We start from the raw sequence: 103,779 nt of genomic DNA, 5'->3' as shown, positions 1-103,779 counted from the left end.
CACAGAGAAGGGAGAGAGACACACAGGGAGACACACATAGGAAGGTGAGACACATGCAAGAAGGGGAGAGAGGCACACACAGGGAGGGTGAAATAGAGAGGGAGATATACACAGAAGGCAAGGCACATGCAGAGACAGACATGTGCACATAGAGATGTGGGGACATACAGGGGGAGAGGTACACACAGACACGATGCACACACATGGGGGAGTGATGCACGCACCCCTCCACGCAGTTATACACAAAGATGCACACACACAGACACATAGACACACAGTGATGCACACACACACACAGGGAGACAGAGGTGCACAAGCATGGAGAGGGACACACACAGAAGGGTGCACCAAGGTTGAGACCCACTCACATGTACATAGCTTGAGACTCACCCCCCAACACACACAGGTTGAGATACACACAGAGTGAGACACATGCACATATTGAGACACACACAGAGGGCCAGACCCCACCCACCCACACACAGGGTGAGACCCAACCCCCCACACAGAGGTAGGGAGAGGGGGACACACAGAGGGAGACAGAGACACAGAGGGAGAGACAGAGTGGTGCACACACAGAAAAGAGAGGGACACACCCACAGAGGGTGAGAGAGACAGTTTTTTTCACAGATGGGCGCACATACACACACACACACACACACAGGGAGAGAGGCATACAGTGGGATACATAGAGGGAGAAAGATATGTGGAGTGGAAGAGGGACACAATTACACACAGACACCCAGAGACAGAGACACCCCCCACAAACAGGAGACACATACAGAGACTGAGATGTGCACACACAGACACACAGAGATGTACACACACAGACTCACGGGGAGGGATGCATACACACAAAGGTGTGCATACAGAGAATGATACACACAGAATAGGAGACAGACACATGCACGCACACAGATGCACACAAAGATGAACACACAGACTGATGTACACTCAGATGCACACATAGGGAGAGATGCACACATAGGGAGAGATGCACACAAACCGAGGGAGACACAGATGCACACATATAAAGGGAGATACACAGAGATGCATACACATGGAGGAAGAGACAGTGACACACAGGGTGAGGCAGGGACACACACAGGGTGAGAGGGACACACAGGGAGAGAAAGACCCACACACCCAAAGAGAAGGACACACACTAAGTGGAAAACACAGGACACATGGGGAGAGAGGGACACACACAAGGGGAGAGATGTATGCACACACAAAGACACACACTGAGAGACTTCCACACACTCAGATACACAGTAGGGGAGATGCACATACAGATACAGACCCAAACACACAGTCAGGCACACATTGAGAGGGATGTATGCACATAGAGAGATGCACTCATACACACATACACACACAGGGGTCATCACACATAGGGGGAATACAGTGATTCACACAGACACAGAGAAACACAAACATGGAGGGGAGTTAGAGGGACACACACAGAGATGCACTCACAGAGATGCACACTGAGACATGCACACACGAGACATGTACATTGATGTATATGTACAGGGAAACACACACGGAGACACAGAGATGCACACACATAGAAACTAGGAGAGAGAAAGGCATATACACAGAGGGTGAGACACACAGGGCAAGACACACATACATACACAGAGGGTGAGACACCACACACACACACACACACACACAGGAACAGAACCACCTACACACACAGGACGAGCCCCACCCTCTACACACAGAGGAAAACACACGCACACACACACACAAACAGGGCAAGACCACCCCCACAGAGAGGGAGGGAGGGAGGGAGGAGACACACACACAAAGGGCAGAGAGGGACACACACAAGGAGTCAGACAGAGAGGGGGAGAAAGGGAGAAACACACAGGATGAGAAGGAGACACACACCAAGAGAAGGAGAGGGACACACATATGGGGAAATACACAGAGGAGGGCAAGACACACATACAGAGGTGGGGAGAGGCACACAGGGTGGGGATAATTCCCCTCGCACAAAGGCACACACACAGAGGGAGAGAGGCACACAGTGGGAGACACACACAGGGAGAAAGGGGGACACACACAGACACCCAGAGAGACACATATCCCCCTCCCCACACACAGGGAGGGCAAGACACACAGAAAAGGAGACATATACACAGAGGGTGAGATACACATGGTTATGCACAGAGACAGACACGCACACAGATGTAGGGAAACAGACATGGACACACATATATAAACACACAGACATGCACACAGCAATGCACACATGGAGGAGAGATGCACACAGAGGCATGTGCATAGACAGATATAGATGCACACACATGCAGAGATGCACATACAGAGAGACAGTGATGCATGCATAGTAGGAGACACCCACCACACACACCATACCTCACACACAGGTGTATACATACAGTGACATGCACATAGGGCGACACACAAACATGGAAAGGGGAGAGAGGAACACACACACAGCAAGACATGCACAGAGGACCAGGCCTCCCACAAACACAAAGGGTGAGACCAGACCCCCATACACAGAGAGGGAGACACACACAGACTGAGGAGATACACGCAGGAGGTGGGAGACACACAGAGGGAGAGACACACACAGAGGGGGAGAGAGGGATACACACATTGAGAGAAGGAGAAAGACACACAGAGATGGACACACACAGAGAAGGGGACAGAGAGACACATGGAGGAAACAGAGGAGGATGAGACACACAGGGGAGCTACATGGGGAGAGACAGTTTCTCACAAAGGCACACACAGAGAAGGAAAAAGAGGCACACAGACACCCAGGGGGAGACACCCTCCCGTACACAGGGACACCTAGAGAGAGACTGCAACACACACAGGGAGAATGATGAGACACACAGACACACATACACAGGGACTCAGGGATGCAACAGTGAAAGAGGCACACACACAAGGGAGATACACAGAGATTGATGCACACAGAGATGCACAGAGAGATTGCACACACACAGGGCGAGATGCACACACACACAGGGTGAGACACATAGGGCGAGATGCACACACAGAAGGCGAGAGGCACACATTTGCATAGGGGGGAGAGAGGAGGAGAGACACAGAAGGAGAGAGAGGGACATACAGAGACAGAGCTGTGCACACAGGAACAGAGATGCACATACAGAGATTCACACAAATGTACACTGAGAGAGACACACACTCAGGTGAGAGACACAACACACACATTCAGGGGGAGATATAGGCACACATTCAAGGGGAGAGATGCATACACATATAAGGGGGAGATGCACATACCCAGAGGGGGAGACACCCACCTCTGCACATACAGGGGGAGACACATACACAGATGTACACAGAGATGCACACCCTTATCAAGAGAAAGACACATGGGGGAAGCAGACACAGGAGGGAGAAGGGGAAAGACATGCGCATACACCAAGAGACACACACTCATTGACAGAGTTCACAGACCTAGGAATAGGGAGATGCATGCTGAGACATACATGCCAAGAGAGAAACTGACACACACTCATGCATACCCCCAGAGAGACACAAGCAGACAGACACATGCAGACATAGACATACATGCATGGACAGATGCAAACATGCAATGAGAGACACATGCACACAAGGAGACATACATAGGTGCTAAGAAAGAGATACACATGCATGTACCAAGAGAGACACATAGACATGGGGAGGCAGACAAACATGCACACAGGGAGAGGTAGACATACACACACCAAGGGAGAGACACATGAACGCACTGAGACACAAAGAGACAGACATACCCACACACCAAGGAGGAGAAAGGTACACACACACATCAAGAGACAGGCATGCAGCACATAGACACACATACAACCTTAGAGACATGCACACACACACACAGACTCATTGAGAGACAGATGCACACACAGGGAGAAAGAGACACTCACACACACATGCACCATAGGGGGAAGAGAGACACATTCCCACACACCAAAAGAGACATGTTCACAATCCCAAAGACACATGCACAACACCTAGAGATGTGCAGACCCCCAGAGAGACACACACACACCAAGAGACTCACATACATCCCTAGAGAGATAGATGCACACAGCAAGAGACATGCACACACACATGTTGAGAGACACATACCAGGAGAGAAACACACACATGTACACAGGGAGAGACACTCTCATAAGGAGATGCAGACATGCACATACCAAGAGACATGCACACAACCCAATAGACATACACACCCCATAGAGGGACCTGCATGTGCACACACACACACACATAGCAAGACAGAAGGACATGCACACATTTTCATCAAAAGATATAGACAGAGGCTGAGAAACGCACCAAAAGAGCAGGTGAGATGCACATATGGGAAGGACAAGCACGCAGCAAGGAAGAGACATATGCAACGAGAGACATGCACACACCGAGGCACATGCATACAGTGCCAGAGATGCACCTATCCAAAGAGACATACACACTGAGAAAAACAGAGTGCACATACAAACATACCCTGAGACAGACACACACACACCAGAGAAAGGGAGACACACACTGAAAAAGAGAATTGCTTTCAGGGAGAGGATGCACACATGCATCAAGAGAAACAAACATGCGCACACATATTGGGAGAAACCTATCGAGAGGCACACAGACATCAACAGACATGAAGAGAACCTGAGAGGCACACACTAGGACAGACAGGTACATACCAGGGGAGAGGTACAGGCACACACAGGAGTTGGGAGAGAGGCACAGGGGGAGGTCAGAGAGAAGGGCAGAGTGGGAGAGGGAAAGGGAGAGAGAGACACCGGGTGATAGTGGAGAGAGGGAGAATGAGAGACAGGCACATATGGAGGGGAGCACACACTGGGGGGGGGGGGAGAGACACACACAAAGGCACATACCAAGTTGGGTGGGGGGAGAGAGGCAGGCAGGCAGGCACACACCAGAGGAAGGAGAAAGAGATGAACACATCAAGGGACAGAGAGGGAAACAGGCACACACCAAAGAAGGGGGTGGGCGAGACAGACAGGCACACATCAGGAAAGAGCTGCATGCACTGAAAGACATGCGCACACACACGCACACAGAAGCATGCACATAAGGCACAAGAGGCAAGCATGCCCGCACTAAAGGGGAGAACAAGAAGCTTGTGCGTGCTCCAAGAGACGCACACATTGAGACAGAAGCATGCAGACACATACATCAAGAGACATGTATACAACTGTAGAGAGATGTACCCCAACAGACATGCACACCTCCAGACAGGCACACATATATGAAGACTGAGAGGGACATGCATGAGCACACACCTAGAATGGGGGACACACACACATGCCTGAGAGGAAGACACACTCACACCAAAAGAATGACACACAGGAAGGAAAGAGACGTGCACAAAGGGATATAGAGGGACACACATGCAAACAGGGAGAAAGACCTACATATACATAAGGACACACATGGAGAGAGACATGGGAAAGATACATCCACATAGGGAGAGAAACATGCATGCAAAGACAGGGACACATGCACACAGGGAAAGAGACATGCATGCATATATCAAGAGACACTTGCACCAAGAGATACACACCCTACTCAAGAGAGACATGCACACCTGAGAGAGAGACACACACACACATTGAGACAGAGGGACATGCACACACACATCCCTATAGTAGGAGACACATATGCACAGACCCGGAGAGAGGGAGATGCACACATATAGGGAAAGAAGGACAGACACAGAAGGAGAGAAAGAGATATAGGGAGACAGTGACACACAAGAGAAGGACACTATGGGAGAGAAGGAGATTCACACAGACAGAAGACACACAAGGGGAGAGATGTATGCATACAGTGAGGGAAATGGACATACATACTGAGAGGCATGCACATGCTGTGAGAGAAACACACATCACAAGAAAGACCAAGAGACATAAATATATCCTGAGAGCATACACAAGGGAGACAAAAAGATGTAAACAAGGAGAGGGAGATGCTCACTGAGAGACACACCGAGAGGCATGCACACTCTGACATGCACAGATACAGCAAGAGACAATACACTGAGTGACACATTGAGAGACACCAAGAGGCAGGGCACACTCACCAAGAGACACACACTGACACATTCATACACTGAGATATGTACATGGGGGGAGAGACATTCACAGAGGGAGATGCACACAGGAAGAGAGACACAGACAAGAAAGACATGCACAAGAAGAGAAATACACAAGGAGAGAAATACAAGGATAAAGATATGCACACAGAGGGACACAGGCACACACACATTGAGAAAGGGATGTGCACACACTGTGAGATAGGCTCACAACCTGAGAGATGCTCATAAACACACACTCCAAGAGAGAAACATGTACATACCCACAGAGAAGACACACATCAGTGAGACAGAGGGACATCATGCACAAATACCAAGAGGTGGAGTAACACATAGGGAGACAGAAATGCACAGGAAGACGGACACAAACCAAGACAGACACAAACACCAATCAGGAGGGAGAGAGACACACACACACAAAAATGGGAGAGAGTCATATGGAGATGGAGAGATACACAGGGGAACACACACACACACAAACACTGGGAAAGGAAGAGAGAAGCACATAATACTGAGAAAGAGGGAGACACACACACACATGTCTTAAGAGAAAAACAAGGAGAAAGACACGTGCATGCAGGGAGACAGACGCATACACCAAGATACATGCACACTCTCCAAGAGATGTGTGCACACCCCTAGATATGATACACACAAGAGACAGAGGGACATGCACACATACCCACCAATAGGAGTCACATACCTAGGGAGAGACACACAGATATGCATACCAAGGGAGAGAAAGACACAAATGCACACCAAGAGGCACACCCACAGAGGTACATATGCACGAAGAGAGAGCAGTGAACAGAGATAATGCACACATCTAGAGATGCATGCACACACCAGTAGATGCACACAGAGGTTCATGTATGCACACACATGAGATGCACACATGCAGACACTTGCACAGAGAAACACATACACACCTGAGAAAGAGACGTGAGTAAACACTGAGACGTGTGCATGTCCCAAGACAGATGCACACACACTTTGAGACACACGTACAACAATAGACATACATTGAGACAGATGCACATACTTGAAACACACCAACACACACCAAAAACATCTACATGACCTGAGACAGACACATGCACACATACACCAAGAGACAGGCACACACCCCAAGTGAAACTAAATCATACATGCACACACTGCTATAGAGACAGGCAGATACATACACATAGAGCAAGACAGAGGAACATACACACACACACCTAGAGCAGGAGACATGCCCCATGAGAGAAAAGGAGATACTTAACATGCTGAGAGAGGGAGAGACGTGCATATACACAGAGATGCACACACACCATGAGAGAGGCAGAGACGGGGGGAAGGCACAGGGAGGGGAGAGAGATGCACACACACACACATGCATCCAAGACAGACACATGAATACACGAAGGGATAGAGAGATGCACATACCCTGTGATAGAAATATGCATACTCGGAGGCATATGCACACATCCTGAGAGAGACATACATGCACATATCCTCAGGGGGAAGGAAGACACACACACACCCACACACACACACACACACACACATACACCGAGACACATGCATGCACTATGAGAAAGACATGCATGCACTGAGAAGCACATGCACAAACTCCAAGAGATATTCACACTATACCACACACATGCACATCAAGAGACAAACATGCACATATTGGGAAAAAGATATGTACACTGAGAGAGGTACACACACAGACACACACATGCACAAACATGCACATGCCCCCAAGAAAGACATGTGCACATGTGTGTGCACAAATACACACATTTAATGAGACAGATACATACTCGGGCATGTAACACTGCCCAAGAGAAACACAGGGAGAGACGCACACATACAGAGACACTTAGTGTATACCAACACTGAAACAAATGCACACCCACAGAGACATGCATATACACACTGAAGGACAGAGAGAAACACATGCATACACATGGAGAGACATACACCCATTGACAGTGACAGGGATATACATTCTGAGAGATACAAACATATCAAAAGGCAGATGCACACACAAGATGCTACACATATACACTGAGACAAACACATGCACACACTGAGATACACAAAGGGAGATGGACACACACGCACAGACAGATGCATATGCACCTAGATGGAGACATACATGAATGTACCAAGAGATCCCTCCCCCACACACATCCTAAGAGACAAGATACACATACTGGGATAGAGACTGAGATAAGCACGCTGAGAGACACACGCACATACCTTGGGATAGATGTGCACATGCCAAGAGCGACCCATGCACTGGGACACACAGACACATACACTGAGAGAGACAGATACATACACTGAGAAAGAGACGCAGGCAAACACATCCAATAAAACAGACACATGCACTGAGACACACAAATGCATTGGGATGTGCACACACCCTGAGAGACACTCGCACCTCAAGAGAGACATGCATAAGCACATGCTGAAAGTGAGAGGGAGAGAGACGTGTATGCCCATGCCAAGAGAAACAGGCACATACCCAAGAGACACCTGCATGTGCCAAGACATACACACATGACACACTCAGATACTTGCACATCCTTATGGACACACACATGTTGACACACATGCAGACATACACATGGAGAGATGCACACTCCAAGATACACACATACATGTGGAGAGACATGCATACACACACTGAGATGGGAACATGACGAGAGAGACAGGCATGCACACACTGATACAATCGTGTGTGTATACACTGAGAGACACAGGAACACACATGTTGAAAAAGACAGGGAGATGCACACACCCCGAGAAAGATACAGCAAAGGAGATACACATGTTCCCAGAGAAACAGTGGGAAACATGCACACACACGTACATGCATACAAACCCTGAGACACACACACACCAAGAGGGGCACACACTGTCATGCACGCATACATGCACCAAGACACCACACACCAAGTGACCCATTGACATACATGCTCACCAAGAAAACTGCATGCCCCAAAATGGATGCACAAACACCTTGAGACACATGTACATTAAGAGAGATAGGCACAAACGCATTGAGACAGATGCACACACTCAAAACACATGACACACACACATATCAGACACAGACACATTTTCCAAGTGACATGCACATGACCTGAGACAAACACATGTACACATACACCAAGAGACAGGCACACACCTGCCGGAGTCCAGCTCCAGCCAGTCCAGGGGTCCCAAGGTGTGAGAGGTGTCAGCACACGAAGAAATAAGACACACTCACAGCAAGGCTGATGGCATGGCTCCGGTTCTTGAGCACCAGACTCTTTTTCATACCATAAGTCAAATAATGATACTTTTTTCTCACAATAACAAGTCTGTTGTCCATTTTCTTAGAACCATTGACCTTGTATTTTATGTTGCCTTTAGATTCTATGTCTATATGTAGTTACAATTTCTTTGATTTTCAAGGGCATATTCAGAGCATGGGTTACAACCACAGGTGCAAGATAATAGGCTGCCCACACAAGCCAAGGCCTGGAGTGCTGTGGAGCTATGCAGAGATTGGCTACACAAGCTAGAATGTTACCTTCCTAATCTAATCTTTACTAGAAGCCCCAGTGTTCAAAGCAGGCCCTTTTTAATGTATCCCCTCTCTTGCAGTTCTTGCTGTAACTCTTTAATTTCTTTATTGTACTTATATTAACGGTTCACTTAGATCTATTCTGGTTTTGACATCCTAACTGTTGTTGTATTTGTAGCACATTGAACTAAAGCTTTAATAACATTTACCTTTGTTTTAGTGGGAAGCATATACCAAGGAGCCTTTTGCCTTTTAATTCTTATCCACAGATAACTCAACCTGCGTAAAGCATCAACCCTTTCTCCTGCACTAACATCTTGCCTGATTAAAATTCTACAAAGCAATGGACGTTTTGGAGATTATAAGACTAAGCGTTCTTACCTAAAATTAGAAATACAACAATCATTAGCGGGACCACCAGGAAGTTCCAGCTTTCTTATGCAGAGTGTAATTCCCAACATACCTAAAACCATCAAGAGAACAGCAGCTGTCATTCTCACACCTTGCTGAGCCAGACCTTCTGCTGTGACTATGTCAGACAATCGAAGTTGCCTTGGCCTCATCACACACCTCAAGTGAAACTAAATCAGACATGCACACAACAGCATAGAAACATGCAGACACACGTTGAGCAAGACAGAGGGACACACAGAAGACAGTGCACACATACAGACATACATGCACACATGGAGACATAGCAGGGGATGGACACACATGCACATCTTGAGAGATGCACACACACCCAGAGGGAGACAAGCATGACTGCACCAAAAGGGACACCCCCCCACACACACACACGTGTGCACCCTGAGAGACAATATGTAAGGCCACCACAAAACACACCAAACACTGGAGTAAGGGAAAGAGTTTATTGGGAAACCCAACAGACTAGAGGGAAGGGGCGAAGAAGGAAGATGGAGAAGGAGAGTGTGAAAGAGAGGTCAGGAGATGGGGGGGGGGGAGAGAGACACAGACAAGTGTTCAGGACCAGGTCTCTTTAAAAACTGCCAGGGGGTGGGCAGGGAAGTAGGAGCAGCGAATCCCATTTGGATGGGGGTGGGGCTGACACTGGTTGTTGGGCCATGTGGCCGCCTGGCTTCCAGCAATGGCAGTGGGGGCTAGAGCCTAGGATGGTGTCAGGGTGTAGATAGTGCCAGAGATAAGACTGCACCATTTTACTAATACAATATACACACACTGATAAAGTGACATGTACACACAGACACATACCAACACATTAAGGGATATATGTGCATACCCTGGGATAGACATGCACATGCTAAGAGACAAGCATATGCCAAGAGAGGGAGAAGACACATGCTCTGGGACACACAGACACATACACTGAGAGAGACAGATACCTACCAAGAGAACCACACAGACACATGCACTGAGACATGCACACATACAATGAGACACACAAACACTGAAACTTGCACACACCCCAAGAGACTCACATGCCAAGAGAGGCATGCATATGCACATGCTGAAAGTGAGAGGGAGTTATGTGTGCGCACACCAAGAGATAGGCACATACCTGAGAGATACCTGCATGTGCTAAGACATACATACGTGTACACACACATACATGCACACCCTCAGACACACACAATGAGATAAACATGCAGACATACACATGGACAGAGATGCACTTACCCTGAGACACATGCATGTAGAGAGATGTGTACATATGCACACACCGAGACATGAGCATGTTGAGACAGACATGAACACATTAATACAATCGTATACACTCGTGGAGAGAAAAACAGAAATGCACATGCCAAGAGACACAGGGAGATACGCACACACACAAGAGATATACCAAAGGACACATAGATACATGCTTCCAGAGAAACACAGAGGGGAGTCACACACACAAACTCACATGTATGTGCATAAACCCCTCCCCCCACACATGAGACACACATACATCCACCAAGAGGTACACACTGACATGCACACATGCACATGCCAAGAGACAATACACCAAGCGACACATTGAGAGACACATGCTCACTAAGTGACAGGGCACACTCGCACCAAGACAGACATATGCACACACACTGAGAGACAGATAAATGTAAATGAAGACATTCACACAGGGAGATGCACACAAAAAGAGAGAAAGACAAACAAGGAGAGAAGAGGAATATGCAGGGAGAGAGAAATATGCACAAAGAAGAGATGCACACTCAAGGAGACAGACATGTACACAGTGGGACAGAGGCACACAGGCACATATACATATAAAGAAATGGGCATTCACACACCAAGAGACATGCACACAATCCGAGAGAGAGATGCTTATATACACATACCCCAAGAGAGATGTGCACACCCCCAGAGAAGAAGGACACACATCAACAGAGGGATATCATACACACATACCAAGAGATAGAGACAAAGACAGACATACACACTAATCAAGAAGGGGAGAGATATTAACACATGGAGAGAGTCACATGGAGACAGGGAGAGACACACACACACACATTGGGAGGGGAAGAGATGCACACACATACCAGCAGAGAGGGAGACACACACATACACAAAGCCAGAGACATGCACACATTCCAAGAGAGATGCACACACAGAAAAATACACAAGGAGAAAGACACATGCATACAGGGAGACAAACATACACATACTGAGAGACAAGCAAACACACCAAGAGACATGCACACTCTCCAAGAGATGTGTGCACACCCCTAGATAGATGCTCACATCCATACACCTAGAGGAGTCTCACAGGGAGAGTAGCACAGAAATTCACACACATGGAGAGAGAGATACAAGCATACACCAAGAGTCACACACAGGTACACATGCACTGAATACACAGGAAAAGAGACACATGCACACATATAGAGATGCATGCACACACCGAGAAGCACACACAAAAAGAGATGAACATGCACACACATAGACTTGCACAAATGAGAGAGATAAGCAAACGAGATGCACGCACACAGAGACATACACATACCTAAGAGAGGTGTGCACACCCAATAGAGAGGAGCACATATTGGAGAGGTGCACACACTGAGAGATGTGTGTGAGCATAGGAGACATGTGTACATGCCCCAAGACAGAGATGCACACACACTTCAAGACACATACGTCCATCTAGAAAAATGAACAAACACATTGAAACAAACAAAGCACACACATGCCAACACACAAATATCAGACCCCCCCACACACACAAGAGGCATGCACTCAACCTGAGACACACACATTACACACATAGCAAGAGACAGGCACAACCTCAAGCAAAACTAAATCAGACATGTACCTACCACCACTAGAGACAGGCAGACACATACACATTGAGCAAGACAGAAGGACACACACACAACCCTACCCCTAGAGCAGGAGACCCATAAACCCTGAGATAAACAGATATTCACCAAGAAAGGGAGAGACTCAGAGAAATGTACAATGAGAAAGAGGGAGAGAGATGCACACACTCACAGATGCACACACACTAAGAGGCGGAGATGAGCGAAAAAAACACAGGGCAGGAGAGATGCACACATATACCCAGAGATACCCACATGCATGCACACACCAAGAGACGCATGCACCAAGAGATATATACTTGCACACACCCTGAGACAGAAATATGCACACACACATCCTGAGAACATGCACACATACTGAGAGAGACATACATGCATGTATCCTGGGGAGGAGGGAGAGACACACACATACACACACCGGGACACATGCGTGCACTATGAGAGAGAAAGATATGCATGCACGGAGAGGTACATGCACATACCATTCACATACATACCACACACATGCACATCAAGAGACAAACATGTACATATCGGGAAAGAGATACATACAGTGAGAGACACACACATACCCTGAGGGACAGAGGGGCACATGCAGAGATGCACACATGCACAAACAAGTACATGCCTCCAAGGACATGTGTATGTGCACTTGTGCTCATACACATTGGATGAGACAGATGCACACATAGGCATGCAACATCACTCAAGAGAGACACACACAGGTGGGGCTGGCTCTGAGGCATAGCTGAGCCTGATCTGGCTCTCCTCTATGGGCTGGGAGAGCAGTAGAGGATGGCCCAAGTCCTTGGGTGCAGCTTTGGACCCCTACACCCATGTGGAAGACCCAGAAGAAGTTCCTGATTATGGATCCTTGCAGCTCCAGTCGTTGTGACCATTTTTGGGGCAGGGAGTGAACCAGCGGTTGGAAGACTGACTCTCTCTCTCCCCTTCTCTTCTCTCTCTCCTCTGTGTAACTCAAGTAAATAAACCTTTTAAAAAAAGACACAGGGAAAGACACATGCACACACTGAGACACTTGGTGCCTACCAAGACAGACACACATGCACACCCCAAGACATGCATATACACACTGAGGGACACACAGAAACACATGCACACATCAAGAGACATACACTCATTGATGGGACAGATACACATACTGAGTCACACACAAACATATACAATGACAGGCACACACAAAGACCGTGTACACATATCCTGAGACAGACACATACATGTACACACTGAGAGAGGCACATGTACCCAGAGGGAGACAAACACTAATGGGCCAGAAAAGACCCTCCACACACAAACACAAGCCCTGAGAGACAATACACCCATGCACTGAGATAGACAGGTACACTGAGATGGAGGCACATGTGCAGAGAGACACAGCAACACATCAAGAGAAACATGCACTCACCATGAAATGCATGTGCTGAGAGACATGCACATGCCAAGAGTGGGAGAGACCCATGCACTGAGACACAAACACACACACTGAAAGAGACACACACGCTGAGAGAGACATGTACACACCCTGAGAGACACTCACTCCAAGAGACATGCACATGCTGAAAGTAAGAGGGAGAGAGGAACGTATGCACACACTGAGACAGGCAAATACCCAAGAGACACCTGCATGTGCCAAGACACACACACTCACATGCACACCCTCACACTCACATGCACACCCTCAAAGAGACAATTGCACACAGATATGTGGGCATACACATGGACAGAGATGCACACACCCAGAGACATGCATGTGGAGAGATGCATACATGCACGCAGAGACATGAGCATGTTGAGACATGCATGCAGTGATACAATTGTGCACACATATGTTCAGAAAGACACAGAAACACACATGCTGGGAGGGAGATGCACACACACCAAGAGACAAACCAAGGGAGACACAGACACATGCTTCTGGAAAACCACGAAGAGGGAGAGTCTGAGTCTCTCTCTCTCTCTCTCACACACACACACACGAGAGATACACAGAAATGGACACAGACATACATGGAGTTGGAGGCACAATGCGATATGCATCTTCCTTCCACTGGTTCATTTCAGAAATGACAACAGACAGGGATTCGTCAGTCTGAACCCAGGAGCCAGCACTCCATCCAGGTTACCTGCATGGGTGTCGGGGCATAAAGACATGAGCCATCACCTGCTGCCTCTCAGGATGGTCCTTAGCAGGAAGCTCAATTAGAAGCAGAGATCAACCTCAGCCCAGTCATTTCTTTATGGAATGTGGATGTCCCAAGCCACAGCTTAATTGCTGTACCACAATACCTGCCCCTAAAAATTTTTATTTACATATCCAAAGTCCATTTCATCACATAAGGAAACACATCGTCTGAGAATTAGCATGTGGAGACCTTTGGGGGCCATTGTTCAGCCTATGACAGTATACATGTATTGATTTACTCAACACATTTATTAAATACCTACTTTGTACCATATGCTAGAGCTATAAAGATGCATGGAGCCAGAGTCTATTTGTCAGGAAGGGAGAGAGGAAAATCAGCATTGCCCTAAAATATTTAAAATGCTATGGTCAGGGCCAGCATTACAGTGCAGTTAGTTAAGCTGCTGCTTGAAAGGCCAGCATCTCAATTGGAGTGCCTGTTTGAGTCCCAGCTTGTCTTCTTTTGATCTAACTTGGTGCTAATGTGTCTGGGAAGGCAGCTTGGGCTCCTGCCACCCACATAGGAGACCCAGCTATGGCTCATAGCTCCTGGCTTCAGCCTTTGCCAAACCACACCCTTTCTCTATTTGTCTCCCCCACCCTTCCCTCACCCCGATGCTATTTCAAATCATGCTTTTTTAAAAAATACAATGACTGGTACCATAATAGAAATATGTGCTCTGATTCTTGGAGGCCTGGAGGCCTTGTAGAGTGGACAACTGTGTTTGTCTTAGAAGTTAGGTAGGAAGCACCAGGGAGGTAAGCGAGGAAAAAAACCTTCCTGGAAAGAAGACTAAATTTCAGAGGAACTAAGATTGGCGACAGGAGGATGATACTTCGAGAAAAGCAAGCTGGAGTTGGGTGAGGCCCTTTCTATGGCTTGGCTATTAACTGGAGTATTATTCAAAGCACATGTATTAGAGATTTGGTCTCCCAACTTTTATGCTGGCAGTTAAAGATATGATCCGTCTGTGGCATTTAGGCGGTAGGCCTAGTGGGAGGTCCTTAGGTCACTGAGGGATGTGCCCTCAGTAGCAGTTCTTGTGAAAGAGCTGACTAAATAAGGCTGACTTGGGACCAGTCACTCCCTTTACTGTCTCATCATGTGCTTCCATCACTGTTACCCCACAGCCTCACCAGTTGACCAAACCAATGGAGTCCACCTGATCTTAGACCCTAAAGTTTCAAAACCATAAGCCAAAATCCTCTTCCTTCCTAAGCAGCTTGTTTTGGGTACTTTGGTAATGATAACAGCTGATTAATACAGCTATCTCCTACGGAGTGGCAGGAGACTGACGGGCCTTGTTAAGAGATGAAGGAGCCTGCTGGTCGTGGGAGAGCTAGGGAAGCTGAACAGAGCAGCAGCCTGACCCGGTCATGTTCTCTAAAGCCCAGTCTTGTGACGGGGGAGACGGGATGAGGGGAGCTGAAGGGCAGATGAAATTGCCTAGTAGTGGGTGTGGTAAATCCCATTCATGTTTCTTCTGTTTTAATTTATATTACTAATAAGGAAATAAGTCATATGACTTTAAAGTCCCTTTCCTGATCTAAAAGTATCTGATTTTATAATTTCTATTCAATTTGTTCCTCCAATGGGATTGGTGACTATAATACTTTATCTTCTAGGGCCTAGAGTAAGAACATATGTGTATATATATAAGAATTATATTAAATATATTACTACATATAAATATATATAAACATTATATATAATATTACCATATATATTTTTCTTACTCTAGGCCCAAGAAGCTAAAGTATTATAATACTTTATATATAAATATATATATATTTACTCACAGGAAAATGACTTCAAATTTTTGGTAAAGAGTGTCTAAAAATTTTTTATAAAATAATTCACTTCCACCAGTGTATCTTAATATACCTTTTAATAATTATTTCCTTACAAAAGTAAACCATAAAATAATACCAGATTCTTTTTTTTCCAATGAAACCTTTTATTTAAGGAATACAAACTTCATGCATTTCATAAGCATAACTTTAGAAATATAGAGATTGATCCTACCTTGCCTGCCCTCCCACCCACACTTCCGCCTCTTCTTCCTCCTTCTTATTCCCAGTCCTATTTTTTACTAAGATCTATTTTCAATTAACTTTATACACAGAAGATTATACTAAGAGTTCAACAATTTACATGAAAAAAAAAAGTTCCCCGATAGTTAAAACAAGGACTGTTCAAAGTCATTGCATCTCAAAGTTAATTTCACTCCTTTTTTTAATTAACGTTGAGGCACCCAAGAATGATACATCTTTTGCGAGCACTTAGACATAACTATAATTTATGAGACATAAGAATATCCTTCACTTAATACATTAAAAGAAGTCTTTGAGAACAAGATTTATCAATTAAAGCACATGAGAAAATAAGCAATAGAATTGGACACTTCGGCATAAATGAAACTTATGAGACATAAGAATATCCTCCACATAATACGCTAAAACAAATAAATCTTGGAGAACAAGTTTTACTGTTAACTCTTAGAATACAACTCTTTGAGGACAGAGGTCCTGCATGGGAAGTTTAGTGCACAGTGACTCTTGTTGTTAATTTAACAATTAAAACTCTATGTACTGGGGCCAGTGCCGGTGATTCTTCCCAATGTACCCACTCTCCCACCTAAACTCCCACCCCTATTTCTTCCTCCTCCTTATTTCCACTCTTTTTTTTAATTATTTTTATTTGAGAATTAGAGTTACAGTTAAGAGTTCAACAAATTGTATGAAAACAAAAACCTGTTCAACAGTCAAGACAGGGGCTATTCAAAGTCATTGCTTCTCAAAGTGTCAATTTCACTTTTACAGATTGCTTTTTAGGTGCTCTATTAGTTATCATAGGTTAGGGAGAATATATGGTATTTGTCCCTTTGGGACTGACTTATTTTACTAGTATGATGTTTTCCAGTTTCATCCATTTTTTTTTTTTGCAAATGACCAGATTTTTTTTTTAACACTATGTAGTATTCCATGGTGTACATATCTCATAATTTCTTTATTTTTTTTTTGAAAGGCGGAGTTAGAGACAGAGAGAAAGGTCTTCCTTTCCATTGGTTCACCCCACAAATGGCTGCTACAGCCGGTGCACTGCTTCGATCTGAAACCAGGAGCCAGGCACTTCCTCCTGGTCTCCCAGGTAGGTGCAGGGCCCAAGTACTTGGGCCATCCTCCACTGCCTCTTTTGACATGTATTTGGGTTGATTTCATGTCTTAGCTTTTGTGAATTGAACAACAATAAACATGGAGGTACAGAAAACTCTTTTATATGCTGATTTCATTTCCCTTGGGTAAATTCCCAGGAGTGGGATGGCTTGGTCATATGGTTGATCTATATTCAGAATTCTGAGGTATCTCCATACTGTCTTCCATAGTGGCTTTACCAGTTTACAGTCCCACCAACAGTGGATTAGGGTACTTTTCCCCCCACATCCTTGCCAGCATTTGTTGTTTGATTTCTGTATGAAAGCCATGCTAACTGGGGTGAGATGAAACCTCATTGTGGTTTTGATTTGCATTTCCCTGATGGCTAGTGATCCTGAGCATTTTTTCATCTGTTTTTGGCCATTTGGATTGTCTCTTTTGAAAGATGTCTAAGTCCTTTGCCCATTTCTTAACTGGATTGTTTTGTTATTGTGGAGTTTCTTGATCTCTTTATATATTCTGGTTATTAATCCTTTATCAGTTGTATAGTTTGCAAATAATTTCTCCCATTCTGTTGGTTGTCTCTTCACTTTGCTATTTCTTTTGCAATACAGAAGCTTCTCAGCTTGATGTAATTCTATTGTCAAATTTGGCTTTGATCACCTGTGCCTCTAGGGTGTTTTCCAAGAACGCTTTGCCTGTGCCAATGTCTTGCAGGGTTTCCTCATACTCTAATAATTTGATGGTATCAGATCATAGATTTAGGTCTTTTATCCATTTTGAATGGATTTTTATAAGGTGTAAAATAGGGGCCCTGCTTCATCCTTATGCATGTGGAAATCCAGTTTTCTCAGGACCATTTGTTGAAGAGACTTCCTTGCTCCAGGGATTGGTTTTAGGTCCTTAGTCAAATAAAAGTTGATTGTAGATGCTTGGATTGATTTCTGGTGTTTCTATTCTGTTCCATTGGTCTACCCATCTGTTTTTTACCAGTACCAGGCTATTTTGATTATAACTTCCTTGTATGTCTTGAAATCTACTATTTAGCTATATGGAGTCTCCTATGTTTCCATATGAATTTCAGATTTTTTTATATATTAGAGAGAAATGCTCATGGTATTTTGATTGGTATCACATTCAATCTGTGAATTGCTTTTGATAGTATGGATATTTTGATTATATTGAGTCATACAATCCATGAACATGGGAGATGTTTCAATTTTTTGTATCTTATATTAATGTTTTGTAATTGTCATCATAGAGATCTTTGACATCCTTTGTTAAATTTATTCCAAGGTATTTGATTTTTTTTTTTTTTGGTCGCTATTGTGAATGGGATTGATCTTAGAAGTTCTCTCTCAGCCATGGCATTGTCTGTGTATACAGAGATTTAATTTTTGTGTGTTGATTTTTATATCCTGCTACTTTACCAAACTCTTCTATGAGTTCCAATAACCTCTTGGTGGATTCTTCTCAGTCCCCTATATATAAAATCATGTCACCTGCAAATAAAGTTAATTTGACTTCCTCCTCCTCAATTTGTATCTGTTTGATTTCTTTTTCTTGCCTAATGGCTTTGGCTAAAACTTCCAGGACTATATTGAATAGCAATGGTGAGACTGGGCATTCTTGTCTGGTACTGAATCTAGTGAGAATGCTTCCAGATTTTCTCCATTCAGTAGGATGCTGGCCATGGGTTTATCAAAAATTGCCTTGATTGTGTCAAGGAATGTTCCTTTTATACCCAATTTGTTTAGAGTTTTCATCATGAAAGGGTATTTTATCAAATGCTTTCTCTGTATCTATTGAGATAATTATATGGTTTTTATTCAGTTTATTAATGTGATGTATCAGATTGATTTGCAAATGTTGAACTATCCCTGCATAGCATGGATAAATCCTACTTGGTCCTGGTAAATCTTTCTGATGTATTGTTGGATTTGATTGGCTAGAATTTTGTTGAGGATATTTACGTCTATGTTCATCAGGGAAATGGTCTGTAATTCTCTTTTCCTGTTGTATCTTTTTCAGATTTAGGAATTAACGTGATGCTGGCTTCATAGAAAGAATTTGGGAAGATTCCCTTCCTTTCAATTGTTTTGAATAGCTTGAAAAGAATTGGAGTTCTTCTTTAAATGTCTGGTAGAATTCAGCAGTGAAGCCATTTAGTCCTGGGCTTTTCTTTGTTGGGAGGGTCTTTATTATTCAATTTCTGTCAAGGTTATAGGTCTGTTTAGGTTTTCTATGTCTTCATGGCTCAATTTAGGTACGTTTTTGTTTCCAGGAATCTTTACCTTTCTTCTAAGGTTTCCTGGTTTGTTGGCATGCAGCTCTTTGCAGTAATTTCCGATGATTCTTTTTATTTCTGTTGTGTCTGTTACATTTCCTTCTCATCTATAATTTTATTGCTTTGGGTCTTTTCCTTTTGTTAGTTGCACCAATGTTATATCCAACCAGATTTTTATTTCACTGATATTTTTGTATTTTTTCTTTCAATTTTTTTATTCTCTAATTTTATTTCTTCATACTAGTTTTGGGTTTGGTTTGTTGAGGATATTCTGAGTCCTTGAGATGGACTGATAGCTCATTTGTTTGGTACCTTTCCAGTTTCTTCCTTTAGGTACTGATTGCTATGAACTTCCCTTTTAACAGAGCTTTTGCTGTATCCCATAGGTTTTGATACAATGCATTGTCATCTTCATTTGTTTCCAGAAACTTTTTTATTTCTTTGATTTCTTCTATGGGTCATTAGCAGCATGTTGTTCAATCTCCATGTGTTTACATATGTTCTAGAGATTTTCGAGTTTGATTTCTAGTTTCATTCCATTGCAGTCCAAGAAGATACATGGAATGATTTTGATTTTTTTTTTTAATTTGCTAGGTTGCTTTGTGGCCTTGCCTATAGTCTATTCTAGAGAAAGTTCCATGCACTGATGAGAAGAATGTGTATTCTGCCACTGTGGGGTAAAAGGTTCTATAGATATCCGTTAGGTCCATTTGGTGTCAATTAAGTCTGTTGTTTCCTTGTTGATTTTCTGTCTGGTTGATCTGTCCATTGCTGAAAGTGGAGTATTGAAGCCCCCTGTTACTATTGAATTGGAGTCTATTTCCCTTTAGGTCTGTTAGCATTTTTTAAGTAGCCAGGTGCTCTGTAATTGGGTGCATATACATTTATTATAGTCACATCATCTTGTTGGATTGATCCCTTAGTCATTACATAGTGCCCTTCCTCATTTCTTTTAACATTTGTTATGTTAAAGTCTATTTTGTCTAATGTTAAGATGGCTACACCAGCTCTTTATGGCTTCTGTTAGCATGGACTATCTTTTTCCATCCTTTCACTTTCAATCTGCATGCATCTTTGTTGGTGAGATGTGTTTCTTGTAAGCAGCAAATAGATGGGTCTTGTTTTTCAACCCATTCAGTCAGTCTGTATCTTTTAACTGGAGAATTGAGGCCATTTTCATTCACAGTGACTATTGATAAGTAATGACTTGGCCTGGCCATTTTCCCATAAATATTCCTATTGTTTGCTTTCGATTGCTTTTGTATTTATACTAATGGTTTTTCTGCCTTCTCATTCTTTCATAATGATGGCTATCTTTCTGTGTTTCTCTGTGTAGCACATCCTTAAGCATCTTCTGTAAGGCTGGATGAGTCTTGACAAATTCTTTCAATTTCTATTTGTTATGGAAGGTATTTATTGCATTCATAAATGAAAGCTTTGCAGGGTACAGTATTCAGGTTGACAGTTTTTTCTTTCAAGACTTGGACTATATCTTATCATTCCCTTCTGGCCTTTAGTGTTTCTAATGAGAATTCAGCTGTGAGTCTAATTGGCAATCCTCTGAAAGTAATCTGGCATTTCTCTCCCACCCATTTTAGAATCCGTTCTTTGTTTTACTGTGGAAAGTGACTACAGTGTATCATGGTAAGAGTCTTTTCTGGTCATGTCTGTTAGGAGTTCTGTAGGCTTCCTCTACTTGAACATCTCTTTCTCCAAGTTGGGTAAGTTTTCTGTAATTATTTCACTAAATAGATTTTCTATCCCCTTCCCTCTTTCTACTCCCTCAGCAACTCTTAAGACCCATATGTTGGGTCATTTAATAGGATCCCATAGATCTCCATCACTGTTTTTAAATTTTCTACTTTGTTTTGTTTTGTCTGACTGTAAGATTTCCAAAGATTTGTCTTCTAGTTCAGATATTATTTCTTCTGCCTCATCAAGTCTGCTGTATAGAACTTCCACTTCATTTTTTATTTGATCCATTGAATTCTTCATTTCTAAAATTCCATTTCTATTTCTCTTTATATTCTCAATTTCCTGGGAAAAATTTTCAAGCATGTTATGCATGATTTTCTTTAGTTCATGGATTTGCTTCTGATTTTTTTGAGTAATCCTACAGTTAATTTTCTAAATTCCATTTCTGGCACTTCCTTAGTCTCTTCATCTTCACATTCTAATACTGAAATATTTTGTGTTCGGGGTGGGGGGTGGCGGTCATGGTGCCTTCCTTATTTTTGTTTCTTGAATTTTGACTCTTATTTTTCTGCATTTGTGGAATCGATTTTAATTTTTTTTCTTTGGATTGGGTTTTATCTTCAGGGTTATGCTTCTGTGGCTTCGTGGAATGTCTGCCCTTTGAGTTAGTACCAGGAAGTGTGTGGTGGATGTGGCCTGGGGGCCCTGGTCAAGGCTCTAGGGTGGGGCCGGTTTCCAGGGTAACACCGAGTTGGGCATGGTAGAGCTCCAAAGCTAGCTATGCCCTACACCTTTTCATGTAGCAACAGAGGCCTCAAAGTCTTAGCACTTAGGGCTCCCACAGATGCTGAGACTGAAGGGTACCATTGGCACCGGCACCCCTCTGTCTCTTGTAGCTGTCCAGCCACCTTCCTGTGGAGCTCTGAGGCAGTAGGGACTGAAGACCATTCCCTCCTCTGGTAGCTCTGGATCCCATGCGCACACTAGAGTCCCTGGTCTAATGGTTGTCTGCCACCGCTGCCAGCACTGCATTCAGGTGTCCCATCTCAGTGAGCTCTAATGTGCACACCTGCAGGCTTCTGACTTGTAGTATTGATTTAAAATGGCAGCCACCCCATCTCGGCGGGGTTGAGGGTTCTGTTTTGTAGAGATTGATTGGAATCACCCCACTAGCTCTGGTCAGCCACTCAAATGGCCCACTGCCTGTGTGCGGTCATGCCATTCCTGATAACCATTATTCCTCATTCCTACCCCTATCTGAGCAAGCAATCCTGTGGTCTCTCGATTTGAGCACTGGTTAGTCAATGACGGGTAAGATCCCCTGGGGGACAATCTAAGACAGGCACAGCTACGTACGGAGACCACATGGAAACAGGGTCAACAATGGTATGGCCAAGAATCGTGCCTCCCATTGCTCAAAAATAAATGAAAAGGGGGAAATGTGGTGGAATGAGAAGGCCATGCCAAGGAGGCCACTGGCAAGCGAGTGTCAGTTACTCAGGAATGGCTTTGAAACCTACCTGGCAACAGAGCCTGCCTGGCAACAGGCTATGATTGGATGGCTTTGGAAACTGCCTGGCAACAGGCTGTGATTGGTTGGGGCATAGACTGCCCCTTGACCAGATTGGCTGGTCTTGGCTATATAAGATGTTGTACCAACTGAAATAAACGAGTCTGCGGGCTGCTTGCCTCAAGCCCGCTTTCACCCGACTCCCGGGGTCTGTGTGGTGACTCGGGCACCTCTTGGCCCACCACGCTCCTCCTCTCAGAAACGAATCCACTGCAACATTGTTGAGAAATCAACTGCAACATCCCCCCCCACACACTTCCACTAGGACCACAGGCGACTGCCAGCTCCCTGGGCTCCAGTCCAGACCCACACCAGGCTTTCTCTTGCTCTATCCCCACGGATTGGTGCAGATCGACCTCCCCCACTGTCTCAGAAATGCTCAGGCTCTCCAGGACTGTAGTTCTTTGGGTGCGTGTTAGCACTCACCACGCAGGTTCAAGCCATTTCCCTCCTCCTGTGGGCCTTCCCAGGGGGTTTTCTCTCCTCTTCTCTGCCGAGCATGCACCTCCTACCCTATTCTCTGCACTGTTTGTTCCTAGCCTTTTCTCCACTAGATTCTTTTTACTTTGAAGCAACAAAACCCTTCAGACTGTAGGCTTGGAACAGAGAACACGTGTTTACTGCTGTAATAAATAGCTAGATTTCTTTGGGATTCAAGTCTAGAGTTGGGGTTTGGTTTCTATAAAGGTGATCAGGTGGCTGTAGATGTCTAGAATGTATAAATTTTATCTACTCTTCCTATTACACTTCAGTAGAGCCTCAAATTCCCCTTAACCACTTCCACATCCTGAGTAACGTAGAATGGGCAGGAATGCCTTGCAGTTGCTCTTCTACTTCTGCCATAAAACCTCTCCTCAGTAGTTTTTGGACTGATCCTCACTCTGAGTAGCTGTCAAGATCAAATGAAGGACTACAGGGAAAGAGTTTAGAACATGCCTGGCTCACTGCAGGCCTGTGATATGTGATATACTGTCATTTGTGAGATATGTAATATGTGCTATATTATCTATGTGAAACATCTTAAAAATATTACCCTATAAAATATTCAAAATAGTTAATTCTTCAAGAAATAGTCTTAGAAATAGTCTACCATAGGTCTCCAGCACCTTTTCCTATGAAACAATAACTGATGTAGCTTTTGAATGGGGGGGGGTGGTGGTGGATTCACATGGTCCCAGGCACCCTAACAGATTCCATCTGAGCCTGGTTCTTAAGATTTATTTTATGTGTTTGAAAGGCTGAGTTAGAGAGCAAGAGAGACTGAGATCTTCTGTCCACTGGTTCACTCCCCAAATGGCCACAATGGTTAGAGCTGGGGCATGCTGAAGCAAGGAGCCTGGAACTCCATCCTGGTTCACTTGTAGATGGCAGGTGACCAGATACATGACTCATCTTCTGCTTTCCCGGGCACATTAGCAGGGAGCTGGATTGAAAGTGGAGCAGCCAGGGGCCGGTGCTGTGGCATAGCAGGTAAAGCCACTGCCTGTGGTGCCAGCATACCATATGGGTACTGGTTTGAGTCCTGGCTGCTCCATTTTCAATCCAGCTCCCTGCTAATGTGCCTGGGAAAGAAGTGGAAGATGGTCCAAGTGCTTGGGCTCCAGCACCCACATGCAAGAGCTGGAAGAAGCTCCTGGCTTCAGATTAGTTCAGCTCTAGCCATTGCAGCCATTTGGGGAGTGAACCACCGGATGGAAGACCGACGGACCTCTCCCTCTCCTCCCCCTCCCCCTCCCCGCCTCTGCCTCTCTGTAATTCTTCCTTTCAAATAAATCTTAAAAAAAAAAAAAAAAAGGTGGAGCAGCCAGACTTAAATTGGTGCTCATATGAGATGACAGCTTTGCAGGCACTGGCTTAACCTTCTGGCCACAGTGCAGCCTGCTTTTTAAATTTATTTTCATTTATTTGCAAGGAGAGGCAGATTTTTCATCTGCTGGTTTATTCCCCAAACGCCTACAACAGCCAGGGCTGAGCTAACACAAAGCCAGGATCCTAGCACTCAATCCAGGTCTGCCACATGGGTGGCAGGGACCCAAGCACTTGAGCCCTGAGGGTATGTACTAGCAGGAAGCTTGAGTGGAAGCAGAATAACACTTCAAGCAGGCACTCCAACATGGGATACAGGAGTCCCACATGGTGACTTACCCACTGTATCGGATGCCAGCACAGTGTGTGCCTATTTTAGCCTTATGTTGTGGTTGTCAAACTTTACTCACCAGAACCCCCAGAAGGTATGCATAACTACACTTTGCTTGGCTACACCTGGAGTGTCCAATTCCACTGGCCTAGCTACAGATTCCCTGGAGATACTGCTTCTACTCACCCAAGAACCACACTTTGAGAACCTGGATCAAGGTCTAAATATTTGAAAATCCTCATGAGTGTCTGCTAGCTGCAAGCCTACATTCATATGTAGTCAACCTTGGCTGCATTTTAGAGCCACTTAGGAATATTTTGAAGACTACCCGAGACAGACCAATGAAGTCAACTCTCTGGAGGGTGCTATCCAATGTAGCTATGGTTTAGGAACTTTGCACAAGTGATTCTGACTTCAACTAGCATGAAGACCCACTGACCTGAGCAGCACCCAGTGAACAGTTCTCAAAGGCTAAGTATCTCCTAAGTCACTGGACAGAGAATGACGCAGGTGATTTCCAGGACGTTGTTCCAGACAGTTCACAGTTCCTCCAATCCTGAAGCTGTACCCTCTGAGAGTCTATATTTTGTTGCCTTAGAGAAAAGTAATTTTGAAAAACTGAATCCATACTCTACAGGAAATCCATACTGCTGGAGGAAAAAAAAATTTCATTTAACCAAGGTTTACTGAACTCTTTGGAGAGCCAAGGAAAGATGAAATATTTTTCATCTTTCATTTTTTTCATCATCACTTATTAGTGGTTCTTGTCCTTAGACATTTCACTCCAGTAGGGCTATAGGCTTTTTTTTTTTTTTTTTAAAAAAATTATTTGAAAGAGTGACAGAAACATAGAATGGAGGGAGGGATCTTCAATGGCTGGTTTACTCCCCAAATGGCTGCAATGACCTGCGTTAGGCCCAGCCAGAGCAGGAGAGGCAGCTGTTTCCCACGTTTGGCAGGGTCCCTGAGCACTCAGGCCGTCATCCTCTCCTTTCCCAGGCACGTTAGCAGAGAGCTGGATGTGAAGGAGGGGCAGCCGCTACTCAAACCTGTTACCCATGTGGGATGCTGGCACCGCAAGTGGTGACTTTTTTTTAATTAAGAATTCTTTTTTAAAATATTTATTTGAAAGGCAGAGTTAGAGACAGAGGCAAACGAGGGAGAGAGAAGTCTGTCTTCCATCTGCTGGTTTACAACCCAATGGCCACAATGGCCGAAACTGGGCCAATCTGAAACCAGGAGCTTCTTCTGGGTCTCCCACGTGGGTGCAAGGGCCCAAGCACTGGGGCCATCCTTTACTGCTTTGCCAGGCCACAGCAGAGAGCTGGATCAAAGTGGAGCAGCCGGGACTCCAACCGGTGCCCCATATGGAAGGCTAGCATTGCAGCTTTACCCACTATGTCACAGCCCCAGCCCCAGCCCCAGCCCCAAGCAGTGGCTTAACTAGCTTGCACTGTAACACCAGCTCCAGAGCTGTTTTTTTGTTTAAAGTGTGAATACACTTATCAATAGCACATCATTTTGATCAAGCTAGTCAAAACTAATTTTAATGAGACCAAAAGCTTTTCTAAAGGAGAACAGAGTGTGCCTACTAGCAATCATTTAAGAAACACCATCTGCGGGGTGTGGCACAGTGGGTAAAGCCTCCTGCAGTTGCCGGCATCCCATATGGATGCATTTGAGTCCCAGCTGCTCTACTGCCAATCCAGCTCCCTACTAAAGCACCTAGGAAAGCAATGGAGGAAGACCCGAGTGCTTGGGCCCCTGCACCCACATGGGAGACCCTGATGAAATGCCTGGCTTCAACCTGGTTCGGCCCTGGTCTATGGCAGCCATCTAGAGTGACGCAATGGATGGAAGATCTCCTCCACTCTATATATAATAACTCTTTAAAATAAATCTTAAAAACAGACACCATCTGCATCAAGTAGAATAAGGGATTAGAATAAGGGATCATCTTTATGGATGACCCTTTACAAGACTTTTGCTCATTTTTCTATCACATTTCCAAGTCGGTGCTAAGATATTCAGAGGACAAAAGGGGTCGGTCCCCTTTAGAAACCTTTACCAAGCCTCGGCAGGGGCAGGCACAGCCTGGTACAAGTAAAGCAGGAATACTTGGCTGGCCTTATCCCCAGACAACGGGGGAGCCACTGAAAGGTTTTAAGCAATATTTCAAAAGATAAAATTTCTTGGCCACTGTGGAGGGATTCAAAGGTGTAACCTTGCAGTAAGAAAACAGGAGAGGGGGCAGAGTTGTGGTACCGAGGGTTAAGCCGCCAATTGTAATCCCAGCATCCCATGCTGAAGCACCTGCCAGCCTCTGTTTTAGCTTGGCCCAACCCCCAGCCATTGTTGCCATTTGGAGAGTGAACCAGCAGATCTGTCTCCTTCCCTGTCACTGCCTTTGAAATAAATCTTAAAGGGGGGAGGGGTGGTCCATGTAGTTGTGGGAATGAAAGACCAGAGGGACTAGAGGATGAATGAGAACTAAGGAGTTTTAGACTATGCAGAGAAGAGGGGGAATGATGCAGATTTATACTTTGAGTCACAAAGTGGTTGGGGAAAGGATGATGACTAGGTTTTGATGGGGAATATGATAAATTTGGCTAAGATGATGGCTTTAAGTTCCTGTAAAACAGAGGGGCAGGGTGATCAATAAATGGTTAATACAGATGAAGAACTAAGAATAATCCTGAGTTAGAGATGGGGGTTTGGGAGTCCCCTATGTATACCTAAGGGGTTCATGTGGCTAAAACTTTGTAAGTATGAGATCACCTGCTGCATCTGGCTACTTAAATAGAACTTAGTTAATAAAATTGTTTCTTACTCGTGCTAGTCACAGTTCAAGGGCTTGAGGGCCAGTGACAAATCGCTAGGGACTTCTATACTGGGCGAGCAGATTTCAAACATTCTCATCACTGCAGAACATTTTATCAGACTGTTGCACAGCGGCTATAGAAAGTCCTGATCAAAAAAGGCCAGAAGGCAGAGGCAAGACCCCCGGAGGATACTGAGGACGGGTGAGGCGGCCAACCCAAAAGCCAAGGGAGATGGAGGAGGCAGGGACTCGGGCACTGGGACATGTAAGTTGTCCACCTGTGATTGAGAGGTTACTGGATATGTCCCAAGAGGTCACACTGTTCATAAAAACTAGTAATATTTGAGAATTCATTACACAAACTAGTCAATAAAAGTTATGGTCTCACAATAGGCTCTGGATTTTTTTGAGATTTCATTGTTTGCCTTAAAGATCTTCAATACTACTTGATGCCTGAAAACACGAAATGAGCTGACCATAACACTACAGCTGAGTCTGGGGGTTGTGCAGTGAGAACAAAACTTGTACCTAAATGAACTCGGAGAGAATGTGAAATACTCATCATGGGAGAACAAGTTGTAACGATGCAAAATCTCTCCGCAAAAGGCATGTGGTGATCTCTCAATGTGTCCCCTTATGCTTATGTGGCAACCCTAGTGTCACTCAAAATGAGGGTACTTCAAAAAATTTGTGGAAAGTTTCATACAAAAATTTCTGAAATCCACATGTTTTCCTTATACATATTTTCCATAACTTTGTGATGATCCCTGTATTCACGAACAGTTCACTTTAAGAAACAACAAAAACTCAGGTAACTGAAAGTTCCTGAGAGAAAATAATTACATCTTCACACAAAGTCTTTACAACATTATATTTCATAAAAGACAATGATAAAAAAGTACAAACATCTCCATGAGAAGCAAAACAAAAAAATGAGAGTACAAGAAATTACTAGCATTTATTTCAGTGCATTTATGTAGAAGCCTCTCATTTAATAAATAAAATCTTAAGTACACTTCTTTCTGAAACGCTATGACCACTGTCGTTATCTCAATTGGCATATTTGCAAATCCAAGGCAATAAATCTAGAGTACTACTTATTGGAAAAGTACACAAAGAAACTGACAGACAAGCAAAGGTCAAATAAAGTGACACAAATCCGCTTTCACTTGTAGGAAGCCTCCAAAAGGAGACACTGTATTGGATATTTTCCCATTTTGTACTAAAATGAGTATCTTGACTGGGAAAGATGGTTTTAATACAGTTTTGTGTTTATATAATAAGGTGAATATTTCTTACTAACCACCTCTTTATAAAATGCAAACTTAGTTATCATTAAGTTCTAGAATTAAATCCAAAGTCCCAAATGACTACCACCACTGTGAACTAGATACACCTTACAGCTGATGTGTGCACTTCTCCCCTTTTTTCTAACAGACCCACCAATCATCATTTCACTAGCTGAAAGGCACTAAATAATCTTGTTCCTAATACCACAGGGACCTAATAGCTCCAAGTCAACAAATAATGGTTTCTTGACTTTGACACGGAGAAATTTATCAAGTTATCAGAGGATGTCTTCATAATTGCAGAAGGGCTTTACTTGCTTGACTTTGAGAAATGAAGTTATATTTTCCAATAGTCATACCTAGCACTGTACCTGACAGAGGAGATGATCAATACATCATCATAAATAAACCCAGCAAGCGTACCATAATGATGGTTTGCACTTATAATGCAAATGCATTTGTTAATCTTTATGGGATAGATTTATTGTCATACAATGAAGATAACTGGGTAAAGCTCTGTCACTCTTATGGAAACACATAAAGGTCACTGTTCAGGCCGGCGCCGTGGCTCAATAGGCTAATCCTCCACCTTGCGGCGCCGGCACACCGGGTTCTAGTCCCGGTCAGGGCGCCGGATTCTGTCCCGGTTGCCCCTCTTCCAGGCCAGCTCTCTGCTATGGCCAGGGAGTGCAGTGGAGGATGGCCCAGGTGCTTGGGCCCTGCACCCCATGGGAGACCAGGAAAAGCACCTGGCTCCTGGCTCCTGCCATCGGATCAGCGCGGTGCGCCGGCTGCAGCGGCGGCCATTGGAGGGTGAACCAACGGCAAAGGAAGACCTTTCTCTCTGTCTCTCTCTCTCACTGTCCACTCTGCCTGTCAAAAATAAAAAAAAAAAAAAATAAAAAAAAAATAAAGGTCACTGTTCATAAGCAAAAATTTCAAGTTTGCACTTAAAAAGCAAAAATAAAAACCACACTGGCGAGGTGGTTTTCACAGGATGATACTCTATTTGAAACTGAGAAAAGAAACAATATTGATGTCCCGTTCTTAAAAATTAGTCAGATTTTCCCCCCAACAAGTAGATACTCCTAGTGCTGAGTTCTCCTAAAACTGTAAAATGTATATTAAAATGAAAACAATACCATAAGTGGACAGCTCCATATGAAATGAGAGAACTTACTCCCTAACACAATTCAGAAAGAATCCTGATTTCCCCACCATTGAAATCTTAAGTTTTATTGGGCTAATGATGCTCCACTCTCCCTACTCTGTTGTTAGTGGCCCACAAATGTTAACATTCCTGATTTTTTCCATCCAATTAAAGAACTACATTGGTGATGAGACAGAAAATGAACAAATTAAATGCAAATAACTTCATTTTCAAAAAGTTTGATTTTTTTCATTACTTCAACTTTGAAAATTTTTGAAGTATTTCTAATAAGTATGGAAAAATTCTGTTTGGTACATTAACAGAGAAGCTATCGGTTTTCTCAAAGTATAGGAATTTCAATTATTTTATTTGGTTTGTGGTCGTTTTTATTAACAGAATTACCATAGAAAATAAATTAAGCCTAGAACATGAGATAAATAACCATATTTCTGTGAAATGTCCATGAGGCAAATGTTATCCAAACATCTTAGATTTCTATGATTCATTATTGCTGAAGAGTCACCTCAGACAAATTTTAATTGTGTGACATCTTAATACTTCTGATAACTATACTTGATATCAAGTAGTAAGACTTGTTTTCAGATGTGTTATATTAATGTGTTTAACTAATGTATTTAAAAGTGAAAAAATATATAATTTGAATGAAACTGACTGTGAAAGGGTCCCTTCCAAAAGTGAAATTCTGTAAATCGATAAACTTAAAATGTTTTATTACTAGGCATTTGTCATAAAAATATAACATTTAATTTCTTATCTAATAGAATATTTGTATATTATACGTACTATTGGGTTTTCCCTAGCTTATTCTTTTGAAAGAAAAATATTTTGGCTCTCCTGAACTGAAAATCATGAAAATGTTGTTCACTATGAATTGTTAAAAAAAAAAAAGTATATAAACATATGACCTTGGGGACATTTGAGGCACAAAATCCCTGACATGACAGCAGAGGTACATGAGACACTTAACACACACAGGTCCTTTCTTCATGTCACATGACAACTTGTAAGATTTTCTTGGTAATACTCATGCAATATGCATAAATGATATGGTTGTGATTCAGCAAAATCTGATGAGATTGCAAGCAAGGAAAAAATTAGGTAATCCTGGTAGGAAGGAAAGCTTCAAGTCCTTTCCTTCTTCCCCTTGAAAGCCCTAAGAAAGCGTGCCTTCTTCCACATGAGGCAGAAGGGCTAAAGCTCAAAACTAGGATAACAGTTGACATATTAATTGGCCATCAATTCCTGACAGCTCCTTCATTTCACACAAGGGTTAACCTTTGTTTAGTGACATAAATTTCATGTGTTTTCATGCAATTAAAAAACATCTATAAAAGTCCAATAAAGGCATAACCAATTACATGCAAACTGCGACACATCTTATTTTCAACAATTTGAACACGTTAATTTATATCACATATGTACAAAATGTTTAAACGGAAATAAAAGCATTCTCTTAAATTATAGATTTTAGTATAAAAATTTTCTTGTAGGGAGCGCTCAACTTCCAATCTCAAGCAAAGGCTTCTGGTTTTTGCAGTGCTCGCCGTGGGGGGTGCACCCCTAGGAGGGAGGGGAGGGAGAAGGTGACCACAGCAGGTCCAGGCTGTAAACACTGAGGACTGGGCTCTTTCCGGAGAACAGGGCACCGCCACATCCAGCCGCCAGCCTCCATCCTCCATTCAGAGTCCACTGCAGGTTTACAGTCAGCATTGTAGTCTGTCTGGCCCTGGGGGCTACTTTTAATAGTCTTCTATTGGAGCTAACTCTGGCATGAGGTTTACAGATATATTCGTATACAATCTATCAACCAGAATTTTTGGTGAATATATTAAATTGTTCAGCCCATCGATGTACTGACGCTCTTTAGAATACCTTAGTAATTTATACCTATAGTGTTAGAGGAAAGAAAGAATAAAACATGTTCAAACAGAATATTGATGAGGAATACATTCCATGTCAACTTAAAATGTAATCATTTAAAACTCTTACCATTTTTGGTTTTTGTTCATAATTAAAAATCTCTAAACCATGATTCCAAATTATCATTTTTACTAGTCAAAATATACCACATGAAGAAAAGTCACTTTGCATTCTTAGACCTCCCTAAGAAACTAAATGTGTTGTTTATATGAGGAAAACACTTTCGGGGCCGGCAACTGTGGCATAGCAAATAAAGTCACTATCTGTGATGCCAGCAACCCTTATGGGCATGGGTTCCAGTCCCAGCTGCTCCACTTCCAATCTAGCTCCCTGCTAATCACCTGGGAAAAGCAGTGGAAGATGGCCCCAAGTGCTTGGGCCCCTACACCCAACTGAGAGACTGGGATGAAGGATGAAGCTCCTGGCTTCAGTCTGGCCCAGCAGGCAAATGACTGTGCTCTGACTTAAAGAATCTTTAACAACATTTTTTCAAATAATTTACTGAATTCTTTGCAATGTGGATGTATATGGGTATCTCTTCAGAATGAGGACAAAAGTGCTTTCCTTCCATAAAAAAGTTCCCTTCAAATTTTATGGTGCAGTTTTTTACTTTGCACATATTAAATATCATTGAAACCTTGGAATCTAAACTTACCGTCCTAAAAATTGGACTTCCCCTCGATGGTGATGAGGAATAGACTTGTACTTTCCCAAGTCTCCCTCTGGTCGGGTTACATTATATCCAGCATAGTGAACTCTACAATATAATATATGGAAATGAAAATACAAAGAAATAAAATCTCACCAAAAATGGATGTTGAGTTAAATTTTAAAATGTAAAAGAATGCCCAAATATGTATGCTGTCAATTTCAGAAGCCACTCAATGGACAAAACAGGATTTAGAAACGTCAAATTTTCCATGCTTTCATGGAATACACAAGAATGATTTACCTACCAGAATGAAACTTACAGAAATTCTATTAAGCAGTTTATACCCTAACATACCTGTTCCAAAGATCGTCATCTTCTCCTCCCCATCCCCAGAAGGCATTAGGGAAACCATTGATCTTTCTAAACTGTTCCACTGTCAGTCCACTTACACCACCAAAAAACTCTTTGTATGGAAGACTGAAAGAAAGCAGACACATCAAGCTAAACACGAAACCAGGCACTGCCTTAATGCAACCAAGTTTTCAATCTTTCATGTACTTTACAAGTCTACCTCCCTGTTTTCTGTATAAACACATTATGTAGTATTTTGTAAAATGTAAACTATACCAAGAAACAATATCTTTATATTCCAAAGAAACAAAGCAAAACATTTGTAGTAGAAATTTATTTAAGGGATAACTTGTCTGACTTGACTGTCAAGGAACAGTTTTGTTTTTTTTTTAACCATGTTGAGTAAAGAGTTTGACAAATAGTATAATCATGCATATAAATTCAACCAAAGATGGATCTCAAAAAAATAGTGGGAATAAGGGAGGAGAAAGATTGTACCTGTAAAGCTGTATACATGCCTACAGACTCCTGTCTAAGGATACAGTTTAAAAATTTGCCATGGGACTCCAAATTGCATTAAGCTGGGTGGTAAAAATGCCATTTTGTGTTACAGTAAACATATAGATAGGATTAAGTGTTAAAGTGATATCAATAGGATCAAGTGTCTGGTAATAATAAAGATAGGATTAAAAAGGGAGAATGTTCCAACATGGGAAGCAGTCCACACAGCAGACTCAGAATGACAATAGCTTTAAGTAGCACTCTAACCTCAGAATCAGCCCTTAAGGTATTCTGGTCTGGTCTGGCTGAAAAGCCCACGAGAGCATTTCAGGCACGGAAAGTCAACATGCTGTGGCAAAAAATGTTCTACATGAAGGATCTCTGTGAGTGAGACACCAGTGGAAACATGGGGCCATCAAAGAAGGATGTATCTTCCTCTAAAGGGAGGGAAAGAACTTTCACTTCACTTATGGCCTTATCTAAATACTAATGGAGATTGTGGATTCAAAAGACTTCCATAGCTCATGTCAAGAGCCTCAGGTGTTCACTGACCTTATGAGTGTTAATTGTTAAATTAACAACAGGAGTCACTGTGCACTAATTTCCCATTCAGGACCTCTGCCCTTAATGAGTTGTATTAATAGAGTTAACTGTAAAATTTGTTCTCGGTTTGTGTATATGTGCACATGTTGTTGAAATCTTTAGTTAGTATAGAGTTGGTCTTCTGTGTACAAAGTTAATTGAAAATGAATCTTAATGGAGAATGAGACTGGGAAGGCAAGAGGGAGGTGGAGGGGTGAGTATGGGTAAGAGGGTGGGTATGATGGGAAAAATAACTATGTTCCTGAAGTTGTACTTATGAAATCTGTATTCATTCAACAAAAGGTTTCTTTGGGGAAAAAAAAATTCAGTGCTTTAAAAGACTGAAATTACACAGTATTTTCACAACTGTAAGTGAACTTGATTAAATACAGCATTAACTGTCAATGCAATGTTAACTGTTGCTAAAATTTTACTATATAAAAGCAAATCTAGCATTTAATTTTGAAATAACTAGCTGCTTATTCATATATTCAGAAGATACTTAATATTTAAAAATACCTTCAGTGCAGTAATGTTTAGAAAAATAATTTAACTTCGAAATAACTTCTTAAATTTGAATTTTGTTTCTTATTCTTCCCTAAATTCATACTCCAAGGAATTTGCCAAACCATGCAATGTTTTTAAACTACATTTTTAATCCTACAGATTGGTTTCCTGACATAAAGGCAGCATCCCCTGACCTGCATTCCTGAAGAAATTACTGCGGCCTAGAAGGTGCTGCTAGGGAGTGGCGTGCCACAGCCACTGTAGGGGTGAAGCCAATGTGCAGCACCAGCATCCAAAGTGTTGCACGTTAAGGAGGGGCACACGCCTCACATTGTCAAGGGGGGAAGAAATGCTGTCTGCCCACCAGAACTTGAGTTGGCTGAGGAACCAGATGGAGTTGGGGTTGTAGGAGAAAGCCTGGGCTGGGACCAAGAGTGCTAACAGTGCCCCAGGACAGTAACAGCAACCTGGAGCCTAAAGGCTGCATCCTCTCCAGGGTGTCGACATCCTGAGGCTCCTGTCTGGGAGCTTAGTGTTCTTCTAACACAACACGGGACCTGCAGTGTTCTGGACAGGGTTCTTTGCCACACCAGGTGGATTATTCTTGCTCAGGCCAGCAAGTCATCACCCAAGAATGAATAAATGAGTGTATGTGACATATGTAAGTCAGCAAGCATATCCATTCCACTTGCTGTTCTGCTTAAGTTTGCACAATATACAGAATGGCAAACGCTGAGATAAAATGAACGCACAATGAACTAAAGAATGGAAAAGGGAACTCAAGCTCAAATTGTCACATTGTCCAAAATGGGACACTAAATCCGGCAGCAGTGTAAACTTTACACTGCAGAGCAGAGGGCTTCCCAGCTCCAAGCTATTGCCAGGGGGAGGGAGGGCAGAGGAGCCCACCTGAGTTAAGCACTCTGAAGTCACCTTCAGAGACAAATACAACTAACCAAGTGCTATACCTCTAAGTGTGGGAACCTCTACGTAAGGAACCACCCAGATAGATGACAAAGCCTGCTCTCTACGTCCTGGCTCCCTAGCAGGATGGGTTGTAGTCAAGATACTGTTTAGGCTCTGGAGTTTAGGTTTGGTACCTAATGCTGCTACCAATTCAGTTCTACTCATAGGGCTTTGTAAGAATACTGTACCACATCAAGAACAGGCTGCACTACTCACATGTACATGTATTTATCCAGCTTTGCAGCAAAATGACGGGGCATTTCTCCACAGCCGTAATAGTTGCGATCATTTTCTGGTAGATGATCCACATCGTGGAAGATGACACAGTCCCAGCCATTGTCTTTCATGGCCTCTTTGAAGCCCACATTGAAGAGCATCGCACGGTTAAAAGGCTGTGTGCCAGTCTACACAGGGCAAACCAAGTGGAGAAACAAATGCCATGTCATCTTATTTTCTATGTGTGTTTAACTTGCTGAATCATAGTAGGATAATAATTACACCCAAATAATATAAGTAATAAACATACTATCCAAGTTTACAATAACGTGGTAAATTGTGTATTTCAAAATCAAAGTAATTTTTTTCTTTTATTCAATCTATTAGAACAATCATTTATATAATTTATATTCTCTACTTCAAATACATAGATAATTTATGATCAGAAAGAAATTAGATCATCAAAATACAACCTAGGTTTTGTTTGGTGGCTTTCTGTATGCCATAAAGACTAAACAAAGAAGGAAGTTAAGAGGGACTCGGTGACCTTCTATGTAACAAAGCAGGGAGACCTAACTTTGTGCTGCTAATGCTTGTAATGCCAACATTTTAGAGGAAAATAATTCCTTACACAAAATCTGCTTCCTTTATTACTGAGCACTTTAAGGGCCAAGAAAATAGGAGTATATGACACAGAACCCAGCCACCTACGTTGCAACCACTTTCCTTCATTTACTACTGAAAATATATTAAGGTATCCTGGCAATAAGTTTCATTCTGTATCTAAAGAGAATTAGCACTTACTGATATCTTAATATTTCTCAATCATTTCTGAAATATACAGAAAGATTATGACACCAGTGAATGAGATACAAGGTAGCCATCATGGGAGTTCTGCCTCAAGAGTGAAAAAATCTGTTACCTCAAATTAGTGCAAGACCCAGGACTAAATTTTTTGCAAGTGAAATGGAGACAAAAAGGAAGTTAAATAACATTATTTTACATCAACATAAGCTTTAACAAACTAAGGTTTTAAAAACTGTTCTTTAACACTGTGGCACAGCGGGTTAAAGCCCTGGCCTGAAGCACCAGCATCCCATATGGGTGCCAGTTCTAGTCCTGGCTGCTCCTCTTCTGATCCATCTCTCTGCTATGGCCTGGGAAAGCAGAAGATGGCCCAAGTCCTTGGGTCCCTGTACCCACGTGGGAGACCCAGAAGAAGCTCCTGGTTTGATTGGCACAGCTCTGGCTGTTGTGGCCATCTGAGGAGTGAACCAGTGGATGGAAGACCTCTGTCTCTACCTCTAACTTTCAAATAAATAAAATCTTCAAAAATTTTTTAAATGTGGACATGATACTTAAAGTTTGTAAGTTCCAGCATAATCCATCTCCATCCCCCAAGAGCAATGCATTCCAACTCTTCAAGCTGTTTAAAATATGAAGGTAAATACCAGAATAGTCATAAAAGTTCTAGTATTTCTCACCTCCTTAACTTTAGCCGTGGTGTTGACTTATGATAATGGAAGGGTTGAGCCACCACACAGACTCCCTCCATTCTCCTAATACACAATCATTTCAGACTTCTTGGTGAAGCCATTTACCTTGTTAGAATTTACTGTAACCATTTCTTTGGGACTCAGTAAACTTTTTTCTTAAACTAGGATGAAGTGTGGTTTTCCACGTAGCTCTTATTCCTACAACAGGCCCAATTCCCACTACCCTCCAGCTCCAGTCTGAATCAGTTGTTCTCTGGACATCCATGACTGTCCTCCAGGCCTTCCTCACCCTAGACCATCCATGTCTTCTACTTGTCTAGTGTACTGTTGTACGCCTCAGTCGCTTTCTAATAAGAGCACATGGAAACCACTGTGTGTGTGTGTGCATGCACACATGCATGTATGCACTCAGTGACAACCCACTCGGGAATTTTATACCCAAATTACTTTAACCTAGGGGCAGACATTTGGCCTAGTGGTTAAGCCACCAGCTGGGACATCTGTATCCTGTAACATCTGCATGCCCCATCAGGGCTTGTGGGTTCAAGTCCCAGCTCCACTCCCAATTAGCAAGAAGCTTCAATTGGGAGTGGAGCTGGGACTTGAATAATGTGTACCCTGAGAGACCACAGGGGATGGCTCAGGTAGTTAGGTCCTTGTTACCACGTGGGAGTACTGGATTGAGTTTCTAGCTCCCAAATTCACCGGCTTTCACAGCAACTGGAGGTGTTCTCTGTGTTGTTCCTCCTCTCTATTTCAGTGAGAGAAAGGTCTTCCTTTTCCATTGGTTCACGCCTCGAATGGCCACTGTGGCTGGTGCACCACACTGATCTGAAGCCAGGAGCCAGGTGCTTCTCCTGGTCTCCCATGCGGGTGCAGGGCCCAAGGACCTGGGCCCTCCTCCACTGCACTTCTGGGCCACAGCAGAGAGCTGGCCTGGAAGAGGGGCAACCGAGACAGAATCAGGCACCCCGACCGGGACTAGAACCCTGTGTGCTGGTGCCACAGGTGGAGGATTAGCCTATTGAGCTGCGGCACCAGCCCCCTCCTCTCAATTTTTAAAATTACTTTTCCCTAGAATTTTAAAGACATGATTTCAGAATCTTCCAGCTGTTAAGTATTACTAGAAACATTCATACTTTTGATTCATAATCATTTTTCATTTTCCCTAGTATAACCATTTAATATCTTGTATTCTAAAACTTCAAAATATACTTCTATAGTGCATCTACATTTATTTTTTAAGATTTATTTATTTGAAAGGCAGAGTTAGGCAGAGGCAGGGAGGAGAGAAATCGAGAGGAGGCTTGCGACGCCGGCGCCCCAGGTTCTAGTCCCTGTTGGGGCGCCGGATTCTGTCCCAGTTGCCTCTCTTCCAGTCCAGCTCTCTGCTATGGCCTGGGAGTGCAGTGGAGGATGGCCCAGGTCTTTGGGCCCTGCACCCTCATGGGAAACCAGGAGGTAACACCTGGCTCCTGGCTTCAGATCGGCGAGCGCGCCGGCCGCAACACACTGGCCATAGCAGCCACTTGGAGGGTGAACCAACGGAAAAGGAAGACCTTTCTCTCTGTCTCTCTCACTGCTCTGCCTGTCAGAAAAGGAGAGAGATCGATCTTCTGCTTTCCCAGTCCATAGCAGAGAGCTGGATTGGAAGTGGAGCAGCCAGATCTCGAACGAGCAGCCAGATCTCGAACCAGCACCCATCTGGGATGCTGGCACTGCAGGCAGTGGCTTTTACGTGCTACATCGCAGCACCAGCCCCAAGAACTTTCTTATTCTCTGTTCTTTGTTAACTCATAGTCCAGATCCACTGAGAGTATTTTTTTGTTTTTGTTTAAAAGATTTCCTTTGTTCCCTCTGTCTCTTTTCTATACTCTCCCTGCCCCCTTTGTCATCTCTTGTGGAGCCTTCCTTCAAAACCTGGGGATCCGTGGGGCTGGCGCTATGGCACAGTGGGTTAAGCTGTCACCTACGTTCCGGGTCATGTCCAGGCTGTTCCACTTCTGATCCAACTCCCTGCTAATATGCCTGGAAAAGCAGAAGAGGGCCCAAGTGTTTGGGCCCCTGCCACCCACGTGGGAGACCTGGATAAAGCTCCTGGCTTCGGTCTGGCTGATGCAGCCACCCGGGGAGTTAACCAGCAGATCTGTGTCTCCCTCTCTGTAACTTGAGTTTCAAAATAAGTCAGTCTTAAAAGTCATTTTAAAAAAAAAAAAATTGGAGATCCCTGACTACATATTCACGTGTGAGAAGACACTAAAAAGCTGAGGGACTCTCCCGATAAGTAAACAGGGGGCGTGTCAAACCACTCTTGACTCGAACACAGATAATCAAAACAGATTAGACAAAAGGTACATACCTCACCCAGTGTCCAAAAGTGCGCAGCTCTCACAAGGGCAGTGCCCTTCCTGTTCCAGACCAAAATGTGGCAACAATCCTTGACCTCCGTTACTCATGTCTCCTATCCAACTCACCAGCAAATCACACCACATTTAAACCTACCTCCTCCACTGGGACAGCAGCCTGCCAGTATCAGCATCTCCTACCTGGACAGCTGCACGCTTGGATCATGCCCTGTCCCACTGCTGCCAGACTATCATTCCTCCAGTGAAAACCCTCCAGTGGGCCCCGTCCTTTAGTACTTGCTCCTCGCCCCATTTCTCCAGTTTCCTCCCCAGCGGCCGCCTCCACCTGCTGTTCTGGCGACACTCAGTCCTCTGCCCGCCTGGAGCACACTCCCTCCACACCAGCATGACTTGCTCCTCGGCATCATTCAAGGCTGTTCGGCTCTGATCTCGCCCCAGAGAGGCCTTGACCGTGTCTCTGCCCTGGTCCTGAGCGCTACCTGACATACTGTGCAATTATTTACCATCTGTTCCCTCCCCAAACTGGAGGAGGCCTCATCAGGTTTGTTCACTGCATGAACCCCTTTGTGCATGAAGGAAAGCGGGCTGCAGAGGGGTGTGGTAAGTGAGGAATGGGCCTCTTCCTCTGGAGACCTCCAAATACTAGATCTGGATCTCCTCCCTGAGGCTAATCTGTTTCTCTAAGGAAGATCTCACTCACGTTCTGCCACCTTTAGGGGGTTGAGGGGTTCACACCGGACTGCTGGCTTCAAAAAGCCAGACAGGGAAAAGGCCCGAGAGTCCCCTGGGTCAGACACCAGGATAATTTAATCCCCTGGTCCTCAAACCCCACAGCACAGCTGTGTGACCAGAGTCAGAAGCTGCTCTGGCAAACTGTCTTCACAGGATAAATTTTCCCTTTTCTACAACAGAGTGACTGCCTGGTAATACACGCAAAGACAAGGACCTGAGGATTTGGCTGTTAAAAAGCTAGATTATAAAACACTCTCTCTGGTTTTGTCCAGCGTTTCAGCCTGTTTCCTAGGCCAGCTTTCAAGTGCTGAGATTCTCGGGGGTTGTCCAGCAAACGGACCCCATCCTTCACCATCGGGTCTGAACATCCCCTGCCCTGCTCGGGCTGCCACGCCCCCTCTGCTTCGGCACTGCCAGCAGGTGAACTCTCCTGCTGTCCTTGTCGATTAATAAGATATTTTCTCATTTTAGGACTTTGGAAAGAAGAGGTAAACCCACATGTAATCCTCCATATTGAACCAGGATTTCTGAGTTGCTCTTCAACTGCTTAGCACTTCTCTGGGCATTCATCCAACAGAAAAATTACTCTCCTATTTCATACTGATCAATGCTGAGACCCAGTCTTAAGAGGTTTGAACATAAAAATATGGGTCCTAGTCACACTGTTAAGACTTCTTCATTACATTCACAAAATCAATCGGTGCTGCTGACCTCTCAGGAGAATATGCCTTTAAAACTGGGTAATTTGTCTCCCAACACATTTCAAAAATGGCAAACTAGCAATTGATAAAAGTGACCTAGAAAGCTATAAGACAGTAGATAAAAATTTTTGTTATCAGATTTTTTTTTTTTGACAGAGTGGACAGTGAGAGAGACAAAAAGGTCTTCCTTTGCCGTTGGTTCACCCTCCAAATGGCCGCCACGGCCGGCGCACTGCGCTGATCCGAAGGCAGGAGCCAGGTGCTTCTCCTGGTCTCCCATGGGGTGCAGGGCCCAAGCACTTGGGCCATCCTCCACTGCACTCCCGGGCCACAGCAGAGAGCTGGCCTGGAAGAGGGGCAACCGGGACAGAATCCGGCGCCCCGACCAGGACTAGAACCCGGTGTGCCGGCGCCACAAGGTGGAGGATTAGCCTAGTGAGCCGCAGCGCCGGCCTGTTATCAGATTTTAAAAGGTCAATTTTTCAAGAACTAATTCAATTCTTGTCAAGCTATTCAAGATAACTGAAAGGGAAGAAATCCTCCCAAACTCCTTTTATGAGGCCAGCATCACCTGAATTCCAAAACCAGAAAAAAAATACAACAAAAACTACAAACCAATATCACTGATGAGCATAGGTGCAAAAATACTAGCTAATTGAATCCACCAAGACAACAGAAACATCCTTCACCCGGACCAAGTGGGATTCATCCCTGGTATATAGGGATGGTTCAACATTCGCAAATCAATGTGATACACCACATTAACAAACTGCAGAAAAAAAATTGATTATTTCAATAGATGCAGAGAAAGCATTTGATAAAATACAATACTCTTTTATGATGAAAACCATTAGAAAAGTGGGTATGGAAAGAACATTCCTCAGTACAACCAAGGCAATTTATGACCAACCCACAGCCAGCATCTTACAGAATGGGAAAAGTTGGAAGCATATCTACTAAAATCCAGAACCGGACCAGGATGCCCACACTGACTACTGCTATTCAGTATAGTACTGGAAGTTTTATCCAGAGCCATTAGGCAAGAAAAATAAAGGGATATTAATTGGAAAGAAGGAAGTCAAATAATCTGTTTCCAGATGAGTAACTATATATAGAAGGGAACCAAAAGACTCCACTAAGAGACTCCTGGAACTTAGAGAGTTTGGTAAAGTTGCAGGATATAAAATCAACAACCTTGGTGTATATAGACAATGCCATGGCTGAGAAAGAACTTGTAAGATCAGTCCTATTCAAAATAGCTACAAAAAATGTAAACACCTTGGAATGAGTATAACCAAGAAGTTGAAAGACCTCTACAATGAAAATTACAAAACATTAAAAAGAAACACATAAATAGAAAAATCTTCCATTCACATGGACTGGAAAAATTATCAATGTCCATACAACTGAAAGCAATTTATAAATTCAATGCAATCCCAATACCAATGAAATTCTCAGATCTAGGAAAAAATGATGCCAAAATTCATATGGAAATACAGAGACCCCCAAATAGTTAAATCAATCTTAAATAACAAAAAGCCAGAAGCATTACAATACCACATTTCAAGACATATTATAGGGCAGTTATTATCAAAACAGCCTGGTACCAGCACAAAAACAATAAACCAATGGAACAGAACTGAAACCCCAGAAATCAATCCACATATCTACAACCATCTAATCTTTGACAAAGGAGCCAAAATCTAATCCCTGGAGAGCAGTCTCTTCAACAAATGCTGCTGGGAAAACTGGATCTCTGTGTGCAAACTCCAAACTCACACCTTATACAAAAATCAACTCAAAATAGATCAAGGACCTAAATCTATGACCTGATAACACCAAACTACTAAAGGCCAATAATGAGGAAAACTCTGCAAGACATTGGCATAGGCAAAGACTTCTCAGAAAAGACCACAGAGGCACAGGCAATCAAAGCAAAAATAGACAAATGTGATTACATCAAGCTCAGAAGCTTCTGCAGTGCAAAGAAAATACTCAGCAAAGTGAAGAGGTAACTGACAGAATGGGTGAAAATATCTGCAAACTATGCAACTGTTAAAGGATTAATATCCAGAATCTATAAATAGCTAATGAAACTCAACAACAAACAATCCAGTTAAGAAATGGGCAAAGGACTTGAACAGGCATTTTTCAAAAGAGGAAATTCAAATGGCAAGCAGAGACATGAAAACACCCTCAGGATCACTAACCATCAGGGTAATGCAAATCAAAATCACAATGAGTTTTCACATCACCCCAGTCAGAATAGCTCTGATACAGAAATTTAACAAATGCTGACAAAGATGTCAAGAAAAAGGTGCCCTAATCCACTGCTGGTGGGAATGTAGTACAGCCATTGTGGAAAACAGTGTGGCGATTCCTCAGAAATCTGAAAATAGATCTATGTAAAACCAGCCATCCTCCTCCTGGGAATTTACCCAAATGAAATCAGCATATGAAAGTTATCTGTACCCTATGTTTATTTTATTGCAGCTTAATTCACAGTAGCCAAGATATGGGATCAACCCAGAGGTCCATCAACCAATGCCTCAATAAAGAAATGTGAGACTAGCATCCCATATGGTCACCAGTTCGAGGCCTGGCTGCTCCACTTCCCATCGAGCTCCCTGCTAGTGCATCTGGGAAAGTAGCAGAAGAGGGCAAGTGTTTGAGGCCCTGTACCCACAAGGGAGACCAGAAAGAAGCCTCTGGCTCCTGACAGCCTGGCCCCACCCTCGCTGTTGCAGCATGTTGAGAGTGAATCAGCACATGAAAGGTCTCTATCTCTCCCTCTCTAACTCTACCTTTAAAGAAATAAAATCTTAAAGTCAAGAGATGACTTTGAAAACAAAAATTTTGAAAAGTATGTTCACACTAGTATACAACTCCTAGTTTTTTTTTCCAGCACTACCACCAGGGTCTCATTCAGATATCTCTGATTGCCTAATGAGGTTGATCCAATATTAATTTTCAAAGCTAGCCAGCAATTACCCTTAGTACAAGGAGCTTTTCAATCAAGAATTACATATGGACACAGGCATTTGGCCTAGAGAATAAGATGCCAGACTAAGACACCTGTTTCCCACATCAGTGTACCTGGGTTCATTTCCAGCTCTGCTTCCTAGTTCCAGCTTCCTGCCAATGCAGGTATTGGAAGAAGCAGTGATTTAGTCCCTGCCACCTAAGGAGACCTGGATTATGCTCCTGGATCTAGCCCTGGCTGTTGCAGGCTTCTGAAGGCTGAACCTGCATATGGGAGATACCTCTCTCTCTTGCAAACAAAAATGTATTATTTATATTCAATTGTATATTTTTTTAAAAAGCCCTTCATTTTCTGCAGTTAACCGTGGATCATAACCTGCACCACCCTTTCAAAAGTAAACACTGGAATGTAACTCAGGGGATTTTACATGCTTCCATATAACTGAGAGTAGGACTTTGAGTTGCACTCCAAAGCACACCAGTTGTAAGGATGGGGTATTGAGTCTCAATGCTCCCATATAGTCTAGATTGAAAAATAAGCTGTTCTTCAATTAAATGAAACTATAAGAAGTTTTCAGGAATAAAGCAAGCCTAATGAAAATATACAAACACACACTCCTAAAGCCACAGGAATATTTAATCCTGTAAGGTAAATACCAGCTGTACACTTATTTTAAAAATTATAGTGCGACAATTTAATGTTTAGTGTGTCATTAAGATGTACCAAGGGCTATCATACTAATGGCAAACATAACAGCTGATCAACTCACTTAACTACTATCAGAAAATTATTACCAGAAAAAAAAGACTCAATACAAAATATAAATTTACCCAACTATGAAACCAAGCATCAGAGTTTCCTAATTAGTCTTAAGCTAATTGTTTTAGTCAAACTAAGAGCTTAAGTTCTAGGGAGGGTGGTTAAGGCACTGCTTAAGATGCCTGTGTCCCACACTAGAGTGCGTGGATTCAACACCCTGCTCTGGCTTCTGACTTCAGCTTCCTGCTAGAACCGACCCTGGGAGGCCACAGTGATGGCTCAAATCATTAGGTCCCTGCCACCGTGTAGGAGACCTAGACAGCAATCCCATCCCAGCCGCAGAAGCTGCTGTGAGCATTAAGGGCAGGAAGTATCAGATCTATCTCCTCTTTTGTCTCAATGCTTCCCCAATAAGTTTGTTTTCTTATTTTCTTTATAGTGGACTTGGTGATCATTTTGAAAAATATTCTCACCTGTTCAATGACATAAAAGGCAAATTCCAGGCGCTGTTTCTGGAGCATGGGAATCAGGTGCAAGAAAAAAATTGGAAGATGTTCATGGCGATTACGAAAAGGAATGAGAACTGCCACCTTTAAAACAAAAAAGCCACATGTAAGTCAACACAGAAACAAATCCTGCACGCAAAGGTAAAAACTGTTGCTTGAGAACTCCTGATGGTCTTAATGTCAAACCCTTTTGAATATTCTCACCAGAGATGTACTGCGTTGGCCTTGGGATGTGGGGAGGTATAAATGGGCCCTGAAGGTTGTTCTGAGGATTGTGGCCTTTATCCTGTGAACATCATGCATGGGAAACTACTGAAATATTTTTAAAGAGAAATCAGATTTGGTGATTACAAAGATTTCTGCAGGGGTAATATGGAGAGTAGACTAGAATAGACCAAAATGGATTTAGGGAAGAGCTGGTTGGGAAATGCAAGCAAGAGGCAATGGGAGCTTAAACTAAAGTGAGGTGGAAAAGAAGAGAAGCATATGGATTTTTTAAGACATTTAAGAGGTAAAGTGATCTGGTTACAGATTACATATGAAGAGCAAGGAACAGGATTGTCAAGAGTGATTTCCAGGTTTTAAATAGATCACAAACAACTTTCGGGATTTTAAATTGAATTTAGAAGAGGTTTCCTTGAGTATTTACCATCCTACACAGAGTCTGATTTGCAGATATTTTGAGAAACATAGCAAAAACCAAAATCTTCATACACAGGGTTCCAGCAAGAACCTACTAAAGGAACTCAGTCATATGAAAGAGTATCATGGAATATACATGAAATCTGATAATATTACAGTGTTCATCAGTATACACAAGTTCTTGATGTACTTTATAAATTTATTTCAGGGGTAGGATAATGTTCAGTTTAAAATGAAACTGATAATGAAGTTGTGGAAGACTTATAATAAGAAGGATCATCAAGTAAGCTGTGCAGACAAATTTTTGTTCTCATCCAAGAAGTAAAACTAAAACCTATTTATGGAAATGAAATTATTTCTCAGTACAAAGTTTTTTATATGATGAAACAACCACTTATTGGAACTCTCAAACTGAAGACTAAAATATACTATCTATAAAAAAAGTGATGAGAATAATTATCAATCATCACTTACTCAAATCCTCTATTTCCTGGACCCAAACTTTGTCATACAAGTTCTTCTTACAATTCAGGGTTTACCCTTGAAAAAGCTAAAGTGATTTTTAAATTAATTTTCTTGACAATTTCTGAGCTAATCTGACCTTATCATAATTGTGAATTTTGTCAGAAATTAAATCTGTTTTCTACAGATCATAAATTCCAAAATCACTGAATTTTCAAAGAATATAACAGTAAAACTATATCTAAAATACTTCTGTCTCTATAATAAGGATTTTTAAATACAAAGCAAACTGATTATAAAATTATGTAAGAACATCAAGATTTATTAAAATTTACACTAAATAAACTTTATTAATGAATGTATAAATACAAAGAATTGAGAATACTTCAGTTTTCGACCAAATATTTTTAAAACCAAGATATGACAACAGATATTATCAACAGCAAATAATACTTACCTGTGAATTGCACATTACCACGAGAGAAGTGTGCTAATTATTAAATGCTTTATTTAAAAACAGAACAGGGATGGGCATTTAGCCTAGATGTAACACACTTGCACCACATATTGGAATGCCCAGGGTTCAAGTCCCTTCTCTGTTCCTGATTACAGTTTACTGCTAATGTATACTCTGTGATACCTCAAGTCCCTGGGTTCCTGCCAGTCATGTGGGGGACCTGGACTGAGTTCTTGGCTTCTAGTTTTAGCCCTGGCAAGCATTTGGGGAGTGAACCAGTGAATAGGAGGACTCTTTCAGTTTTTTCAAAATAAGAAACAAATGTCTGCTCTGACGCTAACTTTTTTTCATATTCATAATAGTTATTTCATATTTGGTGAATTGTGGGAACTAAGCCTCTGCCATTGCTACTACTTCAGACCTATTTAATTTGCCCGCAAAGTATCACTTGGTTCACATGTCTGAGGACCATGAGGCCTCCACAGCAACACAGTCTCAACATCCAGGACTTCCCCTCAACCTGCAACACAGTGACCACTACCACTACCGCAGGACATCCCTACTGATTGGGGACTTATTGATGGGCTTCACTATCAACCGTTATCGCATTCAAGGAATTTCCAAATCAATATAGCTGCCAAACCAGTTCAGAAAATCCTAGGCTTACTCAATATAGGAGAATGATGAAAGGTGAGAGGACAGAGAGGAGCTGGGTGGCAAGTGCACACCCTACCATCCCCGTGTCCTGCAGTGTATCAGTGCGACAACTTCTAGCAAAGTAAGGGTTCAGTTTCCCTTCCTGGTTTTGCATCTGACCACAAGTTGGCAGCCTATGACATAAAGCAAATGGGCTATAATAGCAGTTAAGCCAAATTATAGATATCTAAAGCTATTAAATTGCTGCAGCATCCATATTAAAGACAGTCTGTATTAATTAAGTACAATTAGGCTGAATGATGCATTGACCATATAAGGATAAACCAAGGCAAAATCATAGACCCTAATACAATACTTTCTTCAATGAAGCATTTAAAATGTCAAGAATATTTTTTCACTTGAATAAGGAAACTGAGAATGTTGCAAGAGAAAAATAACTGCCAGTGTCTTGGAAAATTCAAACAAGATGAAATCACATTGTAACAGCAAATGTCTAAATTTTATTGAGATGTTATCAAAGATTATGAGTGATATGTCTAAAGCACAATTTTTATTAGAATAAAGCTAAATAGTATCTTAAAAATTCACTGTGCATGGTACTATGACTACAGAATGACATTCTTAATAGTTTAAAAGTTTATTGCCTAGGAAAAGACAAGTTCAATGTTCTGTAATCATTTATTTTGAGGTTTAATAGTCTTCATTTTAGGACATTCTTGTACATGCCCTAATTTGCTATCTGAGCCACTCCCTTGTTAATATATCTCTAGTGGAGTTAGAACATCTGGTCATTATCCTCTGAAAAATCAACACTCCATCTTCCTGAATCTCTCCTCACACAAAATCACCCTCTTCAAAATCTGAATTTATGCACCAATTCTTTCATTGCTTATTTTCTCCTACACATACCATGAGGAGACAATCAAGAAAAATGCTTACCACTTCAATTGCCTACCTACATTTCTGTCTCACTTTCGAACTCAAAGCACCCCATCAGCTACAGTGTCCCTAAGTGACACAGCTTTGGATATGGCTACTTTCACAGTAGCATCTAGCTATCTGTCACTGACTCCAACCGAAGGAAGCAGTTTCTATCATGCCCTCATTCTCCTACAGGGCTTGAAGTTCCATCTTTCTCTCCCTCTTTCCTCCCCTTACCTACAGGAACAATTCTCAGAGTAGAGACACTTGATAAAAAACATGGGTTCCTGTTCTTTCCCATCGACAGAATCAGAACACCTGAGGACTAAGTCCAACAATCTCAGGCAGTTCTGGAACAAGTGGCTAGGACACTTCACTGAGGAACCTAGGACTGGAAACGTAACTGAAGGCTGGAGTAGTAACAGCATCAAGCAGCTGCCTGATTGGATGAGCCTGTATGCTTTAGTAAGGCTAGTGGTTCAAACCCTACACCTGAACCTGGATGGAGATGTGGTGTCACCAGTAATGACCTGCAAAGCATTACCTTACCTTACCTTACCTTACCCCCTCCCAACCTCCCTTTTAAAAATAAGCTCATTTATTATGGTGTCCAACCTGTGCTGAAATCTTCTATTCAAACCTAAAAAATTCAGGAAAAGATCTCAGGTTCTAATTAGCTGGTCATCAATTAACTTGGTATTTTTTTAAATAAAAAAAAGCCTTGAATATTAATCAAGTTATTGGCAGATATTTAACATAAATCTACTTATTTCTTTTTTCTTTGTCAACTGTGTTCAAACTGTGTTAATAAAAATACTAAAGGGGCCAGCACTGTGACACAGATGTTAAAGCTGCTACCTGCAATGCCAGCATCCCATATGGGCGCCAGTTCGAGTCCTGGCTGCTTCACTTCCGATCCAGATCTCTGCTACAGCCTGGAAAATCAGTGCAAGATGGCCCCTGCACCCATGTGGGAGACCCGGAGGAAGCTCCTGGTTCCTGCCTTGGGATCAGCACAGCTCCAGCTGTTGCAGCCATCTGGGGAGTGAACCAGCAGATGGAAGACCTTTCTCTCTGTCTCTGCCTCTCTGTAACTCTTTCAAATAAATAAATAAATCTTAAAGAAAAAATACTAAAATGACACATAATTAGACTGTAAACACAAAGAGCGGGGCATGGGGGTAAATTATCTAATTAAATACAGCAAGTGCAGCTCACTTCTGAAGGCTCTCCAAAATTTCCCTCATACTGTTAGTTCCATAGCTCAGAACTAAAGACTCAGGGCTGGTGCTGTGGTGCAGCAGGTTAACACCCTGGCCCGAAGTGCCAGCATCCATATGGGCACTGGTTCAAGACCCAGCTGCTCCACTTCCAATCCAGCTCTCTGCTATGGCCTAGGAAAGCAGGAGGAGATGGCCCAAGTCCTCGGTCCCCTGCACCCACGTGGGAGACCCGGAGGAAGCTCCTGGCTCCTGGTTGGGATCGGTGCAGCTCTAGCCGTTGTGGCCAATTGGGGAGTGAACCATCGGATGGAAGATCTCTCTTCTTCTCTTTCCGCCTCTCCTTCTCTCTGTGTAACTCTGACTTTCAAGTAAATAAATAAATCTTTAAAAAAAAATTAAAGACTCTGAGAAGGTTTGCTAAAAGCTGAAGTAAGAGCGGTTTCATACAGTTCTTACATAAAACAAGCCAATGTAAAAATCCCTGAATTAGTTTTCTCCTGGGAACTCCTTGCAATACTATAACCTACTGTTTCACAAGAAGTTTATACTCTACAAATACTTCTAAGTAGGAGCTACTCGTGTGCTATATACTATCTCCCAGAAAATAAGGAGGAAACAAATTATACAATTTTAAGGCTGTCTGATATAAACTGTTAAAAAAGGGTAAGAATACAAAGTTTTCAAAAACCAAATTATTCTACTAGTATGCTACTGTGTATCCACCTGAGGGGTATGTTCTACATGCAACTGTACTTCAAAAAGCTCATGGAAAAATGGAATTAAAAGATGTTTAATTTAGCCAGCGCCACGGCTCACTAGGCTAATCCTCCGCTTGCGGCGCCGGCACACCAGGTTCTAGTCTCAGTTGGGGCACCGGATTCTGTCCCGGTTGCCCCTCTTCCAGGCCAGCTCTCTGCTGTGGCCAGGGAGTGCAGTGGAGGATGGCCCAAGTCCTTGGGCCCTGCACCCCATGGGAGACCAGGAGAAGTACCTGGCTCCTGCCATCAGATCAGCACGGTGCGCTGGCCACAGTGCGCCAGCCGTGGCGGCCATTGGAGGGTGAACCAATGGCAAAAGGAAGACCTTTCTGTCTCTCTCTCTCTTACTGTCCACTCTGCCTGTCAAAAAAAAAAAAAAGTTTAATTTAGTGTGAAAATATTTTGAAATCAAAGTATATGAGGTCTTCAAAAGTTTAAAAAAAAAGTACATTATGAAAAAAATACTTTTCAAAAATATTTTGCACCAAAATACCTCTTCACTTTTCCTTGAGCTTTCTGAAGTCCCCTCAAAATGTATACAAGTATATGAGTAACAACCTCCACACACCCCACAGCCTTTATGACTATTTTTCTTCCTTTAGCATTCAACATACCACCCACATAATAAAGATTTTTAAAAAACTGAAATTATGTAAATTGAGCCCTATTTTATACAGATGCAAACGTGAGGAAGATCCGTCTAGAACTATGAGAAGATTCATTTATTGAATGTACTCTGGGAAACAGCATAAGGCAATTATGAAATGGGAAGTTTGCTAAAATTTGTACTGAAAGCCATTTATGCAGCTTCACAGCTTGTCTGAAGCAATGAGAAAGCTGAACATCTATTTATCATTTGCAACAAGGCCAAAAGTCATTTATTTGTCTCATAAAGTCAACTCAACAAAATTATGTGAGGTGCTTACCGTGTACAAGACAATGCGCTCTGCACTGGGGATAAGTTATACGCAGCCTCAGACACACAGAGTTCAAGATCAATGATTTCAGAGGCTCTTTTCCATTAGTTTTATAGCAAATAATGGTCCTTTTTATCAGTAATGGTTTTGTTGGCACTAACATACTAATATGTTAGAATACCAGTATTTTAAAAGAGAAACTGAAAACTGCTTTCAGATTAGGTTACAACACAATCCTTAGGATATAGCATTTGATATAATCATTTGTGGTTTCCATTAGAATTAAGTAAATGCCATTTTCACTCAAACATTACGTGAATATGCACCTACCCAATTTCACAGTAGTGACAGTAACTCTGATTTAAATTACATTTTCCTTTTTTTTTTTTTTTTAAGCAGCAGAGGCAGACCCACCCACTTAGTTTTCCAAACTATACACTGAATAGAACTGACACATCAAAAACATCAAAGGCTTGTGCTCCACCTTCTGAAACAGCGGGCCTGCCGTGACCTCCAAGCAGCCACTTCAGAATTACTGGACTCAGAAACAGAGCTTGAAAATGCCAATGCCAACCCCAACTAAAAATCAAGATAATAATATACTCTAATGAGTTCTCATGGTTCCAGAAATTGGTGGGGCTCTGCATGGGGTATCAATATTCATCAGGGACACACACAGGAAACAAAAGAATCATAGCCTCTCTTACTACAGAATAAAAAAATCTGTTTCCCAAACCAAATTCAAGGTGCATATTTTTTAACCAGGAACTCCAGGAGACTGGATGCGTGAGCATATAGTTTGTAGACGCATGAGAAAGTACTTACAGTCTTCACAAGTGCACCATGAATCTCATTCAGCCTGTAAATACGTATGCATTAGATTATACACATTTTCATCCTTAAATTCAACAAGATTCAAAGGTATTTCACTCTACATCTTGAGTCAAGCATTTTTTCCTCAAAGGCATAGTAAGAACTCACTTATGAAAAAATGTGCCTCACCTTCCATCTGGGTTTACAATCTTTAGGCCTCCAGTGACCTCCTGGCTCAATATCTAAATCCTTGGAGAAGAGTTGATGAATTTCATCAAAACTGACTTCACTTACATTGACATTGAGAAATCCCCCTATAAGTCAAAAATGTGAATAACTGTGTTAATATTTTTTGTGTGAAAAATGCATGTAAGACAAACAACAATCAGCAGGGTGATAGCATAACTTAGTTGTCAGGACAGTGCAGTTTACTGCTGTTGTCACCACCCAATTATTAATAGCACACCCATTTCCTTTTTAGTTTACATAATTTATATGCTCGCCTTACTCCATTTGGTAAATCAGGTAAAGAAAATAAAATTCTTTAATAACCATTTTACTTTGGGGTAATATAACTGAATATTTTAATATCCTTCAGAAAATAGCACATACATTGTAACTTAGCATATTATTGCAATTAATTATTCAAATATTTTTAAACTATTTTTAATTTCAGCATTTTCAACAAATGGAATACGATGGCACAACTTCAGACTGACTGGAAGCTGAACCCTAGCTTCCACTCGGGAAATTATTTAACCTCGCTGTGACTCAGCATCCTCCTGTGTAAAAAAGAACAGCAATGCCAACCTCTAAAGACGGCTGCAACCATTAGATAAAGTACAGCCAGCCCCTGTATATACATGTTCTGCAACTTCAGATGTCTGGAGAAAAAAAAGTTGCATCCGTACTAAACATATACAAGCTTTTTTCCCTCGGCATTATTTCCTGAACTACATAGTATAGCAACTATTTACATAACCTTTATACTGTATTAGGTATTATAAGTAATCTAAAGTTTACAAGAAGATGTGACATGTTATATTCAAATATTGTACCTTTTTATGCAAAGCCCCTGATCACTCTCAGATTGGAGGTGGGGGGCAAGGTTTGCAATCAATTACCTGTAGATACCAGGGACAACTGTAGTCTGTGTGAAGGATCCAGTACTAGTTACTAGGATCCAGGCACTAGGTACACTCAAATATTAGCTACTATCACTGTTATCCACTGACATTTCTTTTGGAGAGGGAATTTGCAAATGTAATTCAACATTTATTTTGAGCACCTATGATATTACAGGTCCCTTGGTATGTAACACTGGAAAGCCACTGTCTTCTAACATGTTCCTAGTCTAACACTCACTCTCCAAATTAACAAATATATGACCTTACTGGATAGGTTTTTACTAATAGCTTTTCTAACATACACCACCGAAATACCAATCACTCAGTTGGAAAACCACTTCCATTAACCCAGTCAAAAACAGAACTGAGAAATCAGGAAGTCTCTGTATCTTCACTTGAGAATTGTAGCAGCTGCATGATCACTAAGGTCCCCCCAAAGCAATGCTGCCCTCAATGCTTTCACTGAGATCAGTCTAGGAAATACTAGAATAAAACTACAGATCACCTTTTAGCAGGTAACTGTCACATAGGTACAAAGTGCTCCAGAAAGCCTCTGGCCTAATTCTTCCCTCTCACCTCCTCATCTCACAAAACACAAAGCAGAAAATGTTGAAGCTTCCATTTCAAGTCTTTGGAGCCTTTCATGGATACAATTTTACATATGGAACACTGAGCTTCTCTTTAGACAGCCCCTTTCCTCTGCTATCATATGTTCTATATGGTTTTCACAGTGTTCTGGCTTCTCATCCACACTTCATCCTAACCAGCAGGACTGTAGGCCTGCACTCAACACAGGCGTGCTAGAGAACAGTATTTTCAAATGCAAATATTTGTTTCCCAGTGGAAGCTAAGGAAAAAATTAGCTATCTGCTAGTAAAACTCCTGTTCCATTATAATCAAATACCCACGGCTTTGTGTGACAAGATAGGCAAAGTAGCTACTCTTAGGTCAACTTTACCTAAAGCAAGGAGAAACCTATGCACTTGCAAAGAAATTGTAAGCCAAAGGTAAGGCCGATAGTCAGTCATCCCTAAGTAGAGATTATCATGACTCAGCTGACAAAAACAGACTCTAGAACTGTAATCAGATAAAAGCCACACAAATGGATCTGATGCATTTAATAGTACACATGATTGCTGAAATGATAGTAATTCAGCTGAATAATAAGCAGTTCACGTAAGTAACTGAAGTTGGTACTGTATGCACTGTTAGGCCAAAGTTTTTGTCTCTTTTCTAGCTTTATTGCTTCAACAGCTGCAGTCTTCATTATTGTCAGCAGTTGCCTTCGGCAGCATCTGCAGTTTAATTTCCTTCTCCAATGCACAGGCACGGGCAAAGTAAGGCAGGCCTGTCTGCCTCCTCAACGAAGGAGCTGCCTGTTCATCACTATCCCCAGTGCCTGGAGCGCCCCTCCCCATCTACACCTGTCAGAGCCTCCACGCGCCTAGTGCTCTCTGCTCTGAAATCTTAATATCCTGCTGGCTGAGGGCCAGAAGCAACCCAGGGGCAGGCAGCTGTCAGCAGCAATAGCAACATTCTGACACTGGGGGGCGCCAGTGGAGGGGGTGGAAAACAGGCCTCCCAGCACAGGCAGAGAGCTGCAGTCCATGCAGGATGGGGTGGAGTTAGGGAGAAGATCCTGGAGAGGAAGGGAAGTGCTACAGAAAGAGGACCCAGAAAGCAAGAACCTCCCCGAGGGGCCTGTGGCTGGCGGAGAGAGGCCAGGTCCCCCACGGGGGCCTTGTTCACCTCTTCTACACAAGGGTATCCTCTTCGGACTCCATTCAAGAAACTTTTCCAGGGTTTAAAAGACGGCAGCCTCTGACGCCATCTGCTGTGAACGAAGCCAGGGAGGCTCTATCCCTCTCCCCTGGACAGGAGTAAGCCAGCAGCCAGGGCAGCCTTTGCAGGTCACATGCTGAGATTTCCAGGGCATCTGAGGAGAGAGGAGCCACCGAGAATTCCCAGTCTTCACTCCCCACCAGGACTAAGCCTGATGATGGTTTCCAACGGGAAAAGCTCTCTCCTTCCCAAGTTAGAGATTTAAAAGCCGAAAAAATATACGGACATTTCCCATGTGCTTGGTCATGTTATGAACGTAATGACTGACCAAAGACTGAATCTCACTATTTTTTGAAGGTGTCCCTGGGGTTAGAAAAGAAAGAGCAGGAGGGGGCTGGCACTGTGGCATAGCAGGTAAAGCTGCCACCTGCAGTGCCAGCATCCCATATGGGCACTGGTTCAAGACCCAGCTGCTCCACTTCTGATCCAGCTCTTTGCTATGGCCTGGGAAAGCAGAAGATGGCCCAAGTCCTTGGGCCCCTGCACCCGCGTGGGAGACCCAGAAAAAGCTCCTGGCTCCTGGCTTTAGCCGTTGTGGCCAACTAAGGAGTGAACCAGCAGATGGAAGATCTCTGTCTCTCTCTCTTTCTCTCTCTCTCTCTCTGCCTCTCCTCCTCTCTGTGTAACTCTGACTTTCAAGTAAATAAATAAATCTTAAAAAAAAAAAAAAAAAAAAAGAAAAGAAAGAGCAGGAGATCCAAGTGCCCGAAAAGAGGGCCTCTGCCAATAGCCTGGAGGGTAAAGGTGAGCGGCATGAAACCAAGTCACCTGCAGCTCCCACTCAGACCCGGCCACCAGGGCTGTGTCGCAAACTACAGCAGCCCCCTCAGCCACGGGAAGAACCTCAGGACCCCCAGTGAATGCCTGGAGGCTCAGGCAGCACCAGCCCTGAATATTACACACTGTGTTTATCCCTGTGCACACATACCTATGATAAAGTTTAATTTATAAACCAGACACGGTAAGACATGAACAACCATAACCGATAATTAGCACAACATGCCGTCATAAAGGCTATTTAAAACTTAGGAACTGCTTATGTCTAGAATTTTCCATGTAATATTTTCACACTTCGGTTAACTGGAACCTGGACACTGCGGATGAGACCCCTCTGTGGCTGCTATGTGGAAGAACAACTTCGCTGCATGGTTGTTGACTGGTTGTTGACGCTGGGCGTTTACCCTAAACCCCCTACAGCTGACCTGGCAAGGTTCACAACAGTGCCTCTCCTGGGGGAAGCCGGACCCAGAAGGGCTGGGGTTCCTTAGGTATCTTGGGCCCAAACGATTGGCTTATGGTGCTGTGGTTTATAAAGTATTACATGACATGACTTAGGATATTATCTATTAAAATATAATTCTTCATACAATAAATATTGATACATAGGAATTACCCAGATTTATATTTTTCTTATATTTGAGGTATAATTTAAGGTACAGAGATGTTTTCTCTGTAAATCACTCACTTTCTAGCCTCCATCTGTTCCCATCTAAAGCCTAATTTTTGGATGCTTTGGCTTTTGTAAATGCTCTACCCCCAGCATTTCCAGTTATGCACAGCCCAAAACTGTGACGACAATGTGGGAGAAAGACCTCAATTTTCCCTAGAAATATCCCTTTAGATGAATTCACCTCAAAAATCAAAAAAGACTTTTCATGATACAAAGGCATGTTCCCCCTCCTTCACCCCACCGTGCACACCCTGAGAACAACTCTGAGGTTGAACAGTCATGGGAGCCATCCTGCCATCCTCACCGGCGGTCCCCTTTGAAGTCAACACCAGACACTGCCTGTTTCAAACGCTTTGCTAAAGCTTCCTGACTTCTAGAATTCTATGACCTCTACTTAACAGGTGATCTCTTACTTAACTACTCTTGAGTGACCACAACCTGAGCCTTCTAGCCGTGGAAGGTGCCTAGTCACACATCCTCAACACCAAGAGCAGTGTCTGGGTGAAGATGAATGAAAGAACAGGTAGAAATGACATGGCTAAGTTTCCTTCCTACCTACATTTTCCGTTCTTGGGGCTCCATCACGTGCTAAAATATGTCTTTAAGACATTTGTGCAAAACATGTCCCACATGACCCAAAACAGCAGCTCCATGTACTTCCCAAGTTCTGGTCTCCTAATCTTGGCCATAAGACCCAGTTCTTAACACTCATTTTCCTCCCTTGCTCTGGTTCTCCCTTGATTTACTCTGAATGACAAATATAGCCTCCAATTAACAGTCTTTGGTATCTGGTCCCAGCTTTGCCTTGTAATCCACCCAATGAACCCTTGGCCCACTCCTGGGAGCCTCATATCTTTCATTACATTCTTCCAAACTGCTTTTCTCCTCCCTGACTACTGATAAGCTGGCAACCTCCTCTGAAGTCATAATCCACAGCCCCTATGACTACATTTCCTGAATTCTGAAACGCTCATTCACGTTTTAGCATGCTGACCCAGGGACACACCCTACAACACGGGCATTTAATGTACTGCTTCTTTCCTGTTTCTAAACAGCCACTATAAAATTAAAGATGTCTGTCAAGAAAATAGAATCATATGCTCCTCTTGGCCCTTTCAAGGTGCATTCTGGAACCATTCCATTGTCAAGAACTTCCCATAGACTTTTCCTGCCTTTTCAATATCATCCCCTCCATCACCCATTTCTCATCTTAAGGAAATAGTACTCCTCCTTTCAAACTATGCCAAGTAAAAAGTGCTCACTCTTCTAGGTCTATAACCTTGCAGCCCGGCATAAAAGGAGGCATTCTGCACTATCAGACCCACACCTCTGAGTAACCATCTGCAGTACTCGTAAATTCACCTCCTTTGGCGCGCATGCCTTTCAGCCATACTGCCCTCCAATACCCAGCCCTGAGCCCCTCCAGGTGCCCATTCCTCCCTCTCCCTGCACTTCATCACCGTACACCCAGCTCTGCTTCCACACCCGGAAAACAGTCACTGGGACCTGACTGCTTTCAACCTTAACATGGCACCCTCTCTTTAAAGCCTCAGTCCTCCCATGGACCTCCCACTCTCCCTTCCCACAGAACCCCCTCCTCCCATTAACTTTAGAGACCTGAATTCCCATCTGCTATCTCCCATTTTTGCAGTCGATCAGGCTTCCTAACAAAGTGGCTTGCTAATTCTGCAGCTGTGGTAGTTAAGAATGCCGCTTACTGGCCCCACTGCCCAAGCTCCTGTGTCAGCAGATATCCTTTGGTCATGTCCACAGCCACCATCTTATATCTGGGTACACATCAACTGCCTGGATGGCCCGCTGTTGGCTCTGCCTCCCAAAGGAAAAAGCTAGCACCCAGCCTCCTAAGTCCTCTACCAGGCAGAAGCAGCCACTTGGCTAGACAAATGGCAGGAGATCTGATGTGGTAGCCACCTACACGAGGACAGTAAAAGGAGTGGCAGAAGCTTCTGCTGTTAGAGAAACAGGTAGGGCACTTCTGGTCTCCAACCTGAGCACCACTGGGGAAGCTGGGAGCTCTGCCAAGCACCAGGGAAAGCTGCTGCACTAAGTGGTCTGGGTGCTGCTCTGGCTGCTCAGCCTCTGCCCAGCCAGGCTTTCTGTGGACTCCCTAACACCTTCTCACGGACTCCTTTTCATCTCCAACCAGGTAATGTGTCTACACCTAGAACCTTAATTACTGCTATAATTCTGAGGCTTGGCTTAAAGATCTGCATTTTAAAAATTTGTATTATCTGTATTTCCTTGAAAGACAGAGAGAACAAAAGACAGATCTTTCATCGGCTTGTTCACTCCCCAAATGCCTGAAACAGCCAGATTGGGTCCAGCAAAAGTCAGGAGCCCAGACTCAACTGGAGTCTCCCACACGGGTGGCAGGGACCAAACCAACTTGAGCCATCACCTGCTGCCTTCCAGGGTGTGCATTAGCGGGACGCTGGAATCAGAAGCAGAACCAGTGCCTGAACCCAGGACTTGAATCTAAGCACTCTGACATGGGTTGTGGGTATCTCAAGCAGCGTCTTAACCACTGTGCTGACACCTTGCCAGAGTTTGCGTTTTTGCCAAGCCTCCCAGCTCATGCTGATACAGGCCAGGCCCCCTCCCTCCTTGACCTGCCAGACCTCGGCTGCCAATCCCCATCTGGGGGCAACAGTTTTCCATGCTCAGGTTTTCCACCTAACAAATCTAGTAAGTAACACTGTGGACCAGAGAAGCACAGAGATTATTCCCGTCACTCGGGAGACCATATATAACACATCACCTCAAACATAATGAGCTTCTGACCAAAAGAAGTGCCACTGACCCAAGGGGTGCTCTCTGGCCTAATCTGTTAATCTTCTAATCCATGACTAGCTGACCCAACTTTCCATTGCCTATACAACTTGACAAACATTTTCTCTTCCATTCCAGGCTGCAATGTGGCCTTCTATATTATCAGAAGCATGGATGCAACAGGAAGGCACCTTTCAACTTGAACCACCTCATCTCCAAATGCCTGCAGTGTGGCCTCAGGAGATGGGATGGTCCTACTACCTTCCAACCACAGCGCACTTCTGCTTCCTTCCAAGGGCTCCCCTTGGGCTGCTCTCCGTTAGATTTCCCACATCCTTTCCCTTGGCAGCTCCTTCCCACAATGCCTAAAACAAGACCATCCCTTCATACAGGGCCCTCCCCTTGGGGCCAGCGTCGTGGTTTAGCAGGTAAAGCTGACACCTTTGACACTGGCATCCCATATGGGCATTGATTTATGTCCTGGCTGCTCCACTTCCAATCCAGCTCCCTGCTAATGGCCTGGGAAAAGCACCAGAAGATAGCCCAAATGTTTGGGACCCTCCACCCATGTGGGAGACCCTAATGAAGCTGCTGGCCAGCAGATGGATCATCTCTCGTCTCTCCCTCTCTCTAATTCTGCCCTTCAGATAAATTTTTTAGAAAAAGAAAAAGAAACAAAGAAAAGAATAAAATCCTTCCCTTAGCCCACCTCCCCTATGGGGCCCTCCTCCCATTCTCCTTCCCTTTCCAAGCCAATTTTTTGTTTCTAAACTGATTATTACACACTTCTGACTCATTTCTCAACACAGCACACTTTGCTTCTTACCCTGTTACCGACTTGGTGCTTATTGTAATCCCTGTTAATTTTCCGTGTGCCACATTCAATGGCTTTTTCACAGTTCCTCTTTCCACCTGCTCTCACTGAAGTATGTGACAAGACAGACCAACCTCTCCTCGGGACAGTCTCTCATCACTGACCCCAGAGACCCCTCCTCTGACTTCTCTTCATCCCTGGTGGTTTCTCCTTCTTGCACCAACTGCTGCTCAGCTCTGTAAAGGTCAACCCCAGTTGACGAGAGATCCAGGCTTAGCCTTCCTTCTTCCGGTCCCACTTCCTCCTATCTCCAGTCTAGATCTCTTACGCAACTCAGGCGACCCAAGTGAACTCTCCTGAATTTCAAACAAAACATGTCCACACTGGACTCATTCACTTCCCCATTCTCCAAAGATGATGTTTACCCTGTGCTGCTTGTTCCAGCTCACAGTCAGCAAGTCAGAAAGCCAGGAATTCTCTCGGACCCCTTGGTTGGGCCCCACGTCCGGCCAAGGACACCCCGTAACTTCTTTCCTGTGTCTTCCTCTTCAGGGTCACAGCCTGGATGCACGCCCTCGTTGCTTCCACTCAACTGCTGCAGTGAGCGCCTCATTGATCTCCGTGATGCTCCCATTTCCCCATTCTCATCCATTTCTGTTTCATCTGACTCATCTTTGAGTACAATGCTAAACCATCATGTATCTGCCTAAAACCTTCTCCAATGGTCCCCCACCGCCAAAGTGGTATGTTTATTTGCTTTTCACTTACCTTTTTTGTGCACTTAGACTTGGAAAGTCACGCACTCTCACCTGACAGAAATAGAGTTTGTGAATCAACCCTCTGCATACAAGCTCAGGGACGCCGCTCCCTCTGAGGTCCACCTCACGCATGCTTGGGCACTTATGGAGCACACGTGGCCCTTAGAGTCCTCAGTGCTTTACAGAGGGCTCAGCACCTGTCCAGTTTCATCTCTGCACGCCCCACTCACATACCCACTCTGCCTGGAGCACACCACTCACCACTGCAGGAACTCACAGAGCTACATTTCTGCAACAGAATGCCATTCCTTCCCAGCTACCCACTCAACTATCCTGCAAGAGCCATTCCAGTGCCCTTCTCTCTGACGGCTATGTCTCCATGACCTCCTCACAGCACACTGCCTTACTCAAAGGGCTCCACCTGCTCCTAGGCACACTAGCTCCTAGTCAGCCTAGCTTCTCCTCTGCCTGCCTCTATGGAGGCTGTTCAACTGCTGCTCCCCTTTTCAGGATAAATATATGCATGACGGCTTGCTGCATTAAACGTTATTTGAGCTTCTCTGAAGTTTGTTTGCTTATCTGGTCCCCCTTTGCTGATTTTCATTTGAATTATTTAAATTCATCTCAAAAAGTCCTTGCTGCTTTTGTGATATTCATAAGGCTAGAAACTATTAGGGTTTTTTAACCATAAAGAAAGCTATTCCAAACAGAAAGAATGCCTGGAAGTCACTGCAAATGTATTCTATTTGAATAAGAATTGCAAGATAGGAAAACTTAAGGGAAGCTGATCTTCATTTTAATGCAGAGTGCATTTCTTCCTCATCCATTAAAATCCAAATCCCAGCACTCATGCTAAGCACTTATTATTCTTTAGCTTTAACGTGAAACTTCCATTTTACTTGGTTAGCTCAGAGTCTTATATAAATTCAATAAAGCTGAAAGTGGATTTGCCCTCTGGAGAGTCTATAAATACCAACAATAACAAATAAGTATTCACTCACACTCTTCATATAAATAATACACATTAAAATAGATTTCATAGTGTAATTGGCCACCATTGAACATGAAACACTGCTGTAATCCATAAAGAGCATTTTATCTGAATTCAATTTGAAAAATTAAAACTTTATAGAAATCCAGTGCCAGTATTTCCATTGTGACACGAGGTAAGAAATCAAAAAGAACTTACTGTTGGATAATCAAACATACCAATTTTAAATGAATTTCACTTTTGGTTATTAGAGGAAGATTAAATGTCATGCATACTCAAAAAGTTTTCACCCAAATAGATGGCATTCTTATACAGATAACTGCTAATTACTGGGGAAGGTATCATAATTAAATTATTTTGTGTGATATTATAACAATATTTTATACTTAGCTATTTATATTTATTGTTAGGTATTTATTATTATGCTGTTTTTTCTATCAATGGGAAATATACTATTAATTTTAAAAAATTAAGGCAGCAAGCTAAGTATAAAACTTTTAAACTTCTTACATTTCTCCTAAATTTTCAGTCCCTTGATCATTGTAAAGTCCAACTCCATCATTCAAAGTAGTAAGGAGAAGGAAAGGTAGAATCAAACTAAAATCTATCAAGTTTCAAGCACGGTGCTTGAACAAAACTCTGAAGGTGATGCTGTCCCAGATCCTAATATTCTTTTCCCTTTTATTTATTTTAAGGACAGAAAGAGAAAGACAAAGATAGTTCTCATCTGCTGGTTCACTCCTCAAATGTAATGGCCTGGACTCAGCCAGGGCCAAAACTGGGATTCCAGAATACAACCTGTGTCTGCCATACTGGTGTCAGGAACCCAATTCCTATAGCTGGCACCACTGCCTCCCAAGATCTACATCTGCAGGAAGTTAGAACCTGGAGCTAGAGCTAAGAATCACCTCAGTACTCTGATGTGGGACACGCACACCTCACCTGGTCGGCTACACCCTGCCCTCCAGATTTTACAAGTAGGCAAACTAAGGTTCCCCGGTGTAGCGGTTACAGAAACGACTCCCCTAGACAGCTTTTGCAGGGCCTACAAGACAGAAACCTCATGATGCTGGCAGAACCCATGGCCCCCTCCTAGAGTTATCTGTATGTGGCCCTTGCCTTAGCCAGTACTAACTAGGTGCTGGACCCCACACTGGCAGCCCCTGAGGGAGACTGCCGTAAAGTCAGCTGACCAGCCTAGTGTGGTCCTCATTGGAAAAGCGTGCAGGACTCTAAGGGAAGCAGAAGGAAGAAGTAGCACCACGACCCCTGGCAGAAAGGCCGCGCACAGCAGCCACGCCACCATCTCTCACAGCCCTCAACGGAAAGACTTGCGAGAGCTTTGTCACTGGGGGAGAGGAAGCCAGCGCCAGGGCCTGGCAGGCAGAGGCTTTTAAACAGAGTTTAATCAGTACCCATAAAGCGCTAATTAAGAAAACAGCAGCTAAAGAACAGAAAGATTTCCTAAAACTATAAACCCCTGCATATGCAAATTATGAAGATGAAATTATTGTAATCAATATCTCAACACAACATTACCCAGCGGTTTCTCTATTGCAGAGAGAAAAACATTCATTTTTAGGAAAACAGTCTGCAACAGAGTTATGGCAAATGTGAAGCCACAAAAAACCCTGAGCTGCTTTCTCCACGACAGGGCAGCACACAGCAGGATCAGAAGCATCTGAGAACTTGTTTATTAAACATCAGCACACAGGCCTCAGGTTAGATCGATAAAACCAAAGCCTTAAGAGTTGGACACCCCCTCAAATAATACAAATTCCCCAAACAATCCTAATGTGCTCCCACGGATGAAATCACTGCTCTACACGGCAGGGTCTCAAAGCCTGGCCTGGAATGGTCAGCATCGCCTCCACTCTTGCTGGAAGTGAAAAGCCTGTGGGGCAGGGCTGTGGCACAGCAGGTTAAGCCACTGCCTATGACGCAAGCACCACACATGACTTCTGTTTGAGTTCTGGCTGCTCCACTTCCAATCTAGCTCCATGCTAATGTGCTTGGGAAAGCGGCAGATGATGGTCCAAGTCCTTTGGTCCCTGCCACCCACATGGAAGACAAGGATAGAGTTCCAGGCTGCTGGTTTGCAGCCATTTGGGGGAGTGAACCAGCGGATGGAAGATCTAGCTTTCTATCTCTAACTCTACATTTCAAATAAATAAATAAGCCTTTTTTTTTTTTAAAAAAAAAAAGTCCTTTATATTTTTAAAATTTATGTATTTGAAAGGCAGAGTGACTGAGAAGGGGCTAGAGGAAGAGGGAAGGGGTGAGAAGAAGGGGGGAAGGGAGTGGGGGAGAGGGGGAGAGAGAGTGAGGGAGGGAGGGAGAGAAAGAGAAAGAAAGAAAGAAAGAAAGAAAGAAAGAGGGCCGGCGCCGCGGCTCACTAGGCTAATCCTCCACCTTGCGGCGCCGGCACACTGGGTTCTAGTCCCAGTCGGGGCGCCGGATTCTGTCCCGGTTGCCCCTCTTCCAGGCCAGCTCTCTGCTGTGGCCAGGGAGTGCAGTGGAGGATGGCCCAGGTGCTTGGGCCCTGCACCCCATGGGAGACCAGGATAAGTACCTGGCTCCTGCCATCGGATCAGCGCGGTGCACTGGCCGCAGTGCGCTGGCCGTGGCGGCCATTGGAGGGTGAACCAATGGCAAAAGGAAGACCTTTCTCTCTGTCTCTCTCTCTCACTGTCCACTCTGCCTGTCAAAAAAATAAAAAAATAAATTAAAAAAAACAAGAAAGAAAGAAAGAAAGAGGTTCTCTCATCCATTGGTTTACTCCCCAAATGCCAGAGTTGGGTTAGGCCAAAGTCAGGAGCCAGGAACTCCATCCAGGTCTCCCATGTGGGTGGCAGAGACCCAGGGCCTTGAGCCATCATCTGCAGCTTCCTAGGATGCACATTAGCAGGAGGCTGAATTGGAAACAGAGGCAAGACTCCAACTCCAGCAATCAGAGAGGGGAGGGGCAGGGCATCACGAGACGTGACTTACCCCGCTCTGCCACAGCACCCACCCCACCTGCACTGACGGGATCTGAAAGCGGGTGGGGAACCAGCACTCCGTCCCACAAGACCATTCCGGTGATTCTGACACACTCTCAGGTTTGAACACCGCATCTGAGAGATGGCATTAAAAGGCTAACCTGTTATTATTATTATAGAGTATGTATCCACAAAACCTGGAGAAAAAAATCCTACAAAAATGACAGGAAAAGCTAATATACACAAGAAAGATGAAAAAATACACACTTAGATATTAAGGACGTTCGTTAGAATAAAGAGATTAATGAACAATTCAAAAAGGTGATCGTTTGAATCTTTATATAAAAACGAACACAGAGGGGCAGGCACCGTGGCACAGTGGGTTGAGTTTCTGCCTACAGTGTTGGCATCCCCTGTGAACGCTGGTTCGAGTCCTGGCTGCTCCATTTCTGATCCAGCTCTCTGCCATTGCCTGGGAAAACAGTGGAAGATGGCCCAAGTGCTTGGGCCCCTACACCCATATGGGAGATCAGGAAGCAGCTCCTGGCTTCTGGCTTCAGATCAACCCAGCTCTGGCCATTGTGACCATTTCGGGGGGAAATCTCTCCCCTTATCTGTAACTCTACCTCTCAAATAAATAAACAAAACTTTAAAAAAATAAAATAAAAAACGAACAAAGAGGGGTCTAACAGTTCAGACACCACTTTGGATGCCCCAATATCCCACAGCGGAGTACCTGAGATGGAGTTCTGGCTCTGCCAATTTGTTTCCTGCTAATGTGTAAGCTAGGAAGCAACAGGTGATGGCTCAGCAGCTGGGTCCCTGCCACCCACATAGGTGACCTGGTTTCAGTTCCTGGCTTCAGGCTGGCCCAGTCCCAGCTATTGTGGGCATTTGGGAAATAAACCAGCATATGGGAGCTCTTGTCATCTCTCTGTGTTCCTTTAAATAAATATTTTTTGAAAATCAAGATACAAATATATGTACAAAGTATGCTTAAAATCACAGGGTAGGGACAGGAGAAACATACAAAGAAAAAATTGTTAAGAGAATAGCCATAGTAGCTTTTTGAGTATTAGGAGTATTTTTTTAAATAATGATAATGTATCATTTTCATAATTTTGAAATAATATATGTTTAAAGTATAATATCTTGTTCACAACCACATATTACACACTGAAGTTGATAACAAAAGAGTAGGGGCCAGGACTGTGGCATAGTAGGTTAAGACTCCACCTGTGGTGCTAGCATCCCATATGGGCACCGGTTCATGTCACAGCTGCTCCATTTCCAATCCAGCTCCCTGCTAATGCACCCAGGAAAGCAGCAAAATATGGCTCAAGTACTTAGGTTCCTACCACCCATGTAAGAGACCCAGATGGAGTTCCAGCTCCATGGCTACAGCCTAGCCCAACCTTGGCTATTGCAGCCATTTGAGGAGTGAACCAGTGAATGAAAGATCTCGATCTCTCGATCTCAATCTCAATCTCTCTCTCTCTCCCCCTAAGTCTGCCTTTCAAATAAATGAATAAATGAATCATTTTTTAAAACTAACACAAGAATAAAACTATTAGAAGGAAATAAAGGCATCTGAATGGCCTTGGGTAAACAAAGCTTTAAGATTAAAAAAGGCAAAAACCTTAGCGATTGATACACTTGATAACATCCTCATTTTTAACTTCTGTAAGATATGACTTCCCAAAGAAAATGAAAGACAAGCCTGAGACTGCTAAAAGAACACACAGCAGACACAGTGTCATTGCTGGAACACAATCAATGCAAACCTACAAATCAAGACAATCACCCCGGGGCCGGCGCTATGGCATAGCCAGTAAAGCCACGGCCTGCAGTGCCGGCATCCCATATGAGCGCTGGTTCGAGTCCCAGCTGCCCCATTTTCAATCCAGCTCTCTGCTATGGCCTGGGAAAGCAGTGGAAGATGGCCCAAGTCCTTGGACCCCTACACCCACATGAGAGACCCAGAAGAAGCTCCTGGCTTTGGATCAGCGCAGCTCCAGCTGTTGCAGTCATCTGGGGAGTGAACTAGCAGATGGAAGACCTCTCTTTCTCTACCTCTCCTTCTCTCTCTGTGTAACTCTTTCAAATAAATAAATAAATATTTAATTTAAAAAAAACGCCCAATAGCCAGTAATAAATCGATAAAGCCCATGACTGAGCTAGCAACAGGAGAGAAAATCCAAAACCACAACCACATGAAAAGTAACTCAAACCCACTAGTAATTTCCTACAAATGAGACAAAACAAATGAGATATCATTTTTAATCTATAAGCTTGGTAAAAATTTAAAAATCCATCAACATCAAAGTAGTATGTTCATGCTCTGTTGCTGAAGATACAAAAAAATCAAGGAAACAGAATAATGAAAAGAGATAGTACATTTATACAGAAACATACTATACAATAGTTTAAAGAAATAAATTAGATTTCTAACAACATGAGTAGTTATCAAAAAATTAAGTAAAGTTATAGAATTAAATGCCATTTTTATAGAACCACTTCCATAAATTCTTAAAATCATTGAAACACACTTTCTGTACATCTAGTCATCTATGTAAAAGAATTGATAAATAACCTGTAAGAATACACACCAAAGTCGCAACAGAAGTAAGGTTACTTCTGGGGAAGAAAGTGGGAGGTAGCACTGGGGGTGGTAGTCAAAACCAGACTTCTGTCATATGCCAATACATTCAAAAAGAGATAATACAATTACTCTCTTAATAATCATTTTAAAGGCATTTGGAAAAAAGCAAACCAAAATACCAGTTTCTAAATCTGAATGGCAGAATTATGAATATTTGTTGCTCTGTGTTTTTCTTCAGCTTTTCAATCATTCCCCTCCAAAAAGTACTTTTCTAAAATTAAACAAAGCCCATTATACACTGCATACTAGGAACACTCGCACCCACAGCAATGATCTGATTCTGACGTGCTTGAAATGTGATCTTCATTATCTTATAATAACACAGTCAAAACTGGATCACACTTACGCATGTAAGGCAGTTTTTCTGGGCATGGGAGGTATGGTGAATATGTGAAGTTTTCCGGAAGATACGTTGTTGTTTGAACAAGATAATCACTTGAATTATTGCCTTCAGGATAATCTTGGGAAAAGAGAAAAAAATTACAACCAAAAAATTGCCTTTTGCTTTGCCTCGACAGGAAATACGTCACCTGTTGCTATGAGACGACTATAACATGCAATCTACAAAAGGAATGAAAAGCCTCTGTCTAGAACTGAGACGCACAGCACCCCAGCAACAGACCTCTTGGCACGATTTCCCAGGAGACGTCCAGAGGGCAGCAGGTCCTCAGCCTCGCACACAAACACAGCAGTCTCCTGTGCAACCATCAGAGAACACCTGCTCCCATCCCCACCCTCCCCCGACCCCAGGGCTGAGCCAGAGCTCAGGTGGGAAAGTACACCAGGGAATCCTCTCCACTACCAAATAGCCAAGGGTGCCCTGAAGGACCATGCAGCCACAGGGCACTGCCACCACATCCACACACACAGGGCAGGGGCGAGGTTTGCTCACCGCCTCACATTTCAGCAACAATTTACTCACTCAAACTACTTCTGTTAACACAGCCCACTCTAAACCTTTAAGTTAGTCATTCCCAACAGTCTTTCCCTATCTGTGGGCTGCAGCTTCTGGGGAGCCCTGGTGCTGTTATGATGTTGGGTCCACATCTTTAGAGTCAGTACATTACACAGGGTATAGTGCAGGGGTTACAAGTCCCAAAGTCAAATGCCTGAGTTCAAATCCTTGCTCCAAAACATACCAGCTTTGTGATACAGGGTAGAAGTCAATGGAGTTTCTTATCTATACCTACTTTATATCGTCATATTCCAATGCCAGTAAGATAAATATACACGGTGCCTAGAACAACTTCTGGCCCACTGAATAATTGTGGAGTTTAGACCTTGAGCACCTGATCCAACCTGAGACAGCCACAGCCTGAGGAATTTTTCATTGTGAAACCAAAGACATCTCATTTATTTCTGGAGCAAAGTTCCGAAATGCAAATCCGTGAACCATAGTGTGCTGGTTTCCTGCTCTGCAGAGGAAGCTGGCCTACAGAATGCAATTCACATGCAATGAGTAAGAGATGACGAGATGCAAATAGCTGATGAAACCACTGACTCCTGGATCACAAACCACGCACCACGGGAAAAGCAGCTCTGCAAGACACACTGGGAACTATGAAGATATTCTTGCCATCTTCACTAATCTCCTCCAGTGATACAGACTGAAAGCTCAGACCCACGAGAAAACAGCAGCACCCCGGAAACTGGATTTGAAGTATGTGAGAAGAGTCTAGGTAAACTAAAGCCCTCCCCATACAACTCTGTGTTACATAAATACTCATCAAGGGGTCAGCATCACGACACAACAGGTTAAGCTGCCCCCTGCAATGTCAGCGTCCCATATGGACACGTGTTTAAGTCCCAGCTGCTCCACATCCGATCCAGCTCCCTGCTAATGGGCCTTGGTAAAGCAGATGAAGATCGTCCATGTGCTTGGGCCCCTGCATCCACATGGGAGAATCCAGATGGGGTTCTTGGCTCCTGGCTCTGGCCTGGCCCAGTCCTGGCTGTTACAGCCATTTGGGGAGTAAACCAGTGATTGGAAGGTATCTTTCTCTTTCTCCCTCTCTCCCTCCCTTCCCACTCTCTCCTTGCCCTGTAACTTTGCCTTTCAAACAAATAAATCTTTAAAAAATAACTAAATACTCATTGGTCATTCACATGGAGACAGGGCTGTAGCCTAAGCCGGACAGCACCACAGAAGCCATCCATGGAGGAGAGAGCCCATCGAGGCTGCCAAGAAGTTGAAGGAACAAAGGCACAGAGCCCAGTGCCAAGGAAGAGAAAGCCTTGACATTTTGGTAAGAAAAAAAGTAAAACACAAAATAATTCTTAAGAACTAGGTTTCCAAGACTAAAAAAGTCAGATCAAAGGATAAAGTCAAAATAATCTCCCAGAATGTAGGGAGGGGGAAATAATCAATTGGAAAATAGGAGAAAAGGTAATAAAATTTGAGGATTCTTTCAAAAGCCACAAACCCAAATGGTAGGCATTCCAAAAAGAAAAAGAAAAAAAGATCAAATTAATAATCCAGGGAGATTTCTATAGAGGGCCACAATGTCCATGCTGATAGAAACAGGAGAAAAACAGAAACTCCATGATGCTCTTTCGTGACATTTCACAATGCAAAATGACCCTGAAGTCTCCAACAAGAAGAAAGCCCAGTCCAAGGACAGTAACCATCATCAGAAAGCAATACCGGAAGAGCTAAGACAATGACACAGGAATTTCAAAGCCCCTCGTAATGAGGCAAATTCATGTGCCTAAAGAGGCAGAAATACTCAACAACAGAGACATGGAAAATCTCCCAAATGGAGGAAAAGGCTTTAACCAGTAGCTTATATAAAAATGGAAAGTTGGCCGGCGCTGCGGCTCACTAGGCTAATCCTCCGCCTTGCGGCGCCGGCCACCGGGTTCTAGTCCCGGTCGGGGCGCCGGATTCTGTCCCGGTTGCCCCTCTTCCAGGCCAGCTCTCTGCTGTGGCCAGGGAGTGCAGTGGAGGATGGCCCAGGTGCTTGGGCCCTGCACCCCATGGGAGACCAGGAGAAGCACCTGGCTCCTGCCATCGGATCAGCATGGTGCGCCGACCGCAGCACGCTGGCCGCGGCGGCCATTAGAGGGTGAACCAACGGCAAAAGGAAGACCTTTCTCTCTGTCTCTCTCTCTCTGTCCACTCTGCCTGTCAAAAAAATTAAAAAAAAAAAAAAAATGGAAAGTTCCCACAAAACAAATGTAATCACCACTACGTGACCCAGAAGAACAGAGAAACCACAATGTACGTGCTCAACAACATAAACAAAGTTGATGTGGATTTAAATCAGGATTCGATGATCCCAGGATGGGGTAAAAGAACATGAAATTGGGATGTGCTATAAAGCACTGAATGCCCTCCTGTCAAGAAACAGCAGAAAAGGAATGCCCACACCTGTTTTGGATTATGACCCTTTTCTACTTTTAAAGATGTAAATGGTGCTTGGGATGCCCACATCCCAAACTGGAGTGCCTGAGTTCAATTCTTGGCTCTGCTTCTGATTCCAGCGTCCTTCTACTATACCCTGGGAGACAGAAATCAGCGGCTCAAGTACTTGAGTTCCTGACCAAGTACTTGGGTCCCTGTCACCCACATGGGAAACCTGGATGTAGTTCTGTGCTCCTGGCTTCAGTCTGGCCCAACCCCAGCTTTCAGAGGCACTTTGGGAGTGAACCAACAGATGGAAGATTTCTTTCTCTCTGCCTTTCAAATAAGATGAAAAATAAATTAGAAAGAATTTAAAATACATAAAAGTACTACTTCAAATAAAAATTTAAGAAAGTAACAGAGTTTGATTTTCAATATGAATAATGAATGAATAGTTATAACCGTAATACAGACTGGCAATGCTTTTGCATGGAGTAGACAGCTCTCGCACACACACTCCCACGGAGTTTATCTCACAGCTTCTTTGTACAGGCCACCAGAACAAACAGGCTAGCTATATGAACATGATTTTCTCAATCACTTCAGTCAACTGATTTTTATTAAACATCTACTACATACTAGGCATTCATCAGAGCTGGAACTAGATGATAAATAAGGTCATTCCTAGGGATCCATTGCCTTTGTGTGTTCCAAAGATTCATTATCTTATTCTGAGATAGAAAAATACCATCCTTCACATGTGATCCTGAATGTCACGTATTAACTTTACAGTATTTTCCTACTCTACAATTAAGAGTACTTTCTTACTCTACATAATTTATTTATTCTTGCCATTAATACTTACACCCTGCCGCTTATCCACATGCCCTAGTTCTGTAGACTCCTATCTAACTCAAAGCTCTAAATATTTCTCCAAAACAGACGGTTAACAGTTGCTCCTCGGTGACAACAGGAGACACAGAGAATTGCTTCACTTTTATTCTAGGGCTAGACTAACTGAATCTTTCACAAAAGAACACCGTCATCAGTTTTATCAGCTTCTAAAGAACCAAATTTTTAAATGCCTTAAAGACATCAATTATCAGTATATTCACTTTCTTTGAACACAAAAGTCTTAGAACTTAAACATGTTATTCTTGGCCATATCATTATAAACAATGAAGGAGCCTAACTCACTGGCACTTACAGAGAGACCTCCATACTCTCCCAGGCCTTTGTCCGGCAGCACTATGCCACTCCAACGTATCAGGTTCATAAGTCTATTTGCCACTCAGGTCATTAGTCTGAGCATCTCTTCTAACTGAAATCAAAATGTCTCTTGACTTCTAGCATCTAGTAAAGGGCCTATAGCATTATAGAAACGTACTGCAATTAAACACCTCACAACTGATGACACAGCCAACAGTGGCTTAAGTTTTTGAAGACTACACTGTAATAAACCCATGAAATCATTATTCCTACAATAGTAGTTAGGTGAGCAATGCCCATCAAGGAAAACCACCGCTGAGATGAGTTTTCAAGGGCTGTGCGTAACACAGGCATGTGAGAGATGCTACCGTAACCCTGCCGAGGGTAGACATTATTTCATCCCCTCAACTCCCCTGGCTGTTTTTCTCCCTCCCAGAACCACACTCAAAAAAAGAGAAACACAGAATGAGCACTGCTGGACAGGTCTCCTATTCAACTCCACTGCACCTTTCCACTGAAGGCAAAAGAAGACGGCTGAAGTACACTTCTTAATTTTTCCTGAGTAAGGGCAGCTTAAAACAGGTGGTACAAACTCAGTGAGGGTTCTTGTCTGTTTACTACTAACTTGCTGTGCCAGGTGAGTGGTGTTTGAGGGCCTCACTTTATACATCCATCAAATAAGTAATCGTGCTGGGATACTTTTAAGAAACCTAGCAGCTCTAACATTGCATGACCCTTATCATCTGCTTCAGGAACTCTTCACTGAACATACCTTGTTTTCTTAATTTGCCTGCCCTTGTAGGCTACAAGGAAAAGTGTCATTTGATTATCAGAGTACATGATTTCTTTTCAAAAATATGTATCTATTTACATCTCATACTACAGAAAGTCAGGTAACATGTCTAAAATTGCTTTTGTGGGGCCGGCGCTATGGCTCACTTGTCTAATCCTCCACGTGTGGCACCGGTATCCCATATGGGTGCTGGGTGCTAGTCCTGGTTGCTTCTCTTCCAGTCCAGCTCTCTGCTGTGGCCCGGGAGGACAGTGGAGGATGGCCCAAGTGCTAGGGCCCTGCACCCGCATGGGAGACCAGGAGAAGCACCTGGCTCATGGCTTCGGATCCGTGCAGCACCGGCTGTAGCAGCCATTTGGGGAGTGAACCAATGGAAGGAAGACCTTTCTGTCTGTCTCTCTCCCACTGTCTATAACTCTACCTGTCAAATAAATTAAAAAAAAAAAAAAAGAAAAATTGCTCTTGTTACATCAAATGTATTTTTATACTCACTACATATTAACTTCCTTCCACAAATAAAGAAAATGTGATGTTTGTCTTTCTGGGTCTGGTTTATCTCAGTTCTACCCATTTTATTGCAAACATCATTCTTTTTTTATGGCTGAGTGATACCCCATCATGTATGCATACCACATTTTCTTTATCTCATCATCAGCTGATGGACTCTTGGGGTGATTCCACAACTTTGCTATTGTGAACTGAGCTGCCATAACCATGTGAGTGCAGGCAACTCTTTCATGTGCTGATTTCACTTCCTTTGGCTACATTCCCAGAAGTGGGAGAGCTGGGTCACATGATAGATTCATTTTTAGTTCTCTGAGGAATCTCCATACTGTTCTCCATAATGGTTGGAACCTTTTGAATTCCACCAACAGTACACATATCCTCACCAGCATTTTGTTATTTTTTCAATTTTGGACAACAGTCATTCTAACTGGAGTGAGGCAATACCTCATCGTGGTTTTTATTTGCATTCTTGTGATGGCTAATGATCCTGAGCATTTTTTCATGTGTCTTTTGGCCACTTGCATTGACCCTTAGTGAAATATATTTATAACAATCATAACCTATTTATCATTGAGTGTTAAATTTACAATGAGCCTCTATGTATTCATCCTTTCTCCCCTAAGCTTCAATTAGCTTATCGTACACCTTGTTGGCCATTATTTGCTTGTTGGTAGAAATAACCAACAGCATTATAGGAAACTAGATACGTTTCCATCTCTCCCAGAAATTTGAGGGTCTTTTTGTGTGTATTTTTTTAAAGATTTATTTATTTATTTGAGAGAGAGTTACAGACACAAAGAGGGAGAGACAGAGAACCAAATGGCCGCAACTGCCGGAGCTGGGCTGATCAGAATCCAGGAGCTTCTCCCGGGTCTCCCATGCAAGTGCAGGGGCCCAAGCATTTTGGTCAACTTTCACTGTTTTCCCAGGCCACAGCAAAGAGCTGGATCAGAAGAGGAGCAGCCAGGACTCAAACCAGCACCCATATGGGATGCCAGCACTGCAGGTGGAGGCTTAATCCACTTTGCCACAGTGCCAGCCCTTGGACATCCTTTTCCATGTCTCCAATATCCAGTTAAGCAGAAACTCCATTACACGCCAGTGCCGCCACAGTTGCAGATTCAGACTCCATCTCCCTTTCTCCTTGGGTAACAGAGCCCCAGTGTCATCCAGGGCATGGTGCGCCCAGCTCTAAGCCTCCACTTCCCAGACCCGTGGCAGGAGGCCATGGGATCAAGTTCTGGCCAGGATGCTGTCTGAAGAAAAACCATATGGGACTTCTGGGAAGACGCTCTAAAAGGGTGTGCCCCATTTGCTCTTCTTCCCTTTCCCTTCCTCCTCCCTACTGGCCCAAGCACAAACAGGAAGAGGACTGGAGTCCTGGCAGCCACGTCGGGCTGTGAGTTAACTGAGAAGCCACACAACAGGGCAGAAGATGAAGAGTGTGTGACAGCAACGTCCCTAACGGATGCCTCCACCACAGCCGCAGTTCCCCAGCATCCACACTTCCTTTATACAGGATCAAAAAGTTTCCTGTGAGGAAGCCACCACTGACACTGTTGTGCCTCGGCCACACCCAGACCTAATTCCTAACTGACACAAGTACCGTCTCCGGAGCACAGTTCTGCCATATGAAAAGCTTTCAAAGGTTCACAAAAGACAGGAAACTCTCATCGGAGTAAGCACTAGTTTTTTGGTCTAGAAACTGTAACTTGCTGAGGGGAAGACAGGATTTTTTTCTTTTTTACTTGTAGAGTGCTAAAGGGAAAGTTTGTCTTGTTCAAGTAACCATTTTGCCTAACCAAGCTAAACATCCACACATAATGTGGTTTACAAAAAGTTCATGGAAAATGTGTATTATGAACACACTATGCATAGTTTTTTTTTAAAAAAATACCAAGTGCCCTCATATAACCTGTTCATATCCCAGGGGAAAAAACCTGCTATCACAAAATTTCAGTTCTCAATGATATGAACCCAGTAACCAAAAGATGTCTGATAATTCTTTCAGTCAAAATAAATTTTTCTGAGAGGCTGAGACAGAGATACAAGAAATGGCTTCTATCTGCTGTTTCACTCGCTAAGTGCCCCACAACAGCCAGGGAGCTGCAGCTGGGAGCAGGGACCCAGGTCTCCACACAGATGGCAAGAACTCAACTACCTGAGCCATCACTCAAGGCATCTCAAAGGAATCTTAACTGCTAGACCAAGTCGCTACCTCCAAACAGATTTTTAATGACCACTGTCACAATCAACTTAGTCAACCAGCACAAGTTCTAAAGAAGCTTGTAAAATGTTTAAATTTATCCTAAAACTGACCTCCTCTTCAGAAGACCCATTCATGCAAAAGACCAGTTAATGAGACTTTTACTGGACTACTAACATGTCACCCATGATGAAAGTCTTCCTAAAAGAAATTTCTTTAAGGTAAGAAATTAAAACAATAGCATTTGATTTGTGGCACCATAAACAAATTAGGCAAATGAGAATGGATTTAGAATGGAAATTAAAAAGCATACAAATGTTACTTACAGTCGTGAATTTTTCAATACAATCTAAAGCTACTACCTATCTTAACAGGCAAGTGAAAAGAAAAATCTATAGTTAGGAGATAGACTTCCTATTATTAGAGAGAGGGGTGGGGTGGAGGTTTATATTGGCACAAAGAACTGCTGACCTGAATTATCTTTAAGTGTTTTAAATGAGAATACAGAGGGTGCAATAACTGAAAATACCATGGAACCTTTTAATATAAGACCTGATAATACTTTGTGAGCCACTGTGGGAACACTGCCCTTGAGACACTTTCGCATTCCTCCATAAGAGTTAAATCTATTTATATCAACTCTGCCAACACTGACTCATTAGCGCAGCCTCTTGGATTAACCTTATGGGATTCTACAGGACATTCTTTTTCCAGACAACATTTTTTAAATTTGAGAGCAGGTACTGATTTCTGGTTTTATAACATTTTTTAACCCCTTAAAAACCCCATAAAATTGCGAATATTCTGTAACTAAAAACAATACCTATTTTCTAGATATGGTTGGGAAAGCATGTCAGCAATTAGAATAAGCATGAAGAGAGATGGTTGCCCAGCTCCTGAAGGTGAATAAATCATTCTGTTTATGGTTAATTTCTTTTCAATAGGTAAATTGAAAAAGTATATGGGGCTTTGATATGTTTGTAAGAATAAGCTTAGGTATCTTTGTATGGAATTCTATCCCTTTTGTGACCACACCTGCACACACCCTAAAATGTACAACAGACAATCATCTACCAGCACACTCAGTAGAGATGCATGCACATTTAACAGAGCTACATGGCGGCAAAACCAGAGTTTCAAAGCTCTGGCTTACTGCGTAATGGTTACAAGAGTAAGCAGCAGAAGCAAAGCGAGGTTAGCAGAAAGCACTCTTACCTGTACCGTTGAGGGTAGTGTTTTTATTTGTGTACAGCCTGATCATATGTCCTATTGTTTTCACATTTTCTCTCAACATTATACCTCGAGCTTGTACCATAAAGAGATACGTGTTGGCTATAAAAGAAAAAAGAGATACAGATTGTCACGACTCAGTTAGTTTTATTTAATAACATTCAGAATTAGGGAAGTGCCCAAACAACATCAACCGACTCAATTAACATGTCCAAAAGAACACAATTTATAAAATTACTATTTTCCAACACAAAACTTGTAAAACAAACCAGTATTTTAAAACAAAAATGACAGCTTGGTTTTCTGTTGTTGAGTCTTTTGAGAAATGGGCAAATGATTTCAATAGACAGTTCTCAAAAGAAGAAATACAAATGGCTCACAAATATAGGGAGAAATGCTCAACATCACTAGCCATCAGGGAAATGTAAATCAAAACCACAATGAGGTATCACCTCGCCCCTGTCAGAATGGCTAAAATCCAAAATAGAGAGTAACAAATGCTGGCAAGGATGTGGAGAAAGGGGAACACTTACACATTATTGGTGGGAGTGTAAATTAGTGCAGCCACTGTGGAAAACAGTGTAGAGATTTCTTCAAAAACTAGAAATAGACTTGCCATATGAATCAGCAATCCCACTACTGGGCATATACCCCAGAGACTTGAACACAATGTATCAGAGAGATACCAGCACCACCATGTGTATAGCAGCACTGTTCACAATAGCCAAAATTTGGAACCAGCCGAGGTGTCCATCATTAGATGAATGGATAAAGGAAATGTGGTATATATACACAAGGGAATATTATTCAGCTTTATTTAAAAAAAAAAAAAAGAATGAAATCCTGCCACTTGCAACAAATGGTTGGAAAGAAGGACATTATGTTGAGTGAAACAAACCAGATACAAAAAGACAAATATCCCATGTTCTCCCTTACATGTGGGAGCTAAAATTTTTAAAAAGGCAAAAAAAAAAAAAAAAAAGGAAAGAAAGACATGTTTGTGTGTGTGCAAATATAGTTTTGTAAAACTTTGTTTTATACCTTTGCAAAATCAGTGGTTAAAAATCTTATACTATGGCCAGTGCCACGGCTCACTTGGCTAATCCTCCGCCTGCAGCGACAGCACCCCAGGTTCTAGTCCCGGTTGGGGCACCGGATTCTGTCCCGGTTGCTCCTCTTCCAGTCCAGCTCTCTGCTGTGGCCTGGGAAGGCAGTGGGGGATGGCCCAAATGTTTGGGCTCTGCATCCGCATGGAAGACCAGGAGGAAGCACCTGGCTCCCGGCTTCAGATTGGCACAGCGCGCTGACCGTAACGGCCATTTGGGAGGTGAACCAACGGAAGGAAGACCTTTCTCTCTGTCTCTCTCTCTCACTGTCTAACTCTGCCTGTCAAAAAAAAAAAAAATCTTATACTACTATAGTTTTAATGACCTGTGATTACTTTAAAATTCACTGTATATGGTGATATGGTCATTTTTCCACTCAATAATTGTTTATAGCCATTGTCTATATTCCCACTAAACTATGCTCTTTTTGCTTTTTACTTGCTAAATTTTTTATCCAATGAAGTATTAAGACTTCTTACTAATCGTAAATTTAAAATATGTTGTCTCATAAACTAAAAAAAGGGAGAAGGAAAGAGAGTAGGAGGGGAAGGATATATCATTATGTTCTTAGAACTGTATATACAAATCACATTGAAGCTGTTAAAAACTAATTAAAAATAAACAAGTAAATAGAAATTCTTAGGAAAAACAAAAAATGCAAAACAGTAATATCCACTGATCAAATGAAACAAAATACAAATGGAAATATAGGGAACCTCGTTACCAATAAATGATTTTCTATTGTAAAATATATGTTCTTAGAAATTTCTAAAAGGCATTTTGTTATAAGTACTCAATCCTATTATTACAAAAATTCACTTTTTCTATTCTGCATTAATTGCCTCAAACCAAAACTCCGCGAATGGATTCCTTATTTAATAGCAAACATATCCCAAATTGGCACAACAGCTAACACTACGTTCTTACAGTGGATCCTGCAAATTCTCAGTGTGTGTGTGGCAGAGGATCTATTATTGAAATGGAGCCCCTAATGCTAATGCCTTTGATGGAGACCCTAGTCTGTCTCCCTTAGCTTGCAGTTCCCAAGTCTTCACTTTGGTTGTTACAATTCAACTCCTTACTATAGGTTAACTCATGAAGTTAAGGGTATGGTGCCTGGGTCAGGTGGGGCCCCACAAAGCCCCAGCTCACCAGCTCCTCAGTTTTTCCCCTCTAAACTTAACATCTTAAAGCTAGAGTCTATTTTGAGATGCTTCACAGGAACCCCAGGCTCTGATCAAACAGAGTTAATAACCAGTCTCCTCTCAGACCCCAGACAGACGGGGCCCACTTGGCCATCTCAGCATTCTCAGAACACACCAGATGCCCTACTGCAACAAATCAAAGGAAAGTCACAGCACTGTGCAACAACCAGAGACCCACAAATGACCTGGTCAAGATCTACTCAACCCTGAATTTAATCTGTAAGATTCACCACACTACCATCATTAACCCTGAGGGCAGACACAGCTGCTGATCCCTCCTTCTGCACATCACAAAATAAACTCCTACTTCCTTCCACTATCCAGTGTCGGGGAGGGGCTGGCTGTATGCAGGATGAGTGGACCCAGGTGCAGGGGCTCTACAGCAGAATCAACATCGACTTTGGTGATGTCTCTCCCACGTGTTAACTTCTTGAACTTTTATGGTTCCTTTCAAACACAAACCTACCTATCAGGATTACAAAAGCAAAGGAAATCAAAATCAATGTGCATTTGAAGGTTGGCCACTTTAATTATTTAGGATAAACATTCAAAGTTAGGCACCTAATTTCTTCCTCTGGAACAAACTGGTAAGTTTTCAGAGATTCCAAGAACTTCTGAGAAATCCTGCCTCTTCACATAGGACTGGGGCTGAAGTCAGAAGACCGTCCCAGGTCCTGATTCTGCCAGTGCAATGCAGAACCCTGGACAGCTCACTGGATCCATCTCCTCAATTTATAAAGGCAGAATTGCACTAGGTATCCTGTGAAACCTTTCCATACTAAATTCTCTAATCAAAAAGCAAACACACACACACACACACACACACACACTCCATCCAGATGAGGGTCAGAGGCTTGTGGCAAAGCCAAGAAGCAACCAGATCCCACCAACAACTCTTTTCACTTAAGATAAGCTGCCTTGAGCAAGTAACGACACCACAAAAAATGAGTGCTGAATGCTGAACGGAAGCACCAAGAACGCCAACTAATGTTCTGGCCCTGCTCTACTTCCAAGACAGGACAGCGAGATGAACAAAATGCAGTATTTACCATCTCCTTTCCTATTTCATATGTAAACGTGAACTTGCTCAAAGTACAAATGAGCAGAGCATAAATAAAACAGTAAGGAAACTGAGTACAATAACACTTTTTTTTTAGCCTTCAGTCCTTAAGAGAAACAAAAATCCAGGTTTCACATCAGCTTTACCTCACTCAATTTCAAAAGCACATCTACACGTTTTCTAGAAAACAGTCATAATAACTAAACTTGTTTAACTTGAATTTATTATACTGGTTACAAGCAGCATAAGGTTTTATTGTATTTCTGCACTTGAGCGGACTCTGAAGAATGAAGGGGGCAGGCATTTGCTATAACAGTTAAACTGCCACTTGGGATGTCCATATCCTTATCCGAGTGCCTGGTTCAAGTCCCAGCTTCCTACTCATGTGCATCTTGGAAGGCACTCTATGATGGCTCCGTGGGCCCCTGCTGTCCACTTGGGAGATCCAGATGGAGTTCTAGGCTCCTGGCTTCTGCCTGGCCCAACCATGGCTGTTGGAGGCATTTGGGAAGAAAACTAATGGATGCAAGATCCCCATCTCTCTGCCTTTCAAATAAATGGAAATAGGGGCCAGTGCTATGGCATAGCAGGTAAGGCTACCACCTGCAGTGCTGGCATTCCATACCACCTCCAGTTCAAGTCCTGGCTGCTCCACTTCCAATCCAGCTCTTTGCTATGGCCTGGGAAAGCAATGGAAGATGGCCCAAGTCCTTGGGCCCCTGCACCCATGTGGGAGACCCAGAAGAATCTCCTGGCTTCGGGTTGGCACAGCTCCAGCTATTGTAGCCATTTGGGGAGCAAACCAGTAGATGGAGGAACTTTCTCTCTCTGTCTCTCTACCTCTCTGTGTAACTCTGCCTTTCAAATAAAATAATCTTTTTTTTTAAAAAATGAAAATAAATTCTCAAATGGAGAAAGATGATGAAGATGATGAAGATGAAAAAGAAAACTCAAAGAATAGCCAACCAAAAAAGTGTAAAGGTGTTCAAAAAAAGCCAAACCAACATTAATTCTACCTAATCCAACATTTGAAGTTCAACTTAAATGATGCAGGGGGTAAGTATTCATTTGATGGATCAATAATGCCAACTGGTTGATGGCACCCCAGATTACTGAATCCCAAAGTTATATATGAAATGTCTTATCAGTGACATGAACATCTCAGGTTTGTTCTACAACAAATGATAGAAAGCAGGCCTGCCATGGAGTAGCAGAACCAAGCGAAGGGTTAGAAACCCACATGACACCAGCCTGGGCAAGGAGATACAAGAACACACGAGCATCACTGTGCAACCTAAAAGCATAATTTTTAGGTAACAAAACTAACCAGAAAAAAAAAATTACTGATGGCACCTGGTGCCAAAAGTGAATTCTTTGCCAAAGGGTGCGTTGGGTATTCATCAACTAGATGGAGGAAAAAAAAAATAAAGGAGGACACCAAGTTCTCCAAATGGAGAATCTATTAGTTTATTTTAAATCACATGCAGCTAATTGAGTTACAGTCCTTAGGTTAATGGTCCTCATGGGTTTAATCCCTAAAGATCTAAACCCATTAGGAAATCAGCTGTGTTTAAATACAATGTTGTTAACAGGAAGAAAGCAATGTGTCAAAGTGCTGCAAGGCACACTAAACAAATCAGCATGAGAATGTCCAACTTCCAAATATAACAGAACTACATTCATGCAGCCAACAAATATTTGCTAGTTACCATTAATATAAAACGCAATGTCATACTGGTAAGCTTTTATGGGAAATCCTGATCTGAGTTTTATTCCAATTTATAAGAAATTATATTTCATAAAACAAGTAACGAAATCTTTCCCAGGCTCTCAGATCTCGAGACCACACACAAACACAATAAAACTACCACTGCTAAGTAAAAAATGACATGTTTCTTTAAGTTCATTTTCTATTTCTCTCTGCACTATCGGTAAAATTCTATCTTATTTACCACTTCTGCTTTCCAGGATGAAAAATCTACAACAATCAAAACATTTTTAAAACCTTCAAAAAATTAAATGGATGAGTGCTTCCAGGTACCCCAGCCTGGGTCTGGGAGGGAAGAAGTTTCCGACCTTGCCTCACTGTCCACCTAGACAAATGCAGTGACTTATCTGCTCTCCCACAGTCCCCAGCAGCTCTGACCAAGGAAAGCCGCATTCAGTGCTCCAGAACAGGAGAACACCAGTATGCACGGCTCTGGATGTATTCCCTGGGCTTTGAAGGGCTCGACTACAACTTCACGATTCTGACGCCCATGTTTCTAACTGCTCAGACACTGCTGCAGTTTCCAGGTCATTTAACCAGAGGGAAGTGAGTCGCAGATTTTCTGAGGGAGACGATGCTGGTCAGGTGACCTAACATCAGTTATACATACAGGACTGAAGCTAAGAAGTGCTAGAAATACAACTGGAGGAAACACTCGCATGGGTGGTGAATTACCAGAAAAAAAGATTATCTAGAAGGTAATGACCTAACACATGGAGACAGACCTCAGAAGGCACAAAGATGAAAGAGCCCAAACGAATTCATTCCAGTTTGAACGCAGAGAAGAAGCTAATGGATTAAAAGTGAGGGGTGGCTCAACCATGTCAATGCAGCAGAGGACAGAATTTAAAAACTTAAAAATTATAGATTAAAAAGTTTAAATCTAATACACTTAATATATTCTGCCACACATCCTTAGACATGCTTTGCATATACCAACTTATTTAACCCTTAGAAGAAACCGTATACATGACAGGTGTTATTATTCCCATATAAATAAATCAAGGCACTGAGTTAGATAATTTATCCAAGATCAGCTATTAGTTAACTCTTTACCATCATACCATTTAGCCTGTTAAAAATGCTATTAGGAGCAGGCAGCAGTGTGGCATCACAAGGTAAGCCACCACACCTGCGATGCCAGCATCCCTCTGGTTCAAGTCCAGCTGTTCCACTTCTGATCCAACTCCCTGCTAACGCTCCTGGGAAAGCAACAAAAGATGGCCCAGGCCCCTGCCATCTACATGGGAGACCTGGATGATGCTCCTAGCCTCAGCATGGTCCAGCCCTGGATGTTGTAGTCATTTAGGGAGTGAATCAATGGATGGAAGCGTGTGCACTCTGTGTGTGTGTGTGTGTGTGTGTGTATGTGTGTGTCTCCCTTTCAAATAAATAAACCCTTTAAAAATTATATTAGGGGGCTGGCACTGTGGCATAGCAGATTAAGCCACGGCCTGCAGCGCCGGATTCCCATATGGGTACCAATTCAAGTCTGGCTGCTCCACTTCCTATCCAGCACCGTGCTAATGTGCCTGGGAAAGCAGCATAGGATGGCTCAAGTCCCTGGGCCCCTGCACCCACGTGGGAGACTTGGAATTAGCTCCTATCTCCTGACTTTGGCCTGGCACAGCCCCAGTCGTTGCAACCACTTGGGGAGTGAACTAGTGGATGCAAGATCTCTCTGTGTGTCTCTCCTTCTCTAACTACCTTACCAAAAAAAAAAAAAAAATGCTATTAGGAGCTCACCTCCTACTTGCAAGCAAGTAGTTTCAAGGAAGTAATGGGAATTAAAGGAAATTGGTAAACAGCTCAGTGGACAATGACAAAGTGAAAGCGCACAGTTTCAGAAAGCACAGCCAGTGACTAACAGGGTCAAGGAAAGGCTTCCTGGGAGAGGAAGTGCCCAAGCGTGCGTATGGCATGAGTGGAAGAAACCAGAGGAATGCGTGTGTAATTTAAGGCTCTAAAAGAAGAGGAAGGAGAGAAAAGAACAATACTACAGATGGGAGAGGACAACACAGGCACTGAGGTGCACAAGTGCAGGCCACGGCCCAGAAACAGCAATCTTACTTGAGCAGAATTTGGTAACAATGGAAAATAAGAGCTCCAAGTGGATAGGTGATGTGAAACAAACAGAATGGCGGGTAAGAAGCTAGAGATCATCATGAGGATAAGATGTGGAATCAGACCGAGATGAGAAGGAGCCAGAAGGTGAAGAAGGCTGTGGTCTGAACAGGTGCATCAAAGGTGGGCCACAGCTGTGTGCCAGGGCATGGCCATGCAGGGTCAGGACAAAGACCAAGACTGCACTCCTGATGGGCGTCCACTGGGATGGCCGTGGGGGACAGAGCAGACTGGGAGCATTCAGAACTGAGCACCAACTGCCTCATTCTTCCAGGGATGCAGGATGTTGGAGGGCCAAGGTTTCTAACGAGAAGGAAATGAATAAAGATCTACGGAGTACCAACTCCATCTAGGCACAGAGCTTAAGACTACGCATAATCACATGCGCAAATGCAGATTTAACCATACTTCATTCAGTTCTTACAATCACCTGTAGTAGGTTGAATAAAGGCTCCCTCAGAGATATGTCCACACCCTAACTCCCAGAACCTCTGTGCCTGTCGCCTTATGTGGAAAGCGGTCTTGGAACACGTAACCAAATAATCTTGAGATGAGACCATCCTGGATCATCTGAGTGGGCCCTAACTCCAGTGGCAAGTGCTCTTATAAGAGAAATGGGGGCTGGCGCCATGGCTCACTAGGCTAATCCTCCGCCTTGCGGCGCCGGCACACCAGGTTCTAGTCCCGGTCGGGGCGCCGGATTCTGTCCAGGTTGCCCCTCTTCCAGGCCAGCTCTCTGCTGTGGCCAGGGAGTGCAGTAGAGGATGGCCCAAGTCCTTGGGCCCTGCACCCCATGGGAGACCAGGAGAAGCACCTGGCTCCTGCCATCGGATCAGCGCGGTGCACTGGCCGCAGCGCGCTGGCCGCGGCGGCCATTGGAGGGTGAACCAACTGCAAAAGGAAGACCTTTCTCTCTGTCTCTCTCTCTCACTGTCCACTCTGTTAAAAAAAAAAAAAAGAGAGAGAGAGAGAGAGAAAGAGAGAGAGAGAGAGAGAGAGAAATGGGAAGGGGGATTTCAAACACCGGCCTTCAGAACTGTGAGAAAATACATGTCTGTTTCTAAGCCACTCCATGTGTGCTAATTTGTCAGGAAATCCTGGGGGACTAATACATCACCCCAGGAGAGGCACAACATTCCCCATGACAAGACCAGACAGCAAACTCAGAAGCAAGGTAACAGGTAGAATTGAAAATTTGGGATTCAGACATAGTTCTGAATGACACTGAGGAACGGCCATTTGGAAGAAGCAATGGTTCAAAGTCACAATAGAGAGGGAACAGGACAAGAAACAGAGAAGTCCTCCATGTAAAAACTTATGACAATGTGACTTCAATTAACGCAAGGAGCAGACAGAAGCCAGAAGGGATTTGTAAAAGTTACAGAAGGGGCCAACAGTGTGCCACAGCAGGTTAAGCTGCCCCCAGCAATGCCAGCATCCCATATAGCCACTGGTTCAAGTTCCAGTTGCTCCACTTCCAATTCAGTTACCTGCTAATGTGCCTGGGAAAGCAGAGGAAGATGAACCAAGTGGTTGGGTCCCTGCCAGCCATGTGGAAAACCCAGATGGAGTTTCAGGCTCCCGGGTTTGGCCTGTCCCAGCCCAGGCCACTGCAGTCATTTGGGGAGTGAACCAATTAATGGCAGATCTGTGTGTGTGTGTGTGTGTGTGTGTGTCCCTCTCTGTAACTCTGCTTTTCAAATAAGCAAATCTTTAAAAAAAGAAAAAGATTAAGAACATTCTTTTTTTTAAAAAGTTACAAGCCGGCACCATGGCTCACTAGGCTAATCCTCCGCCTGCGGCGCCGGCACACCGGGTTCTAGTCCCGGTCGGGGCGCCGGATTCTGTCCTGGTTGCCCCTCTTCCAGTCCAGCTCTCTTCTGCGGCCCAGGAGTGCAGTGGAGGATGGCCCAAGTGCTTGGGCCCTGCACCCGCATGGGAGACCAGGAGGAATCACCTGGCTCCTGGCTTTGGATCAGCACAGCGCACCAGCCGCAACACGCCAGCCATAGCAATCACTTGGCGGGTGAACCAACGGAAAAAGTAAGACCTTTCTCTCTCTCTCTCTCTCTCACTGTCTAACTCTGCCCGTCAAAAAAAATTTTTTTTTAAAAGTTACAGGAAGGAAATGATCTCTTATATGACTATAAAATATGTAAAGAAATGAATAATACAGGAAAAAAAGCAAAACACTACTTACGTATGTCTCTCACTGATACTCACTACAGATATCCAAGTCAGGTATCTCTGAATTTCTAAGAATTCACAAAAATCCTCTGTGGTAGCTATTTCAGATTATTATTTTCCTCCCATATTTAGTTTCTTGCTTAATAAAGCCCCAGAAATTACTCATCCTTGCTGGTAAAGAAAAATATATTATCTCCAACAACAATGTAAAACCTAAGATTAGGCCAGACTACACACGAAATGTTGTCTATACTTCCCCAAGACTATGTTAATGCTCAGATTAAAAAAAAAAAAAAAAAAAAAAAAAAAAAAAAACTGAAGCTCTGCCAGGTTGGTAACCAATTCCTTTTATGTCAAAGTACAATTTAAACAGAGGCTCTTACCATGGTAGCAACAAATCCAAGCCAGGTATGGGTCAAGGATATCTACGGTGCAAATAGTTACCAATGTGTAATATCCTCCTGTTCACCTTTCCAGTCAGTCACAGCAGACTTACAAATAAAAGAGAATGAATGAACTCTGTTCAGAGTCCCATTTTACCCAGCAGTAATCAATAAAATGATGACATGTTGTGGTTATGATCTGCAGCCTGCAGGCGAGGACCTGAAACAGACCCATATCAACATGCATGCCTACCAGTTACTGAGCAACACCAAAAATAAGGGCCCTGAGGATTCTCTGCGAAGAACCAAGATTGTGAAGAGGCACAAATGGCCTCTACACAGAAGTGCCACAACCAGACCATCAGTTCACCCTGACGTACATGTAGCTGACCATTCAAAAAGCAGGCTCTGAAGCTAGCAACTTAGAAACACCAACAAAAGGAAGCTCTCAGCCTTGGCACTTGTTAATTCACTCTATTATTCACTTAAACACATTGCTTCTTTAAAGCATTACAGGAGGGGCAGACATGTGGCACATGGGCTAATCTGCTGCTTGCCACATGGGCATCCCATTTGGGGTGCAGGTTCACTCCTAGCTATATTGCTTCTAACCCAATTTCCTACTAATGCATTCTGGCAGGCAGCAGATGATGGTTCAAGGGCTTGGAGCCCTGCCATCTGCATGGGAGCCCCAAGTGGACATCCAGACTCCTGGCTGCAGACTGGCGCAGTCTCAGTCATTGTGGGCATTCAGAGAGTGAACCAACAGATGGACAATCAAGATGTCAGTATCTCTTTCCAATAGATGACAATAATTAAAAAATAAGTGTTTTTTTTAAAAAATGAAATATTGTAGGAATTTTAAGTTATAAACTACACTGGGGGAAAAGGCAGAATCAGGAGGAAATGAGGGAATGAGGGAAGGAAGAACACAGGGAATTAAACCGATTTTTAAAATCTAATCAGGAAACTCGGCCGGTGCCGCAGCTCACTAGGCTAATCCTCCGCCTTGCGGTGCCGGCACACCGGGTTCTGGTCCAGGTTGGGGCACCGGATTCTGTCCCAGTTGCCCCTCTTCCAGGCCAGCCCTCTGCTGTGGCCAGGGAGTGCAGTGGAGGATGGCCCAAGTGCTTGGGCCCTGCACCCCATGGGAGACCAGGATAAGTACCTGGCTCCTGCCATTGGATCAGCGCGGTGCGCCGGCCACAGTGCGCCGGCTGCGGCAGCCATTGGAGGGTGAACCAACGGCAAAAGGAAGACCTTTCTCTCTGTTTCTCTCTCTCTCTCACTGTCCACTCTGCCTGTCAAAAAATAAAAAAATAAAAAAAAATCTAATCAGGAAACTCAACAACTTTACAGATTAAGAGATCAAAGCATAAGCAAACATGCCTAGGAAACACCATACAACTGTTTAAAGTCAATGGTTTCAGAGTACATTCAGTGAATGCAAAATGAATCGCTATCCATTTGAAAGCTTTATTGAAATGAGCAAAATTAAAGTGAGGACTATTTGAACTAAGTTTTATGATCACTGCCAATTTCCTTGTGTTTTCACAATTAAAATACCATTTGAAATTTCAACTAATTTATCTATAAAGGAAAATGACCTGAAAGTGTAAGAAGGGACACTGAATGGGAAATGAATTTTAAACCAGTAAACAAGGCACCTTATAATTCTCTACCTTCATTTCTTGATTTCTTGATTCAAAGAAAAATAAAGTCCATTTTTTCTTCCTATGAGTCAAATGGGAAATTATAATATAATTAAAAGTTATAATTTCTGAGCAACTAACTTATCAGAGAAGCAATATACATATGTTTTTTATAAAATTGTATTAAGAGTAGCAAGCTTCAAACATGTAAAAAAAAAAAAGGCTATAACATGTCAATCAAGATTTCATGTTATAGCAATAAACCTCCTAGAGCTACTTAGAGATACCACTGTAAAGATTTTATACTGTTCTAACCAATTGCAAGGAAATTTTATCTTTTAAATTCTTTCCCTTGGGTAACATACAATGCCATATGCTTTAACAACTTCTAATAATCCTAAGTGAATGACACTGTATCTTTCTAATGACCAGTGCAGAACACATGCCCCTACGGTCAAGAGCAGGGTACCTGTCCATTTCCCTTCCAAAGAAGTTCTTCATCATGACCGCCAGCCACCTCTATGTAGAGACAAAGGTGAGATCACATGATTTACAATTATTAAATTGTACATATTAAACATTAATAATTTACAATTGTTATTATTGGAAGAGCAGCTCTATCTAGCACTTCAATTCTTTCCCCCACCATCTGGGTGTTTTCAGAAACACAGTTCCAGAGCTGCAAAACTGCCCAGAGTATGTGTTAGAAACGAATCAGAATCACCAAAACCAAAATCTCTGGTGATACGACCAGGGAAATACGCTTATTAAAGCGTATCATAAGCTTAAGCACATTCATCTCTGAAAACCATGGCTTATAGTGATTCTCAAAACATAACTAATAGCCAAACGGGGAAATCCGCCTTCCATAGTAGTTTAGTTGGTATTACAAACTTTCTGTTACACAGTTTCCTAACAAAGACACAATTCATTCAGACATAGAAAATCTGTGTTTTCATGGTGCCAAACACTTAGACTATCTTAATTAGCCATGACAATAAGGATGAGAGCAAAAAGCTACATTTATTTTGCTTCCAGGAAAAAAAAAGTTAATTACAAATTTAAGATTTAAAATTATACTATATTTCTAAACATTTTCTAGTATTTTTAAAAAGATTTATTTATTTGAAAGAAAGAGTTAGAGAGAGGGAGAGAGAGATCTGGTTCACTCTCCAAATGGTTGCAATGGCCAGGATGGTAAGGTCAAAGTCAGGAGCCAGGAACTCCATCTGGGTCTTCCATGGAGGTGCAGGGGTCGAAGCACTTGGGCCATCATCCTCTTCTGCTCTCCCAGGCACATCAGTAGAGAGCTGGATTGGAAGTGGGGCAGCCACTGTTCATACGGGGTACCTGCGTCACAGGTGGCAGCTTAACCTGCAGCGTGACAACTCAGGTCCTTCCCTAAACATTCTGCTGTGCCTCGGAACTACAAACATACTACTGTCATAAGCATCCTTTAGGCTGATCTTATTTCAACTAAGAAGGGTTTTTGCTTCAGCTTATTGCAAACTCTGCCAAATTCTTTTATGACTTAGAAACAAGCAAGCCCTCAGGCTGTCTGACCATAAAACAGAACAAATCAAATTGGTCCAATACAGGGTATACGGGAGACAAAAATAAAATTGTGATGGTCCTGAAATCCTCAAGTGAGCCCAGGACATGGGGTTAAACATCTATGCATAATCAGAGCAAACGCTCAATTTCCCAAGAACTCGTTAATGGCATCCTAAGCATCCTCAGAAAGCCTACTTTCAACCTACACTTGACCTGATCTTCTATTTGAAGCATAATATTACCCACTTATCTTTTTTTTTTTTTCCGACAGGCAGAGTGGAGAGAGAGAGAGAGAGAGAGAGAGAGAGGGGAAGGTCTTCCTTTACCGTTGGTTCACCCTCCAATGGCCGCTGTAGCCAGCATACCGCGCTGATCCAAAGGCAGGAGCCAGGTGCTTCTCCTTCTCTCCCATGGGGTGCAGGGCCCAAGCACTTGGGCCATCCTCCACTGCACTCCTGGGCCACAGCAGAGAGCTGGACTGGAAGAGGAGCAACCGGGACAGAATCTGGCACCCCACCCCGGGACTAGAAGCCAGTGTGCGGGCGCCGCAGACGGAGGATTAGCCTAGTGAGCCACAGTGCGAGCCAGGCCATCTCTTTGTAAATCTCTTGACCAAAGGCAGAACTGGAAGCAAAAGGTCTTTTAAACAACAATCATTATGTCCTTAGGAATTAAAAAAAAAAAAAAAAAACAGACTCAGGGATGGGGGAAAGGAGACATACTGAAGAACTGGGGATAGAACTGCCCTGTTCAAAATGGGCAAAGTGCAGGCTCGTGCAGTGGTGACAGGAGCCAGCTTGGTCCATGTGGCCAGGAACAGGTACCAGAGGTGGACACGCAAGGCCTGAGGCACTCCCTGATGTGACCCAGGAAGCCCAAGCTATAAAAAAAAAAAAAAAAAATCACTCCAAAGCGGTCCTCCTCCTCCCACACTTCTCACCTTAGCCTTCCCACCTGCAATTTAGAGGAACATGAAAGGCAGGCTGGGAAGGGGAAAGGAGCCACAAAAGGCAGTGTGGGTGGAAGGAGCAGGGCCCCCCCCCAACCCTCCCCAGGCTAGGTGAGCCAGGGCACTGCAGAGGTCAACACCACACAGGGCCGCAGAGCTTAAGAAATGTTCAGGCCGCCAGCAGAGCACTCTCTCCCTCCCTAACAGATGGTCATCTACCCTCAGCCTGTGGAAGGAAAGGAGCACTTGGAAGGCTACTTGTTTCCTTGACAGCAGGTCAGTTAGGCCGCTGGTGTGCTTTCTTTACAACGAGCCTAAAATCTCCCTCATTGTAAGTACCCTGAGTGCTAACAGGCTATCAAAGAAAGTTTTTTGTCCGTTCCGGATGATAGCCCTTAAACTGATGAACACAGAGCTCCTATTTCCCCTAAACCTTCAATTTCCCAGGGCAAAAACTGCTCAGTGCCTTCCACCCAGGCACAGCGGGGAGAAATGCATCCCATAGCGTTCCTTTGAGCTCTTCAGGCTCTGGGCAGGCGACCACCTCCAGGAGCCTTCTCTTTCTTCACAGAAAGGTTGGCCCTGGCCACGGTGGGGCTGGAAGGGAGTGGCAGGGAAGGCTCTCTGTGGGGCTCCCTTTGGGATTTTGCTCCTCAAGCTTCTTTGCTCCTAACTTTGGCAGCAGAGGCACCAGCACCTGTGTCCAAGGGTCCCAAGGCCTTGGGCATTTTGGACAGAGGAGCAAACCTAGGGGTTTGGGCCAGGTGAGGGGCAGCAACAGCTGCAACCGCCTAGAAGCACAAGTGCCCCGAGGACCCAGGTGACAAAGGGGCTTTTCATGCGAGGGGTGTGTGGGAAAAGTGAATCAGACTCTCTGGGGGGCTGACCTGGAAAGCAGACCACCTTAAGGGAGGTTTGGATGAATTAGGGGATAAGGTAACCCACCGTATAGAACACTGCCTCCAAAGGAAAATGCATTCTGTTTCCAAATTCCAAACAACACCGGGAACACCTATCACATACAGAGCAACCTAGTTTGCTCTTTTAAAAGTATCCACAGACCAGGATGTTTTTATCATTAATAAACATTAAAAGGTAGTAATGATTAACACTGCTGCAAAGTAAACACATCCCTACCTCACTCTGCCACACTGCTGAACAGACCCTGAAGTTATTCATAAAAGATGAAGTGGTAAATGATATTTAGCATGGCCATATTTCAGTCTACCAATTTTCCCTTCAAAACTACCTAATTTCTTACAAGCCGTGGGAACTGGATTGACACTGACACCGTATAGCTGACAGTAACCTGACCGTGGCGGGGTACCTCCACGAAGACCTGTGCCTCCCCATCCCCGAGTGTGGACTGGACCTGCTGGCTCCTCCTCACAAAGGCTGGAGAGGGAAAAGGGTGGCGGAGCCTCACGGGAAATTTTCCACTACTCTTGGCCTCCCTCTATGTTTTGATTTTAATCTCTGTAATTCCATGTTTAAGAGGAACTCACTTAGTGAGTCACTTCCCCTGCAGGAGTGAATTTTATTGCTCAGGTGTGCTGGGAGCAGCGGAAAAAATAAGTGCCATTCACCTTTATGCTAAGGACACCCGAATAGCTCTCCTGGGCTCCATGCCCTTATTTCCATCTGCCGGCCTACTGACAAACTCCGCCTGGATAACCCCCTCAAGACAGCAGCCTCTCTGCATTCCCTCCTGCTGGCTCCCTGGTGTTCTCAGCTAGAATCTGAGCATCACCTGGAACACAGCTACCAACCGTCACCTGGATCGCAGCAAGACCTTCCTCCCGGTCTCTCGGCCGCTGGTTCTTCCCGTGTACTGGATTACTCCAGAACAAAGGATTGCATCATTCCCCTTTTCAGACTGATGCTTCCTGTTACTCACAAGACAGAAATAGCACAGGACGCACGGCCAGTCAGGGAGGCCCAGAGGAAAAAGACGACCAACCCGGATGGAGCCCTGAAATGGGCCATGAAGACTGAAGCACCTGGGGAGCACACAGCAGACAGCAGCAGCTCAGAACCAGCACAGCTAGGCCCTCCCAGCTTGCGTGAGGAGGCTGGAGGACTGTGATGAGAAAGCTGCAGGCCTTCCCAGCCATCCCGGGGGACACCCAAAGATCAGAGGGGCTCCATGCGAGCCCCCAACTATGCCACCTCTCTCACAGCACGTTAAGTCACACACAGGCATCCCCAACATACCCAGCAGGGCACAGACCCATGATGGCCCAGAGAACAAAGCACGTAGACCGCAAAATTCCTCAGGGTCCCATAGGAATTCAGACCACAGTGACCTGACCAGATTCCACCTCTACCCAAAGAACAAAACAGCCCAATGGTGTTGTCTAGGAAAGGTCAGGGCCTAGAGTGAGTCAAGTGACAGTGAAATCTCACTCCCGGGAAGTTATGCAACCAACCTGCCCCACAGTATCACCCCCCTGATCACAGGCACATTCATTTCTTTCTTAATCATAGGCAGCTAAAATAAAGCTGAGCCCAGACCAGTTCTGTCTGCCAGGAACTAAAGGGATCTCAAGGACCTGAGGGCTGGGCTGAGCAGTGAAGAGCCGGAAACCTCTCCCCATCGGGCCCACCTACCTGCCACCCCACACCCTAAGTCATAGCCAGATGGACCTACTCCCAGTTCCGGAAGCTTTGCTCGTACTGTTCCACCTGAAATCCCTTTGCTCAGTCCAGATAAACCCTACCCATCTTCAATGACTGACTCCAAACACCAGCTCTTCTGGAAATCCTCGGCCAGCACTCTCTTCCTCAATGCATGCCTTCCAAGGACCTGTTACACATCTTCTGTGGGGCTTCTACCAAAAGCGAAGGAGCTGTGCCTTACTCATCTAGCTCCTGTGCCAGGAACAAGGGCTGGCATCTCTCGGGTGCTCCATTCATTCATGTATACCATGAATGAAACGTGTCAGTCAGCTCATCCACTCCTTTGCTATGACCACAGGGAAGACTGTACTATGTTAGAACTTACTTTCTGTTACATGGAACTCCATTTTCAATCCAGCCATGATAGAACCTTGGAGGGAAACTGCACTCGCCTCTTTACAATCATTCACAAAGGCAGACAAAGAATGAGAAACAGGGGTGGGGTGGGGGTGGCGTAGCAGGTAAAGCTGCCACCTGCAGTGCTGGCATCCTATGTGGGCACCGGTTTGGCTGCTCCACTTCCCATCCAGTTCTCTGCTATGGCCTGGGATAGCAGAAGATGGCCCAAGTCCTTGGGACCCTGCACCTACATGGGAGACCCAGAAGAAGCTGCTGGCTCCTGGCTTTGGATTGGCGCAACTCCATCCACTGCGGCCATCAGGGAGTGAGCCAGTGGATGGAAGACCTCCCTCTCCCTCCCCCTCTGCCTCTGCCTCTCCTTTCCCCTCTGCCTCTCCTTTTCTGTGTAATTCTGACTTTCAAGTAAATAAATAAATCTTTAAAAAAAAAAAAAAAAAAAGAATGAGAAACATGGGAAGCCTAAGGCAATGGGACCAGGGACTTACTACAGTGTGGTTAGGGGGCAAGTATCTGCTGTCCAGTTTCCCCTTGGTACTGAAGTCTGGGTTGTTTTGTTTTTTTAAATTTATTTGAGCCAGCGCCGCGGCTCACTTGGCTAATCCTCTGCCTGCAGCACCGGCACCCCGGGGTTCTAGTCCCGGTTGGGGCGCCGGATTCTGTCCTGGTTGCTTCTCTTCCAGTCCAGCTCTCTGCTGTGGCCCGGGAGGGCAGTGGAGGATGGCCCAGGTGCTTGGGCCCCTGCACTCACTTGGGAGACCAGGAGGAAGCACCTGGCTCCTGGCTTCGGATCGGTGCAGCGCCGGCCATGGCAGCCATTTGGGGGGTGAACCAACGGAAGGAAGACCTTTCTGTCTCTCTGTCTAAATCTGCCTGTCAAAAAAAAAAAAAAAATTATTTGAAAGCCAGAGGGACAGAAGCTAAAGTTTATAAAGTCTATCGCTGGGCTTCCTGCATGAATCAGAAATTTCAAGGAAAATGTTTCAAGTTATTCCTAAAATAATGAACTCCGAGCTCCAGGGAACTCATCACAGCTTAAGACCCAAATGGGCCAGAAAATGCTGAGCAACATCAGAAAATGCTGCCCACTCCAGCGTGTGCAGTCTGCAACTGTGTGCTGTTTGCTCAGCAGGGAGAGAGGAACACCATTGGTACAGACAACATCGAGTACTAAAACGACAGGGCCTGCCTGAAGGAAGACATACAACACACACAGGTCTCTGGACAGCAACGGTGCAGAACCTAAACTGATGTCCTACCAAACAGGGGAAGTGCTAGGATTAATAAAGACGCCTTCACAGAAGAGACTTGAAACCTTGACTGAGGACCAACAGGAAGTATTCCTACACAAAACATATTTTAGTTATAAGAAATTTTCACTCCAGTTTGTCATTCGAGTTAAAATATAAATTACTTGAAGAAGAATCCACATTTGTATATCTAAAGAAAGCCAGTTAAAAGAACCTAGTTTTGGACATGTGTCATAAGTAAGAAATCTGTGATAACAAGTAAGAATAAAACATTTCTGCTACATACAAAATACCACGGTTTTTTTTTTTTAAGTATTTATTTATGTATTTATTTATTTATTTGAAAGGCAGACGTCAGAAACAGGAATGGGAGGAAGAGAGTGATTCTCTCATCCACTGGTTTACTTCTGAAACAGATACAGCAGCCAAGTCTGGGTGAAGCCAAAGCCACAAGCCAGGAACTCCATCCTGGTCTCCCAGGCGGGTGGCAGGGGCCCAAGTCCTTGGGCCATCTTCTGCTGCCTTCCCAAGCACATGAGCAGGAAACTGGATCAGAAACAGAATGGCCGGGACTCAAACCAGCACTCTGATACAGGATGTGTCTGTCCCAAGCACGCTGCAATTTAATCCGCTGGGCCACAATGCCAGCTCCAGTACCATGGCGGTCTCAAGAAAAAAAACACCTATGCAGCTTTAAAACTACACTATAATCTCAGCCATATTTTTCTCATGGGACATCACTGTTACTTGAAAGAACAACTGATCAACTACGGCTATTTAAACTCATCTGTCTGACCTACATTTTCACAAAAATGAACAAAGTAAGCTTACACTTAAGAAACACAGACAGTATTTGTTGCCAATGATAAAATTCTAGCTTTTATTTGAATTTTGGAAAACAGCTTCCCAATACTTAAAGACATAAAAGATTTAAAAAGGAGGTTGGGGGTTTTCGTTTTTGCTGTTCAGTACAAGGTTTTGGAAATAGGTTCAGTTTTACAAATGTATTTTATAAGCTTTGCTTTTCACTTTTCTTTCTGGATGTCATGAATTGTTTTAAATTACAAACTAAGGGTCCACAAAAACAAAGCAGCATAAACCATGTCAATGTGACTGCCTACCAGACAATCGCCAAAATTCTTATGACATTGTATCAGTGATTGTTCTACGAAATACAGCAAGCATTCAAATAAGAAAAATGTATTAGTATTTCACATCAGTTGAATTTTAATCTATAAATAATACATTAACGCAGTGGCCAAAAGAAAAAGGGATGGCTTTCAAGTTAAAGGTAGAATTCTGATTCCCTTTGCTTAGCTTTCCGAGTAACATACTTTTAACCTGTTACTCAAAATATCAAGGAAGTAAATAAAAATTGTTATCTAAGTGCAAAAAAACCAACAACCTTTTTTTTCTTTTTTCTCCAAACCTTTCAAAATTAAACGCCTGGTAAAACAGCATCCCCCAAGGCTGTGCAACTTCTGAAGAGGCATGTGAGGAAGTAAAGACTGCTCTACAGTGAGAGTTCACTTAGAGAGCCTCCAGAACGGAACCAGAGTTTTTAAAGCCCTCTGTAGAACATCTTGGATAGCGTCAACTCCACCAAACTACAACTGTCATTCTCACCACAGGCTTCAAGGAGGTGTTCTGTGTTTTGCATACGGTTACAGGAAAATAATGTTAAACTATTCATCCTTCTTCAAACTCTACCCTTAACCTCTGTTCTAGGATCTGTCAAGGTTTCAACAATTCATGCCTTCCAGCCTCATTATCAGAGACAGATAGCCTACCTGAATCCAAAAATTTAATAAAGAAAAAAAAATCGCAGTCTTAAAAAATCAGTCCAGGTGAGGCTGGTCTCTTCCCTTCCCCCAGCAATGAAGTACAGTAATCCATGCTACCCAAGGCAGAGCCCCAAGCAATTCCATCTCAAAATGCTGTAGGTGTTCACACTGCGTAAGAGGCACTACATTTTTAGCTCAGTTTTGAAATTGGCTCAAAACACCAGTGTGTCTAACATTCAGTGTTACTAAGGAACTCAGCACTGAGCACATAAGAACCAGGAAAAAGTTTAGGAAATATGTTGTATTTTCAGACCCATTTGAAATTCCTGCTTTTCATTCCTTAGAAAAATACCACACTGGCTCTTTTTCAACAAAGGTGGGTACAAGGGTGAGGAATCACAATATTTAATAAAGAAGGTAATTCAAGCATATTATGCAAAAGTGTATTATGACAGGCCAAGATCAAACGGGTTAAAATGTTAAAACTTCCGAAGGTCTTACAAAATTGTTCTTCTAATGACTACTTTATTTCAGAAGTTATCCTAACATGTAGCAGCCCAAACAATGCAACATTGTTGGGAGAGCAACCAAGTCAGCCCCTAAAACTTCCTTAAGTGTGACACAAATGCTCATTGACCCCATTCCCAAAGAAGTGGCCCAACACAAACACGTTCTTGAACTCAATCGCATCCCCTGTTGGTGTCTCCATCCCGTGGTGCCAGCCCACGATTCGGTCTGAGGGTGTCTGAGTAAGCATCGACATTAAGCGGAAAAAGCCATCGTGAATACTCCACAGGGCGACTAGCGCATGCAGGGCCATCACACTTCACTGTGTCGTGTCCACTTCAGCGATGCTCTAAGTTACCTCAAGGTGCATTAACAAAGCCCGCACACCCGAGCCTTGCCCCCAAACAGGCTGACGCGTCGGAAATAACCTCGCAAAGCGAACGCTGTCTGCTGGTCCCCTGGTCCCCCGGTCCCCCGACCACAGCGCTCCCCAACCCCAGACGCCGCATCCCTAGCAAGCTGCGTTCGCTTCGGGGTGACCGCGGAAGGCGAGGCTGTGCCTCGGTGCTTACCAATGCCCGGAGCCACGTAGATGAAGTAGAGACAGGACGAGGAGAGGGAGAAGAAGAAGATGAAGGCGAGGAGGGAGCGATTGGAGACCCGCATCATCCGCCTGAGTACCGACATCTTCCTCTTCCCCGCCAGCAGCTCCCGCTGCGCTCTCAGGCCGGACCCGGGGCCACCGACCGGGCCCTAAACTTCCATGAACGTGCTCGGAACCCCGGGTCTATAGCGGGGTCTGCGCAGCGAGGCTCTGGGGAGAGGCCCGGGCGCCAAGGGGGAGAGGGAGGGAGCCGGCAGAATGAATGGAGGCCAGAGGGTAGGGATCGGAGAGGAGCCGGAGGACGCGGGGGAAGGGGAGGAAGGAGGAGAGGGGCCGTGGGGCTGGGGGCCTGGGGACCGGAGGCCCTCAGGAGGCCGAGGAAGGGCGCGGACGCGCGTGTGCTCCGCCAGGCAGCAGCGGGAGGAGGGGCTGCAGGTGGGGAGAGGCGCAGGCTGCGCGCCGCGGCGCCCCTGCGGAGAGGGGCGGCCAACTGCAGCACGCCCGGCTCTCCGCTCCTGGCCGGGTCCAGCTCGCCAAGCCCAGGCGCTGAGGGTCCCGCCCGCCCGCGATCGCTCCGCAGGCCCGCGCCGCCGCGTCTCGTGCCTGCGCGGGGCTAGCGTGGGCGCCGGGGCCGCAGCCGGTGCACGCGACGCGCGGGGGCCCGCGGGGGCCCTGGGGGCCAAGGAGCTGGGCGCTCGCCGGCTCGCAGCCTCCTCCTCATGCCGCGCGGGGCCCCGGCGCCCTGCGGCCGCCGCGGGAGCCAAGCGCAGGCCAGGGCGGCGTCCCGGCCCGCAGAGAGCGCGCTCCGGCTCCGGCTCCTGCGGCCTCCAGCTGCCCGCCCGGCCGCAAGGGTGGCAACGGCAGCTGCATTACCGCCGCCGGCCCGGGGTGAGGCGCCCCCGCCGGCGCCGCCCCCGCACCGCCCCCGACACCCGGCGGAGAGTGCTGCCCGCAGAGCCTTGGAGCCCGGCCGCCGTCGGAGCCGCGTCTGACTTGCACAAGGGAGCAGTCGCGAAAGGGCAGGGGAGCTGGGACCGGCGGGCGCGCCCGGAGACCCCCACGGGCTCCGCGCGCCGACTCGGAACTCGGCAGGCGGCGCTGCGCCGGGACCCGAGGAAACCTTGGGGCCCCCACCCTCCCCGCGCCCGAAACACCGAGCGTCCTGATTGGCCCGCGCCGCCCCACGCCGAGCCTCCCCCTCCCTACCTCCTGCGTCACCACCGCCGCCCCCGTCCGCTGGGGACCCCGTGCGCGCCGCGGCCGAGGGAGGCGAGCCAGGCTAGCGTCGCACTTTGGAAATGGGTCACGAAGGGTAAAGGAGAGGACTGCGATGCTGTAACTTCCGCACAAAATACTGGCTCGGGGGCACGAACCCCCCGCGCCGTCCCTTCGTATTGAAGCGGACTGCCCGGCCGCGCCGTGGGCCTGTGCATATCCGTGTGCCAGGACCTGCTTGGCCTGCGCGAGTGGACGCTGGGTCGCCCTGTCGTGGCCACGGGACCAGGCGAGGCTGACTCGGCTTCCCGCGCAGCCCTAGCTGGTTCGCTAACCAACCTCCACCTGCCAGCCCGTGGTCTGTCTCGCTTTTCTCGAGCTGCGTTAATGCCCGTCCGCCCCTGTGCCACGTTTTCCCCACGTCCGCGTGCGCGCGCAGGTGTTTCTCCTTGGGATCGTCACGCAGGCAGGGGCTGCATGCCTGCTGCCATTATTTGCTGATGATTTCCAGATTTCTACTCTCGCTTGATGGGCAGCAAAGGTAGCACCTTCTTGCCGAGATGCCCAAGCCTTAGGTCATCTCTAAGGTAGTGCTATGCAGTGTGGAGCCTTAAATAAGAGTCTGTAAGCCCAGGTCTGGTGTTGGGAGAGCCCTGGCCCTGAGACGGTGGATGCGATAACGCTTTGCATTAAATGAGGTAACTGAAATGTTAACCATGCTCCCTGGCATTTAGGAGGTTCCCCTACACTCGTGAGTTTACTGGATGCTCAACACATTCCAACTCACTTTTAATATTTTGTGGTTTTTTTGGAGCACTTAGAAGCTAGTCAAGCTTCTCTAATATATTTCATATGAAAGACAGGGATGCTGTTTTGTAATATTTTTAGATGCTTCAGGGAAATTCAAAATGCAAAGCAGAGGAGTCGACGCTGTGGCATAGCGGGTAAAGCTGCCACCTGCAGTACCAGCTGCTCCACTTTGATCCAGCTCTCTGCTATGGCCTGGGAAAGTAGTGGTCTCCCTGCATCTACGCGGGAGACCTGGAAAAAGCTACTATCTCCTGGCTTCAGATCAGCTCAGCTTCAGCCATTGCAGTCATTTGGGGAGTGAACCAGCAGATAGAGGACCCAGTTTTCTCTCTACCTCTGCTTCTCTGTAACTCTGCCTTCCAAATATATAAATAAATCTTTAAAAAATATTCTGAAAAAATGCAAGCAGATCAGCATATTAAGTAAAGGTAGATTCGCTTAAAAATATTTTGCTCTATACAAGCAAAAGAAATCCATGAGTGATAGGAAAGTAAAAATTGAGGATTTGTGTCTCTAAACCCATTGGTTTTTTCATTTTTATTTGCACCTGTTCCACTGGTTGTTAACAAAGCTAAAACCACCAGCCACGCGTCTGGAGAGAACACCATGGCTTTGCTAGACAAGTGATGAACAGTGCTTCTCAGGCAAGGTTAGTCGTTTTATAGGAAAGTTGACTATAAAACAGAGAAGGAGGTGGCCAATGCTGTGGCTTAGCAGGTAAAGGCACTACCTGCGGGACTGGTATCTCATTTGGGATCTGGTTCCAGTTCCAGCTGCTCCTCTTCCTATCCATCTCCCTGCTAATGTGCCTGGGAAAGCATTGGAAGATAACCCAAGTCCTTGGGCTCCTGCACCCATGTGGGAGACCTGGAAGAAGCTTCTGGCTCCTGGATTCGACCTGGGCCAGCCCTGGCTGGGAGCCCTTTGGGGAGCAAATCAGTGGGTGGAAGATTCTCTCTCTCTCTCTCTCTCTCTCTAACTCTGCCTTTCAAATAAGTAAACAAATTTTTAAAAAAACAACTGAGAGGGGCCAGCGCCGCAGCTCACTAGGCTAATCCTCCGCCTTGCGGCGCCGGCCATCGGGTTCTAGTCGCGGTCGGGGCGCCGGATTCTGTCCCGGTTGCCCCTCTTCCAGGCCAGCTCTCTGCTGTGGCCCGGGAGTGCAGTGGAGGATGGCCCAAGTGCTTGGGCCCTGCACCCGCATGGGAGACCAGGAGAAGCACCTGGCTCCTGGCTTCAGATCAGCGCGGTGCACTGGCCAACAGAAAAGGAAGACCTTTCTCTCTGTCTCTCTCTCTCTCTGACTGTCCACTCTGCCTGTCAAAAAAAAAAAAAAAAAAACCTGAGAGGGAAGTGTTAACAGCACAGAAATTGAGGATGAAATTTAAAATTCTGAAGCCAAGCCAGTGTACAGTAGTGCCTGGCTGGCCTTGGTGACTGCCATAGGTCTCTCCTAATTTTTGCACCATCTCTTTGGGTTTGACTTGTTTAACAAGTGCACTTAGGAATGAGCCATTCTCCCTGCAGTCAAGTGGAACTTCATCACGGTTGTCAGGATTAAATTAAACTAGTTCATGCTTCTAAAAGCATGGAAAGGCCAGTACATGGTAAGCACTCTCTGAGTTAAATTTGTTTTCAAATCTCTCCTTTCTATTACTTTCAGCAAACAGTAGCAACTGATGCTTGCTTTTGGTGTTTAAACACTGAATTTCCTAGTGAGTCACCCATTCAGTCTCTGTCTCTAGTCATCTGAGGGTTGCCTCAAGGTCTTAGCTCATTTTTAAAACAGAAACAGATTAAATACTCAGAATTCAAGAAATGCTAACCGAGCATCTTCAAGCTGTCATTTTCAACTGATATTTCCCTGGAAACCAAGTAAGCCCCATAGCAAAGGAGTGACCTTGCAGAAATCTAGTAAGCTTAATTTTTATGGTACTAAAAAGACCTTTATATTAGTCCATGTTTATTACAATAATGCAATACTCAAGACTGGGTGATGTTATAAAGGAATGGAGTTTGTTTTAGCTCGTCATTCTGGTCTAAGAGTAAGAGCCTACATCTGGTGATGGCCCTTTTGCCGCAAGAGTCCCACAGTGGCACAGGGCATCACGTGGCAAGAGACAGGGAAGTACAGCAACTGTGTCTCCTCTGGCCTCTCTCTCATCTTACAGTCACCAGGATTCAATCATAAAGGCTCTACCCTGATGACCTAACATAACCCTAATTACCTCCAAAAGGCCCTACCTTTTAATATGGTGGTTAAGATTAAGACTCTGTCCTCTTAATTCTTCACCAGTGGAATTAAATTTCAACACTCAAGCTCTTGGGGTGTGGGCAGGGAAGAGACAGTCAAACTGTATCCCAACAACCTCAACCTTAAGCCTGTTATGGTAAGACAGTGAGACAAAAGTAGATTTTATGTAATTGCTTTGTCCTAAATACCACCATTAATTATGTTGTCTACCGAA

The 103,779-nt window shown here is 44.0% G+C and overlaps 1 protein-coding gene and 1 long non-coding RNA gene across 3 annotated transcripts; one reads left to right on the top strand and one right to left on the bottom strand.

Moving 5' to 3' along the window:
• The first annotated feature begins 25,449 nt into the window (after positions 1–25,449).
• LOC103349318 (uncharacterized) lies at positions 25,450–31,720 on the top strand. Its single transcript, XR_517529.4, has 2 exons — positions 25,450–30,698; positions 31,071–31,720. It is a non-coding gene; the product is annotated as an uncharacterized lncRNA (long non-coding RNA).
• A 615-nt stretch (positions 31,721–32,335) lies between these two features.
• On the bottom strand, positions 32,336–100,404 carry B4GALT6 (beta-1,4-galactosyltransferase 6). Of its 2 annotated transcripts, none has more exons than XM_002713488.5 (9): positions 99,255–100,404; positions 78,103–78,219; positions 69,176–69,289; positions 53,604–53,728; positions 46,532–46,648; positions 37,022–37,209; positions 34,253–34,375; positions 33,902–34,003; positions 32,336–33,213 (listed from the first exon to the last, which is right to left on the bottom strand). In XM_002713488.5, exons 1-9 carry the CDS (start codon positions 99,367–99,369, stop codon positions 33,066–33,068), a joined length of 1,149 nt encoding a protein of 382 aa, XP_002713534.1. In that variant the 5' UTR covers positions 99,370–100,404; the 3' UTR covers positions 32,336–33,065. The 2 variants fall into 2 exon arrangements, with proteins under 2 accessions (XP_002713534.1, XP_069906455.1); XM_070050354.1 differs by lacking the exon at positions 99,255–100,404 and adding an exon at positions 93,881–93,961.
• Positions 100,405–103,779: the final 3,375 nt, after the last annotated feature.

Source organism: Oryctolagus cuniculus, chromosome 10, assembly GCF_964237555.1.
Source record: "Oryctolagus cuniculus chromosome 10, mOryCun1.1, whole genome shotgun sequence".
In the NCBI taxonomy this organism is placed as follows: Eukaryota; Metazoa; Chordata; class Mammalia; order Lagomorpha; family Leporidae; genus Oryctolagus; species Oryctolagus cuniculus.
The sequence above is the reverse complement of the archived record's forward strand: the minus strand, read 5'-3'. Positions and strand labels throughout refer to the sequence as shown.

What these genes read in the sequence shown, in the direction of transcription:
- B4GALT6 (XM_002713488.5), bottom strand. Translation starts at nt 99,369, where the DNA reads ATGTCGGTACTCAGGCGGATGATGCGGGTCTCCAATCGCTCCCTCCTC. An exon ending in CTACGTGGCTCCGGGCATTG is followed by an intron (nt 78,220 to 99,254) that starts GTAAGCACCGAG and finishes TTTCTTTTATAG; the next exon opens with CCAACACGTATCTCTTTATG. An exon ending in AGAAAAACTGCCTTACATGC is followed by an intron (nt 53,729 to 69,175) that starts GTAAGTGTGATC and finishes TTTGACTTATAG; the next exon opens with GGGGATTTCTCAATGTCAAT.